We start from the raw sequence: 144,179 nt of genomic DNA on the forward strand, positions 1-144,179 counted from the left end.
TAACCAAAGATAAAGCGCCAGTAAAGTCGGACTCTGATTCCCCTCGCGGGGCCCTTGAGCAGCAAGCGCGTGCCCTCGCTGGGATGAAAGTCAAAGCGGACGAGTCGCTCATCGAGTTTCACGACGTCGGGTTTCTGGTGGAGGAGATCTCAAAGTCTCGGCAGAAGAGACGCAAGGAGCAGAAGGTCTACGGCTCGCCAGACCCAGACCAGCCGGCCAGCGACACGCCTTGCTCTGGCTGCGGAGCCCTCATGCACTGTGCGGACCCCGACATCCCCGGCTACATAGCCAGCGAGAAATACGCGCGTCTGGTGGATGAAGGTGCGCTCTCTAAAGCGACATGCCAGCGTTGTTACCTGCTCACGAACCACCAGAAAGCGCTGAACGTCACCATGTCCAAGGAGGAGTACCGGGACATCGTGCGCACGATAAAACCACAGAAAGCTCTGGTTCTCCTGATAGTGGACCTCCTGGACCTCCCCGACTCCATAGTCCCGGACCTACCGGAGCTCGTGGGACGCAACAAACACATATTGATCTTGGGGAACAAAGTGGATCTCCTCCCGGGTGATTCGCAGAACTACTTATCGCGGATCAAGAAGCGGCTGGTGCAGTATTGCGCAGAGGCGGGGGTCCCTGCTGGAGACGCGACAGACGTTCACCTGATCAGCGCCAAGACCGGCTATGGCATCGAGAAGCTCGTGTCCAGACTTCAGCTGCTGTGGCGCTACAAGGGGGACGTGTACCTCGTGGGCACCGCCAACGCCGGGAAGTCCACGCTCTTCAACACGCTCCTGGAGTCCGACTACTGCAAGTCTCGCGCTTCTGAATCCATTCGCAAGGCTACTATTTCCCCCTGGCCTGGTAAGGGTCCACACACTTCTGTGTGTGTGTGTGTGTGTGTTTTTTAACCAAACTGCTCATTCAGCTGACATTTTATTCTCTGGCTGTGTGTGTGTTCCACAGGCACTACTCTGAACCTGCTGAAGTTCCCCATCATTAACCCGACTGCGCACCGCGTGGAGCGTCGTCAGGAGCGTCTGCGTGTGGCGTCTGTGCAGACCCTGGACGAGCTGCAGCCGGAGGAACAGCACAGGCTCCACAAGCTCAGCAGACACGCCTACCTCGTGGGTAAGGAGACGGAGAGTGTGTGTGTGTGTGTGGTGTGTGTGTGTGAGACAGAGAGACACAGACTATGTGTGTGGCTGTCTGACAACAGTAGCTCAGCAGATACACACCTGAGTGTGTGTGTGTGTGCGTGTGTGTGTGTGTGTGTGTATAAATATGGGCACATAGAGCTAAAGATGAAGTGGATTTGTGTCTGTGACATCAATGGATAGAGCATTCCTCTATGCTCAGCTCGGTGTGTGTGTGTATTCGGCCCCTCTCTACGTAGACATCATTAAAACCATCATTAAGGAGGGTTTTACCTTGCTGTGTGTGTGTGTGTGTGTGTGTGTGTGTGTAGGACGTGTGGGAAGGACATTCCGCGTGGAACCACGTAAGCAGAAGGAGTTGACCTTTGACCCAGACCAGGAGAGCTATGGGCCGGAGGTAGAGGAGGAGGAGGGGGAGGAGGAGGGCGGCCGAGCCAATCAGAAGGCTGCAACTGTGGAGCTGAGCTACAATGAGATCAAAGACGCCCACTGGTTCTATGATACGCCCGGCATCATGAAGGACAAAGACGTGAGTGTGTGTGTTTTGTGAGTGTGCCTGTGTTTTCTGAGAGTTTATTTAATGGCTGTTGTAGCTCATTGTTACTGTCCTAGTGTGTGTTATTGGTACTGATGTTGGGGTTCGCGATAGATCCTGAGTGTGCTGTCGGAGCGGGAAGTGAAGCAGGTGGTCCCGACCGAGGCCATCACACCGCGCACCTTCATCCTGCCCCCTGCCACCTGCCTCTTCCTCGGGGGTCTGGCGCGCATCGACTACCTGGAGGTGAGCACTGACCCCTCATCTCTCACCTCTGACCTTTGGCCTTTAGAGATGCAGTGGGCATCACTGCCAGGTGCTCCCTGCCCCTCAGCGCAGGTGAAGTTAGACTAGACTCGTACATGTTGTCTTCCTGTGTACAGGTGAAGTGAGACTAGACTCGTACATGTTGTCTTCCTGTGTACAGGTGAAGTGAGACTAGACTCGTACATGTCGTCTTCCTGTGTACAGGTGAAGTGAGACTAGACTCGTACATGTCGTCTTCCTGTGTACAGGTGAAGTGAGACTAGACTCAGTGGCAATACAGTGTAATGACATGAAAGAGAAGTCTATATAGTTTATACTGTGCAAGTCGTATTGAGTGCCTGTGACTTTAATGCCGTGACGACCCGTGAGGCTTGCTTGATTCTCACGGTTTTAAACTAACTTAGTAGCGTTGTTGTGCATTGTGCATAAGAATATGTGAATGAAATTAATTATGTTTCCCATGTCATTTGGTAAAATAAATGCTCAAAAACTCAAAGAAAATCTATCTTGGATTATAGCAGATAAGTGTCTTGTATCATATCTATAATTTTGGTGAGCTCTACAATTAGAAAACTATCTCAGATGTAAATGATTGCGTATCCTATTACTCAAATTCAATTAAACCCACCAATAGGCTAGCTAGACCTTATTTGTACAGCCTAGGTATGTTAGCAACACAGGGCTTGAAAGCATTGCCTGTATCACAAACAAAAACGAAACAATGTGTGGAATTTATCTGGGAATAGGCCACTGAAGGTAGGGGCGAGCTATCTCGCTGGCGTGTTTAATTTGGTTCCTTGGTTAACATAATGTAGGCTACGTTTTTTTGCACAAAATTGCGTCTGCTAATAAACTTAAACATAAACACAAACAAGCGTGATCTGTGGAATCCCTGACTGCGCCTTCATTCAAAGTTAGCCTACTATTATTTGTTGACATGAAACCTGAACGAACGGCAGCTGTTCCTGAAGTTCACTTGCGTCTATTTTTTTTTTAATTAGGCAACTTTTTGCAGTGGCGCTTGAATTCCAGGAGCGCCGCTGCGCCGCTGATGAATACATTGTAGGGGAAACACTGTTGATTTTCTTGTTACATGAGATAAGTGTGTGTGTGTAGGGGACTCACTCGTGCTGGTTCTCAGTACTGGCGTCTTCCAGAATTCCTGTTCATGTGACCACTCTGGAGAAAGCAGATGGCATCTACCAGAAGCACGCTGGCAGAGAGCTACTCAAGGTGTGTGTGTGTGTGTGTGTGTGTGTGTGTGTGAGAGTGAGTGAGTGATTTGGAATACACCCTCTTTCGTGTTGAATTACAGTGAAAGTGTGTGTCATGTTTCTGAAGCATTAATTATTGTATCATGCATGTGAGTGTTTTTATGTTGTGTTTTTTAATTGAAGTATGTGTGTGTGTGTGTGTGTGTGTGTGTGTATATGTGTGTGTGTGTCATTTGTAATGCAGGTCCCTATGGGAGGTGAAGAGCGTATGAGGGAGTTCCCACCTCTTGTTCCCCAGGACTTTGAGCTGATTGGTGAAGGTCCTGACACCGCTGTCTGTGACATCAAGCTGTCATCAGCAGGTACACCAATCAGTGTGCAGCAGCTATAAACCCGCCTCATACTCAAATGCCTACACTCTTATAGACCTGACCCTGATTCCTGAATCAGTGATTCATTCAGCTCCTGTGAGATCACACAAGAACCAAATGAGTCATAGATTCAGGAATCAAATGGGACAAATGCATTAGAATTTCAGGAATCATATGAATCTCAGACTACAGATTCAGGAGTCACGAGTCAGGGAATCATGTTCCTGCTGTTTGTGTGGAGTTGGCCTCTCCTCCCTCACTCTTAACTCTGTGTGATTGGTTGCTGTGAAGCTGCCCCCCCCACCCTGACTGTGTGTGTGATTGTTTTTTAAGCCCCCTCCCCTGACCCTAACTTTGTGTGTGTGTAATTGGTTGTTGTGAAGCTGCCCCCCATCCTAACTGTGTGTGTCATTGGTTGTTGTTGTCCTAACTGTGTGTGTGTAATTGGTTGTTGTGAAGCTGCCCCCATGCTAACTGTGTGTGTCATTGGTTGTTGTTGTCCTAACTGTGTGTGATTGGTTGTTGTTGTCCTAACTGTGTGTGTGATTGGTTGTTGTTGCAGGGTGGGTGGCGGTGACAGGGCGGGAGGGTGACCATCTCAGCCTGCGATGTCACGCCCCAGAGGCTGCTGGGATGCATCTGCGCACGCCTCCGCTGCTGCCGCACATCGCCATGGTGAGGGGGCAGCGGATCAAGAAGTCGCCGGCGTACAAACCCTGTCGCCCCCCCACACAGCTGGACACCAGCCTCGCCCAACGCAAGGCCAAGAAGAGGGGTTGAGGAGCTCTGTGTGCGTGTGTGTGTGCGAAAAGACGAAGGGCTTATTGTGTGTACGGTGGTTCCGGAGCATCTCTGTAGCGGCCATGTTGGGTCAGCTCGTTTAATCTGCTGGCCAGACACCGAACACACGCAACCGCTCAGCGGAGCTGTTCATGAAGATCAACACACTATGCAGCCATCCAGAAACTGGCCTGTGTCTGGCGTGTGCACGCTAACCTCTTAATCGCTCACTGTATTATTTATACTGTAAATAAATGTATATCTTTTGGGAAAACGTGATTTCTTATGTTCATTTGATCATTTGAAGGTCAGCTGTTTCTTTGACATCACCAGTGTTGTGTGTGACACGTTATAGTAACGTAACTACTTTTTCGGGTAAAAAGTAGTATAACGCGATACTACTGAAAATTTGATACTGCTTTCTTAGCTGCGCGCTTGCGCAATAGTCACGAGCTCCACACAGTACGTGACAGAGGCTGGTAGCATGAAGAGCAATCATGGCTCCACACAGTATGTGACAGAGGCTGGTAGCATGAAGGGCAATCATGGCAAGCGAGAAGCAGCCGACGCTAACTATTGAGGGATGGAGGCATTCCCATTACTTCAAACTCGTAGAACCTGAGTGTAAGGTGTACACTGTGTCCTTGTGAGAAACTTTTGTCAACTGCCGTTAACTCAACTGTCAGCCTATTGAACAATTTGCCCTAGCTTTGCACCAATTTCAGAGGAGCCTGTTTAATGAAAGAGTATAAAGCTATAAAATAAGCCCTTATGTATTTTGTGTTCACCTATATACCCATAAGATGTATTGAGGCTGTTATTTGATATTGTTTCATAGGGCTTTAGTGGTGGTGTTGAAGCCAATAATAGCCCAATGTTTTCTTGTCAAGTGCTCCATTTGTGGCATTTTTTATAATAAAGAGCACAAAACAAAATATTTAGTTAATTAGTTATGTCCTCCATAGTAGAACTTTTAGGACATATTACACATTTACTTTTACACATTTAGGAACAGATATTGGGTTCTGCCCAAAGTAAAAAAAAAGTAAGTAAAAAGTTACTTAAGTAAAGTAACGGATTACTCTTTTAAAAAGTAACGAGCAAACACTACTTTTTAAAAGTAACTTCCCCAACACTGGACATCACCCACGCACACAAAGGATTTAAAATACACAACTTTATTGAGCTCACCATCTCATACAGCGCACCTTACACAAAACAAGCCATGGGGGGACATGGGGGGGGAGTCTGGGAGCACAGCGATTGGCTACTCCATCAGCAAAGCCCCAGGCCAGTGGAGGAATTGGATTACAGAGATTTGGCCAAATCTCAGCTCATTACCAAGACAACACAGAGTACATGGCATCGATGGGGATGTGGATAAGATATACGATAAAAGAGAGACAAGAGATAACACATTTACACTGCTGAGACGAGAGATAACACATTTACACTATTGAGACGAGAGAACACATTTACACTGCTCAGACGAGAGAACACATTTACACTGCTCAGACGAGAGATAACACATTTACACTATTGAGACGAGAGATAACACATTTACACTATCGAGAGACGTCTCTACAGGGGAAACGACCAGACAATGGCATGAGGCACATGAAGAGGAAGTGGGGGTCCTAACCGTCTACTGAGTGCATTTACATCGGGGTCAAAGATCACAGTTCAAAAGGTCAAGCCTGTTAGATCACAAGGTCAATATCTTCTACTTTGGTATAATAAACAGGAAGGGAATATTGCACCAAACATCCTACAGTGCAGTCTGTGTGTGTGTGTGTGTGTGTGTGTGCGCGTGTTATCATCATCCATGTTCCATGTTACAGTGCACATAATATAAGGATGAGGCTGTACTCAGAGACAGGACCGTGTGTGTGTGAGTGAGAGCGAAAAATGATCTGATTGTGTGTGTATGTGTGAGAGAGAGAATATGATCTGATTGTGTGTGTGTATGTGTGTGTGTGAGAGAGAAAATTATCTAAGCTTTGGAGGCACAGATGAGTGTCTGTGGGGGGTTGGTCAAGGCCACCAAAAACCACCACCGGGAAAAAAATGATTGTCAAAGCAGCGAGTAGCTCAACTCATTAAAAAAGAGGAGATGGTGGAAATACAAACACACACACACACACACATAAACACATCCTGTCTGGACAAGTTCACAAAAAACTGTCTTTGGAAAGTGGAGTTAAAAAAAAAAGAAAAAAAAAAAGATTATAATAACCCATCAGGAGTGTGTGTGTGTATGCGTCTCCTTTAATTGCAGTAATCACTAGACCAGACTTGAATCTGACCTGGTACGGTGTAACATGGAGACCTAACACACACACACACACACACACACACACACACACACACACACACACACACCCCGTCCCTGCCTCTATGGGTGCGTCTCACTGGGTTCCCTGTGGGGCGGCGGCGTCCAGGTAGTACACATTGACCAGGTGCCTGTTGAGATGGCGACGGTAGTCCATCTCCTGCGGAAAGGAGCGGTCACAGAAGATGCAGGTGTGTGTGTGTGTGGCCGTCTTGGTGTGTGTGTGTGTGAGTGGGGGCGAGGGCAGAGAGTGTGTGGGGGAGGGCAGCGAGTCGGTGGGGGTGGGGGGCACTGCCCCTCTCAGCCCTGAGTCCTCGCTGCGTTCCGAGGCGCTGTCGCTGAGCTCACTTCCTCCGTCGTGACTGTGGATGCCCTCGTCCTCCTCCGCCTCCGCTGGCGCGGGCCCCGAGGCCGACCCTGGGGGCAGATGCGGCGGCGACGACGGAACACTATCCGTGGGGGTCGGCAGTTGGTCAGGGGTAGGCAGGGGGTGCTCTGTCATCTGGGAAAGATCTAGAGCCGTCTGGGGCAGGTCTGTGGAAGGTTGGGGCAGATCTGGAGCCGTCTGGGGCAGGTCTGTGGAAGGTTGGGGCAGATCTGGAGCCGTCTGGGGCAGGTCTGTGGAAGGTTGGGGCAGATCTGGAGCCATCTGGGGCAGGTCTGTGGAAGGTTGGGGCAGGTCTGTGGAAGGTTGGGGCAGATCTGGAGCCGTCTGGGGCAGGTCTGTGGAACGTTGGGGCAGATCTGGAGCCGTCTGGGGCAGGTCTGTGGAACGTTGGGGCAGATCTGGAGCCGTCTGGGGCAGGTCTGCGGACCATTGGGGCAGACGTGGAGCCGTCTGGGGCAGGTCTGTGGACCGTTGGGGCAGACGTGGATTTGTCTGGGGCTGCTCTGTCGTCTGGGGCAGGTCTGTGGACCGTTGGGGCAGACGTGGATTTGTCTGTGGCTGCTCTGTCGTCTGGGGCAGGTCTGTGGACCGTTGGGGCAGATGTGGATTTGTCTGTGGCTGCTCTGTCGTCTGGGGCAGGTCTATGGAAGGTTGGGACAGGTGTGGAGTCATCTGGGAAGATTGGGGCAGGTCTGTCGTCTGGGGCAGGTGTGGGGTGGTCTGGGGCAGGTCTGTGGGACCGGTGGTCTGGGGTTGGTTAGGCGAGACAACTCTAGGGGTCTGGAGGGCCTGCGCGGCTAAATCGGCCTTGTCTTTAGGGAGCTGCAGCTGGTCCTTTGGGATCCTGATCTTGTCTGCAGTGATGTGAAGTCTGCTGGTTGAGGTCTGATGCTGGTAAACCGGAATCTTGAGTTTGTCTGCCGGCATATGCAGCTTTTCTGCTGGAGTCTGGACCTCCTTTTTAGAAGGTCGGGGTTCAGATGTAGTGACCAGGGCGTGAAATGGACCAGTCTTGTCTGTAGTAGTCTGGGGTTTCTGTGTAACAGTCTTGGTTTTTTCTCTGACAGCATGGGGTTTGTCTGTGACCGTCTGGGGTTCGTCTGTATTTATCTGACATTTGTCTTTGACAGTCTGACGTTTTTCTATGACAGTTTGGGATTTGTCTGTGACCGTCTGGGGTTTGTCTGTGACTGTCTGGCGTTTGACTGTATTAATCTGACGTTTTTCTGTGACAGTTTGGGGATTGTCTGTGACCGTCTGACGTTCCACTGTATTAATCTGACGCTTGACTGTGACCGTCTGGGGTTCGTCTGTATTAATCTGACGTTTATCTTTCTTTTCCTTTCTGTCTTTCGCAGAGTCCCGTCCAAGGGAGGGGCAGTCCAGAGCCAATCCCAGCAGAGGGGCGGGGCCAAAGTGGCAGGGGGGAGTGGTTGGGGTGGGCGGGGTTAGATCTGTGTCCATCTCCGCCTCCTTCTTGTCTTTCAGCACCTGGGTGCCTTTGGCGTCCGCGCCCGCACGGGGGAGGGGGAGGGCTGCGAGGGAACTGAGGGGGGCGGACTTCAGCTGGTCGGGGGTGGGAGGGGGCGTGTCACAGGAGGGAGGCGGGGTCTGTGCCGGCGGCTCCGGTTTCCTGCGTTTGGGTTTGGCTGGGCTGGTGTGTGTGGGAATTTCTGACGACTCAGATTTAGGCTTTTGCTGCTTCCTCTTCGCCGCCTTCCTCTTGGCTACCATGGAGATGTCAGCCGACTCACCAACGTCTACCTTGGCGGGGCTTGCAGCAGAGGCCGGGCTTGCCTGATTGGCTGAGCTGGTCTGAGGGGCGGGGCTTACAGCAGAGGCCGGGCTTGCCTGATTGGCTGGGCTGGTCTGAGGGGCGGGGCTCTGTTGGGCTTTGGGCGGGCGCTTGGCGGGCCTCCTCGGGGTCTTCTTCTCCACCCTTTTGGGACTCATCCCCCCATCCCTCTGTTTCTCCTGCTGTTCTCCTCTTCTCTCGCTCTTCTCCTCCGCCCCCTTCTCTCTCTCCCCCTCCTTCACACTCATCTTCTTCGCTCCTGCTTTCTCTCGTTTGGTTGTCAGTTTCACTTCACTCTCCCCCTTCTGTGTCTTCACCACTCTCTTCCTCTCTTTCTCCTTCTCTTTCTTTTCCTCCGCTCGGTTCACCACTCTCTCTTTCTTTTCCTCCGCTCGGTTTGCGCTCTCACTTCTCCCCCTCTTGGCGCTCTTGTCCCTCTTGCAGTTCCGCTTGCGCTCACTAGAGGGCTCCTCGCCCTCACGGCTCCTCTTGGTGGACAGGTTGATGGGCCCCGCATTCGCCTCGGCCTCCACGTTCGCCCTGCTCACCTCCGACAGGTGCAGCCTGACCGCGGGGGGTCTGGCCGAGACCGGCGAGGTCTCTGGGGTCGAGTCGGCCGGATCGTCGGGCTTCCTGATCTTCTTGAGCTTGACCTTTGACACGTCCATGGTGATGTCTTGGCAGCCAGGGTGGCGGGACTTGATGTGGTACTGTAGGTTGCACTTCTTGGAGGCCGCGTACTTGCAGACGGGGCAGAGGAACTGGCGCGGGTTCACGTGCAGCTCCACGTGCTTCTTGAAGTTGCTGCGGTCGGCCGTCTTGTACTGGCAGTACGGGCAGCTCAGAGGCTTCGGGCCGTTGTGCACCTGCCGTGCATGACGCGTCACCTCATGCTGATTGGCAGCCAGGTAGCTGCAGCTGTCACATTTAAACGGACGCTCACCTGAGATAGATAGATAGATAGATAAATAGAAAGATAGAAAGATAGAAGGAGGGAGAGAGGGAGAGAGATGGATAGAGACAGCGGTAAGATAAAGGGAGGCCAGAAACAAAGAAGAAAAGGAGGGGTGGAAAGAAGGAGGGAGGAGAGGGAGAGAGGCGAGAGGAGAAGTATAAGTGACACACTGGGGAAGCCTCTGATCCACATGCAGGAGAATCATGCTGAGATGCCACAGGATCACACACACACACACACACACACACACATATATTACACACACATACATACTTACAGATCACACCACATCACATCACATCTGTACACACATGCTTCTTACCCAAAACCAGCTGCTCCAGGGAAGCAACAACAGAGACAAACACACTTTTACTCACTGCATGTTGCCAACTTGCCATAGTAACAAAGAGCTGACCTTTGACCTGACTGGGTAAATATGGCATCTGAAGGATTGTGTGTGTGTGTGTGTGTGTGTGTGTATGTACCTACCTGAGTGTGTCCTCATGTGGCGGGTCAGGTGTGTCTTTTGGGAGCTGGAGTACTCACAGTACGGACAACGGAACGGACGCTCACCTGAAAAAAGAGCAAATGTCAACACAAACACACTTTTTGGTAACATATAGCAGTGCTGGTGAGTGTGTGTATGTGTACACTGGTGTGTATGTTTGTTTGTGTGTGTGTGCGTGTGTGTACACTGGTGTGTGTGTGTGTGTGTGTACACTGGTGTGTGTGTGTGTGTGTGTGTGTGTGTGTACACTGGTGTGTGTGTGTGTACACTGGTGTGTGTGTGTGTGTGTGTGTGTGTGTGTGTGTACACTGGTGTGTATGTGTGTGTGTGTGTGTGTGTGTGTGTATACAACGGTGTGTGTGTGTGTGTGTATACAACGGTGTGTGTGTGTGTGTGTGTATACAACGGTGTGTGTGTGTGTGTGTGTGTGTACAACGGTGTGTGTGTGTGTGTGTGTATACAACGGTGTGTGTGTGTGTGTGTGTGTGTGTGTGTATACAACGGTGTGTGTGTGTGTGTGTGTGTGTGTGTGTGTGTGTGTGTGTGTGTGTGTGTGTGTGTGTGTGTATATACCAGTGTGTGTGCGGATGTGCTGGACGTAGTTGTTCTTGCGGTCGGAGAAGTAGCAGCACTGGTTGCAGGTGAACAGCTTGCTGGGGAAGTGATTACGCAAATGTTTCTTCCAGTGGTATCCACTCACCGTGGTGTACGAACAGATAGTGCACCTACACACACACACACACACGTCAACAGTCACATAAATGAACAACAGCAGCTGTACTACCAGCAGACAGGCCATGTACAGACAGCTCATCTAACAACAACATACTAACATGTCCTTCACACACACACACACACACACACACACACACACACACACAGTAAACTCACTAAAGCACATGCAAACACACACACACTCACTTGTAAACTCACTACAACACACACGTACACACACACACTCACTTACAAAAACTCACTACAATACACACACACACACACACACACACACACACACACACACACACACACACACACACACACAGAGTAAACTCACTAAAACACATCCAAACACGCACACATTCACTTGTAAACTCAGTACAACACACACACACACACACACACACACACACACACTTGTAGACTCACTACAACACACACACATAACACACACACACACACACACGCACGCACGCACACACACACACTCACTTGTAGACGCGCTGCTCGTTGCCCTCCTTGTTGTGGTGCTTCAGGTGGGCCATGTAGTGGTCATAACGGTTGGTGTTGTAGCCACACCTCTCGCAGCGAATCACTCCTTTCCCATTGGCCATGCCCTCTGGCCCCTCGCCTGCGTCTGGGGCGGGCGCCGGGCCGGAGGCGGTCGCCGCGGCGGCGTCACTAGCGGGCTCCTCTGCCCCGCTGGCACCGTTGACCACGATGAGCTTCTTGGCACTGTGCAGGCGGATGTGGTGGATGAAGTCCTCCTCGCTCTGCGCCTGGTACTGGCACGGCTTACAGTGGAACGGCTTACGCTTCTTACTCGCGTCCGGCACCGCCACTGCCCCCTGCAGGATGGGGTAAGGCCTGCACACACACACACACACACACACGCACACACACACACACACACGCACGCACACACACGCACACAAATACGTCACACATGAACACACTCAAAATACCAACACATGCTTCACACGTCATGTTAAAGGTATACTATGCAGGTTTAGGTATTTTTGGCAAGTGTAGAGCTCCCTCTAGAGTCGTGATTAATTTATATATTACGTTTACCATCAAATTTGTTTTGATGTTTTGTGGGGTAGACCTTCACAGTTTTTATTTATTTAGTGTCTAGTGTGTGTGTGTGTGTGTGTTGCTCACCTGCGCTTCAAAGAAGCCTGTGCTGCTGCTGCCTTTGGGGGAGGTGCTTTCGAGGTGGAGAGATCTTCAGCCCCACCCACGTCCTCTTCCTCCTCGTCGTCATCCTCCTCCTCTCCTGCGGCCCCGCTCTCCTCTGAGGTGTGTGTGTGTGTGTGTGTTTGAGGCTGCGGCGGCTCCGTGTAGGTGTGTGCGTGTGTGTGTTCGTAGGAGCCGTAGCGCTGCAGGAGTGTGCTGTCGTCGTCCTCACTGTCGCTGCTGTAGTTGGTGGCCACCGGCTGCAGCTCGGCCATCTGCCGCTCTTCGCCGGCTCCGCCCAGCCCCTCACAGACTCCACCCATCCCGTCCGACGTCAGCGCCACATTGGCTAGCATCACCAACTGGGGGGCGGGCAGGTCGGCGTTAGGCCCCTCCTCCTCTTCCAGGCCCACGCCTCCATGGAACACCCCCACAGTCACGGGGAAGACCGCCTCCGCTGCCATGCTGGGTCAGCTGACAGGAAACAGGAAATGACACAGTGAAGGCTGTTGCCATGGTGTCACATCATGACATGAGGTCATGCATTAGCATGCATACATTAGCATATGTGTGATGAATATCATTAGGGCTTTCATTTCCATATTCATTATTACCTGAAACAATCATCTCATCCTTCACCAATTTCTTCATTTTATCTGTGTGTGTGAGTAAAGGCTTTCATTTCCATATTCATTATATCATTTTATCTGTGTGTGTGAGCAATTTCTTCATTTTATCTGTGTGTGTGAGTAAAGGCCAACATGCTCTGCCAGCGACATTGACGTCTGTGGATTTGACGCTCAAGAGATAGACCTTTGGTGTTGACGCATGTCAGACGCCACCAGTGGCCATTGGCCTTAAGAATGAAAATGAAAAGAAAAAAAAAAAACAGAGAGAAAGAAAGAGAGAGAGAGAGAGAACAAACATCTCCAATGTGCTAATGTGTGTGTCTCTTCTGAGGTGGGGTCTTTGTATAAACTCAGCAGAAAGCTGCTTTACTGGAGACTGAAGGTACACGTGTGTGTTTGTGTGTGTGTGTGTGTGTGTGTGTGTATACACTCAGTGGCTTAGAATGTGTCTGAACAAAACCACACACACACACACACACACACAGAGTTCTTTTCGGGTCATGTGATCAGGCTACAGTTGCTGCGGTGAGTCACTCACAGGGGACATGATAAGTAATGTTTAGCCTAAACAGGAAGTGACTCAGGACACATGTACCCCACTTCCTGCTCCGACCCCAAGGAGCCTCTCACACATAACACACACACACACATACACACACACACACACAAGCACACACACACACACACACACACACACACACACACACACACACACACACACACACACACACACACAGCATGAGTCTCTTAGTTACGAGTATAAAACAGGTGGTTGCACTTTGGGTCTCTTGGAGTTGACAATAACCTGCATGAGTGACAGTGACAATGTGAACACACACGCACGCACACACACACACACACACACACACACACACACACAATTTCCTTCTCTCATACCTCCTCCTCATACCACATTTTTCTCTTTCTTTCTCCTCACCTCTCTACCCCCCCCCCCCCACACACACACACACACACACCCCGTCATGTAAACAGTTGGTTGTGTCAGTTTGACGCCTCTTTCTGACCTCACCCAGCACTCCCTGCTGAGACAACAATGACACTCACACTGTCTTGTGTGCATGCGTGAGTGTGGGGTGGTGGGGGACTTCTCTATGAATGTGTGTGTGTGTGATGTGTGTAACATGGGGCGGGTAGTTAAAGTTAAGTGGATTAGAAGCTGTGGCCTCCCAGCCCTGACATTTCCCCAGCTGAGGATGTCTGATCTGGCGTTGGGCCGGCCTGACGGAGGTGATAGACAGCTTAACTGGTGGAAGATCACTTTGCCTTGTCACTCACAGAATGTGATTAAAACAGCCATTCTTACGGATTTGCATAAAACAGGTCTCACCGATTCCCCATTCTCTCTGCATTACTGGTTGTACCTGTCCCAGTGGGTGACTGTCTTTTGTGATCGATCACCCCTCCGTTCACGTACCCAACTGTCTTCGCGTGTGATAATCGCGCTGGCTGTTGCTTGATGACTTTGTTTTGATTAGTTTGGCTCGTGCAGCCAACCCTCCAACAAAAGGCCATCGCGCAGCACACGGAGCTCGCGCTTTCGGCCATTTTAGAACATTAAAACAGCAGCAAGCCGCACGCACGCCCATATGGCGGAACGGGGCAACATGACAATATGATGACATTTAACCATGATAACTTGAATTTGGAATCACGCTGCAAAAATGGCCGACGGAAAGTTTCGAAGCCACAAGAAACACCAGGTGAAAATCTGCGCAGCTAAAGTTATTTCACTTGCTCAAGGCCCCATCTCCGACGAACAAAAACTAATCTTGGTCTGTTAATCTACGTAATCTTTACTACCATACTAGTGAGGTATAGTTAAAAAGTGCAATGCCTAACAATTGCCTATTGTAGGCCTACTACGCGAAGTTTCTTTGAGCGTAGCCGTAGCCAGTAAAAGTTTCTGCCATGTTTTCCCTTCGATAAAAAGTCACTTTCCACGTCATGCTAGGAAAGAACTTTGTCGATAATAAGTTCCAACTTCACGACAGGGGAAATACAAATGCCATTACGCATTAATGACAGAAAATACAACCTAAGGGGGGGTGAATTCAACCGCTGGAAAAAAGTCGCTGTCCAGCAACACAACTGTGACGGTGCTCAACTCAAGCACAAGCACAGCTCGACACTAAACTCTTTTCCGGAAGCAGACAAGACTCTGTCGAGTTAACATCTCCAAAGTTACACAAACTCGAACAACCACACAACAGTAAGGGACTCGAAGTGTTAAGTAACTTAATCCAGAATATTTTCGAGAGAAAATCCCCAAACTATTGGTCTGAGCCCAGTGTGTGTGTGTGTTTGGCTAGCCGTGGTCCTGATCTTCGTGCTGAAGCCCTGGACAGCGCCTCTCCCTTTCAGCGCAACCCCCACACACATTTACACACTGCCTCCATTTTAAAACAGTTCTCCTAACTTCTCTTCTCACGCATTGTTGCCATTAACACCGCGTTACTTCAGCGATCGACCACAGTCGACAACTTACCGATCGAGATGGTCTGTTGCTTTTCGGCGATTTTTGTAGATCGGGATTTCAAAACTTTTCTTTCTAGAGCGTTTGTTCAAGGAAGTGCACGTCTCCACACATTCCAACACATCGCTGTTCTTTCGCAGGACGAGCTGACGTCAGCGCGTGAGCTCGTGCTTCTCCCGGGGCTGTCTTCGGTCTGGTGGTTTTATGTGCTAGGCCTACTAGTACTAGGATATACACTATTGTACGTTGATTGTTTTAAATTTTCTTTGAATGTGAAAAAGTCCCAAGGAAATTCCAAACGTTTAATGTCTACGTGAAGAGATATTGAACTCAGATATAAAATGCAAACTCAAACTAACTTTACCTGTTTTGTTGTTGATGATGTTGAGTTGCTACTAAGGGTGTAGTGGTAATAAGAGGTGGGTAAAGTTTAAAGGAACCGTATGTAAGAAATGTATTTCAATTAATCATAAAATGGCCCTGATATGTCACTAGATATTAAAAAATCATGTTCATTTTAAATACTTATATCACTGACAACAGTAGTCCGGCCAGGATATTGTAATTTAAAAAGTGAAGTTGCAGCCCTCAACTGATGTTGATGTTGTGTTTTTTCATGTCATGTTGTGTTTTGGCCTGATGCGCCACCCGTCACCTATCTACTAATCACAGGTCAGTAGTGTTTCGGCATCCGGGTTGGCAACCTCGAGTCAGGGGCGAGGGGGAGGGGATACACCTCTCTATAGTAATTTGAAAGTGATTGCAGTATCAGTTTTGGCCACATTCTTACATATGGTTCCTTTAAACTATGAATTCTGTGACCAGGTGGGCCTATCGGGTTTTTTTTAAAGGCATTCAGAACATGTTTGATGATGGTGGAGGTTATTGTCCAATGTTTATAACAATACCAGTGGTATTAAATGGTTCCTACAGTGTTGATGAGTATACATATTGTGAATGTGGATAATACAGTGTGATTTTTGTAATGTTAAAAGTTGCAATTAGTGAATAAACTCTTTTGAGAGGTGGAAAAGCTCTATTTCTGAAATTCCAGAGGTGGATAAATTGTGTTTACTTGTGTTTAGCCTCCACTTACAGTCCTGGTTGCTACCACAAATTCTCAGTTAAAAATAACAGGCCCCAGCCCTCTCACACTGCACACTCTATCAGAGTAAACTGCTCTATCAGAGTAAATTGCGTGGAGAGATTTAGGGGATTTTAGCAGAGATCATGCAATGCAAAGAGGCATATGATCCGCATCTCATCAACAGTCCAACATCTGCATAATGTAGGCCTGTGACAAGGCAAACCTGTTCACCCTCAGAGTTGTCAGTGTGTTTTGTAAGAATATCATGCACGGTCTGTGTCAGTGTTTTGTAAGAATATCATGCAGGGTCTGTGTCAGTGTTTTAATTCCGTGGAAATGCATGGATACCAGTTGCATTTAAGTAGCAGCAACTGGAATCCATGCATTTCCACAGAATTATTTTTGGAATCTGATCCTTTATCATACCTGTTCATTTGTACTTGTCGCTCGACTTATCGTAACTAAATTCAAGATGGCAGCGAACGGTAAACTTCCTGAAGGTACTGTCTGTATAAATCGTCTTGTAAATAAACTACCAGTGCTTTTTTAAGGTTCTCAATGTCTTGTTTTAAATGTCAGGGCCCTCGGAAGTCTACCAATGAAGTGTGGAGCTACGTTGAGCCTCGTAAATGGTGTAAAACAGTGATTTATTTGCATGGCTAGGCCGATGCCCGAGGCAACCACTTTGAAAACCTGTTGGTGGCATCGGCTAACTAGCGCCACATTTCAGAGTGCAGGGGACAAGCCGAAATGAGCTATGAGACAAAAGTTTACACTCGGTATCATGTTTCAAGACACTTTAGGTCAATATCACACCGAACTTCTCCTTTTAAATACAGGGGTCATAAGTATTGGCATCCCCTTATGTTAAATTCCCATAGATGCAGGCAGATTTTTATTTTTAAAAGCCAGTTATTTCATGGATCCAGGATACTTTGCATGCTGATAAAGTTCCCTTGGCCTTTGGAATTAAAATAGCCCTCACATACCCTTCACCATACCTAGAGTTTGGCATGGTGTTATTTCAGTTAGCCTATTAGCTGGTTGATGCTCATTGAGCTCAATGCAAATCAAACCAGCTATTAGGCTAACTCATTGTGTATCGGCCCTTCCACCTCCCTCCTCTCTCCTCGGTCTTGCCTCCTCTGGTTACAGTTAGATAAATGGGACATCCTTGATGATGTCGAGCTTTGAACGATTTCCGGGGCACGAGCTGGAGGACCGAGGAGAGAGGTCGTATGCAAATAGAGCTTTGATAAGAACCCCCTGAGACCCCACATACTCCCATAGTCCCTGAGATTCCACACACTCCCATAGTCCTCCACTACCATAGTGATCATGATTACCCTAGCAACCACCATAGCAACTGCATTATTTTGCATAGCAACCACCACCATATGTACCCTAGCAACCATCCTAATTATCCTAGCAACAACCTAGCAACCACCACTATAATGTCAACCTAGCAACCACTACAGCAACCAACATAATTACCCTAGCAACCACCATAGCAACCACATTAAGCATAGTAACCACCATATGTACCCTAGCAACATCCTAGCGACCATCTTACCTACCCTAGCAATAACCTAGCAACCACCACTATAATGTCAACCTAGCAACCACCATAGCAACCAACATGATTACCCTAGCAACCAGCAAAGCAACCGCTTTATTTATGCGTTTTGGCTTATTGGATGTTGCGTTAATGCAGATAACTTTTGATCCGTGCAGCAATCCTTTTGGTGAACTGCACCTGGTCAAGCCCACTCTTGCAGTTTCTCGGAGATGCATTTCTAATTTGATTATGATGTAAACCACAACATACATTTTTTTTAAAAGAATGCTTTTTGCAAACACACTCATTTTAATGTATTTATTTTGCATAATACGTTTATTTAAAATGTAAGCAAACTGTGCATTCACAATTACATCCCAAACCCAGGAAGTTGTTCATTTCATTATACAACCAACAGACCATGCACAATCCTCAGTCACTACAACAGACCTAATACAAAATCCATCAAACTTTCCTACCATGCTCCACAGAGATTATACGTCTCTTTATATCCAAAGAGAAATTATAATAAAGGTGCAGTCAGTGGTTGTACGCAATTTCAAGCCCATAACATTTTTTGTCACATTCAGCAATCATCTCCTCACGACCGCCAGCTGCCCCTTCCATGAGTAAAAACAAACCGGTCTTTGTGGGCAACCCAGGCTCTGAAAACTGGAAACAAAAATGAAACCATGCATTTAACTTCTCTGGGAATACTGAAGGTAGGGGTGAGCTACCTTCTCTGGTGTGTTTCATTTGGTCCTTGGTTAAATTACTGTCTAATGTACATTGTTTTGGACAAAAGTATCTGCTAATTATTTTAAATATAAACATAAACAAGCACAACTTGCTGCGTAATCGCAGACTGCTCCGTTTGACATATGGCTTCAGCTCAGAGGTCTCCACCCATGCATACTCTTCAAGAGGTTCTTTTTTTTAACCCTTCAGCCTCCACCTGTTGTTTAATACTACTGATCTGTGGTTCCAACACAATAAACATGCCTTACCAAGAATGAAAGATTCCTTTAATTTAATCATTAATCTCAATAAATGTTTGTATTCTAAGATACATCAGAGACACGTTGATGTACAATAAAGACACATAGGGCTTTATTGGGACTTATTAGGGGACCCATATAGGCATCAGAGACATAAGAGAGATAACATAATCTTTATGCTAAGAACAGCTGTTCTGATACCTTTATACTAAAAGTAAATACTTTCCTAAGCTCCCCATGGCAGTCTGTCTGTATGTCTGGTTTTCCGGGCTCTCCAGGGTGTACTTAATACCTTCAGGGTCACCCTCACCTGATGCCACCATGCTGATTATTTCTGATCTGGACTCCATCTTTTGGGTCTGAGGCTGTGTGCAGGATGCCACCTGAGGGTAGCCGTGGCCTACTGGTTAGCGCTTCGGACTTGTAACCGGAGGGTTGCCGGTTCGAAACCCGACCAGTAGGCATGGCTGAAGTGCCCTTGAGCAGGGCACCTAACCCCTCACTGCTCCCCGAGCGCCGCTGTTGTTGCAGGCAGCTCACTGTGCCGGGATTAGTGTGTGCTTCACCTCACTGTGTGTTCACTGTGTGCTGAGTGTGTTTCACTAATTCACGGATTGGGATAAATGCAGAGACCAAATTTCCCTCACGGGATCAAAAGAGTATATATACTTGATGCGGACTGGACAGTGATTATAGGTCAGGATGATGCTGAGTATTGTGGCTGTACTGACCCACATTTCAAACATACACTGGAGATATTTTAAACTCTAACTGCTACAGGGACACTGGGATTTCACACAGTCAACAACCAAGCCGGTTTACTGTCAAAAAACAAAATCTCGAACAAATCAACCTTTGCGGGCCAAACTCCAAACTGAGGCTACACAATGTTATATGTCAGGTCTGAGCCATAAATTATATATGTTAACAAGTGTAGTGATAAAAAACAGGTTAAAGGAACCGTATGTAAGAAATGTATTTCAATTAATCATAAAATGGCCCTGATATGTCACTAGATATTAAGAAATCATGTTCATTTCAAATACTTATATCACTGCAGTAGTCCTGCCAGGATATTGTAATTTAAAAAGTGAAGTTGCAGCCCTCAACTGATGTTGATGTTGTGTTTTGTCATGTCATGTTGTGTTTTGGCCTGATGCGCCACCCTCCACCTATCTACTAATCACAAAGTCAGTAGTGTTTAAACATTCCGGGTTGGCAACCGGAGTCAGGGGTTGCAAAGTGATTGCAGTACCAGTTTTGGCCACAATCTTACATATGGTTACTTTAAGTTTTTGGGTTTCCTGTGTTTTCTAAGTCCATTAAACTTTCCCAATCTTTGTTCACTTCCTTGAGTATAGCTGGTGCTGTGGTCTGACGCGTGTTTAAATGAAGATGAAGTTAGTTATTTCTTAATGAGTGGATCTATCTCTAGTGGATCTACAAAATGAAACAAACATAATACTGCAAAATAAATTTAAAGGTGCTCTAAGCGATGCTGGGCAACGTCACTCCTGTTGACTTTCAAACAAAACAGAGAGCTAGCTCGCTACTTCCTCCCCCTCCCTCCCGTGCTGCTCCCGTGCAATTGAAACTCTTCTAAACGCGCATCTCATCTGTGAATTGCTGGAACAGTTTGTTATGTTTTCATGGGCTAGGTTTGCCCAGGTTGTTTTTGTTGCCGTTCTTGGAGCCTGGGCTGTCCACAGAGATCACGTTTTTTTACAGTGTATTCAGGACACAGACAGCTAGCGGTTGGTTAGGTGCTGTTTGCAGTAAGTGACATAAAATGTTTTAGCCTGGAAAACGTGTGGCATCGCTTAGAGCACCTTTAAAGAGAGTCCCTTGAAATTATAGTTCTTTGTTCCAAGTCATGGCAAGACGCGCCCCATTGACACGTTGATCCGGTGACACGGTCAATGACTGTTTCCGCGTACACCCGCTACACCGTCTGGCCTGCGTCACTGCACCACCTTAAATAGGTATACGCCTGCTTCCTGTAGAGGGACACCCATGCAGTGGTGAAAGCACACTAACACAACACAAATTCAGGATAATTCATTTAAATAATTATATAATTTCAACTTAAATTTATAACAATATATTTAGAAGTATTATAATAAATCAAACTAAAATATAGCTGCAAGCAGCAATGTGGGGGCCAAGCAGTGCGCTATAGCAGGAATGGAGTTGCCATGGCATGAGCAAGCACTCACAGCAAGTTTGATTGCAATTGGATAAAGAATGGCTGAAAATAAGCTCATTTACTTTGTTATAGTGCCCCTGGAGGCGCAAATTACACCAATGTCCTTGTGCATTCTCAGAATCAGCCACCATGTGTGACGTAATAGGGGTCATTGAACTTAGGTCGGTCCAGGGATTCCAACGGTGCCTGATATGTGAAAATCGGACGCACCGTTCAATGGTCACATGCGTGAATGCAATCCAGGTTCGACCCATTGGTGGCGCTAGAGTGTTGGGCATAGAGTTCTGTAAATTGGTGAGAGTGATCATGCGACAGTGCTGAATCAGTGTGCCAAATTCCATAACTTTAGACCCAGCGGTTCAATTTTCGGCCAGATTTTGACCTGTTGGTGGTCCGTAAATGAGTGTGAGTGGTCAGTGGAGTGTCCCGAAACATTCTGCCAAAAAATCTGCACTTTTTAGCCAGGCGTTCTATGGGCTGCCATAGACTCCAATGGCGGAAGTGTAATAATAGGAAAAGCTAGTAACTCAATGGGTGCCTTCGCAGCTTTGCTGTTTGGCCCCCAATTAATGGCTCCTACAACAAGTCATTGGGAAACACATGGTATTTAATTATTTTTATTATTTGGCAAGAAACAGTCACAGATTACAGATATTTACATTCAACTTTATTAGATGTTACAGCTTTTTGGCCACAGTGCTATACAAGTTAGAAAAATACTGTAATACAAGGAGCTATGAAACATTCAGTGCTGCCTGAGGAAAGGACAAATACTGTAATACAAGGAGAAACATTCAGTGCTGTCTGAGGAGAGAGTACCTGAAAGAAAGTACTTAAATGTCCGCACGTCCATCCTCATTTACTGTACTCACTTCCTCCGGCTGTTCTGCACTCATCCTCTTGTGGTGTCTGCAAGGTAGATTTATTATTATATTAAGGTAGTATTTATTATTATATTATTTATTATAAAAGTATTATTATAAGTATTTATTATTATATTATTTATTATAAAAATGCGTCAGCCAAAATGTAATGTAATGTAATGTAATTATATTAAGGTAGATTTATTATTATATTAAGGTAGTATTTATTGTTAGCAAGGTAGTATGCATTGTTATAGTAAGCTATATTTATTATTGTTATAAGCTATAGTAAGGTATATTTATTGTTATACTAAGGTAGTATTTTATTATACTAAGGTAGTTATTGTTTTAGTAAGGTATTGTTATACTACGGCCTCGTAGTTTGATAGTCCTCACTTGTCACTGTGGATAAAAGAGTCAGCTCAATGGAGCCCCCGAAGAACCATAAGGGGAATGATCTTTTTAGGACATTTATTTTTAGAGCCCCGTTCCCTCGCATTATGTTTTGCATTCCCTCACAATACTTTTGCGCTCCCTTTTGCGAGAGAACACGAAGGGGGCTCTAAAGATAAATGTCCATTTCTTAAAAAATAATTCCCACTATGGTCCTTTGGGGGCTCTGTATAAATGTAATGTATATGTAATCTATGGAATAATTGTCAAGTAAAGTTACACAGATTCACCTGTAGGGGGAGCTTGTAGATAAGGAAGATCACTTGCACAACTGTATGCTCTGCTGGTTGGGCACAGGCTGGACGTGTATCGGTCACAATGCTTACTGTCACATCTGAGAAGACAAGAGTTGTATTCCACACTTAACTGCTTTGACCAGGAAACCCTTCATTCTGAACATTCCACAAAATTCAATGTGTCATTGAGCCGTAATGAGAGAACAGGCTGCCTTTATTCCTCCCTAATCTGTAGGTATGCAGCAGCCAACCCCTTTAATTAGACTGTAATCTGTGCTCAAATCTACTTAATAATCTTCTGAAAATTCACTAAAAACATTAAGGGTGTCTAATGGTGGATCAGGATGAGCAGCAGAGAACATTTTGTTATGGTTATGGTTATTGTTATTGTATTTAGCAGACGCTTTTGTCCAAAGCGACTTACAAAAGCTGTGAGAGAGTGGTCAGGTCAGGTCAGCGCAGGACTGAGTTACCAATTATCCAGCACCTTTACAGCCAGTGCTGCAGGACCAACTATCCAGCACTTTTACAGCCAGTGCTGCAGGAGAAAGGCCAAGTGGATCTCTTTTCCCCCTCCTGCCATCTGGTAGAAGCTACAAGAGCCTGCAAACCTGTACCAGCAGATAAAGAGACTGTTTGTGGATAGAAACTATCAGGATGCTGAACTGTCACTTCACTCTCTCATAATGTGTTCAGATGACGCCTCTGCACTTTTTAAATATTGTTTCTTTTCTTCTCTTTTTTTCTTATGTTTCTAATACTCACTCACTCTTCAATATCAGAAATGAATACATTCTCTTAATTAGTATTTAATTTAGTCCTCTTTAAAGTTGAGCTGGATCTTGAGCACAAAAAAATTGCATTACTGATACTATTTATGAGTACATGACAAACTTTGAATTGTGAATTGTGTGGGTGCGTGTGTTTTTAAGTTGTTTTTGAGGCAAAGGTTCCATGAAGAACTCTCTAAGGACCAATAGTGCACTGTCTATAAAATAAAAAAACCAATAGAGTTCACACTCCTCTGTGCAATTCATATTTAGTGTCACCAAACTACTATAAGAGCTCTATTGCAGTGGTTCTCAAACTGTGGTACGGGTACCACTGGTGGTACGCTGACTCCTTCTAGTGGTAATCTACTCAAGGAGTCTCCAAGAATGTTTTTTTATAAAGATGACATAATCACTTCAAATGATATCAAAATATATATATAATTCAAAATCCTTAACTACGCAATCAATGAAAGCAAATTTAAACTATTTTTTTGTTATGAAAAAAGTAGGCCTATATTTGTTTTTATATTAGCCAATAGGAGCCAATAGGCCTACTAGTTTAACTGTATGGAGCATTAGCAAATGGTTGACAAGCAAAGCTGTGATGGCAAGCAAAGGAAAAGGAAGCAAACATGATGGATCAAAAACATTCATGCACTCGCTCCAAACAGGAAGTATTAGAAAGACAAGTGTGGAGAATATGTGGAGCAGAAACTGAAATTGGTGACAATGAGCCCAGCACATGTGACTAGTGAAGCTTCCACCTGCCAGCAACAAACGACACAGAACAGTATGTACAATATACAATATGTGAAATTGGCAATAAAATACAATATGTGAATTGCATTTTAATGCCAGTCATAATAGCCTACTTGGAGAGTCAATTGTTTTTTAATGGTGGTACTCATTGTGAAAAGTTTGAGAACCACTGCTCTATTAGCCTAGAAATCTAGACGCACCCTATAGCAGCAGCAAATGTCATTTGCAGCCAGGGCACTGCTCTATAGCCTTTATCAGACACAAGATCAATGAATGGAACAGACATAGCAAAAATGCTAATTTTGAGAACTATAGTTTGCATTTTGATGTGTAATTACAGTGCATGAAAATGCACTGTACTGTTCTTCCTAGGCTTCTTCTTCTTATTAGAGTGCATGAAAATGCACTCTACTGTTCTTCCTAGGCTTCTTCTTATTATTACAGTGCATGAAAATGCACTGTACTGTTCTTCCTAGGCTTCTTATTCTTCTTATTACAGTGCATGAAAATGCACTGTACTGTTCTTCCTAGGCTTCTTCTTATTACAGTGCATGAAAATGCACTGTACTGTTCTTCCTAGTCATCTTCTTATTATTATATTCTAACGCAGTTAATGCAGCTTTAACCGTTTAACGTAGAAACTTCATTCAAACCATGTTACGTAGGTCTTACTTAGGACATGGGTGCTATGTATTTTTCATCTTTGTAACTTTTATACATTTTAAACTATTAACTAGAAAAGCATTTCCTGAAGGAAATACAGTGCATGAAAATGCAAAAAATATGATGTAAAATATCATACAGAGTAAAAACAAACTATATTGGTTGCTAGGTAGATGAGGTTTAATATAGTTGGAGTGACTGAACAGTTAAATAGGTGGATAGTTTATATGGTTAAATGATTTGCTTGGTAGATAAGGTTTAATATAGTTGGAATGATTGAACGGTTAAATAGGTGGATAATACTTAACTTAGTTAACTTAGCTAATGTTTTCATTTTTAGTAGTTATGCTAACTAGCATGTTAGCAATGCTAACTATGTTAACCATGTTACTTAGCTAACTTAGCTATTCATTTTTAAAATTTTTGCTAAAAATGCTAACTAGCATGCTAACGTGTTAGCATGCTAACTATGCTAACCATGTGACTTAGCTAACTTAGCTAATCATTTTTAGCAGTTTTGCTAAAAATGTTATTTAGCATGCTAACATGCTAGCATGCTAACTATGCTAACCATGTGACTTAGCTAACTTAGCTAATCATTTTTAGCAGTTTTGCTAAAAATGCTAACTAACATGCTAACATGCTAGCATGCTAACTATGTTAACCATGTGACTTAGTGAACTTAGCTAATCATTTTTAGCAGTTTTGCTAAAAATGCTAACTAGCATGTTAACATGTTAGCATGCTAACTATGCTAACCATGTGACTTAAAGGAACACGCCACCCAAAATCAGTAGTGATATATGTTTTTACCGTAACTTTCACGAGTTGAGTCGTACCTCTCCCGCGTCGGTAGGTGCACTCAAACGCTCTGTCGCGCGGCGCGAATGTGTTAGCATGTTGCTATGCTAGCGGGCTCTGCCGTGGCCGTAGAGAGGCACATAGCAGTATTCAAACACCTCCACGTTTTACCTACTTAAATACAGTTGCACGAGTAGTTGATGAAAAATGTTAGGGCACACAACATGAAACGTGACGATTTTCCAAGGGAATAAACATGAGAACTACAATGTGTGGCGCAATAGCACTTGGGAGTACTTCGACCTAGCGTGGTAATATTATTAACACCTAATTGTAGATCCTATCCACCACAGAGTTTAGAATCCATGCTGGATCGACCCTCAGCCTCTCCCTCCCCTCTGAGCGAGAGAGGCACACACACTAGAGATGCGCTGATGGGCTATTATTTCAACCATAACTGCATAGCAAAACTTATCATCCATCAGCCATCCATCAGCACCAAAGTTTGTTGACCAATTTTCAAAACGGCACCTGCCCACCATCCGCTGGTTGTTTTAATGTAGGCTATATGGGTGATGCAGCGCTGCTGACGTGAGGCTAGAAAGCCCTTGCCTGTTCTAGAAAGACTGATCTAATGCAGCAAATATATTAAAAGGCAAAAGTCGTACATTGGCTAGGCCTATCCCCAGAATATCAGCAGCAAACTCATTCTCTGTCGCGCAAAACAGTCTCCAAATAAAACGCACATCGGCCTGTTGCCTATTCTGCCAGCTTGTGACAATATATCGTCCAAAATGCTTGATTGCATTGCATTCTCCACATTTTTCTCCACATTTTTTCATGTACCACATCAGCATTTTTGTTCAGTGAATCTTTTGTAAATTGCTTTACAATTACCGTCGGGCCCTTGTCAGCAGACTTCGGCTTGCCTCTTGCCATATTCACTCCTTGTCTTCCGATGTCATTTCTGAGTCATCTACAGATGTTCACCTCCCTAAATAGAACCAACTTCAACCTGTGTTATATCCTAGATGAGACTGCCTGGGTTATTTTGTTTAGATATTAGCCTATATATAAAACACATAATTGTAGCCTACCATTCAGGGAATAGGCATTTAAAAGAGAGACAGAGAGTGATATGACTAAGAAATGACATCGGGCGATGGCAGTGCGAGATGTTCAGAACGTAAGAGCTAAAACTTATACAAACTCACTAACATCCACAGCGGAAAAAGAAGGTAAGAAAAATAGTCGGAAAACTTAGATGTGTAAGGCAAGCAAGCAAGTTTGGCGGTTGTTACTAAACATGTGAACATGCACGTTGCATTGTTGTGCGGTGGACTTTCAGAATGAATGGAGTCGGAGTTTCTTTAATATCGAGGCGTCATATTTGTCCGATGGCCTGCTATAAAATGAATTGCGATGTCTGTCTGAAAAAGACGCGCTCGTGCAGTCAAAATGAATGGGAGTCTTCAGAACAGGCTTGTCAGTCAACCTGACATAACAGTGTGTAAAGTAGCCTATAATGTGAATGACTTGTTATTTTATCAAGGATTTCTTTCTTTTTGCAAAAAATAAAGTACAATAGGCATTAATTAGTAGGCCAGGAGCATGCTGAAATTATGTGGCAAATTGCGTTTTTTATTACAATGATAAAATTGTAAAAGGACGTGACCGAAGCTGAGGCAAGCCAGGCAATAGGCCTATAGGCCCGACGGTAATTGTAAAGCAATTTACAAAATATTCACTGAACAAAAATGCTGATGTGGTACATGAAAATGTAGCTAAAAATGTGGAGAATGCAATTCAATCAAGCATTTTGGACGATATATTGTCACAAGCTGGCAGAATAGGCAACAGGCCGATGTGCGTTTTATTTGGAGACTGTTTTGCGCGACAGAGACTGAGTTTGCTGCTGATATTCTGGGGATAGGCCTAGCCAATGTACGACTTTTGCCTTTTAATATATTTGCTGCATTAGATCAGTCTTTCTAGAACAGGCAAGGGCTTTCTAGCCTCACGTCAGCAGCGCTGCATCACCAATATAGCCTACATTAAAACAACCAGCGGATGGTGGGCAGGTGCCGTTTTGAAAATTGGTCAACAAACTTTGGTGCTGATGGATGGCTGATGGATGATAAGTTTTGCTATGCAGTTATGGTTGAAATATATCAGCGCATCTCTAGTGTGTGTGCCTCTCTCGCTCAGAGGGGAGGGAGAGGCTGAGGGTCGATCCAGCATGGATTCTAAACTCTGTGGTGGATAGGATCTACAATTAGGTGTTAATAATATTACCACGCTAGGTCGAAGTACTCCCAAGTGCTATTGCGCCACACATTGTAGTTCTCATGTTTATTCGCTTGGAAAATCGTCACGTTTCATGTTGTGTGCCCTAACATTTTTCATCAACTACTCGTGCAACTGTATTTAAGTAGGTAAAACGTGGAGGTGTTTGAATACTGCTATGTGCCTCTCTCTACGGCCACGGCAGAGCCCGCTAGCATAGCAACATGCTAACACATTCGCGCCGCGCGACAGAGCGTTTGAGTGCACCTACCGACGCGGGAGAGGTACGACTCAACTCGTGAAAGTTACGGTAAGAACATATATCACTACTGATTTTGGGTGGCGTGTTCCTTTAACTAACTTAGCTAATCATTTTTAGCAGTTTTGCTAAAAATGCTAACTAGCATGCTAATATGTTACCATGCTAACTATGCTAAACATGTGACTTAGCTAACTTAGCTAATCATTTTTTGCAGTTTTGCTAAAAATGCTAACTAACATGCTAACATGCTAGCATGCTAACTATGCTAACCAAGTTACTTAGCTAACTTAGCTAACTAGCTACAGTGGGTAGGAGTCATAGTTGATGGCAAGTAACAGTTACAATGGCTGAACAGTTTAAAAGTTCAGTAGTTTAAAGGGTTAAATTGTTTAACAGTGAAATATAAATGATAAGCTAGGTTAGCTAAGTCATATGGTTAGCATAGTTAACATTTTAACATTGTTAGCATGCTAGTTACCATAGTTACTTGGTTAGCATTATTATAGTGCATGAAAATGCACTATACTGTTATTCCAAGGCTTCTTCTTACAGTGCATGAAAATGCACTGTACTGTTCTTCCTAGGCTTCTTATTCTTATGATTACAGTGCATGAAAATGCACTGTACTGTTCTTCCTAGGCTTTTTATTACAGTGCATGAAAATGCACTGTACTGTTCTTCCTAGGCTTCTTATTCTTATGATTCTTCTTATTATAGTGCATGAAAATGCACTATACTGTTCTTCCAAGTCTTCTTATTACAGTGCATGAAAATGCACTGTACTGTTCTTCCAAGTCATCTTCTTCTTATTAGAGTGCATGAAAATGCACTCTACTGTTCTTCCTAGGCTTCTTCTTCTTCTTATTATTATTATAGTGCATGAAAATGCACTATATTGTTCTTCCAAGTCTTCTTATTAGAGTGCATGAAAATGCACTCTACTGTTCTTCCTAGGCTTCTTCTTCTTATTATTATTATTATAGTGCATGAAAATGCACTATATTGTTCTTCCAAGTCTTCTTATTAGAGTGCATGAAAATGCACTCTACTGTTCTTCCTAGGCTTCTTCTTATTATTATTATAGTGCATGAAAATGCACTATACTGTTCTTCCAAGTCTTCTTATTCTTACGATTATTAGAGTGCATGAAAATGCACTCTACTGTTCTTCCTAGGCTTCTTCTTATTATTATAGTGCATGAAAATGCACTATACTGTTCTTCCAAGTCTTCTTATTAGAGTGCATGAAAATGCACTCTACTGTTCTTCCTAGGCTTCTTCTTCTTCTTATTAGAGTGTTCTTCCTAGGCTTCTTCTTATTATTATTATTAGAGTGCATGAAAATGCACTCTACTGTTCTTCCTAGGCTTCTTCTTATTATTATTAGAGTGCATGAAAATGCACTCTACTGTTCTTCCTAGGCTTCTTCTTCTTATTATTATTATAGTGCATGAAAATGCACTATACTGTTCTTCCAAGTCTTCTTATTCTTACGATTATTAGAGTGCATGAAAATGCACTCTACTGTTCTTCCTAGGCTTCTTCTTCTTATTAGAGTGCATGAAAATGCACTCTACTGTTCTTCCTAGGCTTCTTCTTCTTATTATTATTACAGTGCATGAAAATGCGTTGCGTAGGTCTTACTTATGACATGTGGGCTTTGTATTTTTCATCTTTGTAACTTTTATACTTTTTAAACTATTAATTAAAAACTGCTCAAAATTTCCCCATAGACTTAACATGGGCTGATGACATCACAATGGACTAATTAACTTGATTTGCACCTGGTATCATCTTCCAGCTGCTCATCTAGGCCCCATCAAAGAATCAGTTCAACTGATTGCACCTGTATCAACTGCTTTCTACTGAACTAGACCAACTCTCTCTGTCTCTCCATTCTACAAGGATATAAGACACATTTCCTCCAACTTTCTATCCATTCATCCTCTTCAAACCATTCACTCATCCACCCATTAAACTATCCATCAACATCCATTAAACAATCTGCCTATCAACATCCATTCAACTTTCTGTCTATCAACATCCACTACACTATCTACATTTAACTTTTAAACTATATACTCAGGCTTTAAGCATACAATATGGCTCTATTAAGACTGCCGTTAAGCAATTAGAATCCTAGGCCAGGTGGCCAGGCCACCTGCACCCTATCAGTTTCTCAGGCTAACCTTTTAAACTATCCAGCTATTTGACTGTTCAGTCAGTCCAACTATATTAAACCTCATCTACCTAGTTCAGTCATTCCAACTATATTAAACCTCATCTACCTAGCAAATAATTTAACCTTTTACACTATCCACCTATTTAACCGTTCAGTCATTCCAACTATATTAAACCTCATCTACCTAGTTCAGTCATTCCTATATTAAACCTCATCTACCTAGTTCAGTCATTCCAACTATATTAAACCTCATCTACCTAGCTAATAATTTAACCATTTGAATCCTATGGCAGGTGTTCGGGCCACCTGCATCAACTGCCAGTCTCAGGCTTTAAGCATACAAACTGGCCCTATTAAGACTACACATCCTGTTCAACTGCTTCCTCTGCCAAAAACTGTTTCAAAATAAAAGTCCTCACTACAATATTTCACTGTTAAACAATTTACCCTTTAAACTACTGAACTTTTTAACTGTTCAGCCATTGTAACTGTTACTTGTCATCAACTATGACTCCTACCCACTGTAGCTAGTTAGCATGGTTAACATTGTTAGCATGCTAGTTAGCATTTTTAGCAAAACTGTTAAAAATGATTAGCTAAGTTAGCTAAGTAACATGGTTAGCATAGTTAGCATGCTAGCATGTTAACATGCTAGTTAGCATTTTTAGCAAAACTACTAAAAATGATTAGCTAAGTTAGCTAAGTAACATGGTTAGCATAGTTAGCATGCTAACATGTTAGCATGCTAGTTAACATTTTTAGCAAAACTCTTAAAAATGATTAGCTAAGTTAGCTAAGTAACATGGTTAGCATGCTAACATACTAGTTAGCATAGTTAGCATAACTACTAAAAATTATTAGCTAGGTTAGCTAAGTCACATGGTTAACATAATTAGCATTTTAACATTGTTAGCATGCTAGTTAGCATAGTAACTTGGTTAACATTATTATCTTTGATAATATAGTTACCATAACTGCTAGCAAACATTAGAGCCATTCCAACTGTCAGTTATCGTCAACTATCTACCTAAATAATTTAACCATTTAAACTATTCACCTATTTAACTGTTCAGTCATTCCAAGTATATTAAACCTCATCTACTTAGCAACCAGTATAGTTTGTTTTTACTCTGTATGATATTTTACATCATATTTTTTGCATTTTCATGCACTGTATTTCCTTCAGGAAATGCTTTTCTAGTTAGAGTGCATGAAAATGCACTCTACTGTTCTTCCTAGGCTTCTTCTTCTTCTTCTTCTTCTTCTTATTCTTCTTCTTCTTCTAACGCAGTTAATGCAGCTTCAACCGTTTAACGTAGAAACTTCATTCAAACTGCGTTGCGTAGGTCTTACTTATGACATGTGGGCTTTGTATTTTTCATCTTTGTAACTTTTATACTTTTTAAACTATTAATTAAAAACTGCTCAAAATTTCCCCATAGACTTAACATGGGCTGATGACATCACAATGGACTAATTAACTTGATTTGCACCTGGTATAATCTTCCAGCTGCTCATCTAGGCCCCATCAAAGAATCAGTTCAACTGATTGCACCTGTATCAACTGCTTTCTACTGAACTAGACCAACTATCTCTGTCTCTCCATTCTACAAGGATATAAGACACATTTCCTCCAACTTTCTATCCATTCATCCTCTTCAAACCATTCACTCATCCACCCATTAAACTATCCATCAACATCCATTAAACAATCTGCCTATCAACATCCATTCAACTTTCTGTCTATCAACATCCATTACACTATCTACATTTAACTTTTAAACTATATGCTCTGTCTCAGGCTTTAAGCATACAATATGGCTCTATTAAGACTGCCGTTAAGCAATTAGAATCCTATGGCAGGTGTTCGGGCCAGCTGCATCAACTGCCAGTCTCAGGCTTTAAGCATACAAACGGGCCCTATTAAGACTATACATCCTGTCCAACTGCTTCCTCTGCCAAAAACTGTTTCAAAATAAAAGTCCTCACTACAATATTTCACTGTTAAACAATTTAACCCTTTAAACTACTGAACTTTTTAACTGTTCAGCCATTGTAACTGTTACTTGTCATCAACTATGACTCCTACCCACTGTAGCTAGTTAGCATGGTTAACATAGTTAGCATGCTAGCATGTTAGCATACTAACATGCTAGCATGCTAGTTAGCATTTTTAACAAAACTGCTAAAAATGATTAGCGAAGTTAGCTAAGTCTCATGGTTAGCATAGTTAGCATACTAACATATTAGCATGCTAGTTAGCATTTTTAGCAAAACTGCTAAAAATGATTAGCTAAGTTAACTAAGTCATATGGTTAGCATAGTTAGCATGTTAGCATGCTAGTTAGCATTTTTTACAAAACTGCTAGAAATGATTAGCTAAGTTAGCTAAGTCACATGGTTAGCATAGTTAGCATGCTAGTTAGCATTTTTTACAAAACTGCTAAAAATGATTAGCTAAGTTAGCTAAGTCACATGGTTAGCATAGTTAGCATGCTAACATGTTAGCATGCTAGTTAGCATTTTTTATAAAACTGCTAAAAATGATTAGCTAAGTTAGCTAAGTCACATGGTTAGCATAGTTAGCATGCTAGCATGTTAGCATTGCTAACATGCTAGTTAGCATAACTACTAAAAATGAAAACATTAGCTAAGTTAACTAAGTTAAGTATTATCCACCTATTTAACCGTTCTATCATTCCAACTATATTAAACCTTATGTACCAAGCAAATCATTTAACCATATAAACTATCCACCTATTTAACTGTTCAGTCACTCCAACTATATTAAACCTCATCTACCTAGCAACCAATATAGTTTGTTTTTACTCTGTATGATATTTTACATCATATTTTTTGCATTTTCATGCACTGTATTTCCTTCAGGAAATGCTTTTCTAGTTATTATTATTACAGTGCATGAAAATGCACTGTACTGTTATTCCAAGGCATTTTATTACAGTGCATGAAAATGCACTGTACTGTTATTCCAAGGCATTTTATTATTATTATTATTACAGTGCATGAAAATGCACTGTACTGTTATTCCAAGGCATTTTATTACAGTGCATGAAAATGCACTGTACTGTTATTCCAAGGCATTTTATTATTACAGTGCATGAAAATGCACTGTACTGTTATTCCAAGGCATTTTATTACAGTGCATGAAAATGCACTGTACTGTTATTCCAAGGCATTTTATTATTATTACAGTGCATGAAAATGCACTGTACTGTTATTCCAAGGCATTTTATTATTATTATTATTATTATTCTTCTTCTAACGCACTTAATGCAGCTTCAACCGTTTAACGTAGAAACTTCATTCAAACTATGTTACGTAGGTCTTACTTAGGACATGTGAGCTTTGTATTTTTCAACTTTGTAACTTTTATACTTTTTAAACTATTAATTAAAAACTAATCAAAATTTCCCCATTGACTTAACATTATGATTATGACATCACAATACGGCCGTTAAGCAATTAGAATCCTATGGCAGGTGTTCGGGCCACCTGTTTCAACTGCCAGTCTCAGGCTTTAAGCATACAAACTGGCCCTATTAAGACTACACATCCTGTTCAACTGCTTCCTCTGCCAGAAACTGTTTCAAAATAAAAGTCCTCACTACAATATTTCACTGTTAAACAATTTAACCCTTTAAACTACTGAACTTTTTAACTGTTCAGCCATTGTAACTGTTACTTGTCATCAACTATGACTCCTACCCACTGTAGCTAGTTAGCATGGTTAGCATAGTTAGCATGCTAGCATGTTAGCATGCTAGTTAGCATTTTTTACAAAACTGCTAAAAATGATTAGCTAAGTTAGCTAAGTCACATGGTTAGCATAGTTAGCATGCTAACATGTTAGCATGCTAGTTAGCATTTTTTACAAAACTGCTAAAAATGATTAGCTAAGTTAGCTAAGTCACATGGTTAGCATAGTTAGCATGCTAACATGTTAGCATGCTAGTTAGCATTTTTTACAAAACTGCTAAAAATGATTAGCTAAGTTAGCTAAGTCACATGGTTAGCATAGTTAGCATACTAGCATGTTAGCATGCTAGTTAGCATTTTTTACAAAACTGCTAAAAATGATTAGCTAAGTTAGCTAAGTCACATGGTTAGCATAGTTAGCATGCTAGCATGTTAGCATGCTAGTTAGCATTTTTTGTAAAATTGCTAAAAATGATTAGCTAAGTTAGCTAAGTCACATGGTTAGCATAGTTAGCATGCTAATATGCTAGTTAGCATTTTTTGCAAAACTGCTAAAAATGATTAGCTAAGTTAGCTAAGTCACATGGTTAGCATAGTTAGCATGCTAGCATGTTAACATGCTAGTTAGCATTTTTAGCAAAACTATTAAAAATGATTAGCTAAGTTAGCTAAGTAAAATGGTTAGCATAGTTAGCATGCTAGCATGTTAACATGCTAATTAGCATAGTTAGCAAAACTGCTAAAAATGATTAGCTAGATTAGCTAAGTCACATGGTTAACATAGTTAGCATGTTAGCATTGCTAACTACTAAAAATGCATTAGCTAAGTTAACTAAGTTAAGTATTGTCCACCTATTTAACCGTTCAATCATTCCAACTATATTAAACCTTATCTTCCAAGCAAATCATTTAACCATATAAACTATCACCTATTTAACTGTTCAGTCACTCCAACTATATTAAACCTCATCTACCTAGCAACTAATATAGTTTGTTTTTACTCTGTATGATATTTTACATCATATTTTTTGCATTTTCATGCACTGTATTTCCTTCAGGAAATGCTTTTCTAGTTATTATTACAGTGCATGAAAATGCACTGTACTGTTCTTCCTAGGCTTCTTATTCTTCTTCTTCTAACGCAATTAATGCAGCTTCAACCGCTTAACGTAGAAACTTCATTCAAACTATGTTACGTAGGTCTTACTTAGGACATGGGTGCTTTGTATTTTTCAGCTTTGTAACTTTTATACTTTTTAAACTATTAATTAAAAACTGTTCAAAATTTCCCCATAGACTTAACATGGGCTGATGACATCACAATAGAGCCGTTAAGCAATTAGAATCCTATGGCAGGTGTTCGGGCCAGCTGCATCAACTGCCAGTCTCAGGCTTTAAGCATACAAACTGGCCCTATTAAGACTACACATCCTGTTCAACTGCTTCCTCTGCCAAAAACTGTTTCAAAATAAAAGTCCTCACTACAATATTTCACTGTTAAACAATTTAACCCTTTAAACTACTGAACTTTTATCTGTTCAGCCATTGTAACTGTTACTTGTCATCAACTATGACTCCTACCCACTGTAGCTAGTTAGCTAAGATAGCTAAGTAACTTGGTTAGCATAGTTAGCATGCTAGCATGTTAGCATGCTAGTTAGCATGCTAGTTAGCATTTTTAGCAAAACTGTTAAAAATGATTAGCTAAGTTAGCTAAGTCACATGGTTAGCATAGTTAGCATGCTAACATGTTAGCATGCTAGTTAGCATTTTTTGCAAAACTGCTAAAAATGATTAGCTAAGTTAGCTAAGTCACATGGTTAGCATAGTTAGCATGCTAACATGTTAGCATGCTAGTTAGCATTTTTTGCAAAACTGCTAAAAATGATTAGCTAAGTTAGCTAAGTCATATGGTTAGCATAGTTAGCATGCTAGCATGTTAGCATGCTAGTTAGCATTTTTTTAGCAAAACTGCTAAAAATGATTAGCTAAGTTAGCTAAGTCACATGGTTAGCATGTTAGCATGCTAACATGTTAGCATGCTAGTTAGCATTACTGTTAAAAATGATAAGCGAAGTTAGCTAAGTCACATGGTTAACATAATTAGCATGTTAGCATGTTAATTAGCATAGTTATCATAACTAATAAAAATTATTAGCTAGGTTAGCTAAGTCATATGGTTAGCATAGTTAACATTTTAATATTGTTAGCATGCTAGTTAGCATAGTTACTTGGTTACCATTATTATCTTTAACATAGTTAGCATAACTACTAGCAAACATTGGAGCCATTCCAACTGTTAGTTATCGTCAACTATCTGCCTAAATAATTTAACCATTTCAATTATCAACCTATTTAACTGTTCAGTCATTCCAACTATAGTAAACCTTATCTACCAAGCAAATAATTTAACCATATGAACTCATCATATTTTTGCATTTTCATGCACTGTATTTCCTTCAGGAAATGCTTTTCTAGTTCTTATTACAGTGCATGAAAATGCACTGTACTGTTATTCCAAGGCATTTTATTATTATTATTATTAGAGTGCATGAAAATGCACTCTACTGTTATCCGAATTCTTCTTATTACAGTGCATGAAAATGCACTGTACTGTTCTTCCTAGGCTTCTTATTCTTATTCTTCTTCTAACGCACTTAATGCAGCTTCAACCGTTTAACGTAGAAACTTCATTCAAACTATGTTACGTAGGTCTTACTTAGGACATGGGTGCTTTGTATTTTTCAGCTTTGTAACCTTTATACTTTTAAAACTATTAATTAAAAACTGTTCAAAATTTCCCCATAGACTTAACATGGGCTGATGACATCACAATAGAGCCGTTAAGCAATTAGAATCCTATGGCAGGTGTTCGGGCCAGCTGCATCAACTGCCAGTCTCAGGCTTTAAGCATACAAACTGGCCCTATTAAGACTACACATCCTGTCCAACTGCTTCCTCTGCCAAAAACTGTTTCAAAATAAAAGTCCTCACTACAATATTTCACTGTTAAACAATTTAACCCTTTAAACTACTGAACTTTTTAACTGTTCAGCCATTGTAACTGTTACTTGTCATCAACTATGACTCCTACCCACTGTAGCTAGTTAGCTAAGTTAGCTAAGTAACATGGTTAGCATAGTTAGCATGCTAGCATGTTAGCATGCTAGTTAGCATTTTTAGCAAAACTGCTGAAAATGATTAGCTAAGTTAGCTAAGTAACATGGTTAGCATAATTAGCATGCTAGCATGTTAGCATGCTAGTTAGCATTTTTAGCAAAACTGCTAAAAATGATTAGCTAAGTTAGCTAAGTCACATGGTTAGCATAGTTAGCATGCTAGCATCAGGAAATGCTTTTCTAGTTTAACCATATGAACTCATCATATTTTTGCATTTTTGCATTTTCATGCACTGTATTTCCTTCAGGAAATGCTTTTCTAGTTATTATTATTCTTCTTCTAACGCAGCTAATGCAGCTTCAACCGTTTAACGTAGAAACTTCATTCAAACTATGTTACGTAGGTCTTACTTAGGACATGTGAGCTTTGTATTTTTCAACTTTGTAACTTTTATACTTTTTAAACTATTAATTAAAAACTAATCAAAATTTCCCCATTGACTTAACATTATGATTATGACATCACAATACGGCCGTTAAGCAATTAGAATCCTATGGCAGGTGTTCGGGCCACCTGTTTCAACTGCCAGTCTCAGGCTTTAAGCATACAAACTGGCCCTATTAAGACTACACATCCTGTTCAACTGCTTCCTCTGCCAAAAACTGTTTCAAAATAAAAGTCCTCACTACAATATTTCACTGTTAAACAATTTAACCCTTTAAACTACTGAACTTTTTAACTGTTCAGCCATTGTAACTGTTACTTGTCATCAACTATGACTCCTACCCACTGTAGCTAGTTAGCATGGTTAGCATAGTTAGCATGTTAGCATGCTAGCATGTTAGCATGCTAGTTAGCATTTTTTGCAAAACTGCTAAAAATGATTAGCTAAGTTAGCTAAGTCACATGGTTAGCATAGTTAGCATGCTAACATGTTAGCATGCTAGTTAGCATTTTTTATAAAACTACTAAAAATGATTAGCTAAGTTAGCTAAGTCACATGGTTAGCATAGTTAGCATGCTAGCATGTTAGCATGCTAGTTAGCATTTTTTGCAAAACTACTAAAAATGATTAGCTAAGTTAGCTAAGTCACATGGTTAGCATAGTTAGCATGCTAGCATGTTAGCATGCTAGTTAGCATGCTAGTTAGCATTTTTAGCAAAACTGTTAAAAATGATTAGCTAAGTTAGCTAAGTCACATGGTTAGCATAGTTAGCATGCTAACATGTTAGCATGCTAGTTAGCATTTTTAGCAAAACTACTAAAAATTATTAGCTAAGTTAGCTAAGTAACATGGTTAACATAGTTAGCATGTTAGCATTGCTAACATGCTAGTTAGCATAACTACTAAAAATGAAAACATTAGCTAAGTTAACTAAGTTAAGTATTATCCACCTATTTAACCGTTCTATCATTCCAACTATATTAAACCTTATGTACCAAGCAAATCATTTAACCATATAAACTATCCACCTATTTAACTGTTCAGTCACTCCAACTATATTAAACCTCATCTACCTAGCAACCAATATAGTTTGTTTTTACTCTGTATGATATTTTACATCATATTTTTTGCATTTTCATGCACTGTATTTCCTTCAGGAAATGCTTTTCTAGTTATTATTATTCTTCTTCTAACGCACTTAATGCAGCTTCAACCGTTTAACGTAGAAACTTCATTCAAACTATGTTACGTAGGTCTTAATTAGGACATGTGAGCTTTGTATTTTTCAACTTTGTAACTTTTATACTTTTTAAACTATTAATTAAAAACTAATCAAAATTTCCCCATTGACTTAACATTATGATTATGACATCACAATACGGCCGTTAAGCAATTAGAATCCTATGGCAGGTGTTCGGGCCACCTGTTTCAACTGCCAGTCTCAGGCTTTAAGCATACAAACTGGCCCTATTAAGACTACACATCCTGTTCAACTGCTTCCTCTGCCAGAAACTGTTTCAAAATAAAAGTCCTCACTACAATATTTCACTGTTAAACAATTTAACCCTTTAAACTACTGAACTTTTTAACTGTTCAGCCATTGTAACTGTTACTTGTCATCAACTATGACTCCTACCCACTGTAGCTAGTTAGCATGGTTAGCATAGTTAGCATGCTAGCATGTTAGCATGCTAGTTAGCATTTTTTACAAAACTGCTAAAAATGATTAGCTAAGTTAGCTAAGTCACATGGTTAGCATAGTTAGCATGCTAACATGTTAGCATGCTAATTAGCATTTTTAGCAAAACTGCTAAAAATGATTAGCTAAGTTAGCTAAGTCACATGGTTAGCATAGTTAGCATGCTAGCATGTTAACATGCTAGTTAGCATTTTTTACAAAACTGCTAAAAATGATTAGCTAAGTTAACTAAGTCACATGGTTAGCATAGTTAGCATGCTAACATGTTAGCATGCTAGTTCACATTTTTTACAAAACTGCTAAAAATGATTAGCTAAGTTAGCTAAGTCACATGGTTAGCATAGTTAGCATGCTAACATGTTAGCATGCTAGTTAGCATTTTTAGCAAAACTGTTGAAAATGATTAGCTAAGTTAGCTAAGTAAAATGGTTAGCATAGTTAGCATGCTAGCATGTTAACATGCTAGTTAGCATAGTTAGCAAAACTGCTAAAAATGATTAGCTAGATTAGCTAAGTCACATGGTTAACATAGTTAGCATGTTAGTATTGCTAACTACTAAAAATGCATTAGCTAAGTTAACTAAGTTAAGTATTATCCACCTATTTAACCGTTCAATCATTCCAACTATATTAAACCTTATCTACCAAGCAAATCATTTAACCATATAAACTATCCACCTATTTAACTGTTCAGTCACTCCAACTATATTAAACCTCATCTACCTAGCAACCAATATAGTTTGTTTTTAAGCTGTATGATATTTTACATCATATTTTTTGCATTTTCATGCACTGTATTTCCTTCAGGAAATGCTTTTCTAGTTATTCCTCTTCTTCTAACGCAATTAATGCAGCTTCAACCGTTTAACGTAGAAACTTCATTCAAACATTGACGCGTAGGTCTTAATTAGGACATGTGGGCTTTGTATTTTTCAACTTTGTAACTTTTATACTTTTTAAACTATTAATTAAAAACTATCAAAATTTTCCCATTGACTTAACATTGCCCTTTATGACATCACAGCAATTAGAATCTTATGGCAGGTGTTCAGGCCAGCTGGCCCAACTGCCATTCTCAGGCTTTAAGCATACAAACTGGCCCTATTAAGACTACACATCCTGTTCAACTGCTTCCTCTGCCAAAAACTGTTTCAAAATAAAAGTCCTCACTACAATATTTCACTGTTAAACAATTTAACCCTTTAAACTACTGAACTTTTTAACTGTTCAGCCATTGTAACTGTTACTTGTCATCAACTATGACTCCTACCCACTGTAGCTAGTTAGCATGGTTAGCATAGTTAGCATGCTAGCATGTTAGCATGCTAGTTAGCATTTTTTACAAAACTGCTAAAAATGATTAGCTAAGTTAGCTAAGTCACATGGTTAGCATAGTTAGCATGCTAACATGTTAGCATGCTAGTTAGCATTTTTTACAAAACTGCTAAAAATGATTAGCTAAGTTAGCTAAGTCACATGGTTAGCATAGTTAGGATGCTAACATGTTAGCATGCTAGTTAGCATTTTTTACAAAACTGCTAAAAATGATTAGCTAAGTTAGCTAAGTCACATGGTTAGCATAGTTAGCATGTTAGCATGCTAGTTAGCATTTTTTACAAAACTGCTAAAAATGATTAGCTAAGTTAGCTAAGTCACATGGTTAGCATAGTTAGCATGCTAGCATGTTAGCATGCTAGTTAGCATTTTTTGTAAAATTGCTAAAAATGATTAGCTAAGTTAGCTAAGTCACATGGTTAGCATAGTTAGCATGCTAATATGCTAGTTAGCATTTTTTGCAAAACTGCTAAAAATGATTAGCTAAGTTAGCTAAGTCACATGGTTAGCATAGTTAGCATGCTAGCATGTTAACATGCTAGTTAGCATTTTTAGCAAAACTATTAAAAATGATTAGCTAAGTTAGCTAAGTAAAATGGTTAGCATAGTTAGCATGCTAGCATGTTAACATGCTAATTAGCATAGTTAGCAAAACTGCTAAAAATGATTAGCTAGATTAGCTAAGTCACATGGTTAACATAGTTAGCATGTTAGCATTGCTAACTACTAAAAATGTATTAGCTAAGTTAACTAAGTTAAGTATTGTCCACCTATTTAACCGTTCAATCATTCCAACTATATTAAACCTTATCTTCCAAGCAAATCATTTAACCATATAAACTATCCACCTATTTAACTGTTCAGTCACTCCAACTATATTAAACCTCATCTACCTAGCAACTAATATAGTTTGTTTTTACTCTGTATGATATTTTACATCATATTTTTTGCATTTTCATGCACTGTATTTCCTTCAGGAAATGCTTTTCTAGTTATTATTACAGTGCATGAAAATGCACTGTACTGTTCTTCCTAGGCTTCTTATTCTTCTTCTTCTAACGCAATTAATGCAGCTTCAACCGCTTAACGTAGAAACTTCATTCAAACTATGTTACGTAGGTCTTACTTAGGACATGGGTGCTTTGTATTTTTCAGCTTTGTAACTTTTATACTTTTTAAACTATTAATTAAAAACTGTTCAAAATTTCCCCATAGACTTAACATGGGCTGATGACATCACAATAGAGCCGTTAAGCAATTAGAATCCTATGGCAGGTGTTCGGGCCAGCTGCATCAACTGCCAGTCTCAGGCTTTAAGCATACAAACTGGCCCTATTAAGACTACACATCCTGTTCAACTGCTTCCTCTGCCAAAAACTGTTTCAAAATAAAAGTCCTCACTACAATATTTCACTGTTAAACAATTTAACCCTTTAAACTACTGAACTTTTATCTGTTCAGCCATTGTAACTGTTACTTGTCATCAACTATGACTCCTACCCACTGTAGCTAGTTAGCTAAGATAGCTAAGTAACTTGGTTAGCATAGTTAGCATGCTAGCATGTTAGCATGCTAGTTAGCATGCTAGTTAGCATTTTTAGCAAAACTGTTAAAAATGATTAGCTAAGTTAGCTAAGTCACATGGTTAGCATAGTTAGCATGCTAACATGTTAGCATGCTAGTTAGCATTTTTTGCAAAACTGCTAAAAATGATTAGCTAAGTTAGCTAAGTCATATGGTTAGCATAGTTAGCATGCTAGCATGTTAGCATGCTAGTTAGCATTTTTTTAGCAAAACTGCTAAAAATGATTAGCTAAGTTAGCTAAGTCACATGGTTAGCATGTTAGCATGCTAACATGTTAGCATGCTAGTTAGCATTACTGTTAAAAATGATAAGCGAAGTTAGCTAAGTCACATGGTTAACATAATTAGCATGTTAGCATGTTAATTAGCATAGTTATCATAACTAATAAAAATTATTAGCTAGGTTAGCTAAGTCATATGGTTAGCATAGTTAACATTTTAATATTGTTAGCATGCTAGTTAGCATAGTTACTTGGTTACCATTATTATCTTTAACATAGTTAGCATAACTACTAGCAAACATTGGAGCCATTCCAACTGTTAGTTATCGTCAACTATCTGCCTAAATAATTTAACCATTTCAATTATCAACCTATTTAACTGTTCAGTCATTCCAACTATAGTAAACCTTATCTACCAAGCAAATAATTTAACCATATGAACTCATCATATTTTTGCATTTTCATGCACTGTATTTCCTTCAGGAAATGCTTTTCTAGTTCTTATTACAGTGCATGAAAATGCACTGTACTGTTATTCCAAGGCATTTTATTATTATTATTATTAGAGTGCATGAAAATGCACTCTACTGTTATCCGAATTCTTCTTATTACAGTGCATGAAAATGCACTGTACTGTTCTTCCTAGGCTTCTTATTCTTATTCTTCTTCTAACGCACTTAATGCAGCTTCAACCGTTTAACGTAGAAACTTCATTCAAACTATGTTACGTAGGTCTTACTTAGGACATGGGTGCTTTGTATTTTTCAGCTTTGTAACCTTTATACTTTTAAAACTATTAATTAAAAACTGTTCAAAATTTCCCCATAGACTTAACATGGGCTGATGACATCACAATAGAGCCGTTAAGCAATTAGAATCCTATGGCAGGTGTTCGGGCCAGCTGCATCAACTGCCAGTCTCAGGCTTTAAGCATACAAACTGGCCCTATTAAGACTACACATCCTGTCCAACTGCTTCCTCTGCCAAAAACTGTTTCAAAATAAAAGTCCTCACTACAATATTTCACTGTTAAACAATTTAACCCTTTAAACTACTGAACTTTTTAACTGTTCAGCCATTGTAACTGTTACTTGTCATCAACTATGACTCCTACCCACTGTAGCTAGTTAGCTAAGTTAGCTAAGTAACATGGTTAGCATAGTTAGCATGCTAGCATGTTAGCATGCTAGTTAGCATTTTTAGCAAAACTGCTGAAAATGATTAGCTAAGTTAGCTAAGTAACATGGTTAGCATAATTAGCATGCTAGCATGTTAGCATGCTAGTTAGCATTTTTAGCAAAACTGCTAAAAATGATTAGCTAAGTTAGCTAAGTCACATGGTTAGCATAGTTAGCATGCTAGCATCAGGAAATGCTTTTCTAGTTTAACCATATGAACTCATCATATTTTTGCATTTTTGCATTTTCATGCACTGTATTTCCTTCAGGAAATGCTTTTCTAGTTATTATTATTCTTCTTCTAACGCAGCTAATGCAGCTTCAACCGTTTAACGTAGAAACTTCATTCAAACTATGTTACGTAGGTCTTACTTAGGACATGTGAGCTTTGTATTTTTCAACTTTGTAACTTTTATACTTTTTAAACTATTAATTAAAAACTAATCAAAATTTCCCCATTGACTTAACATTATGATTATGACATCACAATACGGCCGTTAAGCAATTAGAATCCTATGGCAGGTGTTCGGGCCACCTGTTTCAACTGCCAGTCTCAGGCTTTAAGCATACAAACTGGCCCTATTAAGACTACACATCCTGTTCAACTGCTTCCTCTGCCAAAAACTGTTTCAAAATAAAAGTCCTCACTACAATATTTCACTGTTAAACAATTTAACCCTTTAAACTACTGAACTTTTTAACTGTTCAGCCATTGTAACTGTTACTTGTCATCAACTATGACTCCTACCCACTGTAGCTAGTTAGCATGGTTAGCATAGTTAGCATGTTAGCATGCTAGCATGTTAGCATGCTAGTTAGCATTTTTTGCAAAACTGCTAAAAATGATTAGCTAAGTTAGCTAAGTCACATGGTTAGCATAGTTAGCATGCTAACATGTTAGCATGCTAGTTAGCATTTTTTATAAAACTACTAAAAATGATTAGCTAAGTTAGCTAAGTCACATGGTTAGCATAGTTAGCATGCTAGCATGTTAGCATGCTAGTTAGCATTTTTTGCAAAACTACTAAAAATGATTAGCTAAGTTAGCTAAGTCACATGGTTAGCATAGTTAGCATGCTAGCATGTTAGCATGTTAGTTAGCATGCAAGTTAGCATTTTTAGCAAAACTGTTAAAAATGATTAGCTAAGTTAGCTAAGTCACATGGTTAGCATAGTTAGCATGCTAACATGTTAGCATGCTAGTTAGCATTTTTAGCAAAACTACTAAAAATTATTAGCTAAGTTAGCTAAGTAACATGGTTAACATAGTTAGCATGTTAGCATTGCTAACATGCTAGTTAGCATAACTACTAAAAATGAAAACATTAGCTAAGTTAACTAAGTTAAGTATTATCCACCTATTTAACCGTTCTATCATTCCAACTATATTAAACCTTATGTACCAAGCAAATCATTTAACCATATAAACTATCCACCTATTTAACTGTTCAGTCACTCCAACTATATTAAACCTCATCTACCTAGCAACCAATATAGTTTGTTTTTACTCTGTATGATATTTTACATCATATTTTTTGCATTTTCATGCACTGTATTTCCTTCAGGAAATGCTTTTCTAGTTATTATTATTCTTCTTCTAACGCACTTAATGCAGCTTCAACCGTTTAACGTAGAAACTTCATTCAAACTATGTTACGTAGGTCTTAATTAGGACATGTGAGCTTTGTATTTTTCAACTTTGTAACTTTTATACTTTTTAAACTATTAATTAAAAACTAATCAAAATTTCCCCATTGACTTAACATTATGATTATGACATCACAATACGGCCGTTAAGCAATTAGAATCCTATGGCAGGTGTTCGGGCCACCTGTTTCAACTGCCAGTCTCAGGCTTTAAGCATACAAACTGGCCCTATTAAGACTACACATCCTGTTCAACTGCTTCCTCTGCCAAAAACTGTTTCAAAATAAAAGTCCTCACTACAATATTTCACTGTTAAACAATTTAACCCTTTAAACTACTGAACTTTTTAACTGTTCAGCCATTGTAACTGTTACTTGTCATCAACTATGACTCCTACCCACTGTAGCTAGTTAGCATGGTTAGCATAGTTAGCATGTTAGCATGCTAACATGTTAGCATGCTAGTTAGCATTTTTTGCAAAACTGCTAAAAATGATTAGCTAAGTTAGCTAAGTCACATGGTTAGCATAGTTAGCATGTTAGCATGCTAGTTAGCATTTTTTATAAAACTGCTAAAAATGATTAGCTAAGTTAGCTAAGTCACATGGTTAGCATAGTTAGCATGCTAGCATGTTAGCATGCTAGTTAGCATTTTTTGCAAAACTACTAAAAATGATTAGCTAAGTTAGCTAAGTCACATGGTTAGCATAGTTAGCATGCTAGCATGTTAGCATGCTAGTTAGCATGCTAGTTAGCATTTTTAGCAAAACTGTTAAAAATGATTAGCTAAGTTAGCTAAGTCACATGGTTAGCATAGTTAGCATGCTAACATGTTAGCATGCTAGTTAGCATTTTTAGCAAAACTACTAAAAATTATTAGCTAAGTTAGCTAAGTAACATGGTTAACATAGTTAGCATGTTAGCATTGCTAACATGCTAGTTAGCATAACTACTAAAAATGAAAACATTAGCTAAGTTAACTAAGTTAAGTATTATCCACCTATTTAACCGTTCTATCATTCCAACTATATTAAACCTTATGTACCAAGCAAATCATTTAACCATATAAACTATCCACCTATTTAACTGTTCAGTCACTCCAACTATATTAAACCTCATCTACCTAGCAACCAATATAGTTTGTTTTTACTCTGTATGATATTTTACATCATATTTTTTGCATTTTCATGCACTGTATTTCCTTAAGGAAATGCTTTTCTAGTTATTATTCTTCTTCTTCTAACGCACTTAATGCAGCTTCAACCGTTTAACGTAGAAACTTCATTCAAACTATGTTACGTAGGTCTTACTTAGGACATGTGAGCTTTGTATTTTTCAACTTTGTAACTTTTATACTTTTTAAACTATTAATTAAAAACTAATCAAAATTTCCCCATTGACTTAACATTATGATTATGACATCACAATACGGCAGTTAAGCAATTAGAATCCTATGGCAGGTGTTCGGGCCACCTGGACCAACTGCCATTCTCAGGCTTTAAGCATACAAACTGGCCCTATTAAGACTACACATCCTGTTCAACTGCTTCCTCTGCCAAAAACTGTTTCAAAATAAAAGTCCTCACTACAATATTTCACTGTTAAACAATATAACCCTTTAAACTACTGAACTTTTTAACTGTTCAGCCATTGTAACTGTTACTTGTCATCAACTATGACTCCTACCCACTGTAGCTAGTTAGCATGGTTAGCATAGTTAGCATGTTAGCATGCTAGCATGTTAGCATGCTAGTTAGCATTTTTTTCAAAACTGCTAAAAATGATTAGCTAAGTTAGCTAAGTCACATGGTTAGCATAGTTAGCATGCTAGCATGTTAGCATGCTAGTTAGCATTTTTTGCTAAACTACTAAAAATGATTAGCTAAGTTAGCTAAGTCACGTGGTTAGCATAGTTAGCATGCTAGCATGTTAGCATGCTAGTTAGCATTTTTTGCAAAACTGCTAAAAATGATTAGCTAAGTTAGCTAAGTCACATGGTTAGCATAGTTAGCATGTTAGCATGTTAATTAGCATAGTTATCATAACTAATAAAAATGATTAGCTAGGTTAGCTAAGTCATATGGTTAGCATAGTTAACATTTTAACATTGTTAGCATGCTAGTTAGCATAGTAACTTGGTTAACATTATTATCTTTATTAACATAGTTAGCATAACTACTAGCAAACATTGGAGCCATTCCAACTGTTAGTTATCGTCAACTATCTGCCTAAATAATTTAACCATTTCAATTATCAACCTATTTAACTGTTCAGTCATTCTAACTATATTAAACCTTATCTACCAAGCAAATAATTTAACCATATGAACGCATCATATTTTTGCATTTTCATGCACTGTATTTCCTTCAGGAAATGCTTTTCTAGTTACAGTGCATGAAAATGCACTGTACTGTTCTTCCTAGGCTTCTTCTTCTTCTTCTTCTTCTTCTTATTCTTATTATTTTTCTTCTTCTAACGCAGTTAATGCAGCTTCAACCGTTTAACGTAGAAACTTCATTCAAACTATGTTGCGTAGGTCTTACTTAGGACATGTGGGCTATGTATTTTTCATCTTTGTAACTTTTATACTATTTAAACTATTAATTAAAAACTACTCAAAATTTCCCCATAGACTTAACATGGGCTGATGACATCACAATGGACTAATTAACTTGATTTGCACCTGGTATCATCTTCCAGCTGCTCATCTAGGCCCCATCAAAGAATCAGTTCAACTGATTGCACCTGTATCAACTGCTTTCTACTGAACTAGACCAACTCTCTCTGTCTCTCCATTCTACAAGGATATAAGACACATTTCCTCCAACTTTCTATCCATTCATCCTCTTCAAACCATTCACCCATTAAACTATCCGTCAACATCCATTAAACAATCTGCCTATCAACATCCAGTCTATCAACATCCATTACACTATCTACATTTAACTTTTAAACTATATACTCTGTCTCAGGCTTTAAGCATACAATATGGCTCTATTAAGACTGCCGTTAAGCAATTAGAATCCTAGGCCAGGTGGCCAGGCCACCTGCACCCTATCAGTTTCTCAGGCTAACCTTTTACACTATCCACCTATTTGACTGTTCAGTCAGTCCAACTATATTAAACCTCATCTACCTAGTTCAGTCATTCCAACTATATTAAACCTCATCTACCTAGCAAATAATTTAACCTTTTACACTATCCACCTATTTAACCGTTCAGTCATTCCAACTATATTAAACCTCATCTACCTAGTTCAGTCATTCCAACTATATTAAACCTCATCTACCTAGTTGTCATTCCAACTATATTAAACCTCATCTACCTAGCAAATAATTTAACCATTTGAATCCTATGGCAGGTATTCAGGCCACCTGGATCTCAACTGCCAGTCTCAGGCTTTAAGCATACAAACTGGCCCTATTAAGACTACACATCCTGTTCAACTGCTTCCTCTGCCAAAAACTGTTTCAAAATAAAAGTCCTCACTACAATATTTCACTGTTAAAAAATTTAATCCTTTAAAGTACTGAACTTTTTAACTGTTTAGCCATTGTAACTGTTACTTGTCATCAACTATGACTCCTACCCACTGTAGCTAGTTAGCTAAGTAACTTGGTTAGCATAGTTAGCATGCTAGCATGTTAGCATGCTAGTTAGCATTTTTAGCAAAACTGCTAAAAATGATTAACTAAGTTAGCTAAGTCACATGGTTAGCATAGTTAGCATGCTAGCATGTTAACATGCTAGTTAGCATTTTTAGCAAAACTGTTAAAAATGATTAGCTAAGTTAGCTAAGTAACTTGGTTAACATAGTTAGCATGTTAGCATGCTAGTTAGCATGTTAGTTAGCATTTTTAGCAAAACTGCTAAAAATGATTAGCTAAGTTAGCTAAGTCACATGGTTAACATAGTTAGCATGCTAGCATGTTAACATGCTAGTTAGCATTTTTAGCAAAACTGTTAAAAATTATTAGCTAAGTTAGCTAAGTCACATGGTTAGCATAGTTAGCATGCTAGCATGATAGTTAGCATAACTACTAAAAATGAAAACATTAGCTAAGTTAACTAAGTTAAGTATTATCCACCTATTTAACCGTTCAATCATTCCAACTATATTAAACCTTATCTACCAAGCAAATCATTTAACCATATAAACTATCCACCTATTTAACTGTTCAGTCACTCCAACTATATTAAACCTCATCTACCTAGCAACCAATATAGTTTGTTTTTACTCTGTATGATATTTTACATCATATTTTTTGCATTTTCATGCACTGTATTTCCTTCAGGAAATGCTTTTCTAGTTATTATTATTCTTCTTCTAACGCACTTAATGCAGCTTCAACCGTTTAACGTAGAAACTTCATTCAAACTATGTTACGTAGGTCTTACTTAGGACATGTGAGCTTTGTATTTTTCAACTTTGTAACTTTTATACTTTTTAAACTATTAATTAAAAACTAATCAAAATTTCCCCATTGACTTAACATTATGATTATGACATCACAATACGGCCGTTAAGCAATTAGAATCCTATGGCAGGTGTTCGGGCCACCTGTTTCAACTGCCAGTCTCAGGCTTTAAGCATACAAACTGGCCCTATTAAGACTACACATCCTGTTCAACTGCTTCCTCTGCCAGAAACTGTTTCAAAATAAAAGTCCTCACTACAATATTTCACTGTTAAACAATTTAACCCTTTAAACTACTGAACTTTTTAACTGTTCAGCCATTGTAACTGTTACTTGTCATCAACTATGACTACTCCTACCCACTGTAGCTAGTTAGCATGGTTAGCATAGTTAGCATGCTAGCATGTTAGCATGCTAGTTAGCATTTTTTACAAAACTGCTAAAAATGATTAGCTAAGTTAGCTAAGTCACATGGTTAGCATAGTTAGCATGCTAGCATGTTAGCATGCTAGTTAGCATTTTTAGCAAAACTGCTAAAAATGATTAGCTAAGTTAGCTAAGTCACATGGTTAGCATAGTTAACATGCTAGCATGTTAGCATGCTAGTTAGCATAGTTAGCAAAACTGCTAAAAATGATTAGCTAAGTTAGCTAAGTCACATGGTTAGCATAGTTAGCATGCTAGTTAGCATTTTTATCAAAACTGCTAAAAATGATTAGCTAAGTTAGCTAAGTCACATGGTTAGCATAGTTAGCATGCTAACATGTTAGCATGCTAGTTAGCATTTTTTACAAAACTGCTAAAAATGATTAGTTAAGTTAGCTAAGTCACATGGTTAGCATAGTTAACATGCTAGCATGTTAGCATGCTAGTTAGCATAGTTAGCATAACTGTTAAAAATGATTAGCAAAGTTAGCTAAGTCACATGGTTAGCATAGTTAACATTTTGACATTGTTAGCATGCTAGTTAGCATAGTTACTTGGTTAACATTATTATCTTTAATATAGTTAGCATAACTACTAGCAAACATTGGAGCCATTCCAACTGTTAGTTATCGTCAACTATCTGCCTAAATAATTTAACCATTTCAATTATCAACCTATTTAACTGTTCAGTCATTCCAACTATAGTAAACCTTATCTACAAGGCAAATAATTTAACCATATGAACTCATCATATTTTTGCATTTTCATGCACTGTATTTCCTTCAGGAAATGCTTTTCTAGTTATTACAGTGCATGAAAATGCACTGTACTGTTATTCCAAGGCATTTTATTATTACAGTGCATGAAAATGCACTGTACTGTTATTCCAAGGCATTTTATTATTATTATTATTATTCTTCTTCTAACGCAGCTAATGCAGCTTCAACCGTTTAACGTAGAAACTTCATTCAAACTATGTTACGTAGGTCTTACTTAGGACATGTGAGCTTTGTATTTTTCAACTTTGTAACTTTTATACTTTTTAAACTATTAATTAAAAACTAATCAAAATTTCCCCATTGACTTAACATTATGATTATGACATCACAATACGGCCGTTAAGCAATTAGAATCCTATGGCAGGTGTTCGGGCCAGCTGCATCAACTGCCAGTCTCAGGCTTTAAGCATACAAACTGGCCCTATTAAGACTACACATCCTGTTCAACTGCTTCCTCTGCCAAAAACTGTTTCAAAATAAAAGTCCTCACTACAATATTTCACTGTTAAACAATGTAACCCTTTAAACTACGGAACTTTTGAACTGTTCAGCCATTGTAACTGTTACTTGTCATCAACTATGACTCCTACCCACTGTAGCTAGTTAGCTAAGTTAGCTAAGTAACTTGGTTAGCATAGTTAGCATGCTAGCATGTTAGCATGCTAGTTAGCATGCTAGTTAGCATTTTTAGCAAAACTGCTAAAAACGATTAGCTAAGTTAGCTAAGTCACATGGTTAGCATAGTTAGCATGCTAGCATGTTAGCATGCTAGTTAGCATTTTTAGCAAAACTGCTAAAAATGATTAGCTAAGTTAGCTAAGTCACATGGTTAGCATAGTTAGCATGCTAGCATGTTAGCATGCTAGTTAGCATTTTTAGCAAAACTGCTAAAAATGATTAGCTAAGTTAGCTAAGTCACGTGGTTAGCATAGTTAGCATGCTAGCGTGTTAGCATGCTAGTTAGCATTTTTATCAAAACTGCTAAAAATGATTAGCTAAGTTAGCTAAGTCACGTGGTTAGCATAGTTAGCATGCTAACATGTTAGCATGCTAGTTATCATAGTTAGCATAACTGTTCAAAATGTTTAACAAAGTTAGCTAAGTCACATGGTTCACATAATTAGCATGTTAGCATGCTAATTAGCATAGTTATCATAACTAATAACAATGATTAGCTAGGTTAGCTAAGTAATATGGTTAGCATAGTTAACATTTTAACATTGTTAGCATGCTAGTTAGCATGGTTACTTGGTTAACATTATTATCTTTGTTAACATAGTTAGCATAACTGCTAGCAAACATTGGAGCCATTCCAACTGTTAGTTATCGTCAACTATCTGCCTAAATAATTTAACCATTTCAATTATCAACCTATTTAACTGTTCAGTCATTCCAACTATAGTAAACCTTATCTACCAAGCAAATAATTTAACCATATGAACTCATCATATTTTTGCATTTTCATGCACTGTATTTCCTTCAGGAAATGCTTTTCTAGTTATTATTATTATTATTATTATTCTTCTTCTAACGCACTTAATGCAGCTTCAACCGTTTAACGTAGAAACTTCATTCAAACTATGTTACGTAGGTCTTAATTAGGACATGTGAGCTTTGTATTTTTCAACTTTGTAACTTTTATACTTTTTAAACTATTAATTAAAAACTAATCAAAATTTCCCCATTGACTTAACATTATGATTATGACATCACAATACGGCCGTTAAGCAATTAGAATCCTATGGCAGGTGTTCGGGCCACCTGTTTCAACTGCCAGTCTCAGGCTTTAAGCATACAAACTGGCCCTATTAAGACTACACATCCTGTTCAACTGCTTCCTCTGCCAAAAACTGTTTCAAAATAAAAGTCCTCACTACAATATTTCACTGTTAAACAATTTAACCCTTTAAACTACTGAACTTTTTAACTGTTCAGCCATTGTAACTGTTACTTGTCATCAACTATGACTCCTACCCACTGTAGCTAGTTAGCATGGTTAGCATAGTTAGCAAGCTAGCATGTTAGCATGCTAGCATGTTAGCATGCTAGTTAGCATTTTTTACAAAACTGCTAAAAATGATTAGCTAAGTTAGCTAAGTCACATGGTTAGCATAGTTAGCATGCTAACATGTTAGCATGCTAGTTAGCATTTTTTACAAAACTGCTAAAAATGATTAGCTAAGTTAGCTAAGTCATATGGTTAGCATAGTTAGCATGCTAGCATGCTAGTTAGCATTTTTTACAAAACTGCTAAAAATGATTAGCTAAGTTAGCTAAGTCACATGGTTAGCATAGTTAGCATGCTAACATGTTAGCATGCTAGTTAGCATTTTTTACAAAACTGCTAAAAATGATTAGCTAAGTTAGCTAAGTCACATGGTTAGCATAGTTAGCATGCTAGCATAGTTAGCATGCTAACATGTTAGCATGCTAGTTAGCATAGTTAGCAAAACTGCTAAAAATGATTAGCTAGATTAGATAAGTCACATGGTTAACATAGTTAGCATGTTAGCATTGCTAACTACTAAAAATGCATTAGCTAAGTTAACTAAGTTAAGTATTGTCCACCTATTTAACCGTTCAATCATTCCAACTTTATTAAACCTTATCTTCCAAGCAAATCATTTAACCATATAAACTATCCACCTATTTAACTGTTCAGTCACTCCAACTATATTAAACCTCATCTACCTAGCAACCAATATAGTTTGTTTTTACTCTGTATGATATTTTACATCATATTTTTTGCATTTTCATGCACTGTATTTCCTTCAGGAAATGCTTTTCTAGTTATTATTATTCTTCTTCTAACGCAGCTAATGCAGCTTCAACCGTTTAACGTAGAAACTTCATTCAAACTATGTTACGTAGGTCTTACTTAGGACATGTGAGCTTTGTATTTTTCAACTTTGTAACTTTTATACTTTTTAAACTATTAATTAAAAACTAATCAAAATTTCCCCATTGACTTAACATTATGATTATGACATCACAATACGGCCGTTAAGCAATTAGAATCCTATGGCAGGTGTTCGGGCCAGCTGCATCAACTGCCAGTCTCAGGCTTTAAGCATACAAACTGGCCCTATTAAGACTACACATCCTGTCCAACTGCTTCCTCTGCCAAAAACTGTTTCAAAATAAAAGTCCTCACTACAATATTTCACTGTTAAACAATTTAACCCTTTAAACTACTGAACTTTTTAACTGTTCAGCCATTGTAACTGTTACTTGTCATCAACTATGACTCCTACCCACTGTAGCTAGTTAGCATGGTTAGCATAGTTAGCATGCTAGCATGTTAGCATGTTAGCATGCTAGTTAGCATTTTTTACAAAACTGCTAAAAATGATTAGCTAAGTTAGCTAAGTCACATGGTTAGCATAGTTAGCATGCTAACATGTTAGCATGCTAGTTAGCATTTTTTACAAAACTGCTAAAAATGATTAGCTAAGTTAGCTAAGTCACATGGTTAGCATAGTTAGCATGCTAACATGTTAGCATGCTAGTTAGCATTTTTTACAAAACTGCTAAAAATGATTAGCTAAGTTAGCTAAGTCATATGGTTAGCATAGTTAGCATGCTAGCATGTTAGCATGCTAGTTAGCATTTTTTATAAAACTGCTAAAAATGATTAGCTAAGTTAGCTAAGTCACATGGTTAGCATAGTTAGCATGCTAACATGTTAGCATGCTAGTTAGCATTTTTTACAAAACTGCTAAAAATGATTAGCTAAGTTAGCTAAGTCACATGGTTAGCATAGTTAGCATGCTAGCATGTTAGCATGCTAGTTAGCATTTTTTACAAAACTACTAAAAATGATTAGCTAAGTTAGCTAAGTCACATGGTTAGCATAGTTAGCATGTTAACATGTTAACATGCTAGTTAGCATAGTTAGCAAAACTGCTAAAAATGATTAGCTAGATTAGCTAAGTCACATGGTTAACATAGTTAGCATGTTAGCATTGCTAACTACTAAAAATACATTAGCTAAGTTAACTAAGTTAAGTATTGTCCACCTATTTAACCGTTCAATCATTCCAACTATATTAAACCTTATCTTCCAAGCACATCATTTAACCATATAAACTATCCACCTATTTAACTGTTCAGTCACTCCAACTATATTAAACCTCATCTACCTAGCAACCAATATAGTTTGTTTTTACTCTGTATGATATTTTACATCATATTTTTTGCATTTTCATGCACTGTATTTCCTTCAGGAAATGCTTTTCTAGTTATTATTATTCTTCTTCTAACGCACTTAATGCAGCTTCAACCGTTTAACGTAGAAACTTCATTCAAACTATGTTACGTAGGTCTTAATTAGGACATGTGAGCTTTGTATTTTTCAACTTTGTAACTTTTATACTTTTTAAACTATTAATTAAAAACTAATCAAAATTTCCCCATTGACTTAACATTATGATTATGACATCACAATACGGCCGTTAAGCAATTAGAATCCTATGGCAGGTGTTCGGGCCACCTGTTTCAACTGCCAGTCTCAGGCTTTAAGCATACAAACTGGCCCTATTAAGACTACACATCCTGTTCAACTGCTTCCTCTGCCAGAAACTGTTTCAAAATAAAAGTCCTCACTACAATATTTCACTGTTAAACAATTTAACCCTTTAAACTACTGAACTTTTTAACTGTTCAGCCATTGTAACTGTTACTTGTCATCAACTATGACTCCTACCCACTGTAGCTAGTTAGCATGGTTAGCATAGTTAGCATGCTAGCATGTTAGCATGCTAGCATGTTAGCATGCTAGTTAGCATTTTTTACAAAACTGCTAAAAATGATTAGCTAAGTTAGCTAAGTCACATGGTTAGCATAGTTAGCATGCTAACATGTTAGCATGCTAGTTAGCATTTTTACAAAACTGCTAAAAATGATTAGCTAAGTTAGCTAAGTCATATGGTTAGCATAGTTAGCATGCTAACATGTTAGCATGCTAGTTAGCATTTTTTACAAAACTGCTAAAAATGATTAGCTAAGTTAGCTAAGTCACATGGTTAGCATAGTTAGCATGCTAGCATAGTTAGCATGCTAACATGTTAGCATGCTAGTTAGCATAGTTAGCAAAACTGCTAAAAATGATTAGCTAGATTAGCTAAGTCACATGGTTAACATAGTTAGCATGTTAGCATGCTAGTTAGCATTTTTTGCAAAACTGCTAAAAATGATTAGCTAAGTTAGCTAAGTCACATGGTTAGCATAGTTAGCATGCTAACATGTTAGCATGCTAGTTAGCATTTTTTGTAAAACTGCTAAAAATTATTAGCTAAGTTAGCTAAGTCTCATGGTTAACATAATTAGCATGTTAGCATGCTAATTAGCATAGTTATCATAACTAATAAAAATGATTAGCTAGGTTAGCTAAGTCACATGGTTAGCATAGTTAGCATGCTAACATGTTAGCATGCTAGTTAGCATTTTTTGCAAAACTGCTAAAAATTATTAGCTAAGTTAGCTAAGTCACATGGTTAGCATAGTTAGCATGTTAGCATGCTAGTTAGCATTTTTTGCAAAACTGCTAAAAATGATTAGCTAAGTTAGCTAAGTCACATGGTTAGCATAGTTAGCATGCTAACATGTTAGCATGCTAGTTAGCATTTTTTGCAAAACTGCTAAAAATGATTAGCTAAGTTAGCTAAGTCTCATGGTTAACATAATTAGCATGTTAGCATGCTAATTAGCATAGTTATCATAACTAATAAAAATGATTAGCTAGGTTAGCTAAGTCATATGGTTAGCATAGTTAACATTTTAACATTGTTAGCATGCTAGTTAGCATAGTTACTTGGTTAAAATTATTATCTTTAACATAGTTAGCATAACTACTAGCAAACATTGGAGCCATTCCAACTGTTAGTTATCGTCAACTATCTGCCTAAATAATTTAACCATTTCAATTATCAACCTATTTAACTGTTCAGTCATTCCAACTATAGTAAACCTTATCTACCAAGCAAATAATTTAACCATATGAACTCATCATATTTTTGCATTTTCATGCACTGTATTTCCTTCAGGAAATGCTTTTCTAGTTATTTTTCTTCTTCTAACGCACTTTATGCAGCTTCAACCGTTTAACGTAGAAACTTCATTCAAACTATGTTACGTAGGTCTTACTTAGGACATGTGTGCTATGTATTTTTCAGCTTTGTAACTTTTATACTTTTTAAACTATTAATTAAAAACTAATCAAAATTTCCCCATTGACTTAACACTATGATTATGACATCACAATACGGCCGTTAAGCAATTAGAATCCTATGGCAGGTGTTCGGGCCACCTGCATCAACTGCCAGTCTCAGGCTTTAAGCATACAAACTGGCCCTATAGAGTGTGCCAGTGACTTCCGTTTTACTTCCGCTACAAGGGACCTGTCTTTCAAAAAAATATGAACAGGAGTTAATGGAGAGATAACAATTATTTTTTGGTCCAGTTTGAATTGTGCCACGAATTTCACATATGATGTGTGTGAATTTAAAAAAAAATTTCACGTCAAGAAAGTACTGTTGTTCGATAGACTTCAAAAGTTATGTTGGTTTTGTACGAATCCGCTCAGTGGACTACATCTCTCGTCTCGAACGATGTACGTCACCAACGAAACGATAAGATTAGAAGCTAGCTGATAGCTGTTATGCTAGTTAACGGTTGCATCTTGCTGCCTGCTATGTCACTTAACAGTATCTAATGTACAGTCTATGGACGAATACAACTTACCTGATGTGTTTAATCCTCTGACTCATGGTATTTTCATCGGCAAGGAAAGCCCAATTAAGACCTGTTGCTGGTATGCTTGTACAATCTAGTGTGGCTGTGAATGAGCTAACGTCACTAGCGCGACTGATGGGTTTGTAGTCGTTGGAATTACGATCTTTCACAATGTTGTAATTCAATAGTTACGAAACAAACTGCAAATGTCTTTACATGAAAAATTGTCTTTAAAATTGACAAACATCATATGGGTAATTCAAGGCACAAGTCAACCGGGACCAGAAAATAATTTCTTTTTCGCCATAGACTGGCGTTCAAATTTTTTTGAAAGATAGGTCCCATGGAGGCAAGTGGAAGTGGCGTCACACAAGACTACACATCCTGTTCAACGGCTTCCTCTGCCAAACTGTTTCAAAATAAAAGTCCTCACTACAATATTTCACTGTTAAACAATTTAACCCTTTAAACTACTGAACTTTTTAACTGTTCAGCCATTGTAACTGTTACTTGTCATCAACTATGACTCCTACCCACTGTAGCTAGTTAGCATCGCTAGCATTGCTAACATTTTTAGCATTTTTAACAAAACTGCTAAAAATGATTAGCTAAGTAACATGGTTAGCATAGTTAGCATGCTAGTTAGCATTTTTAACAAAACTGCTAAAAATGATTAGCTAAGTTAGCTAAGTAACATGGTTAGCATAGTTAGCATGTTAGCATGTTAGCATGTTAGTTAGCATTTTTAACAAAACTGCTAAAAATGATTAGCTAAGTTAGCTAAGTAACATGGTTAGCATAGTTAGCATGCTAGTTAGAATTTTTAGCAAAACTGCTAAAAATGATTAGCTAATTTAGCTAAGTCACATGGTTAGCATAGTTAACATTTTAACATTGTTAGCATGCTAGTTAGCATAGTAACTTGGTTAACATTATTATCTTTGTTAACATAGTTAGCATAACTACTAGCAAACATTAGAGCCATTCCAACTGTCAGTTATCGTCAACTATCTACCTAAATAATTTAACCATTTAAACTTTCCACCTATTTAGCTGTTCAGTCATTCCAACTATATTAAACCTCATCTACTTAGCAACCAATATAGTTTGTTTTTACTCTGTATGATATTTTACATCATATTTTTGCATTTTCATGCACTGTATTTCCTTCAGGAAATGCTTTTCTAGTTATTGATTGAAATCACACAATGATTTGACGACAGGATGTGTTGTTTGAAGTCAAGATTTGCTTTTGCTACATGTTTTAAGTGTTGAGAGAGTAACAGCCTTTTGTAAGCAAAATGTGTCATTTTGGCCAGCTTTTGTTCAGACGCGGGTGTTAACTGTTTCGAGAACGTGAGTTGACACCATGTTGACACAAGCATCAAAACGATCGAGAAAAACTGTAATTACCGGTGTTACCGGATATACGGTTTCTGAGATTCTGAGTTTCCAGGGCGGAGTTTAGCGTGAATATTTATGAACGGAGGATGTCGTGCGCGAGTACCTAGACGCCCATTGCTGAAGCGTGGATGAAATGGAACTGAAAATGTTGTCAAAGAAAGTAGAAGATCGTGGCGTTTTAACACGTTTTTGGATGTTGTCATGTTAATGGAAAGTATGACTATGTCGTGTTGGAGTTTAGATGCAATTTGGCGTCAATGTTGTTGTGTCGCAGCCAGTAAAACAAAACTTTGTGTCAGATTCAGTGGGTAGCTTACCATTAAGGATATTGGCGATTTTTACACAGTAGGCCTTGATGGTAGTCCTAGCCTTGCTAGGCTATTATGTTTTATCGTTTTGATTGTAGCCTAGCCTCTGTGCATCTGTAGTGACATGTTAGCCCAGGCAGCAACATAGCCTAGGCTACACCAGATTGACCCACTGTATAGCCTACAACACAAATGTCTGTGCAATAAATAGCCCATGTTACACGCCTGTGTATGTCCTAACTCTGAACAAATGGCATCCTGTCATTGCCCTCATGCACATGTGATATGTTATTCTGAGACATAATCTATAGGAATTACTATACATAACTAAACACAAAAAGTTGTGAACAGAATTTATTGTATTAGTTATTTACAGCCAGGGCAAATAAACTGTCCTTCAGTGTCAGGCCAGTTTACACATTCAGTGGTAGGCCTACCAGCCCTGGCAGCAATCACATTTTATCTTCAAGACAAAAATCATTGGCTTGACATCAGTATTAACTCAAAGTTGTAAAAGAAAACAATATTATCATACCAAAATACCCACAGAGTATTGTGTGCAAGGATAAGGATATACAAAATAAAGTTTGGGTAATCAGCCTTCAAAGGGCAGAAATGGGGTGCCCTGTCTATCTATTGTACAGCAGTTAATTATTTTCAATAATTTTAATTTTATTCTGTAAGAGGGAGTCTGGCCAAGTTAGCCTAATATTCTTAGGGAATAGAACATAACAGCAGATTTGGTCGAAAATGTAAATTCATGCATGCATGCATATAGAACTGGTGAACATATTTTCATCACAGCAGGCAACTAAGTAACTTGTCATCTTGATAATATGATGCACTACAATAAGAAAGCAACATAATTCTGTCTGTTTCTCTGTTCCTACCTGAACAGTAAACTTTCAAAGCGATAAGACCTGCTCAAAATGCCATTAACTCTATTAAGAGTGTATGGGCTTTCAAAATGATTTTGGAAACGTTATTTTAAGGTAAAAACTCTTCAGGGGTCCTTTATCCATCACATGACTCATTTGGGGTTTGAAGGGCCAGTTTACTACCTGTTATAATCAGCCCATATGTAGTCATTCACCTCAATCTGATGAACTTTACATTATAGTCCCCCCCCCCATCATCCTCATTGAGCACATAGGTTCTTGTAAAGTACTACTTAATTGCATTTGTAACCATTACCTTTTGAATATACAGATTCTATGACCATACCCCACATTAATAACATTAACCCATTCATCGTGTGTATCTAAGGACTTCTGTAAGTAGGCATCATTCATGTAAAGCTAGACAGTGTTTGTAAGGTAATAAAGCATATTGACTTAATGTAGTTATGACCTTTATGGATAAACATAACCAATATACTATAAGTGCATGGCCCATATTGATGCCCTGCTTCCCTAATGGTACAATAACAACATGATTGTATAAAACAAGTTTTATTATTTCAGAGACTCCAAGATATCAGAATGTCCAATAAAGCATGCCTTAATGATCTGTTTTGGCAACAGAGGTAGCTGGGCATTGTAATGCAGCACAAAATTTGTCAAACTAGTTTGTGTAGGCAAGCATGCATGACCAAACCTCGAAACTCATTGGACATCACACAAAAAAACAGATGAAGTACTGACACTTTAAAGACATCTACCATGATGTCTCACTGACATTACAACTTAAAGTGCTAAATAGCACATTTAAACAGGGCTAAATGAAAGTAATGACAATTTGATAGGCTGTAGGCTAGCCTGTCTAGGCTACACAAGATCAAAACATAGCCTACGCCAAATTGCATAATCGTACACTTACTCGACCACCAGTGGTCGTCGAAATTGTCACGTTTTTCCACAATAACCCATATCAACATTCAAAAACGTGTTAAAATTGCTGTAGTCTTCTACCCAGATAGCAAGCATAGTCGGCCCGATTCTGGCTGAGTGCTGGCAGTGTCGGCTGAGGTCCGAGTCGGCTGAAGCACAGTAAACACAGTCGGCCCGATCCTGGCTGAGTGCTGCCACTGTCGGCGGAGTTTCAGGTCGGCTGAGGCACTGTCCCCTTGAATGGGCCGACACTGACACGCAGTAGTTGGGCTGATTACTGAGTGTCTTATTTGGCCCGATTGGGGTTTGATGGGCTACTGCCACTTTTCGAATCAATCTCGGCAGACGGATTTCATACAGTGTGTGGCCCGATACTTCAGGAACGAACAATGATCAGTATCGCGGCTGTTGGCGGCAAAAATGAAACATTTAGCGACAGCCGGACGCTAAACGTACATGGCCCAATTCTGTAAAGTGACTGTCGGCCCATTACATGTGGAAGAGCCACGAGCAGACCAACTGTTCAGTTTGAAACCAGCAGGACGGCGCGAAACTGTCTCGTTTTGGACACTGCCTGTGGTAAGTAACATGCAACTTTACCTTTACAAGTAGCATAACAAGAATGGGTGTTTTAATCTAACCCCCATGACGATGACGAAGCTAGCGGTAACATACGTTATGATTTCTTAGCCTACTTTGTTGGCCTAATTACCGTTAACGTCAGTGTTGGTGGTTAGTCAAAAACGTTCAGTGTTGTATTTAGCTATACTTGCATAATTATGTGGTTTTCAAAGAAAAGTGTGATCTAATCATTTTAGAAATAGCTTAACAGTTAACCAGTATTGCATGACTTAGAATATAGCGATTGGTAATTGGGCATTTCATCGTTATCTATCCAACTTCAGGCACTAGGCAGGCAGAACTGAGACTGTATGCCTTAAAGATGAACTGAACTGGAATTTGAAGTAAAGGTGATATAACAGATGTATTTTATTTCTTCTCATTGGTACAATGATTAAAATGGCTGAATTTATTAAAAGGGATAAAATTGTACGTTGAAAGTGGTGTTGTTGTTACACGGGCGCCGCCATGTTGGATTTCAACAATCGGCTACGTCACTGGCATGGTAAGCTACTCTGCACTAGCACTAGCAGCCATAGCAGATAATGAGTCTGAGGCTAGCTGACATGGCTGAGGAAACTAACATTAGGCCTAGCTGAGTTACATATTGGCCATAAGCCATTTATCATAGGCTAGCCTACATCACAAAATCTTATACAAAATGAAACCAAACTAGTGAAACAAAGGCGAACACTTTAACAGGGGAAATTAATTTGGCATGAATCATACTGAACGCTATTTTGTCAATGAGCAGAAACACACACGACATTCAAACTATTGATAAGATGTGCACTATGGAAACTGGTCTGTAACTTTGGACGAATAAATGCCATTGACTTGCCATATCCTGACTTAAAAAACCCTTTTCTTGCTTACTTTATCGCAAACTCGGTGGAACAGCTTGTAGTCTTTTTCAATTCATAGAAAGGCGAGCCCACAGTCTATGTGCCATGGAGCCTAAGTTTCAACTTCGGCTTCGTTCATTCAATGCAGTCACTGGTCGCAATTACAAAGTCTGGGAAGGTTCGTTCAATCGTTTAAAGTTTTAAGTGCAGTAGCCTATCTGTCTCCTTTGGAATAATATCTCAAAGTAGCCTCAGGTGAGGTCCAGTGTTAGATAGGCTACCATACGATCCAACCTAGGAAAGGGCTAGCAGCTAACACCTTGGAAACACTCTTATGTCAAACTCCACAAGCTAGCACTCCGACCATAGAGAGTAAACCATGACTCCGACGATATCACAGATCGATAATAATGCTTTTACTAGCTGGTAACTAAACCACAGCGGGTCTGTAAACAGAATCCAATGTCCCTTTCTACTCACCCTGAAGCCAGTTGTTCACCGTCTCATGACAGATTGTTGATGCGAGGGAGTTTAACTCGCAGTACTGCTATCCAAGAGACTCGTGCAATATCAACATCCACAAGGTAAAAATCTGCAAACTCTCCACTAACGTTAGCCTAAAATAAACGGCAAACTCGTGTATCCTCCGTGTATCTGGGGTCAACTTGGGGTAACGAAGTTTTTAACAGTTTCAAGGGAGGGAGAGAGAGAGCCCGTGTGAGTTGCTGTTACTAGTGCCAGTAGTCCATACTGCGTTAGCCTACATTGACGTGACAATGCGTGTTATATAGCTTATTTGTATATGCACGTAGCCTTCGCATAGGCCTAATGTAGTGGTGGTGAGTGAGTATGCAGTTGTGTGGAGGATGTACAGTAGGCAATGTATGTGTGTGAGGGATGGAGGGAGACAGAGAGACAGCGTGCGTGTTGCTGTCTCAAGCGCCCCTCGTCCAGTTTTCTACATTACCTAGGCTAGGTCTACAGTAGCCTATGTTGTGCCGCACAAAATGTATCTATGTTGTACATTGCACAAAATGTATACCCCCCGAAATAAACACATACATAAATAAACACATTTTTCCCGTCACTTTGGCTTCCTTGAACATTTTCCCTACGTTTCGCCACTGCTTTGCAACAGATAGATTCCAGTGTCCATGCTCCGGCAGCGCCCACACAGTCATTTTCACCCAAATGATCCTACTGAAGGTTGAGCTGGAGCCTGAAACCCATCTAGTGGTAGTCAAGACACTACAGGCCTGTCCCTCACAGGCTCAAATTTGTAACCCATGCCATTAAAATTACAAATTTTCGTGTATACATAATATGCTGCAGCTGTTGCCTATAGAACTTCTCAGGTCCTACCATGCCAGTGACGTCATTGAACCTGGCAGCGTTCTAATACTAACAAACGCAATTTTGGTGTTGCTTAAAAAAGGCTACGTATTGATTTTTTTAAATTATTTTTTTAGTGTCATTTATTTTTAATTGTCATAATCAACACATTATCAATGTTGATTCTTTCAGTTCAGTTCATCTTTAAGAGAGTGTGTGTAGCTGCTATGTGAGAGAGAGAGAGAGAGAGATAGAGATGGTAGCAGGGTAGGTCCTGTCCTGGTCATGTAAAGGTCATCAAAATCTGTATTTTAAGGTCGTTCTGTATTTTGTACCGAGGGGTTGTTTATCATGTAATCATTTTGAACACATACTTTCATTAACCTAACGTTACTGTGACTTTTTTTTTAAATGTACACCTCAGAATCCAGGCCACACTGACCAGAGACCTGCCTGCACTCCTTTGGATGAAGAAGGCTACCTGTAGGCTACCTGTGTATACATGTGTGAACCATTTCTTGTGTTGGAAAAACAGGAGACCTGAAGAGCTCTTGGTAAGTTGTACATTGATTTAATAGAATAAGTAATACGTTTTTGTTTAGATGAGCCATCAGCTTTCATCTAGGCCTGTGTTTTGTGATGTGTCATTTTTAGATGGTTTTGGTTTGCCTCATCCATTATATTATGTCAGCAAAGAACAGGAGTGGGCAGGAAACATGCACTGTTGAAAACATGGCCAACCAACTGGAGCACCCACAAGGCTCTTGTGAAGGAAGTCCACAAGCCTTTTTGCTTCAGGTCTGTATGTGTTGACAAATATGTCTTGCTCTTGATGATTGTCATTGGTAATATATCAGCATTTAACAATCACACAATGTCAATGTTGCCCAAAATAACTACCAGGGAGGTGTTACCAAGACAGCTGCAGAGTGGCAAGACTGGGCTTTAGTAATATTTTGTCAGACAGTAAAGGATAAATAGTTTAATGATTTTTTTCTTTTCTTTTGAAATGACATGCTGTCCATGCATCTCAAATTGAAGGATGGATGGAAAGAACTCTTTGATCAATCCCCACACAGAGCTGAGGTGGCTATCTGTAAGTATATTTGAGTGGACAAACAACGTCTCTGACAGATGACATGTTGAAATCTTGCTTTAGACCTCATAATGATCTTATAATATTCTTTTATACCTAAATGCAGTTTGGAGACACCCCCGGCTGGTAGTGCTGCTGAAACTGGTGGAGGCAACAATGAAGCGGCAACAGAAAGAGAAGGCAGGTGGCAAAGGTTGCTGCTATTGAAAAATACTTTGAGAGTGAGTATGTGTGCATGTATGTAGCTGGGTAGGTCATGGTACATGGTACAAAAATACAGAATTTAAAGCACTAGCACAACACTTAACTCACAACCCACAACTACTGACAATGGAATTACTCTTTTAGAGTGAGGGAGAGAGATAGAATATTTCTGTAAATGTTTAATGTTAATTTAGAATAATTTATTTCTTTGAATCATTATACAGTTTTAAAATGTTTAATTGTTTGTGTTTTTGTATATGAAAGATGTCGATTGTTGTAGATAAAAGTAGATTGTATATTTTAACTTGTTTAATTTCTAAAGTGTATATATGTAAAAGCTTGTATAACTTTTAAATGTTTGTTTTATTTGCAAGGTTGTGTATGTCGAACTTGTTAATAAAAGTAGCTTGTGCTTTTAATTACTAGTTCTGGATTTGTGTTTATTTTCAAGTACTTTTGGTAGTTAATGGGCCACATGTGGCCCGGGGACCCAGCCGACATTCAGCCAACACTCAGTCAGATCAGTTTTATAGTGCGTGGGCCAGTACAGGCCCAGAGGCCCAGCCGACACTCAGCCAACACTCAGTCAGATCAGTTTTATAGTGCGTGGGCCAGTACAGGCCCAGAGGCCCAGCCGACACTCAGCCAACACTCAGTTATATAGTGTGTGGGCCAGACCTGGGCCAACAGAATGCATGACAGTCATTTCACAGTGTGTGGGCCACACCTGGGCCAACAGAAACAATAAGAGTCATTTCACAGTGTGTAGGCCACACCTGGGCCAACAGTTCCAATAAGAGTCATTTTACAGTGTGTGGGCCAGACCTGGGCCAAAAGAAACAATGAGAGTCATTTTGCAGTGTGTGGGCCACATCTGGGCCAGAGGAAATTCTTTGTGTCAGTTATCAGTAATTGGGCCATTGTTGGGCCGGAGGCCCAGCCAGAACTGGGCCAACACTCACAAAACCCTGAGGCAAGGTAGTGGGCCAGAGGTGGGCCGGTCAAATTTTGCTATCTGGGTAGCTTCTTTACCAACATTTTCAGTTCCATTTGAGTCACGCTTCATGAATGCTCTCTAGGCGCGGGCGCACGACAACCTCCGTTTATAAATATTCACGCTAAACTCCACCCGACTCCACCCATGGAAACTCAGAATCTCAGAAACCGTATATCTGGTAACACCGGGACCTAAGTAGGCCTACTATTTCACATGTGAATGGTGGAATGACTTGTTGAATCCAATCCTGACTCCATCTATGCCCAATTCTAACCACCAGGGCGCGACGTGTGTCCATAAATAAGCTAGTGCGATGTTTGCCCCAATGTGAACATGTTGTTCCAGAACTTATTTTACAGTTATTTCCTGCCCTGCACATAGACCAGCCTGCCCGAACACTTGTAAAATGTAGGTTCTGGGAGACACAATTAAAAACAATTCTGTAAATGCATCACATAATATACTTCCCGAATCTAGAGGGCCTAACCGAACCCATGATCAGTACACTAATTATTGTAGCCTAATGGTAGATCCACTAACTTTTGCTGCGTCCTAGCCTACTGTGGGTAGGCTGTTCTTTCATGTCTACATTGCCACCGGTGGCCCTTACGCCCACCACTCTTCGCCTTGCCCCTCCCCAATGCTAGGGTCTCCCGGAAAACGCAACTCACAGGTCGGCAGAAATATGAGCATGACTCGCATCACAAGTCAGAGGATTTCGTAAGGAGGTTGGGTTTTGAAGAAAACTAGCGAATAATTCACCTGGGGTCACAGTTATCAATCAATTAGGTTGGGCTGTTGTTACAATGTAACATTTATGGTAGCCTAATGTTAGTTGATTAACTAACTCGTTACTCGTTAGCGGATGTGCAGACCTAGACCTGGCTTGGGGAAGAAGACGCCGTTTACCACAGAGAAGCGTTAGCCAGCTAGCTAGTTTCAAGTAACTTTTGAGGTGGTCTTACTGTTAAGACTAATACATTCTACTAAGGAATATTGTTAATGTGAGAAAGTTTGTGGATTTAATCGGATTTGTGTAGGTGTAACTGTATATCGAAAATGTCAAGGACGTTACCTGCTTCTTCGTGAGAAAGTCTTGTAATGGAAGTAACAGTTCAAGTCGCTTGAAAAGTTCCATCGACCGAAAATGAGACATACGTGGGCTAGCGAGAGCTATGTTAGGTAACGTTAGCTAGTAAGATTGTGAAGTCTTTGGAACGTGAGCTCCCTTGGCACGGGGCTAATATTTGACTTGTGAAGTTAGACTGACATGTTCACTAGTCGAAATAATAACGATATTACCGTTGGTAGATAACATTTTAGGCGTTGATACTTCAGCCGATTTAACGGTGCATTTCTTGGTGTAGTTAGATAGTACTAAATTGTCTTAAATTATGCGCGATTCAAATGTGAATTTCGGCGTTCTTCACAGAACGTGCCAATTGCTTGTCTTTTTCTGCTTCGTGTACATCTCAGCCACTTTAGTTTACTATGCCAAGTCCGTTAACTTTCGACTCGCGTTTGTGCAGAATCCTCAAAGTCACAGTAAAACAGAGTCGAGTAAACTCGAGGCAAAAGACGCTGGCGCGTCTGAGTTAATAATAGTCACATTAGGGTCCAATTTCTCCGAATCCTCCGAACCGGGGCACAGAACTCTGGAGTATTGCCCCGAACCCTCGCCTCTTCTGGGTAAGTGCACGGACGGTCAGTTTTTTTGTTTAGATAGCTGCTAAAATAATTTGAGAATGTTTCCTGGCTGTGCGGCTAGGCTGGGGCAGACAGAGTTAACACACCCTCCTCTAACTTATATTGGGGTTAATAAGTCACATATGTTTCCATCAGCAGCGACATACTGTTGGTAATATGGCTCTTGGCTAAAACCTTCCGCAATTACTCGTATATACACATGCATGTTCAACTTAAGTGTCGTCTCCGTATCAAAAATTTTACTTTTTCTGTTGTGATGCTCCCAGATCAATGCGATCTGCTTAGACTACAGACTGCCCCGGTTTCTGGGTGAGAGGGATTTTGTTAGTTGGTTGTCTGACACACACACACACACACACACAGATGTTTATGCAGCTGTGAACAGTGTTGCTAACGTGCCTCAGCGCCTCCCTCTTTGTGTGTGTGTGTGTGTGTGTGTGTGTGTGTGTGTGTGTGACATGTTGATCCGCATGAACTCCGGCTGATGAGCGCTGTTGGGGTCCGTTAAATCACTTAATAGCACCATGTGAGACCGTGCTCATGTTACACACTGGACAGGGCAGAAGTGTTAGAATTCATATCTGTTGAATGTACTGTGTGTGTGTGTGTGTGTCTGTAACATGAGCAGGGGTGTTAACTAGATGCATCTAACACACACCTTCTGTTATGCTGCTGATCATTCCATGATTTGTTGTACTCACACACACACATACACACTTGTGCGAATTTCCTGATGGTAGACAGTGTGATGTAAAGTGTGTCTGCTCGCCCTGACTTCTCCTTCTCTCTCCCCCGGCTGTCCTTTCTCTCTCTCTCTCTCTCTTTCTCTCTCTCACCATCCCTCTCTTTCTCTCTTCCCCCTTCTCTCTTCCTTTCCCTCCATCTTTATCTCCCAGTTGGGCCGTTGCGGATCGAGTTCTCGTCTCCGGTGAGCTTGGACACGGTGCGGCATGAGAATACGGAGCTGCATGAGGGAGGGCGCTACACGCCGCTGGACTGCATGGCCCTGCAGAAGGTGGCCATCATCATCCCCTTCCGCAACCGCGACGAGCACCTCAAGTTCTGGCTATACTACCTGCACCCAATCCTACGCAGGCAACAGCTGGACTATGGGGTGTATGTCATCAATCAGGTACACACACACACACACACACACACACTCTATCAAAGAGTTATCCTCAATCAGACGCCACCAACATGACACAGATACATAGGAATGCACACACACACACACACACACTCTCAAAGAGTTATCCTCAATCAGACGCCACCAACATGACACAGATACATAGGAACACACACACACACACAGGTAGCTCGCGGCCTCCCTCGGCATCAATATCAGAGGCAGTGTCAGCCGATTTTGCCAGGGTTTCAGTCCCGAATGTATTTTGCAAAGTTGATTGACAAATATAAAAACATTATTCCGATCGTGCATTGAAACCTTGAGATGAGATGAAGCAATTTATCAAACATACAGGCAGAACAGGACACGGATGTTCTCTCTCTTTCATGCAGCAGATCATACTTGAATATAACCTTACCATCAAACATAATTTGGTACGACTACTTCGTGAGATAGAGGGAGAGGGAAAAAGAGAGAGGGAGATCAACATAATCTCCCTCATTGATTCAATCAATGTGGTGCAAATGAGGCTAGAGTCGGTGGATTAATCTATCAACAGTGAGAAGAAAGCAGGCAAAATGTGAATTATGAGAACCGTTTAGACTCTATGGGCCAAGCCCCGAATGTTTTCAGCTGCTAGTGACGCCCCTGGTCAATATCTCATGCAATAATCTGCCACCAGATTTGCCTTTATCATAAAAGATAAGATGATAATGATTGAAATCCAACCATCTGTCACAATAGCCTTTAGCCCTAATAGACATGTTTGCTTCCTGAAGGTCCCTAATAAAAAAACATATTTTACTACGGTTTCCTTTTCCTTTTTCCTTTGGTTACTACAGGAGGCTTACGGAGCAGTACAATACTTAGTTTAATAGAATGGCTTAGAAAACACTAAATGACTTGCTTTACTGAATTGTGCTAGTTTATGTAATGAAGATTTGTGAAATATCACTTTCAGGAGGCTGCTCCTTACTGGGCGTTTTTCGATCATCAGAGAACGTGTTCTTGAACTGGTGCCATTCAGAATTATTTGAACCTTGGTGCTATCTAGTGAACCAACCTGCATTTCCATCAGTTTTGAAGAGAACCAAGGATGCGTCATCAACAATGGGTATTGCATGCATAAACAAAAGTTAATGACATGCATAAACAAGTGATAATATGACAGTTGTCCCGTAAAAATGGCAGAAATTAGCTGTGTGATGCTAGTTAACGCCTACAGTGTAATGCTAGTTGACTAGTTTTGTTTACGCATGGCAACGTTGATATGTGAAAATATATGCCTATTTCACCTTATTGCACATAGTGTTGCTTGAAAAGACCAGGGCTTAGCTGAAGTTATGCTTTTTAACCCTTAGAACCCTAAGCTGTTTTTAGGGCATTTTCACTATCTTTATTCATAAGGATTTATTCTGGTCATTGTAAGTGCCACACACACATATTATATATTGTTTTTTTCAGCAGAGTCTAGGCTATCCAGATCTGCCATCACATCATGTATTAGTACTAGCATTTTATTTTGATTTTTAAAGAATTAAAATATAAAAATCATATTATAAAAATTCTTATATTTTGACCTGTATCTCACCACAGCAAGCTCATAGCTCTACATGCATTTCATGTGTGTGTAGGACAGACTGTCCTGAAACGGGCAATATAATTGCCATGTTGGAGGGATACTCTGGGGCTGAGCAATTTACAGAAATATGTGGTGTGTGATTTACAGAAATAAATGCCATTTTTTATCTAGCGATGAAAAATGACCATTCTGCGCTCCATATCTGTGACACTACCTGATCTGACTGACTACCCCTTTTTGCCTGTTAGCCTGCGTGCCTATGTTGTATGCACTCATGATGATTCTCAACTTGTTACTGCATTGCCATGAACAAAGTAAAGGTAAAAAAGGTGTTTCTTTGTTGAACAAATTGGGATGCAATGTGAGCCTTGAATTGGATGCCATGCAGGAATTTGCTAGCATCTCAAATCCGGATTATGAACATGTTTTGCCATAGAGAAACACACGATAGCGTTGGATTATAAACATGCTTTGCCACAAAAACAGACAAAAACGTGGGGTAAGTCCAGCTATATGAAGTTATTATTTTGCTGTCACTTCGTCTGTTTTATAACCCAGAAGGATGTATTTGGTATCAAATGATAGCTCTGTGTCTCCTCATATCTCTGCTCTGTGTCTCCTCATGGCATATCTATCCGATCACGGGTCCACGAGTAATTCAAACGAGAGTAATGGGTGTGCAGCGTTGGTTTGTGTACATGACGTTAATATTTTGCAGTCACTTCGTCTGTTTTTATAAGCCAGAAAGATCGATATCCATGGTACCAATGGATAGCCCTGTTTCTCCTCTTTCATCTGACATGCTTGCCATATCTATGCGATCACGGGTTCACGAGTAATTCAAACGAGAGTAATGGGTGCGCAGGTGAACGCAGAGAAGTATAGACTGTAAATATGATGCAATTTGATTTAATTTCATGATTTTTTAAAATTTTCATACTTGATCGTACAGACAAGTGCGTAGTCTATTTGGAAAGCCCCACTTCTTCTCTGTCATGCAATAAAGGTTTCATCTCGTTGCGATGAACAGTCGCGGAGAAATGTAACAGAGAAGAAAGGGTGTGTTTTTTGACGCACTTTGCGTCAATCGGGTTCTAAGGGTTAAAAGAAGGTTATTTCCTGCGACTTCCTTTCCCAGGATTGTAAAAGTCTAATTTTAGGGAAAAATATCAATCCCTACCAGGCTAATCCCAATAGGCATTTCATATATCAGATAGTAGCTCACTGTACACACTCACCGTACACACACACACATACATGGATATGCTTATTGTGTCACATGGACACAAGGACACATCAGTACCGCCACATCACTACTCTCTTTGTGTGTGTTTGTGTGTGTGTGTGTGTGTGTGTGTGTGTGTTTGTGTGTTTGTGTGTGTGTGTGTGTGTGTGTGTGTGTGTGTGTGTGTGTGTGTGTGTGTGTGTGTTTGTGTTTGGGAAATGATAGGCATTTCCCTATTGAGTCATGCAGTGTTCCCACCTTAATGATGCTAACCTGTTTAGATTTCATCATAAAAGGTCTCTCTCTAAATCATACACACACAGTTAATCTGTAACAGGTGTTATCGTGAGTTCAGTCCCTGGACCCCTCCCTCATCCTACACACCTTATGCACACACACACACACTCGCACACACACACACTCTTGACTTGTTTTACGCATACATGTCCCTCCCTATGCATTTACAATCTTTTTCTCTGTCACACACATCCAGTACACTCCCATTCCAACACACATCACACATGCACACACACACACACTCTGGATGGTGACGGGAGGCTGAACCAGGGCTTTGAGCTCTCGCACCTCTTTGTTTGAGTCTTTGCGTGGACAGGAATTCCCCCTCAGTGAAAATGCTGTGCCCCCAAGTGTGTGTGGACTTCAGTGTGTTTGTGTTGGTCAACAGCATTATGTCCCAAATATGGTTCAGTTTTGAAGCCCGACTTCTTCCAAACCTACAAGTGGCTGTTAGAACGGCCCCTAACCCAAACACACATCCGGTTTCAAGTGTCTGTTAGAACGGCCCCTAACCCAAACACATGTCCGGTTCTCAAGGCTGTCCTCCTTAGAATCCTCTTAGAACCTTCTTCTGAACCTCAGCGACTGGGAAAGGCTCTGACACTGTGGGGTGTTGGGTCATACTTGGTGAGGGAGGGTGTGTGTGTGTGTGTGTCTATGTGAGGGGTAATCCTGTTGTTGTTAAACAAGCTTACTGTCGAGCTGCTTTGAATTTTTTTGTTACACAGGTCACACCTAGAACAACTTCTAGCTGAGGAGAAGAAGCAGTTTGACTAGAACACGTGAAACTATCTGTAGTGAAACCGACCTGAGTTAATAATTACCGCTTACACCATGTCTCTCACTGTTTGTGTGTGTGTGTGTGTGTGTCTGTGTGTGTCTGTGTATCTAAGTGTGGATTGTGAGTATTGGACACAATGATTGCTTTCATCTACCCTGTTTGCTATCGGTAATTCTGTGTAACTGTTTGGCACAGATCACATCCGATCATGGCAGATTGCAGGCATTAAGTTATTAAATATTAAAGGGACACCAGGCAAGCCTGATGCTTTTTCTTTACGAAACTCCCCCTCGCTCGGTCTGAAGCTCTTTTCCTTTTCTTTGCATCTTCCGTCAAGGGTTTTCGCTGCTTCTTCGCCGGCTCTGCCATTATACACACGTTTGCAACAATCGCTAGCGTTTCGTTAGCCTGCCTCTCTGCTGTGGATGCAGGATGTAAACTGATCCTGCTTCGGTCGGCGGATACGATACACTGAACTTGCAAGCAGGATATTCTTCTTACAGGCAGTAGGGGCGGGTGAGAGAGTCTTCATTCGCCCTGTAATTAGTCATTTAACCATATACCGACTTACGAAGATGAGTAATTAACACGAAAACATTGCCTGGTGTCCCTTTAAAGATAAATGTTACAGAAGCTTTTAAAGACTCTGCCAAGTGGCAAGTATAATCACAATACTGCATAATCATAACTGGTGTTTGCACTGTGTCCGGAAAGCCACATATAAATCACACACACACATACACACTCACAGTCACACCTCTCTGAGGACAGCAGTGACAAGAAGACACATGAAATCCACCGTGTGTGTGATTTAGACTTGCCTGTCTAGGCTAATGTAATGTTGCCTAAAGAGGGGTAGAGGAGATTGAAGCAGGGTTTTACTGAAAAGAGTGTGTGTTTTCTCTAAAAAGAGTGTGCGTTTTCTCTGTCAGTCTGGTGTGTATGGATGGGTTTTGTCTGATGGATCTGTCATGTAAAAATGCCATATGACAAGAACAGGCCCACACTCGCATACCGCCCCCCCCCCCCCCCCCCCCCCCCCCGCCACTGAGTCCAAAGGGAACACCCACTGCACACCTGAGAGAGTGTGTGTGTGTGGGGCTCGATGGTGTTTTATGCCCCCAACGTCGTCTTTCAGGCAGCGCTGCCACCGCTGACTTAAAGGCACCTAATCCTAAACCTAACCCTAACCTTAACTCATGCCTAACCCTACTGCCTTCCAGGCAGCGCTGCCTTGAAGACAACGTTGGGGGCATAAAATACCAAGAAACGTGTGTGTGTTGGGGGGGGGGGGGGAGGGCAGGATGATTTAAGCCAGTGTTTCTCAAACTTTTTCAGACCAAGGACCACTTCACCAGTAAAAAAAAAACTCATGGACCACCTAGCTAATAGACACAATAGGCCTACTCACTGAACCACCTTGCTAATTGTCTTTGCACCTTGCTTATTGTTTTAGAGGATTCATATGATTTAAATTGGCATAGCTTACATAGGCAGTGTTGCAGAACTGTTTGGAAGTTGGTTCAATATTGCAAACAACTCATCTATATTGTTTTTTACCACGTCTGCTCGCGGACCACTTGGGATAGCTTGCGGACCACCAGTGGTCCCCGGACCACACTTTGAGAAACACTGATTTAAGCAACCCCTGAGCAACATTAAAAACCTTACAGGTGTGAACCGTGAACCATAGAATGGCGTCGCAAATGCAGCATAAAACCTAGACTACATGGATCTCCATGTTAGGAGTTTTGTGTTACTTTACCTGAAGTTTCTCAGTTGCTAGTTATCAAATTCAAGGGCTGTAATATGGCTTTTAGTCCAATTAAGGGATTGGCTGGAATATGCAAAATATAACTTTATAGCTGTAGCAAAGAGGGACAAAAGCAGCCTCCCATCATACTCCCGTTTTCTTCTAAGGTAGAACGCTACTGATGACTTCCATTCATGCTTGTTTACACCGAATAGCCTACAAGCTAAAGTAGAAAACTAAAGTAACATTGCCCCATCAATGCAGATAAATGTAAGGATCCCTGTGTTTGCCTATTTGCCTGTCTTTCACATCAAGTATTTATTTGCCTGTCTTTCACATCAAGTAGGCTACATCTTAAAAACAACACCGTTACGTTAGCGCCTCACACAGGTGCTAAAGCTGTTACACCGTTACATTACAATGAACTTTCTTCTCTGAATGACCTGTTTCAAATGAAAAGCCTCTCACCCCTTACTACATAAAGACATATGGCCTCTTCAGTCATGAACTAAATAAACACATTTTAGGCCTACATTATCAAGAATATGATTTCTAAACAGATAAATTGCTTTAATTAAATAACCTATTATGGGGTTATTTACAGTAAATATCCTTGATTATGCTATGCTGAGTTATGGAAGGGAAATGGGCTGTTTGTTTTAGTAGTAGTAGGCTTGAAATATGGAATTAGATGGATAGATCACCATTTGGATTTGCAACAGATGGATTCACAAATAAATTACATTTTGCAGGATACTTGATATACAGGCTAAATGCAAATATGACAATGCATGATATTAAAACAAAATATAGACTATAACAGACCAAAAATAAAGTAGGCACTAATATGCTTTACATTTTGTTTCCTGTAAATGTTGTCAGTCATTTTTAATCTTTGCAACTGGTGCATTGTTATGTTTGGCTGATGGCTTGAAACGTTAGTGAAAAAAGTTAGTGTAGAGCCCATCCTGTGATTGGTAATCGGTATCAGCAGATACTGATTTTCAGTGATCGGTATTCGGATTGGTAATCAAAAGCACTGATCGGAGCATCCCTAATTCCCACATCCTCGGTCATCATAATGGCTTATCTAAGGAACAGGCCGCATGGTGGCTTAACTAAAGAACGAAACTATGATTCCCACATCCTCAAGTCATCATCGTCGCTTAACTAAGGAACAGGCCACAACAAATCTGTTTTTAGTGGATGGATGGAGAGAATGCTAGTTTGGAAAATTCCCAGCTGATTAGAGGACGTTGGGTTGGAAAGCCCCCAGGTGTTTAAAGAACAGTGATTTGAAAAGTTAACAGTCTTCAAAGGTCATTAGTTTGGAAAGCTCCCAGGTGTTTAAAGAACAATGATTTGAAAAGGTAACAATCATTAAAGGACGTTAGTTTGGAAAGTTGTTCAAAGAATGCTGGTTTAGAAAGTTAACAGTCTTCAAAGGACGTTGGTTTGGAAAGTTCTCAAGTTTTTAAAGAACACCGGTTTGAAAAGTTATCAGCCGTGTAAGGAATGCTGGTTTGCAAACTTAATAATCATTTAGGGAACACTGGTTTGGAAGAGTTCCCAGTCCTTTAAAGAAAGTTAGCAGTTGTTTAAAGCATTTGAAAAGTTAGCAGTTGTTTAAAGAACACTTTTTTGGAAAGTTATTTTCGAGAGAGAGAGAGAGACAGAGAGACAGACAGTCAAGTCAAGTCAAGTCAAGTCAAGTCAAGTCAAGTCAAGTCAAGTCAAGTCAAGTCAAGTCAAGTCAAGTCAAGTCAAGTCAAGTCAAGTCAAGTCAAGTCAAGTCAAGTCAAGTCAAGTCAAGTCAAGTCAAGTCAAGTCAAGTCAAGTCAAGTCAAGTCAAGTCAAGTCAAGTCAAGTCAAGTCAAGTCAAGTCAAGTCAAGTCAAGTCAAGTCAAGTCAAGTCAAGTCAAGTCAAGTCAAGTCAAGTCAAGTCAAGTCAAGTCAAGTCAAGTCAAGTCAAGTCAAGTCAAGTCAAGTCAAGTCAAGTCAAGTCAAGTCAAGTCAAGTCAAGTCAAGTCAAGTCAAGTCAAGTCAAGTCAAGTCAAGTCAAGTCAAGTCAAGTCAAGTCAAGTCAAGTCAAGTCAAGTCAAGTCAAGTCAAGTCAAGTCAAGTCAAGTCAAGTCAAGTCAAGTCAAGTCAAGTCAAGTCAAGTCAAGTCAAGTCAAGTCAAGTCAAGTCAAGTCAAGTCAAGTCAAGTCAAGTCAAGTCAAGTCAAGTCAAGTCAAGTCAAGTCAAGTCAAGTCAAGTCAAGTCAAGTCAAGTCAAGTCAAGTCAAGTCAAGTCAAGTCAAGTCAAGTCAAGTCAAGTCAAGTCAAGTCAAGTCAAGTCAAGTCAAGTCAAGTCAAGTCAAGTCAAGTCAAGTCAAGTCAAGTCAAGTCAAGTCAAGTCAAGTCAAGTCAAGTCAAGTCAAGTCAAGTCAAGTCAAGTCAAGTCAAGTCAAGTCAAGTCAAGTCAAGTCAAGTCAAGTCAAGTCAAGTCAAGTCAAGTCAAGTCGCAAAACAGAATAAACAAAGCAACAAAAAAGCAGATAAACAAATAGCACATAGAGGGCCCAGCCAGAGTGGCACCCCCAAAACAGCACTGACGGGGCAGAGTGGCACCCCAAAACAGCACTGAGAGGGCCCATCAATTTATAAATAAATGCGTTATGCTACCTCGGTATTCATACTGACCGCGCAAATGCAAAAGGAAAAACAGCCTGGAACTGTAGTTTTAGCGCTAGCCTCTCCAGTCAGTAGTTCATAGAACTGTGTTTCGTAGAACGCTTTAGTCCGAAAGCACCTAATGAATTATTCACATTCTGTCTGTCTCACACACACATGCAAACACACACAGACAAACATACAGTGATGGCCAAACGTGTTGGCACCCATGCTAAAGTTGACTGAAAAGAGGAATATAAAATCATCTTTTGGAAATTGATCTTAATGCCTTAAGTGAAAAATGAGGAAATATCTAACCTTTAAGGACACCAATTTTCTTAGTGAATGAATAATGTATCATAATTCCCCACTTCCTACCGTTTGGTGTGTGTGTGACGACATGTCTGAGCATGTGTGTGGTGGGTCGGGATGTGGGTGTGTGTGTGTGTGTGTGTGTGTGTGTGTGTTTTGCCCAGGTGCTTCAGTGCTTCCAGACGGCTTCTCTGTCACTGGCTGCTCTCACCATCTTCTCTCTCCCTTCTTTCTCTCTCCTTCTCTCTATCACTCTCTACTTCTCACTCTTCTCCGTATCCTATCTCATTATCTCTTTCCCTTTCTCTCTATCGCCCCATTTCCTCTTGTATTTTCTGTTTGTGTCTGTGTGTGTGCTTCTTGTTCAGGTACTTCTTTCTCTCTTTCAAAGGTCTCATCTTCCTGATGCATTAGTTCCATCCTCGCTCTTTTCTTTAGTGTGTGTGTGTGTGTATGTGTGTGTGTGTGTGTGTGTGTGTGTGTGTGTGTGTCCATCAGATAAAGCCGTAAGGGGAGCTTACTCTTTGTGTGCTGTGAAAGACAGTTTCAGGGATAGGGCAGGATGCACCAATTTAGGTACAGGCAGTGAATGGCAATGGATTAATAGCCTAAGCAACTTAAAATAAAACAAAAACTTAGAAGCACTGTGTAATGTTCTAGAATGTTCACCACATGAGGTATTCTGTTTGTTTGTTTGCTTAGCAGACCAAGCTAGCTAGCATGATAATGGGAACTCCTATAGGTAAGTATATAGCATGCAAGCTAAGAGCTGTCTATTGCACCCAGGCAGTACATTTGGCATTGCCCATTTCCCCCAGTTTTCAGATTTAATCTGATGGTTATTTCTTCCCTTGTACCCATACACCCAGATAGCAAAATCAGATTGGCAGATAGCGGACCGCTGGTGGTATGCCGCCGGTGGCGTGCCACTTGTGGTCCCCAGTTAGACCACCATCTATTTAAATTTAACTTGTCATGAATATTAAGAAAAGTTAATACAATTATATATGGAGTATAACTTAACAAATGAATGTGTGTGTGTGACTGGCTGTTGTGGTTCTCTCTCTCTTTATTGTGAAGTGTTTTTGTGTGTTGTAAGTGTGTCTGTTGTAATTGGTTTTCTGATTTCTAAGTGTAATTTGTGTGTGTGTTTTGTGTGCGCTAGGCTGGAAATGAGACATTTAACCGGGCGAAGCTGCTGAACGTGGGATACGTGGAGGCGCTGAAGGAGTACGACTACAATTGCTTTGTTTTCAGCGACGTCGACCTCATCCCCATGGACGACCGCAACACCTACAGCTGCTTCAGCCAGCCCAGGCACCTCTCCGTGTCCATGGACAAGTTTGGCTTCAGGTAACATTTTAGATACTTTATTCAATTCCACATTACTCGTAAATTTTCATTAGGAATCAAATGTTTTGAATGATCAAACAGACACACACACTCTCACACACACACACACACACACACACATACACACTCACACACTTACACGCACACACACACTAACACACAGCCAACCATGATACAGGTTTGACTTCAGTAAACACACACACACAATCGCGCTTACATTCACACACACTGATACAAAGGCGGACTACACAGAGCTAGAACAAACCAGGCAGAAAGTTGTGTGTGTGTGTGGGGGGGGGGTATAATGTATGTGCCTGTGTGTGTGTGTGTGTGTGTGTGTGATAAGAGGAAGATCAGACAGGAGCAGATTGTTGGCTGGGGTTACCATGACTTCTAGGTTGAAAGTATAGAGCACATCTATTATGGCCTATGAAGCTCAACCTGTCTGACCAGTTTTACCATGTGTGTGTGTGTGTGGTAAGAGTAAGATCAGACAGGAGCAGACTAGGGGTGTAACGGTTCATGTATTCGTATTGAACCGAAACGGTACGGGCGTCACGGTTCGGTGCATGAATTTACACGGAGAATACACGGTATAAAAATACATAAAACTCGTGTGCGGATTAATTAATGTCATGCGCAATTACTGTTAAGTAGCGAGAGTTACGGGAGTTCTTTAGCGACACCTAACGCTAATCTGTAGCCTCGCCTTATCTCTGAAGCTCTGATTGGCGCCTATGTTTTTTTTGTCAGGTCGTCGGTCGAGTCTGTCAGTCATTAGCAGCACTAAGTCTATGACCATAGACTGTAAAAAATAGGGTTAGACCCACAAGGGTTAGAGGATCCGCTGGTCTCTTTAAGATCGCAAATTTGAGAACTTCAGTTACAGTAACGTTAGTACAGGCGAAAGAGTGGTGGATAAGATGAAACTGTGTGTCGGCGTTGTTCAGCAGTTGTTGGGTATGTGAGTGGAAAAAAAGCTACACATATTCGAAGCCATCACCCAGATGATGTAGGCTACCAATCACTGAAACGAGGGGAAAAGCCAACTGAAACACTCAAATATCAGCAGTGCTGGTACCACATTGGCCGTGAATCTTCGCCTCTGTTTACAATAATTACGTAATTATTGTAAAAACAGAGGCGAAGATTCACGGCCAATGTTTTCTTCGAACAAATGCATTTGAACTATTTAATGCAGGGCTTTGAACCGATTTTTTTTTTCCAATCGGTTCCTTCCGAACAGAAACGGAATTATAACGTTTCCGGTTATGAGTTCCACCAATAAATTGACGTTCCCGAACCGGTTAGAACAAAAAAATACTGTTCCCGGAATGGTTAATTTCGTTCCTGTCAGCTGTTTAATGCTATAGAATTATGTCACATCTTTCTCATCCAGCTTAAACCAAATGTAATAATATTACAACCATTATTAAATAATAATAATTATATTATTAATAATAATAATAATTAAATAGGCCTACAATTATTTCAAATGTGTAGTTTATTGTTAAAAGAGAAAATTTCCACACAAACGTAACCACATTACGTTTACCATTCGCTTTGGACAAAGGTGTCTGCTAAATCCATAACCATAACCATAACATTATTAAGACACGTGGTTATGCCACTCGGGCAACAACAAATTCCAACTGTCGGGGGGAAAGCCATTTAGCCAAATGTTCGCTAGTCCATCATTAACGTGGAGTCGACAAATATAGCTATTGATATTGTGTTTGGAATGAGCGTTTTAATTAACGATGGATCGTAATTTACCTCTCATTTAAGATGTCGAGTGGAGACTTTGTTGTCACTCCCCGATGTGAGTCGCTACCGGATGTAAGTCGCGCATGCGTCACTTTGTTACTTTGCGACTACCTGTGCTGTTAGCCACAGAATAATGACATTAGCCTACACAGCAGTAATGTATTATTTAGCGTAAGGCATCACATTTTCACGGCATGATCTCTAATGTCAGTTCTAGATTAGAGGCTGAAGTAGCCTGCTAGCAAGAGACTTCTGTAATATCAATAAAAATTGACCTACATAACGAAGTTTGTTCACTGCTGGCAAGTAAGTAAGCAATCAAGCACAACAAAGGCTGTCACTTGAATGGCGTTTGCTAACGTTAGCAATCAAACAATCTTAGATAGCTAAAACGTTTTTGAAACAGAAAAGTGAATTGTTTTATGGATTTCAGTCGGATCCCTTGGCTTATGCCGTAAAACCTATCAATCTGAGCATGCGTGACTCACATCAGGTAGCGACTCACATCGGGGAGTGACACACTGCTCTCTCTCCATTCAGGAGAGTAGGCTGTGGGCCGGACCCCGAAATTATGAATTCCATTTTTACCTGGAACTAAGTAATGTTTTACAGATGACATTATAAATATCTTATAAGTACTTTAAGTGTTGTTTCCAACTTCGGTTTCTGCGCAATTGAAGAAGACATCGATTTATACTCATCGTTTTTTTAAGATGGCACATTTGCGAGACTACTAAATCGTACCGTCAGAAAAGGCTACAAAATACCTGTCTCCTTGACAACCATGACGTAAATATCGCGCACGCTGCTTTGTTGTGAATGAAACCCACTGACAGCTAACACCCAATATGTGCTACGGATGATGCAGTTGATTCTTCAAATAAAACTTAACTTGCTGGTTAATCTGTTTGAGTGTCTTTTAAACTATGCATTGTGCATAATGGTGACCTCTCACGAGCGTTGACCGCGAAGTAGCCTACTTCCAGTTTGATATCGATAGCCACGTATATGAAGTGTTGCATATTTCTTCAAGTGCTAAAAGCCCATCTCCCTACCCATTAATCTCGGTGGAATACTTCACAAACCCTTCGTTCAACACATGACAAACCATATATCAGAATAAACAGCAGACCTTACCGAACACAAAGGTGTAAAGCAGTCCCCTGTACAGTTAGCCGTTCCAGAGTAATCCAGTTTTGAATTTGCAGCAAATTTCGACATGCATGCAAATTTGGGCTTTAAGTTTTACAATGTGTTTAAATTGTTCTACATGATTTCATAACGGGCCAACTACAAAATAAATGTTACAAATAAATATCGCCTAGATATCGGTAAATATAAAAAAATTGAAAGTAGCCTTAATGATCAGAAAATGCTAAGCATCTCTATTTGAGTTTCTTAAAGCTGAGCTGTGCTTAAATTGTTCAATACATGATTTCATAACAAGGCAAATATAAAATAAATGTTAAATATAGCCTAGATATATGTAAATATTAGATGATCAGATGATTTACAGTTCTATGTAATATGTCATGTTTCTGTAATGTTTCATAAAGTGATGTAGGTCTACTGCTGTGAATAGGCTAAATACAACTTTGATAATTTTTATAGCCTACTGCTGTATAGTTAACTTTGGCCTTGGTGCCCTGACACGTGGCCTTTGTGCCCCCCACCAAAATGTGCCCAACTGAAGGCCAAGTGGCCTTGCCCCTAAAATGGTGAAATTCCAAGCCTGGTGCAGACATAAAACATTTTACCTATTAGGCCACAACTTTAATGAAATGCTGTGCTATGCACAGCTAAAATATCAGAAAATGAATAACTGGTGAACAACAAGAAGTTCAATAAAAAGATTGTTTAATGCTTATTTCTCCTATTACTCCGTTTGTGTGGATGGAGGCAGGACACGTCTCCTCGTTGCCCGATACGCCGCCAGGTTGAACCACCTGACTGCGTGCTTGGTGACCTCCGCGTCCTTGGCTGACCGTGTCGCTGTGTTTTTCCTCACAACACCTGTAATCAAATAGGCAGATATGTTAATGTTTATGGTATGTAGCATCCAAAGCCAACTATGCTAACACAATATAATATATGAGATAGGTATTAAGGAGATTCAATTAAAAAAGAAACATGACTTGAGCAGTGAGAAAACTCCATTTACTTGCGTTTAGTCTCCACTACAGCCCTGGTTAACATAAAATTACATTTAGCAGATGCTTTTATCCAAAGCTACTTACTGTACCATTCAAGCTATATGTTGCAGCAGAGACCTTTGACAGGAGCATCAATCCACTATTTCTGAAGTAAGGAATTTGCGTTGCCTACCGTAGGATATCTGAAGTATAACCTCAATCCAAAGCAATCCGGAGACACGATACTCTTGATGATAATAATGCTAGCCACCAACCTTGTCAAAGTTAACTTTAACGTAGCCTATTGTTTGCTTAGCCTACCCTATGACGGACTAACTAACCGACAAACTCCCTTACTAAATTGACTACATTTGTTGCACACTTGAAACAAAATGTCTTCAAAAGTATGTTGAAGGTGGTTACATTTATTTGCATTCCAATAACTTCACACATTATATTTCCATTTGCACTTGAAGGCTATATGCTGCTTTTCTTTGTCTCGTTGTTCCAACTGTTTAATCTTTTTTACTCAAACTATTTGAACTACTCTATTTCTTATCCTGAACTGCCACTTACTGTATAGAAAAGGTAACAACCTAGTAATTATGTGAATAAAAATCTACAACATGTTTGAATGTAATGTATTAGATTATTAATTAAAAATTAGTAAAATTCTGATTATAGAGCTTTGGAGGTGCTAAAAATGAGGACTTTATTAAAGCAGACAAAAGCATTTTTTAATGTTGAAATGTATCTGCATTTATCCTTACCTGGTAATAGCAGTTGCAGAGGCCTGTAGTTATTTCTCTTCTGAAATAAAACAAATATGTACATTTCATTAGAGTTTTTTGAGGTAGAAGGTGGATTTTTTTTACAGCAGATAAAGGTGTTTATGTATGTTGACATTTACCTTTAATTCATCCTGAACTGGTAACACCAGTTACAATATGGTTATTTTTATGGTGTGGACCAAAAGTCAAATAAATCAAATGTAAAACTAGGCTGGGTAAAAACCCAGCCTGATCTGCTGGCAATTTGGATTTCGCCCCCTTCGTCATTTGAACTATGCCCATTGATCATGCCTCTTGTGCAGTAGAAATAAAGCGCAGACTCCCCAGGCTAATGTTCAATCTTAAACCATTGAGTTTAGTATGGTGATAGCCAGACTAATGTAAAACTGTATAGCTTACTTTACTTGGGTGCCAGGACAGGATGAGAAAGGGTAGCCCCCAAAACCAGACTGGAGCCACTTGTGAATGACCTGAATGACCTGTAACACAGATACATGCATTACTTTTATCATCAGAAAGAAATGGCCAAATATTTATCATTACCAATATTACACCCCATTAAAAAATAGCATTATATTGGGATCCAGAGAATATGGTGCTGATCATTTTAGCTCCTCTTCCCATATATTCTGAATATTGAAAAGAGTCTGGTCTGTGACAAGGCAAAGCAAGGATATACATCAAGTCAACTACTGCCTCTTCTATATTGCCCCTTCTCAGTCAAATCTTACTCCAAGAAACTTTCAACATCATTAAATGAACTGGTAGACGGCAGTATTTCTACATAAAACAAATTGCTTCGGGATTTGTGCTCTTATATTTTATCAAAGTTACAGAGTAATCCAAGTGCACCTTTAAATGATATTACAGTAAAAGTGAATCTGATTGAAGTTATTTTTGTCTGCTATTGTTAATTTGCTTGAGTTTCCAGAATATAACGTTAGCTGACTAGCTTCTATGCTGGTGGCTAACCTTCACTCACTTGTTTCACACATGTGTGGCCGTGTCCTTCCTAAGTGCACCTTTAAATGGCATTAGAGTTAAAGTTAATTTGATTCAAGTTGATTTCTGTCTGCTATTGTTAATTCCCCAAATAGGTAGACTTTGCAGAATAATTTTAACGTACCACGTAACTTTGCCTAGGCTAACGTTATGCATGTGGCTACCTACAGTTGAGTTAGTTAGGCTATTTATTATTTTCACTAACGTTAACGCTATAACGGCAATCATCACGGCACAAGATATAGGCCTAGCACAAGCAAGCACAAGATATAGCTTGTAGTCATATATGAAACAATATTTTAGTAAATCATCAAAAAAACAAAACAAATCTTACCTGGTGTCAATGCCTTGCCTTCTTACTGTAATCCGAGTGAGAGGTGTAACGTGACTGGCCAACCGAAGTTCACAAGGTAACAAAACGAATTTTTATTGGATCTCACTCCGGCGCTGGTGGTAACTTTTTTGTCACCAGCTAGCGACATTATATTAAAGTTTTATTTGAAATGCGCAACAATTGGCGTTGGAAACAATCAATAATATGTTCATAAACAATTTATATAGCCAATTATGAAAAATGAACCAGTTCCCTGAAGGAGATTTACCAATTCGAAAACTAAAGCAGTAAAACAGACTTGGCCCGCTGTCTAGAGGGAGTTAAAGGCCGTGTTGCAGGGTTCATTTTCCAACGAATTTGCACAATTTGCTTGTTGATAATAAACATTTAAACTGTTATCCATTGTATTTGATGTTGTTGGGTATCACAAAACGGAATATAATACGAAAAAGCAGCTACTATTTCACAGCGTTTGAAGTGATTTTCCTTTCCCCCACAATGCATTGCATTACGTCACCTTGGGGAGACTACAGACCAAAGCCCACCTTGAGACCCTTGAGAGTAACGAGAGAGGAGTAAAGAGAGACGAGTAAGGGATTGTTCAGCAGTAGATAGCGCAGATTATAGATAAATAGATAGGCTATAGATAGCCTAGATATGTATATAGACAGGTAGATAGATAGCTAGATAGATCATGTCATATGCTGGTCACAGGGGAGCTCCTCGACCAGCGGCCAAAATGCACTCGCTTCCCTAGTTACTGCAGCTCTCCACCACAGTTTCCATCGGGACGGCACAGCCCACACAAGCACCTGCAAAACTGCGACTTGCCCATATTATCTCCCTCTTTGGTAAACCGTACCCTGACGATGTCAGTGGCAATCAATCACGAGCAGTAGTTTTCGAAAATATTCATGCTGAAGTCACGACCAGCCTAATCGGCGGCGGCTAGAAGCTAAGTAACTGTGGCTCACAGCTGGGACTAAAAAGTTAGCCCAGCTAGCTATCATGATGCTTCATATTCTGATCTTCTGACTAAGTTTGCCTGGTAGCCTACTTATCTGAACTAACGACATGATCACTATCACTAGATATAAAGAAAATGTTGACTTTCATTCGGTGCTGTTCACTGACAGTAACAAAAAAAGTGTCGTAATGTTATAAGCATAATACATTGAACTGAATAGGTGCATTAAATGTAGCCTCATAACGAGGCCTCTCAAATTCAGAAAATTGCATTAAACTAAAATCGGAAGACATTGTTATCTTTGTTAGACCATAGGGTCGTTGTCATATAAATGCTGTAACGAAATTCGAAGTGTAAATATACAAAAAAGACCGTTTCCCATAGGAATGAATGTAAAACATACCCTCCAAAACGAGACCTCCCGAAATTCAGAAAAATTACTAAATTGATATCAGGCACCGTTATTACCATTGGTAGATCATAGTGTAGCTGTGATATAAATGCTGTGACGAAATTCGAAGTGTAAATATACAAACTTTATGTTGAAAGTGTAACCGCGACCGTTTCCCATAGGAATGAATGTAAAACATACCCTCCAAAACGAGACCTCCCGAAATTCAGAAAAAAATACTAAATTGATATCAGGCACCGTTATTACCATTGGTAGATCATAGGGTAGCTGTGATATAAATGCTGTGACGAAATTCGAAGTGTAAATATACAAACTTTATGTTGAAAGTGTAACCGCAATGTCCATTGAAATGCATTGAAATGAATGAAGCGCAGATCAAGTAGTCCCCAAAGTGACGTCATCACCGAATTGCGTACAAAAAACCTGCTAATGCTAAAAACAACAAAAACTGGCATTTAACACCATTTGGAGACATTTTTAAAAATGATATACATAGATTGAGTGATTTATGTACCCATTAATCAACAGTGGTGGTTAACCTGCAACACAGGCTTTAAGTCATTTTCCGACGAATGACCGTCGCAGGAAGTTGCGTCATAACAAAGGGACGCCAGACCCTCTTGTAACAGCTGTACTCGGTGATACTGCAGACTCGTAAAAGTAGTTAGAAAACAAGGCAGAAAAACGACAAGTTTCCTCATGCTGCTTCCTTATGTTGGAATATGCAAACATGTACAAACAATCAAGAGGATGCTTTCTTGTATGTGATTTCTGCAACAGTGATACTGCAAAGGTGTTGATAGCCTATTGTTGAGCCTATTTTTATACTGTAGCCTAGTGTAAAGCATGTCACACTAGCCTAGCCTACAGAAAACACTTAATTGATGTGATATAATGATAACTTGTATGCCTACAATGGTTTATTAAACATCGTAGTCATTTATTTAGTCAGTCATCATGTTTATGTTAATGAATAGGAAGGACATCTAAACGATACCAACATTTAAATAAACCAACATTTCGCGCAATATCTGCCGTGAGTCCCTATGCGTGAGTCACAAGCTCCTCCCAGCTGACTGGCAGATCACGTGGACAGTCAGTCGCGATCGATTATTTAATAAATACATGTGAATTACGAATAATAATAAAAAGATTCTACCTAATGTGACTATTTTTTCCATGAACTGTAAAAGAAAACACATTTTTTCCCACTGTATTCTCCATAAAGAGTAAAGTAAATTATGTACTTATTTCTGGAATTGACGTCACTTCCTGGACTCGTCTGAGGCTGGTCTAATGGGTCATTCGTCTCTAAAAGACTTAACTCCTACTGCCATTCAGTCAGCGAATGTCTGATGTGATGTCACACAGGAAGTGAACCTCAGCCGTCATGGTAACGTGCGCAGGAAAATAATTCCTTTTTTTTTTAGTTAATTAGGCAACGAAAACTTTGAGGAACGAAATTAAAGCGGTATTATCCGGTTACCATTATTTTTAAATAAGTGTTCCTGTTCCAGAACATAAAAAATAATAACGTTTCCGGTTTCGTTTCTGTTCCCTGTAAAATACAAAAAGTTCCCGGTTTTCGTTCCTTGAACCGGTTCAAAGCCCTGATTTAATGTAAACAGTCCATTCATGGAGAATTGCCTCCTTAAACTGTTCGCAAACGTTATAGTTTGTTATTCCTCAGTCGCTTTGGTTTGAAGAATCTACTGAATGCATAAATGTAAATGCAAAACCTGCTACTACCTGCTACACTTACATGATATGGCCAGCAACAAAACACCAGTGGTGTGTGTGTGTGTGAGGAGACTTACCGGAGGTGAAGGGTAGGCCTTGTCATTTGGTTCTGTGTGATTCCAGTGGGTCAGGTGTGGTGTGGTGGTTCTGTTTGTTCTCAGCGAAGTCCTGGGTGGAACGTCGAGCCATTTTGGTTTGTTCTGAGCAAAAACATTACTTTTTCATTCCTGCTCCAAGGCCTCTAAATGGTAACCGGTTAGAACGTTATAGAAGAACGGTTGATAACGTTCCTTTAAAAAATAAATCAATTTATGTTGATGGCACAGTACTATAGGCTTTTTTTTTGCCCAACAGCCTTAACGCTTAAATCAAAGCACATTCAGTATCAAGGCGAACTGTTAAAACCACTGTGCTTGGTAGGCCTATATCATATTAAATTATAGTATATTAAATTATATTTAATATCATATAAAAATGTCTGATAGCCTAACTTCAGGCACAGAAAATGTCCTTGCTTTAAGCCCTGTAATAGCCTAACCTATGTGTGGTGCTACCAACTGCATGACAGGCCTATAGATATTTTCCTAGTGTCTCTGGCAGCCTATGTTATTTCACAAAATGTTTCAGTAATTATGCAGTATAATTCAGTAACCAGCCCACACACACACAGAGGCACATGTAGAGAAGTATTCAATATACTTTGGCACATAGGTTGGAGGTGCGTGGACTTTACATTGGGGGACTTGATAAAAGATTACATTAGATTAGATTCAACGTTATTGTCATTGTGCAGAGTACAAAGACAACAAAATGCAGTTTGCGTCTAACCAGAAGTGCAAACAAGTGCAATGTGATTGATACAGTATAGAGAGGTGGTACAGTATAAACAATATAAGACATGTAGTGCAGTCTAGATAGTAGTATACAGTTAAGAAAGTGGTAGGGTTTACAGCAGGGGTTCTCAAAGTTTTGATTGGTGAGGGCCAATTCAGGAACCCAACATTGAACTGAGGGCCGCCAAAGGGGCGGGGGGAGAAAAAAGAAAAAAAAGAACCTGGAAAAAAATCCCATTTGTAATCATTTTAATGACCAGGTTGCATCTCTACAGTTTATATTGCATTAAACACATTTTAATTCATAACTGAGGGCTAAACCTGGCAAAACTTGTGAAAATCTTAAGGAAAAATTGCAATGCACACACAATCCCTGGGGTTCTCTACCCTCAACAGACAAATTTGGGATATAACAGTTCTGGTTGCAGTCCATTTCAAGTACAAACTTATTTAGAACAAACAGTCTCAGTGTGCCTTGCTTCTTATCAGCATAGGCCTTATTCAGGGCCAATTCCAGCTACCAAAGCACCACAGGAAAACCTGACGGCCACGAAACACCACTAAACGTAGATTCATTCTTTTCAAAGCACACAGTACAGTTGTACAGTTTTACAGATGTTATCAGATGTTATCGCGGGCCGCCAGAAATGTTTCCGCGGGCCGCCATTGGCCCCCGGGCCGCACTTTGAGAACCTATGGTTTACAGTAACATAAATTAACTCTAAGTATGCGCAGTGTATTAGCAGCAGTGTTGGCAATTTAGCGACTGTGTCACTAGATTTAGTCAAATCTTTTAGCTACTTTCCATTTGAAATAGTTGGCAACACTGATTAGCAGTAACGAGCAGAATAGATATGGCTATGTAGTATGAACAATGTATGAACAACATGTACAGATACAGTGGGGAGAATAAGTATTTGAACCCATGCTAAAGTTGACTAAAAAGAGGAATATAAAATAATCTGTTAGAAATTGATCTCAATGCCTTAATGAAAAGAAATGATTAAAAATCCAACCCGAACACTAATTTTAGTGAATGAAGAATGTATCGTAAATAAATAAATGTTCTTCCTTAAAATACAGGGGTAATAAGTATTCAACCCCTATGTTAAATTCCTATAGAGGCAGGCAGATTTTTTTTATTTTGAAAGGCCACTTATTTTATGGATCCAGGATACTATGCATCCTGATAAAGTTCCCTTGGCCTTTGGAATTAAAATATCCCTACATCACCACATACCCTTCACCATACCTAGAGATTGGCATGGTGTGTTTTTTTTTTTTTTTGTTAAGTCTATTAGCTGGTTTGATGTTCATTGAGTTCAATGCAAATCAAACCAGCTAATAGGCTAACTGAAAAATACACCATGCAAAGATCAATTTCTAACAGATTATTTTATATTCCTCTTTTTAGTCAACTTTAGCATGGGTTCAAATACTAGTACAGTGTCCCCCCCCCCCCCAAAAAGAAAAAATGACTCCTTAAATGGTGACTTCTGGTGGATTTTGTGAAAGAAATGGACAGATTGAGTTACAAACTAGATGTACCGCATAGCGGTACAAAATATGACCGCCGCTCAGTCCTGTACATCCGTTCCGCGAAAATAAATCACACTTCAATTTGTCTCCATATTTTACTCCATCCCCCACTCTTGAAACTTTTGTGTATGCTTGTTTGGCATGCCTTAGTGTGTGTGTGCGGCTGCACAGAAAGTAGCCTACTGGTGCTGAAAAGGTGAATAGATTGTAGAATAGCCAAAGAAGATGTACAGTAGCATTGTTATAAAACCTTTAAAATCTCTAAACAATCACAAGTAGGGCAGTTCATCACAGTTCATCCATTGCAACTGGATTGATGAAAGGTCACTTACACCTGTAGGCTACATTGTATTTGGGAAAAGCAAAAGGTATCAGCATAATGTTATTTATTTATCTATTTATTTATTTATTTATTTATAAACAAAAACATCTCTGTCAGTTCCATGCCGTTTTTAACAGCTATCAAAAACAAAGGTCATTTTTGGATGGATGGATTTTTTGTGAATGTTTCTTCTTCTACATAAGATTTTAGTCATCTTTAGTTCATGTAATACTTTATTGTCAATGCACAAATTAAGTAACCGTAGTCTGAAACGTTATTGTTAATGCACAAATTAAGTAACAGTAGTCTGAAACGAAATGCTGTTTTACATCTAACCAGTGGTGCAAATAACTGACATCTCCAAATGGGCCTTGATGAAATGCGTCGCTAGACTGTTCATACACATTTTAACAGGCCAAGTTGAAGAGCTGTTGTCCGTTATTGTTCTTGCAAATATAGGCTGATTCATGTTCCCTTGCATTGTGTAACTGAGGTCCATGGCTAGTCTCGCTTTCACCAGACCAAGCTCAATCTTTTAAGAAATCACATAATAAATAGCGGGCAGATCAGGCTGGGTTCACCCAGCCTAGTCCATAGGCACCCGATATTGTTTAATTTTCCGATTGAGATATCCACGCTCTGGCTATTCTAAATGCAAAAATGCATCAGGGAGTTATGACAAAACTGTAACTAACAAACTAGATCCTAATAGAAAGCTGTTAGCTTCCCTAAGCTACAGGTAGGCTTATAAGGTAGGCCTATTTACAACATAAATTGTCAATAGGCTATGCTATGCTGGCGACACAAATAAAGTCTCCTTTGGAAACCAATGGCTTACGCCTTACAGTATCAAGCGGACTTAAACTGCCATATAGTGGCGAAACGTTGTAATAAAATTCACGCAGCTCCATGAGTCAAGGAAAGCGCGAATGAAGTAGCCACTTCTAAATGGGACCCACTACACAGTAGCTTAAGGTGTGTTGCTAAAGCAGCCATAATGAAATGAAGGTGTCATTGTTTGGATACTTCACACATGCTTTTTAATTTCACAGACTACAACTACCAAGCTGGAATCAAAGCACATCGATTCCCCTCTCACACCCTGCACGCACTTAAAACAAAATAAACAAGCGTCTCAGTCTCACGCATGTATAGGCAAAACTGTATCAGACCGGTGTAACGTTGGTAAATCTTCCATTGCACGGAATGATTTTTGTAGCACGTGCAACAAATGACAGTCGAAAGAAACAATTACAGTGCTGCTATCAATTTGCTTGGTATAACCGCATTTATAGTTTTCTACAAATGCAATCAATCAAATTGGCCTCCATCACTCAACCAACGCTAACGGTAACATTACCTAGGTCCTTATTGATATTATAAGATTAACGTACCTGCAGTAAAAACCAAGCATGTCCGATAAACATCCTCAGATTTATTTCGGCTTCAAGAAGAAATGGGAATTACATTTCATGTGAACATCATCCTATCCTTATTAGACGTTCTCTGCGGTAGCCTAAACTACAGTCCTTGTAGGAAGCGTCCATTGTTTTTCCAACCCACTTTTAACTTCCAACAAAATTACGTCTTACTGCAACGATGCGCCATCTAGTGGACAAACGACTACTTATCGCCAATACTGGAAATGCAGCCATGATGATGAATATTTGGCTTTCTTTTAATCCTACTGAATTTGTAATTATGTATTGGCCGTTCTAATACCGATAGTATGTGGGTGCCTGTGTGTGTGTGCATGTGTATATGTGTGCACCGCCATCTACAGGCCAATGAGTGTACAGTCACTAAATGTACACATAACCTAGCTTTTTTTAGACCCCCCCATGGATGAAATTCTACGAAACTTTGCATACCCCCAGAGAATGCCAGGTCAATCATACACATAAAATTTGGTGCAGTTCTGAACATCTTAACTGAAGATAGGGGCGATTAAAGCAGAATAATATTGCATTTTCATTTTTTACCAGGGGGTGCAAATCACAAATGAGTGATTATGGGCCAGGTTGATGTGGGCCCTTGAGACCAACATACCATAAAAGATTCTTCATCCTCAGTGCCACGGTTCAGGTAGTTATTTAGGAAAAACTGCTATTTTTGCGGTTCGGGGGGCCCAGCACAGGGGGGGGAGTGGCCCCTGGGGACGAAACGAAATTTTTCCGTAAAACTCTAGTGGGGCTACATACCCACCCAATTTCATGTGCCCCGGTGGTTCGGTGTCCCGGGTATCGTTGACCAAAAATTCAGGAAGTAGATGACGGGGGAAAAAAAAAAAAAAAAAAAAAAACTTTGACAATCCCTATATGACCGCTTCGCTAGCTTCGCTAGCGGCGGTCATAATTATGACATAACCATCAACACGAGCATTTACAAAGCATGATTATTGCAGTACTTGAACAGGATTATTAGGGCCCGAGCACCGAAGGGCGCAAGGCCCTATTGTTTTTGTAAGGATTATTATTAGGGCCCGAGCACCGAAGGGCGCAAGGCCCTATTGTTTTTGTAAAGATTATTATTATTATTATTATTATTATTATTGGGGGCCAAGCAGCGAAGCTGCGAGGCAACCCTTAGTGATTCTACCTTTTCTTATTATTATTACACACTCTTTCCGCTGTCATTGGAGTCTATGGCAGCCCATAGAACCGTACAGTAAAAAGTTGTGAAATTTTGCACATTGATTCAGGACAGTATAAAAATGAATTTGAGCAAGTTGTATGCCTGAACCACAGACAGTCTAGCGCCACCAATGGGTCAAAGTTGACATTGCATCCATGCAATTAACTTTTGAACCGTATGCCCGATTTTAAATATCGTAACATCTTTGGAAGTCTTGGATGAGGCCAAACTCAACGCACCCCATGACGTCAATTTCCGCCATGTTGGATCTTCCGCCATATTGTATTTCATCAAAAACACTTAAAAGGCATCAAAGTTCGCAAAGTGTGTCCGTTTTTCACGAAACTTGACGCAGATGATCTTCAGACTATGACTCAAAAATGCATTGCTTTTAGGAGCCATATTCAAAACCCGTCGCCCGTCACAACCAATCAAGTTTGGAAGTGAAGTGATATCTCAGCAAGACTTTCACGTATCAACACCAATCTCAGTACATAGTCTTAAGAACCAATTAAGAGGAGGCTCAATAAATTTGACGACTTTTGACCTATAGGTGGCGCTATAATTACCAAAATTACGTTTTGGCCTGTAACGGGTCATGTGTTTGGAATTAAAGCATATTAGTGATGTCTGTTAATACCTTGAGAGGTCCTTAGGCCGACACATGCCAACATGTGACGTCAACATAATTGATTCGACCGCCATATTGGATTTCACCAAAAACATTTAAAAGGCATCAAAGGTAACAAAGTTTCTCCGATTTTCATGAAACTTGACGCAGATGATCGGCAGACCATGACTCATAAACGCATTGCTTTTTGGAGACATATTCAAAACCGGTTGCCTGTGACGACCAATCACGTTTGGCGGCGAAGCCGCCAAACAGGAAGTGAAGTGATCTCAGCAAGGCTTTCGCGTATCAACACCAAACTCAGTACAGGGTCTCAGGACCCAATTAGGAGGAGGCTCAATAAATTTGATGACTTTTGACCTATAGGTGGCGCTATAATCACAAGAAGTGGGCTCAGATTTCAGCAATGCTTTCACATATTGAAACCAAACTTAGTATATGGACTTGGGACCTCATCCTGAGGACAGACAATAATTTTAGCAACCTTTGACCAGTAGGGGTGCTATAATTTGCAAAACTTTCTCGTATCAACACCAAACTTGATATGTGGACTTGTGACTACAACCTGAGGACGCACAATAAATTTGGTGACTTTTGACCACTAGGGGTGCTATAATTATCAACACTTTCTCTTATAGACACCAAACTTGGTATGTGGACTTGTGACAACATCCTGAGGATGCACAATCAATTTTGCGACCTTTGACCACTAGGGGTGCTATAATTTGTGACACTTTCTCGTATCGACACCAAACTTGGTACAAGGACTCGGGACCACATCCTGAAGACGCTCAATATATTTAGTGACATTTGACCACTAGAGGCACTATAATTATCAACACTTTCTCGTATTGACACCAAACTTAGTATGTGGACTTGTGACTACAACCTGAGGACGCACAATACATTTGGTGATGTTTGAGGCATGCGTATGTGTGGGGGGGCTATTGGGGTGTGTGGGAGAGGAGGTTTATCTGTGTATATGTGTATGTGTGGGATGGGGGGGTTAATTGGGTGTGTGTATAATGTAACAACATTGGGTTGCCATGACAACTCCTGCTCATCTGCTTGGCCCCCACATTGCTGCTTGCAGCTATATTTATTATTATTATTATTGTTATTCCACTTTTTTGCTTTCCTGTTTTTAGGTGGTTAACATGGTCGAAAACTCTTGAAATTTGGCACACACGTCAGGTGTCACGCATCGCAGTTAGGTACAAGAGCTTGACCCCGGGCGTGACCCAGGGACTCGCTAGCGCCCCCTTAGGTGACTAATCCCGTGGTTGGCATATATTTTGAGGTGGTTAACATGGTCGAAAACGCATTAAATTTAGCACACACATCAAGTGGTACAGTGAATAGACAGGGATAAAAGCTTGGCACCGGGCGTTGCCCAGGAACTCCATAGCGCCCCCTTACGTCACAGTGACTTGTGGTTGGCATATAGTTTTAGATACACACACCAAATTTGGTGGGTGTATGTAACTCCCAAAAACAAACAACTTTTGTATTAACATGCCATTAGCCACGCCCACAGGAAGTGAGGTAATTGAGATTTTGTGCGTTGTGGACATGATCAATTTTAACGTACTCCTCCTAGACGGTTGATCCGATTCATGTCAAAGTTGGTATACATGATGCCGAGATGTTCCTGATTATAAATTGTGAAGCTTTTTTTTTATATCTTGTAATTTGACGAAATGGCAATCATAGGGCAAGGCCCTATTGTTTTTGTAAGGATTATTATTATTGAGTATTATTGACAAAAGGGCGCAAGGCCCTATTGTTTTTGTAAGGATTATTATTATTGAGTATTATTGTTATTCTACTTTTTTGCTTTCCTGTTTTTGAGGTGGTTAACATGGTCGAAAACTCTCGAAATTTGGCACACACGTCAGGTGTCACACATCGCAGTTAGGTACAAGAGCTTGACCCCGGGCGTGGCCCAGGGACTCGCTAGCGCCCCCTTAGGTGACTGATCCCGTTGTTGGCAAATATTTTGAGGTGGTTAACATAATCGAAAAGTCTTGAAATTTGGCACACACATCAGGTGTCACACAAAGCAGCTAGGTAAAAAAGCTTGGCCCCGGGTATGGCCCAGAGACTCGCTAGCGCCCCCTTACGTCCCCTTAGATCACTGATCCCGTGGTGGGCATATACTTTCAGCTAATGCCTTAAGTGATTGATCTGAAACTTTATAAAATATTGGATATCATTATTGTGATTATATTCACATTCGTAATTCACAGGCCTAGCATAGTGCCACCATTTGGCCAAGCAGGAAATGTGCCAGAAATGCTCTATGCTTTGAATAAATGGTCTAATGGTCTAATAGATATTATAATTATGATGATATCCAGACACTCAATGGGCCTGCCTGGCATAGCGCCACCACCTGGTCAAGCAGGAAATGTGCCAGAAAATGGACAATGCCTTAAGTGATTGATCTGAACGTTTACAAAAAATTTGAATATCATTATTGTGATGATATTCACATGTGTAATTTCCATGCCTAACATAGCGCCACCATCTGGCCAACCAAAAAGTGTATCAGAAATGTTCTTTGCTTAAAATGAATGGTCTGAAATTTCTCAGGTTAATATATATTATGATTATGATGACACCCAATGGGCCTGCCTTGCATTGCGCCCCCACCTGGCCAAGCAAGTACATGTGGCAGAAAATAAAATACAAAAACAAATAGCACACGCATCAAATATGTACATTTCACAAATGCACCACGTCGGTGCTTTGTTGGATTCCGACCTGTCACGGGTTGCAGCCCGCAGGTGCTCGCCATTGCCGCTTGCGGCTATATTTCATGTTTTTCTTTCACCTTTTTCATTTACATTATTAGTAATTAGCCACTGTACAACTGTACACTGTAGGCCACTGTACAAACTATTACTATTTAGAATACACAGTGCTGTGCATAAGTTAAGACATTTATTTATATAATAACATTTATTTATTTACGATACATGATGCATGAAAAAATAATTGATGTCCTATTTTTTTTTTAATTAAGGCATTAAGACAAAAGGCAAAATATGTTTTTTATTCCTCCCTTTAGTCAATTTCAGCATGGGCTGTATTGGTGCTGTGCAAGTCAAATTGAGTGCCTGTCCCTTTAATGCCGTGACGCCCGTGAGGCTTGCTTGATTCTCACGGTTTTAAGCTAACTTAGTAGCGTTGTTGTGCATGGTGCATAAGAATATGTGGATGAAATGAATTATGTTTCCCATGTCATTTGGTAAAATAAATGGTCAAAAACTGGAAGAAAATCTATCTTGGATTATAGCAGATAAGTGTCTTGTATCATATCTATAATTTTGGTGAGCTCTACAGGAATTACAAACTATCTCAGATGTAAATGGTTGCGTATCCTATTACTCAAATTCAATTAAACCCACCAATAGGCTAGCTAGACCTTAGTTTCACAGCCTAGGTATGTTAGTAACACAGGGCTTGAAAGCATTGCCTGTATCACAAACAAAAACGAAACAATGCGTGGAATTTATCTGGGAATAGGCTACTGAAGGTAGGGGCGAGCTATCTCGCGTGTTTAATTTGGTTCCTTGGTTAACATAATGTAGGCTACGTTTTTTTGCACAAAATTGCATCTGCTAATAAACTTAAACATAAACACAAACAAGCGTGATCTCCTGTGGAATCCCTGACTGCGCCTTCAACGTTAGCCTACTATTATTTGTTGACATTAAAAACCTGAATGAACGGCAGCTGTTCCTGAAGATCACTTGCGTCTATTTTATTTTTTTTAATTAGGCAACTTTTTTTGCAGTGGCGCTTGAATTCCAGGAGCGGCGCTGCGCCGCTGATGAATACATTGTAGGGGAAACACTGTAGTAGCGGTAACATTATAAGAGTAGTAAGAATAATAGATATGCAGTGTATTAACAGTATTATAAGAAAAAAGAAAACAAAGGCTAAGCAGCTGTCAAAGTACAGTTCCATATCAGCAATTATAGGATATAACATGTTTATCTGGAAGAGACTATGTTTCTTGTACCCTTGAATCTGTAAAAATTTATGATATATTGCTGAACTGCTTTAATCTACTGGATTATTCAGAACATTTGATTCCTTATGAAACTTGACTTGTAAAGTGGAATCAAATAAAGGGCCCGTCCCATTTCTCCCCTCTTAAAACTTCCACTTGGTTTTGATTGCCCTTAACATTAAAGTCCCCTCAACAAGGGAAGTGGGGGTGAAATCTTTCCCTATGAATTGGGACACCACTATATGTGAATTAGCGTAGCGAACATGCTCACCTACGTCTACCGGTAGTAGCCTGCTTCTATTTTCATTCAGGAACATGCCGGTTCCAACAGTCATGTTGACTGTTGTGCAGGCTGTGCTGGTTTATCTACGTCTGGTTAATCAACAAAGATATTCGTGTTCATCTGAACGCCGGAACACACATCCTAAATATTGACGAAACTACCCAGATCAGATATAACGTTATTTGATGGGCAGACTCCCTCAAAGCACTCAGCAGATATCATGAACATCGTCAGATAGCTTTGTTAAATATTTTCTAACATTAGTGTTCAAAACTCAACAGTCCATTGGATGTGCATCAAACTAACATATTCCAACATATTTCGAAATATGGGTATCCTGGGTAATTTCATCTCCCACTTCGTTTTAAGCCGCATCTGCATTCCCCTTGCTCCCTAAAGTAATGGGACACCCTACCCCTACACGTGCACGCGCAAAAACGAGGGTTAGGGCAAAAATCTAGGGGAAGGGGAGGTATTGGGACGGGCCCAAATTATATAAAATGTGTGTGTCCCAGGACTCTGAGAGAGAGAAAATGTGTTGTAATGCACTGATATGGGAATGATATCCTACTAACCTGTGTGTGTGTGTGTCAGGTTGCCATATAATCAGTACTTTGGAGGTGTATCGTCCATGAGCAAGGAGCAGTTCCTTAAGATCAACGGCTTCCCCAATAACTATTGGGGGTGGGGAGGAGAGGATGACGACATCTATAACAGGTACACACACACACACACATATATACACACACACACACACATATCGCTTGACCCGAAGTAAGATAAGACTTTATTGATCCCACAGCTGGGAAATTTACTTGTCACAACAGCCCAGTAGTATTTAAATAGAGAGTAAGAACGTTGTATACAGTATGCCCAGCATACAAGCACACCTAAAAAACAAAAAATCACAAGTGATTGCAACACGCCTTAGGGTTTCACCAATACTTTGAGGCAGAGTGAACCAATATATATGGTGAATAAAAAAGCTTCACATCACATGTACAGTGGAAAATGCACTTATTAATAATGAAGTTCAGACACTACATTAACATTACAAATTTTCATGACCGTAGTGTTATACATTCTGATGGCAGATGGAATAAAAGACCTGCGAAAGCGCTCCTTCTTACATGATTGGTGTAGTAGTCTGTTACTAAAAGAACTGCTTTGCGCAGCCACTGTCCCATGGAGCGGATGAGAGGAATTGGCCATGATGGATGCCAATTTGTCCAACATCCTCCTCTTCCCAACCACCTCAACAGGCTCTAGTTGGCAGCCCAGGACAGAGCCGGCCCTTTTCACCAGCTTATTTATTCTCTTCCTGTCCCTCTCAGAAAACCCACTACCCCAACAGACTACAGTATAAAAAATAGCTGACGCCACAACTGAGTCATAAAAAGTCCTTAATAATGACCTGCACACACCAAAAGTCTTCTCAGCAAGTGGAGACGACTTTGGCCCTTCTTGTGGCTGATGTTTCGTTCATCACCACAGTTTCAATAGGAACCATATCTGGGCCATCGCACACACACACACACACACACACACACACACACACACACAGAGACTAACTTGGTCACACTTTCTTATTCCCACAAATAATTGAAACATTGTTTTATTGTCTCGCACACACACACACGCAGTAGCCCTGTAAATAATGGCCAAATAGTCTGGTGTATGGACTGAAGCCTGGCGTGCACACACACACACACACACACACACACACAGGAGCCCTGTAAATAATGGGCAGGGAGTGTGGTGAATGGCGTGGCGTGGTCTGTGGAAACAGTGCGCTGGTCCACTCATGTCTGCTGTTATGATCTCGCTCATGGTATTAAATTAGCAAATAGATTTGGCCAAGCTATTTAGTAGTCACACTCACCACTTTACACTTTTCCAGTCATTTAAGTCAGGGCCCAGGGACCCAGGGTCACACACTCATCGTCATACACACACACACACCACCCCACCCCACTCCACTCCACTCCACAGACTGACGCAGGTGTATGTTCTCCATAGGTTGAGTTCTAAAGGCATGTCCATCTCTCGGCCCAGCGGAGCTATTGGGAAATGCCGCATGATTCGCCACGATAGGGACAAGCAGAACGATCCTAACCCGCAGAGGTAAACTCTCTCACACACGCACACATACACACACACACACACACACACACAAACACACTTATGTACATAGAACATGCTTCCCTGCATATAGCCTCCCTTACCCCTTGCACTGTGAAGTTAAAGGGGTGGTTCAGGATTTTGGACATAGGACCTAATTTCCAAGTTAGCAAGTGTGATATTTATCAGTGGAGACCGTTTTCAACACGTTTTATCCACTCCTTCTAATTGCAGAGTTTGCAGGTGCTAGGCTAGCGCAAGTCATCAGTATGTGTTAGCCTGCCACTAAAAACAGTCTTACCCACTCCAAAGTACACCTGAGGCGAATTCCAGACAATCGATGTAAATGTCTGTGTTGATAGAATAGTGTTAGAAATACAACTACCCTCGCATCGCGTTGCAATAGTTACTTTGTTCCCTGAAGTTGGTAGTAGGCATATAAGCAACGCAGCGGCGGACTGATATTACCAAGGCTAATACTAGGTATCCCCATTGGAGTGCGCTTCTCTGTTTACTTTTCGGCGCAGTACTACTAACCGGAGCAAGTATAATTCCGCCGCTGCTAAGAAACTAGTCTCTCAAAATGTAATGTGATCATTGAAATGCAAGGATAGAATAATGTTAGAAATAAAACTATCAACACAGACATTTACATCGAAAGTCTGGCATTATAATTTTTTTGCCTCGGGTGTACTGTGGAGTGGGTAAGACTGTTTTTAGTGGCAGGCTAACGCATACTGATGACTTGCGCTAGCCTAGCACCTGCAAACTCTGCAACTAGAAGGACTGGAGGAAACGTGTTGAAAACGGTCTCCACTGATAAATATCACACTTGCTAACTTGGAAATGAGGTCCTATGTCCAAAATCCTGAACCACCCCTTTAAGCAGAGCTACTCTATGGTTATAATGTCACATAATGCTAGCTACTCTTTGGTTATAATGTCAGGTAATGCTAGCTACTCTTTGGTTGTAATGCCAGGTAATGCTAGCTACTCTTTGGTTATAATGTCACATAATGCTAGCTACTCTATGGTTATAATGTCACATAATGCTAGCTACTCTTTGGTTATAATGTCACGTAATGCTAGCTAGCCAGAGGTTGTAATGTCACGTAATGCTAGCTAGCCTCTGGTTATAATGTCACATAATGATAGTTACTCTTTGGTTATAATGTCACGTAATACTAGCTACTCTTTGCTTATAATGTTACATAATACTCACCCCTTCACACACACACACTCACGCCTCGCTCCCTCCCTGACTCAGTCTACTGACACATAAATATGAATTCACATGAACCTTATCAGATTATAGATAACGTCTACTGGTTGTTAACTTTGTAAACCCATTCAACACACACACAAACAGTACATATTTCAGTGTTGCAGTGTTCATGAAAGTCAACAGTTTAATATAGTGTAAGAGTAAATATACTCAGTTGACACATGCACATGTAATCTCATGAGATGTTGTGTTTCTGTGTCTGTGTGTGTGCGTGTGTCTGTGTGTGTGTGTGTGTGTGTGTGTGTGTGTGTGTGTGTGTGTGTGTGCGCGCGCGCGTACGTGTGTTAGGTTCGACCGCATCTCCCATACCCGGGATACGATGCACAAAGACGGCATCAACTCTCTGTCCTACAGCGTGGTGCAGGTGGAGAAAGACCTGCTCTACACCAAAATCACAGTGGACGTGGGGAAGCCTACCAAATAACACACACACTTACATACATGTACACAGAGACACACACACACACACACACACACACATTCTTACACTCACATACATTTACACACACACACACACACTGAGGATCATATGCCTCCCTGTGAATGTTTGAATCCAAGGTGCCTTGCTCGTGTGATGGAGTACAAAAGTGGACTAAATAATGACCAAGCGTGGAAGGCGACGGTGTGTGTGATTTTTATAACGTCTGGACACACTCGCACCGGGACACTGGACGCTCCGCTCCTGAGGCATCTTGGCCTCCAACTCTGACCTTTGCACATATGACTCTTACTTGAAAGATGGGATGTGTGCTTCTCCCAATAAGTGTGTGTGTGTGAGAGAAAGAAAGAGGTTTTCCTCCTAACTGAAAGTAATAATTTTTTCAGCCATGCTGATGTGAGCCATTGCTACACACACACACTCACATACACTTAACCTTCCACAAATACCTGCCAACTGTGTGTGTATCTGCTGGCAGTGCATGTGCCTTTCTTTTACCTTTCTGTCCACTGCCAGTGGCAGGTGTGTGTGTGTGTGTGTCCTTTTTAGTCCACAGTGTCTGTTAAGCCACAGGATGGTGAGATTCTTCTCCTCCAGGACAGGAAGAAGAATCGGAAGTCAGTCAGAGAGGAATGAAGGGAGGAGAGGGCTTTTCTCTCTCAAACCAAAGTGCCTCAACTCCTCTCCTGTTCCACTCTCTCTCTCCCTTTCTCCCTCCCTCACTCTCTCCCTCCCTTTCTCTTCCTCCCTCTCACTCCCTCCCTCTTTCTCTCTCTCTCTCTCCCTCTCCTCTCCTATCCTCTCCTCCCTCTGTCTGTAAAATAGCCCACCTCAGCACATAAAGGAAAGCAGGGGGGTCCATGTTACTGGTCTTTTAATTGTTTGCTCTTACAACATGCCTCCCAGCCGTGTGTGTGTGTGTATGTTGACCAGCACAGAAAACTGGCTAGCTGCTGGAGGCTAGCAGTGGTATGTGTAAGCAAGGCACAAAGTCCACGTGACACAAGCAAAGTGTGTGTGTGTGCAGACTTGTACAGTCTCTTTTTTTTCAGGGTTTTTGCCCATAAGCCAATCAGCTGCCTCAGACAGACAGACAGACACACACACACTAATAAAAACAGTCTCACCACCAACCTCCTGCTGAAGCCATATGCTGTAGTTCTGCAGAGAGCACGCTCGCCAAACACACACGACCTTCAGAGATTTTGTGTGTGTGTGTGTGTATGCACATGTGCTGCCCCTGTGGAGAAGTCCAACTGAACCAGACTGTTGAATGTAACATTGCTGTGTGTTTGTGGACAGGATGTACAGAATCTTTAAGAATCTTCACTTTTCCAGATGACCAGTCATTACTTCACCAGATATGGCTGCTGCAGCCCTCTCTAGGCCCATAAACACACACACACACACACACACACACGCAAGGCTCACTGGAAAAGCTATGCTGGATCTGGATAGTCTCTCACACACACACACACACACACTCTAACCAACACTGAGATGTATGCTTGTGTTTGCTGACACATGCAGACATATCTTCCTGAGAGGATTGTACCTGTTTAGGTAGAAGCCTCTCATTCACACACAAACACACACACACACTGGCCTGGAGTGGTTTGGCTGGAAGGAGTTATTATTTCTGTAAATGATCCAATTAGGCCTGATGAGCCTGAGGACAATGGCTTTATCTAACGCCTGCACGTTTGAGTGAGTGTGTGTGTGACAAGGAGGTGACAAGATAATGTGCTCCGAGGCTGAGGTGGCTGGGTTATCTGCATGGTCTGAGGTAGCTGGGTTATTATGGTCTGAGAGTGTGTGTGTGTATGCGTATGCAGTGCGTGCTCCGGGGTCGAGGTAGCTGGGTTATCTGCACGCTCCTCGGACGCCACTCCTTACAAGTTCTGATGTTCCGATGCTGCCCAGAACAATGGGTCGGACTGGACAGAATGTCCAGACTGGTGGGCTCTCAGGCGGTCTGTGTATCTCTGTGTATGTTTGTCAGTCTGTTTTTTATCAGAAGTGCTGAGTATCTGATTGCTGTATCACTGAACATGAACCCAAATCATTTTTAAAGATTATAAATTGTTTTGAATTAAAGATATTTGATTGTATCTGGTGATAGTGTATTTCCGAGATGTGTGTGTGCGTTTCATTGACAAGTACAATTCTCTATGGCTGAGAGGATGTGTGTGTGTGTGTGCACATGGTAGCATGTGGGTGCTTTACGCTTAGTACTTTGTGTATGTTTAAGCATGGTAGAATGTGTGTGCCTCTTGTGTGTGTGTGTGTTTGTATAAGTCTGGTAGTGTGTGTGTGTGTGTTTATAAAAGCATAGTAGTGCGAGTGTGTGTTATATTTCCACTAAGCATCTTCGTTACTAAAACATATAATTAGAAAAAATGTGTGCGACTGCAATAAGGGAGGTTTGGCGAATCACTGCTACTAGATTGCATTGCCCACCCTCTATTTCAGCGCTTGTTTGCAACTGAACTGAAACCGCCGTGGAAGCACGGGAACCTACTGGAGGACCTCCCGTTATCATAAACGACCACTCCGACGATAGTGGTGAACTCGGTGAAAAGGGTAGTGGTGAAGATAACGTCATACACCCGTGGCCGTATTTGCAAGAAATGTTTCTGGGAGCTTTCTGTGAAGCTGAACACTCCGCTACCTGCCTCAGTGGCCTGTGAAAGGCTATTTAGCATCTCAGGACTTGTCTTCAGTCCAAGAAGAGTAATCAGGCCCGGGGTGGACAATCGGGAGAATTCCCGGTGGGCCGCTTCACTTTTGGGCCAGTCGAGGAAAAAAATATTGACATTTGTCACGTTAGTCTATCTTTTCTTAAAGTAGGACACGTTCTGTGCATGACACTAATGCAATGCCTCTGCATGGGTTGTAGCCTATGTGAGGGAGTTCTCCCCTCCCAAAAAGAGTTGGTTGGGTCCATATAGCCCGTCTTTTCCAAAAAGTTTTCTCAGATACGGATAGCCGAGCCGGTCCTACAGTAAACACAAGCATCAGGAAGGATGGATGGTAGAAAGAGGCCAGGAGAGACTGAGCAGCAGATCAACCAGTCGACCACTGAAAATGAAATAAATAAAGTTATTTTTAATGTAAGAAAGAGCAATTACCCTACATGATAAACCTATACCTTGTTTGCTCAGAAGAGGGTAGTAAAGGAGTAGGCTACATCACCAAACAACAATATAGCCTACCCATGCAAAAAACATGTAGCCTAGTTCAATATGCCTCTTTGTGGAAGTGTGGGATAAGCTACATTTCAAAGGCTTTCTTTCTTTCTTTCTGTTTTTGTTAACTTGTGGAATAGTGCACTCTAAAAACTGCTGGGTTAGAAATAACCCAAAAATAACCCAGCGGCAGAGTCAGATAAGGACCTATCATTGGGTTACCTTAACCAACCCAGCACTGGGTTCCATTAACCCAGCATGTTGGGTTATGTTTTCTGCCCAGCATCTGGTTAATAATGACTATATTGCTGGGTTAAAGGTACCAATACGTGGGTTAAATATTACAACCCAAATTATGTGTTAACATTATTCATTCACAATCACCAATTATTATTGGTGCTTTTTATTTTAATCATTATTACCAATGTTACACTGCTTAAGAAATAAAGAAAAGATTCAAATTTCAATCATTCTTTTATTGATATTTTAATTTACATGAAATTTTCCCCCATTCAGTTCTCAAAAGTAAAGTCATTATAAAATGGTAAAACTAGATTCTCCAAGATATGGCCTCTAACTTAAACAGCCAAGAAGTAGCATCAAGTCAAAAAACAGAGGAAAAACAGTACATTACAAATGGGTACTCCGCCTTTGCTCGTGTGAGATACTCAGCAATGTTCGTTCCAGTCTGTGGAGGTAAAAACACACACACACACAAAATGATTAAGTAAAAGTACATAGTACATAAAAGCATTATAATCTCCTAGTGCAAACTACACTGTACAGCACCATCCATATTCATTGGCACCCCTGATAAAAGTGAGTAAAAAGCATAGTGTAAAAACTTGATTAATAGGCCAAGCTTTTATTTGCTTAAATTCCAGAACTCTACCACATATTTAAACGTTATGACCAAAGGTAGGGAGTCACCACTTTCTTTCGCCTCTGATACTGATACTAGTAAATATGGCTGGACGATTTGGGATAGCTCTTTTTACTCAATTTTACCAGGAGTGCCAATAGTTGGTGCTTGTTCTATTTGTAACAATTGTCTTAACTCACAGGCTCATCAACGGTGGTAGGCCTGATTCTCCTCCGAACTTTATACACTTGGTGGGATCAGCATGGGCAGCAGCTGCAAAGCCACATCTCATTTCTCTGCAACATAAATATTTAAAACAAACTTAAATACTCTAAAATGGATTAACATACCTGCTAACTAGTCACCATGCTGCGCAAATTTGTTCAAAACTGCTGCATTAAAGTTAACTCTGCTAAGGTCTCATCACAACATAGTAGCCTACATTGAGGAGACCAAACTAAGTTAAGTTATGCAATCAAGCAGTATCTCAAAGCTAACGTTAAAATACTGTTCGTATGTCAAGTTTAGCATGCTTACTTACATCTGCTTGTCAATTTCGTTACTCATGTAGGGCTCATTTTATTGACTCTGAATGTTTGCAAAATCCCAATTTAAATGAAAAAGTGTTTTCCAAGACTCAAAAGTGCTTGTCCCAATGAGAAGTAGGCTACGAACCGTTATTTGAACTAACTACGTTATGAATTGCATACACACATCAACAACGTTTTAACGGTGTTAATGTTAATTGCAGGGATTCCCTCACGAACGTCGTCTTAAAGAGACAGGCACTCAATTAGACCTACTGAACTGAACTGAATGCTACATCTGACTAAGAATGCATTACTTTGATAGTTTCGATCGTCAAAAGGTCAGAATTGCCAAGAATCTTGTAGGGGCTGTTTGGGGCATATCTCTGTTCCTGAGATAGTTTCGATCATCAAAAGGTCAGAATTGCTAAGAATCTTGTAGGGGCTGTTTTTAAAGAGTAGAGATTGTCTGTGCTGTGGGGGGTGAGACAAGGTACTCATGTTTTGCATGATATCTCAGCACCCAAAGTTGTTATAAATCCATAGTAGCACATATATTATCATCTAATATTGTGATAGACCTTTGTATGAATGTGTGTTCTATAGATATAACCTATTGAACTTCCATTTGCTATTTATGGCCTGTAGGCCTCATTGACCTGAGCTAATGCAAGTCAGAAAGGGGAAGATTCTATTAGGTAAAGGTTCCAGTGGGGGCTGGCATAGAAGCAAAGAGGGGGAGTGAGGGTGTTTTAATGTACAGAAGCACAAATACAGTCCATCTAATCAATAAGTATGTGTCTGGATTCAATTTTATACACTGACCATTTTCTCACCTATTCATTTCTAATGGCCGGTCATATTTGAGACCGGGAATACACATGGGTGTAAAATAAAACACTCAAATTGTCATGAAAATTATCAAAAAATCTTTTGTGTGTTCAGATGCCCTGTATTAAGTCATGGCACCTTATGGTAGTCAGAATAAGGTAACAATATTTATGAGAGAAAATAATTGTCAATCGGTCACATTTGACCGCAAACACAACAGGAGAGGTTTTATAACTGCAGTCTTGAGTGCTGCTGGGAAAATGCCTGAGCTGAGAATGGTTCCCAATTTGCATAAGCTCAAATGCCAAACACCTGAAAACACTTTTAAAGAAGTTTGTAGGCAGAGTGTCAAGACAGCAGGTACTGTAGATGAACGAAGTTGCAGCACAGTTTTTTCAAGGGTTTGGCCATCATAGCAGTAAATTCAGATAAGGAGGCTACATTTTGTCTAGGCTTGTGGTGACCTCTAATATTTTCAATTTTGTGATGAAAAAAAAAGAACCAAAAGTCATTAAACATTTTTGTTGACTTGAAATCTTGAGGTAGCTCTTGAGAGAAAATGGAATAGAACTTTATGTCCAATATTCCAATATATGGTTTAATGTTCTGCATTATGTCCAATATTCCAATATGTGGTTTAATGTTCTGCATTTCTCATTAGTGGGTCACTTTGATACTAAAAGTATGATTCTATGTAATGACTGTATGATATCTGTACTGTCCCTGTGTATATCTGTGTGTGACTGTGTTTAGAGATAAGCATGAATATTATGACTTTGCAGTGTTTCACTGTTCTGCATGGCTGCGTCAGTAGCTATCTGCTCCAGATTGCCAGGCTGCCACTAATCAGGGTTTGATTCAGTGTAGTCCACGTGAGATGGGACGACCAACGCCATCTCCCGTCAGCCTGGAAGGATACTTAAACTCTAACTATTTCCTTGTCTAGTTAGAGCAGCTGATGGATCTTTAGGTGAAGTCATGCTGTCTCTCCCTTGATGCGCATCATTGTAAATAAACTCTGTTCCTGATTTTTCATACTATTGGTCTGACTGGGTCTCTACTAAATCTATGGTATCAAAATTACCATCAGTTTATGGAGGTCCTACCGAGATTGATAAGGATTGTATTGATCTATTGAATTAAGGATTGTTCTTTTTACCAAACTTACTGTGTGTGATCCCTCAGCCCGCTGGAAAGACGCGCTCTCGGTGAGTAGTACGTTTCGTTCCTTTAAAGTGCTATTATGACTGCCTAAGGGCAAAGGGGGATTGCGTTGAGTAGAGCTCCTGTCTTAAAAATAGACAGAATTGGGCCAAAGGCCGAAAGAAGGAACACATTGTGTGCGCACACGGTTGGGCTTACGGCAACGAATCTCCGGAGAGTTACAGATGTTTTGAGTACAGGTCTGGGCGAGAGATCACATTCACTGGGTTTGCTAAATTGGACAATCTGTCAAATTTTGAGACCAGTCACTTTACGGTAACCAATCAGGAACATGAGTTTATGAGTTTATGTCTCAACATGTAAGTCTTTGTATGTTTCTGACCTACGGGTTATGTGTATGTGTGCTTTGCAATTGTCTGCTACTCTCTGATACTAACATGTCTGAGTGTCAACCTGTCTCTGCTTGAACTACTATTTGGCATAGTTTTCTCGGAGCTGCAAAGCTATTTGAATCTAAGAAAACTTCCGCCTCATCTGCGTTGTTAAGGGAAAGTTAACTTACTTGGCAGCGTTGTCTGTCTGTGGCATCCACACATGGTCAGCAGCATTAGTTGGGCCAAACTAAGATAAAGGTGGGGACGCCTATTCAAAACATCCTAGTGCTGCTAACATTGTGTGTCAGCCAATCAAAAATACCACAACATATTTAGAAGAAAGAATCCGTCTAAAAGTATAGGCTACATGTTATGTGTTGCAACTAAAGACTGAGTTCGTTTTGTCTTTGTCTTCCCTCCTGTCAGTCGACACGAGGCCTGAGTGAGAGTGTGTGTGTGTGTTGGCCAGCTGATATGCATGAAGGTCACATATCTGTTACAGACTGTAACTGAGAATACACATAAGAAAGATGCATCTGACTGTTAATTGTTTTGAATTGTTCTTTTTTTTGCTTCCTCTCAAGATAATTATTTTTGGTTTTTTGCTTCCTCTCAAGATAATTATTTTTGGGTTTTTGCTTCGGATTCAAACTTGTTTGATTTACTAAACTGAAGCCAAGATTTTGTTAAGTGTCTGGTCTAATTCCTTCTCTCCTGTTGAGTTGTTCCTTTTCACAAAGGTAAAGGATATTCTGTGGTCACCATTGAGGGCACTCTTGCTGGTACGGTAAACACTAACACACTTAACCATAAGGTACAGATCTTCTCTGCCTTAGCTGTGTGTGTGAGTGGTTGTTATCTCTGCACTTGAAGGTCAGGGAGCCAGTGTAAAGAGAGAGAGAGAGAGAGAGAGAGTGGAGAAGAGAAAAGACGTTTATTACACTTGAATTATGAAGTTAAAGATATTTTATATCTAAGTTCGACCAATTTGAAGGTGTGCTTGTCAGGAGTCTTAACTTCTCTTTTAAAATGATGTTTTGATGTTGATAGCATACCATATTAATTCAGTCAAGAGTGGCAACATGTTTTGTTTTGGTTTGTGTTTGGTCAACATGCATTAAATATTTTTATACATGTGATCTTTCAGTCCTGGTTCTGGGGTGGGCCTCTGGAAACACCCGTAAGGGAGCTGAACACGCAGCAACGGGTAAACCAGAGACTTACAGGCAGACCAGGGCTGTTAGGTTGCTACAGTCCATCTTATCTTTTTTTCCCCTGGTGATTCAGGCCCTAGCCCTAGAATAAGATATACTCAGAGAAGTCTGAGATTCTAATATATGAGAGATCTGCTCACAACAACAAGTAAGGTAACAAACCACAAACATTTGATTAAGTGACTGAGTATCACGCTTGAGTTATGTAGCCACTGAAGTATATAACCCCTTTGAATGTAAAACTCTTTGCTTCCACCAGCTGTGCTAGTTTGCAAATATTCAATATAATTGGATGATTTTGATCACTGGCTCCTGTCTCATCTTCTTGATTCCGAATTGATTTAACTAACAGAATTGCGAGAGGTCCCGGGATCCCAACATCTGGGGTCAGAACGAGCTTTCTGAAAAACCGTACATGGTGAGGTCTAGGACCTTGGATTTGGAATCCTGAAAGCCCTTGGTTGTCTGAGACAGCAAGGCGAGATGGCTGATCTTCTGACCCCTGTTGACGGGATCCTACTGAAAGGGAATTCTCCTGAGACGTCGGAGCGAGAACCAGTGATCAACCAAAAGGCAAACGTTCGGTGAGTAAATAAATAAATAAATAAATAATTCTCCTCTGGAGGGAGTCAAGGCTATTTTGTAGTAGTAGTCTTTGGATGAAAAGAAACCCAAAGCGAATAGGCTCAGGGGTGATTCATCCTAAATAAGAAAACTACTAGGAGGGCTACTTGGTAGAAGTAGTCCTATGATGAAAAGAAACCCAAAGCGAAGAGGCTCAGGGGTAATTCATCCTAAATAGAAAAACCTAGATTTATGAGATCCTCTTGATGTTTATAAGGACCTCTACGTAGTGCTCATTGGTGAGGGAAATAACAGTTTTTCATGTTATTTGCGATGAACTAAAGTTTATATTTACAAGGTTAGCCTCAAATTACATTGATTTAATCAATGACTAAAATGTCATAGGGATCGCAATTTCCTACATCATCCTCCAGTGTTTTATATACATTTTGATATCTGATATCTCCACCTAGGAATATCTGTTTTAACTCAATTTAGTGAAGCTTTGCAGGGAAAATGAAATGCTGTGTGCTGTGCTATAAAGAGTGTCGGATGCCTGGATCAAAGCATCAAGGCCATCCTTGCTCTCCCCAATCCACTACAAGTCACAGGAACACATATGCGAGATGATGGGTATGTGAATTATATCAGATTACATATTCCAGTTTTGGTTTAAATTTTTCAGTTGTAAATGTAATGAAGGCCCCATAGAAAGTATGACCATTTTTCTTAAATACAGGCTAATTGTTTCCCCAAGCTTCCTGCTCCCCATGCTAATAGAACCTGACCCAAGTTATCCTGTTCCACGTGTAGGCCGCAAACACTGGAAGCCATGCGGACGCTATGTTCCTGCTTCAAGGTAGACACAGATGTGTTTTGACTGTTGATTGGCTAGGTGTGTAGGCCTTGAGCCCTGCCAGGTCCTGCTTCGAGTGAGGCCACCATACAATATGGTGAGCGACTAGCTGAATGGGCGACAGTGGAAGACATACAGGTTCTGAGGGCAGAAAAGGTTATGGATAAAAAGGGGAAGAGGGGCACAAGTGGCAGAACTTTTAGCTTGGACATATGTATTAAGCATTGCTCCACAATCTTGTGCTTCTGGCAGTGACAACACTGTCAAGAGTTAAAGCATATCAGTTAAATTCATACTTGGGTGCCAGTTTAGCAAAGTTGTAATCTTACAAACAGCAGTGAATTTATTAAATTGTTGATGCTATGACGCACTTAGCTCTAGGACACAGTGTTATACGCGACAACACTTTAGCTAAGGGAATAATCTTGCAGCCTTGCTGCAGATCATAAGGGGGAGTCTGATTAAGAGTAGTCTGATAACATAGACAGCTAGCTCTTGCAGTGTATCAAGTTATGATTAAAGATAGCTTTTTCTTTCATGGAGGATGAGAGGTTGTTGATGTTCACTTCACTATTCTGAACTAATACTGAACTAATAGGTTCATATGTTTATTAACAACACACCCACTGCAGTTGTTATATTGGTATTATTTTTCTTCTCATCATTGACATGGAAAAGGTTTTACAACTGTTTTTACAGCTATGCAAACCAGTGTCAAGATGATAATGTGGTATGATGACATGCATACTAGACCATATTGTTTACAATTATTTTGGATACAGCAATGCAAAAAAATAAAATAAAATACAACTTGTCATTTGTGCTTTAAACAATGTGGAAAAAGGTTCAGATAATTTAAAGCGTTGCTGTATGATAAACTATTCTTGATATGAGGCACACAAGAAAAAAAATAGTATCCATGAAGATCATGATCATGTGAATTTATATTTCATTGCTAATTACTAGTTTGGTGACAGACCATAGCAGTATTGCAATTGAAATCTTTTTAATAATGTAGCTGAAACTTAGGAAGCACTACTGGGGCCTTGGGCCCAGATATGTAGATCTCTGTGTTTTGTTTCAGGGGCAATCAGTGATCAAAAGGGGGAGCCTTACAGACTCTACTTTTTTCCTTTTTCTTTTGTCTATTGTTTTTCCCCCGCCTTTAAACTGTTTGATTAATGTTTTTATCACTGGTACTCTGTGGTATGTAAACTTTTCTTCACACCCTGTGAGAAATCAAGACAGTCAGGGCCACTTTAATACATGTAACCATGTTGTTTCATTTGATTCATTTCCTTCCTGAGATATATTTCTTATGTGTTTTGGTTTATATTCAGCTTTGCCTAAGTATTATACACATGGTAAAGAGACACAATTACTGCATTACTCTCAGTTAATTAGTAGGCTCATCCTGATTCAATCAGAATGTGTGCTATTGTTTGGTGTCAAAGGCTTCACGTCTTTTAAAGGGGGACTTGAGAGTATTGGATTCAGAACGTATTATTATTTTTCATGACTTATGGAGAAATTAGTTAAATCATGTATAGTCATGTACAGTACCTGCTTATTTGGATCTGACTAACTTTAATGAAACAAGTGTATAATCATTTATATTTTGTGCATTTTCCCAGTGACATTATTTGATTAAATGTTCCAGCCATAAAGGCTGAAAAAGGGGGACTGAGAGAAAGTGGAATAGAAATTTATGTCCAATATTCCAATATATGGTTTAATGTTCTGCATTATGTCCAATATTCCAATATGTGGTTTAATGTTCTGCATTTCTCATTAGTGGGTCACTTTGATACTAAAAGTATGATTCTATGTTATGACTGTATGATATCTGTACTGTCCCTGTGTATATCTGTGTGTGACTGTGTTTAGAGATAAGCATGAATATTATGACTTTGCAGTGTTTCACTGTTCTGCATGGCTGCGTCAGTAGCTATCTGCTCCAGATTGCCAGGCTGCCACTAATCAGGGTTTGATTCAGTGTAGTCCACGTGAGATGGGACGACCAACGCCATCTCCCGTCAGCCTGGAAGGATACTTAAACTCTAACTATTTCCTTGTCTAGTTAGAGCAGCTGATGGATCTTTAGGTGAAGTCATGCTGTCTCTCCCTTGATGCGCATCATTGTAAATAAACTCTGTTCCTGATTTTTCATACTATTGGTCTGACTGGGTCTCTACTAAATCTATGGTATCAAAATTACCATCACTCTGTTGGGAAATTTGTTAACTTATCAACAATGGCAAAAAGAGCACGGGAGTTATTAATGTGTTAATAATGTTACAATTAATGAAGAATGCCTGGCCCTATACATAACTCAGAGTTATATATGTGGAGTCTCTTTTTGAAGATGAGTTAATCTGAAGCTTAGTGTTTCATTTACGTTCAGCTTTACTACATTCTCTCTTCTGATTTTCTACTGTTGTGATATTCCTCCATGGTGTTTTAGGTTTACTGAAGTCTTTCTAACCTTGGCAGGTGATATTATACTAAATAGAGTCAAGGACCCTGAGAATATTAGAGCTAAATTGAGTAAGATGGTCTTCCTGCACACATGATGTCATACATAGCTAAGGCTTCCATAAAAAGAGTGCTGCTATTCTCATTAATTTATTTGTGGTAATTTGATGGTTTTACTGTAAAATTCACTATGATAGTTAGTAACACTGTCAACTTATGGATCTTTTACAGTTGAACCATGAAGTATTTATTAACAGTTCTACCATGACCGCTTTTAATGTGTTCATGATAAGTGATAATGGATGACACTGTGTTCTTTAATCAAAAGTTTGTTTTTCTGTCATGTTGTTAAACTTTAGTCGATACAAGTAGCCTAACATGTGAGTAAGTAAACATAGCCTATTTGATGACCACATCAAACATGGCATAGGCTTAAAAGTAGCCTAGAGGTAGCACAGGAATGTGAAGGATATAAACAGAGGGAATTCATGTTTTATTTCATACAGTGTGGTATTATCCCAGAAATGTGATTTACTTTTGAACTTGAAAATGTTTAGTTGAACTGTAAACTTTATAGTAAACCTCATAATTATGAAAACCTCAGTCTGACTATAAACAAATTGCAGTCAATCATCATCATTACTTATTAACTGTAAACTTTAAAGTCCGCATCAGACGTCCGTCCATGAAGTTCATAGTAATGGGAGAGTTCATAGTCAAGTTATGATATATTCATGGTCGAACTGTAAAGGCAATGGTAGAACAAATTTAAGTTGAACTGTAAATTTCATTGTTTTACTGTCAAATTTTACAGTTCATTTTTTCCTGGGTTTAATTGGAATGTGGTCATTGCAGCCTCAGTAGACACGAGAGGAGCAGAAAGACACTAACATAACATGACAAAAAAATATCAAATAATAATGGATTGAAAAGAGGTACTAATAAACCAGACATGCTAGAATAGAGACTAGAAAATGGATATCCACAGTCCCTTTCTATCAACACTAGTGATTGTTATAGATAAGGATTAGAAGGATTAGATTAGTATGCTGTACATTTATGCGGTAACGGAACTGATTAAGGGACTGTACGATATTTACCGGGGGGGGGGGGGAGGGCCGGTCGTCAGGGGGGGGAGGGCCTAAGAGAATTTTTTAAGCCTTAGGGGAAGGCCCAGGAGAATTTTTTTGGCCTGGGGGGAGGGCCGAGGAAAATTATTTTTTCCTGATACATAATATTTTTTCCCCCTGATCAATGATCCGTTTTCGATATTTTAAAAGGTTTGTAGGCCAAAACATGATTCACGTCTCTTTGACAGAGTGGGCGAGTCCAAAAAGTCGCAACCCTACCTGAATCTCCCACAACTCCCCTCGTAAGCTTGCAGGTCACCCGCGGTTATGGGTCATAAACCAAATATTTTAATGATATTCGGGTCATTTGCCGGCGGGTCAGTTAAAATTAATTAAATATATATTTTCTACAAATAGGCCTACTTAAAATATCACGAGAAGGCTAGCATCAATACAGTAAAGCATCAATACAGTAGGCTAAGTCAACAGTAAAGAAGCTGAAGACGCGGGTTAAAATAATAAAGACACCCTTCAGGAAAAGCGATATAGGCTATGGGAAATATTGGGAAACGTTCAGATGACAGTAGTACAAGTTATGGTCTATGTAGGCCTACTTCTTGCGAAGCCATTTAAAAGTATGACAGCCGAAACGGGCAGCCTGCAGGAATAAATCTTATGGCACAGACTACGCCATATCTACCGGTATGTATAGGTTCGCGCATGCATAAAAGCTTAGTTCGTTGTGTTTGTGACTTTAAACAGTGGATGTGCTTTAGTAAAGCTGTGTGCTTCATTCAGCATTTTAAACCAGTTCTTACGCTAACGTTTTGACCAGCAATGTATCTCTCTTGCCTATAGGCTACCTTGCCTCCCCATTTCTATTTTCGAAAGAAGTAGGCCTATGTCCATGGCCAAATCTGTTCTAATCCTTGGTGGTTGCGTGCGTCTTATTCTCATTCTCTCTCCTGCGCAAACATTAGGCCTATGTCCTGCATGCCTGCGTGTAGTTCTACTGCATAAAGTTTCGCAAATAAATTAGTTTGTTTTACAGAAATGGACTACTGCATGCAGGCTATAACCAAAAGCACACATTTTGTAAATAAGCGGGTCGGATCGCGGGTCAGGTATAATTTTGTCCTAATTAATATTCGTGGTCCGAGTTGCGGTCGGGTTGATTAAAATATCGGGCGACCGCGGGCCGCTTGTGACCAAACCCTGGTTTGTAGCCCCTTGTGTGTGTATGTGTGCTTATGACATTTGCTGGCCGTTTTAACCTTGTAAACGTCATTTTTCGACCAGTTTTATTTGATTCACGTAGGGGGGAGGGCCTAGGAGAATTTTTTTGAGCCGGGGGAGGCCCCTGGAAAAAAAAATTTGACCAGGGGGGAGGGCCAGGCAGAACATTTTTAACCCGATCGTCTGGCGACCGGCCCTCCCCCCCCCGCTAAATATCGTACAGTCCCTAAATATGCACAATACCTGCAGTGCTTCCCTGTCCATTAAACAGCGCAACATTAGTCACGTTTTATCCTTATCGCACCATAGGTTTCATTCCTTTGTACCACGTTTACGTTACAGACATGCCTGAAAAAAATTACCACGACACACATGGGGAAGTTTTTCCTCAGCATCAAGTGAACCTAATGTTACCCAAGGGGGCAGGCGAACGTTCGGAGAGCGTAGACACTATGGCGGATCTGAGGCTAAATAGTAGACCAGTTCACCTAGCCATCCCCATTGAAGACAATTCAATTTAGGCGCCACTTTGACATCAAATAACGTTACAGCTGAAGCGTTTTAAGCCTTTATATGAACTTTTTCTATTTCCGGAGTAATACAACATTGTGTGATTAACGTCATAACCTCATAACTGACTTACAGACTGAGTAATAAACTTTTTTCCGAAATCAATGCTAAAGTGACGTAATAAGCATATAGCCACAGCGGGTGAAAGCGTCGCACAGGAGCAAAATAACCGTATTCTCTGGATAAGAACGAAAGCATCGGAGCACAACATTTCAGGTAAGTTTTGATGGATTGACAGTAGCCTAGGCTATGAATGTGGCGAGTGCTGTTTAAATCACATTTATCTACGAACAACTAGGACATTTAGAACAGTAATGTAGACATGGTGGTAACGAAGTAAGTGGCTTCATACCCAATCTCTCGGTGCAGCTATCACAAGAGTTACACAAGTCAGACTACGTGCCTACGTTACATTTACGTCCCCTGAGCCTGCGCAGAAAGCCTCGTCGACCAACAGGAAACGGTTGAAATTTGCTTCACCCGCCTCGATTGACGTCTACGTGATGACTCTGTCCATATCTTTTACTGTCTATGATGTTACCTCACCTCCATCCATATAGACCTCTCCAGAATATATCCCGCCTCCTAACTTCCGTATCCATCCAACTTCCGGGCGTGGATTGTCTATGGGAAATAACATGGCGTTTTGAAAGATCGTACCTGTCAAACTCTGTAGGTGACAAAGTAGAAAAAGCTGCTGGGCAGATTGGCCTACACACTTCTGCCATCTAGTTTCCACTGGATTTTTTTATTTTCGGTGCCGTTTGAGTAGTATAGTCTATAGTATACTACTTAAACGGCACCGACAATCAAAAAATCCAGTGGAAACTATATGGCAGAAGTGTGTAGGCCAATCTGCCCACCAGCTTTTTCAACTTCGCTACCTACAGATGTTTTACCGGTATGATATTTCGAAACGCCATGTTATTCCCCATAGACAATCCACGCCCGGAAGTTGGATGGATACGGAAGTTACGGAGGCGGGACTTATTCTGGAGAGGTCTATTTCCTATCGATACACTTAATTTCCTAGTTGGCCTATCACTTACTAATGTGTTAACAGGAGAGCACGCATTAACGTTAACTTATGCCTGTTAACAAATTTTGTCGCTGAGCAAACTCATGTTGGTAGCATATCTTATAAATATAACGGCAAACCATATTGGCAAAACTGGCCACGTTAATTTGAGCCCAAATTATCTCACACATGACTTCCCTGCCTCAATCCTATAACAAGGCTAACGTTACTTGCGGTCAGTTATGTACGTTAGTTTCTATGTTTGCGGCGCACCATTATAATGAACTATTAAACATGGGAAATAAAGCTAACTTTAGCTAATCTATCCAGAAAGACACTCATCCCAGCTAACACACAACTAAACAGCCACGTTGCCTATAAGTTGCCAGTTGGTCACGGCCAACTAACATTCTGGCAACCTTCCTGCAACGTGGCCACAACGTTGCCACTATGAAGTGGCCATTTGGTGACTTGAGCAACGTTGCCACAACGTGGCGCTAAGGTCATTTGGTAATGTTGCCGTTTGGTGGTGTAAATAACGTGGCCATTACGTGGCCCTATGGTCATTTGGTAACGTTGCCATTTGGTGACTTGAGCAACGTGGCCATAACGTGGCCCTATGGTAATTTGGTAACGTTGCCATTTGATGGTGTAAATAACGTGGCCGCAACGTGGCGCTTTGGTCATTTGGTAACGTTGCCATTTGGTGACTTGAGCAACGTGGCCATAACGTGGCCCTACGGTCATTTGGTAACGTTGCCATTTGGTGGTGTAAATAACGTGGCCGCAACGTGGCGCTATGGTCATTTGGTAACGTTGCCATTTGGTGACTTGAGCAACGTGGCCATAACGTGGCCCTATGGTCATTTGGCAACGTTGCCATTTAGTGGTCTAAATAACGTGGCCGCAACGTGGCGCTATGGTCATTTGGTAACGTTGCCATTTGGTGACTTGAGCAACGTGGCCATAACGTGGCCCTATGGTCATTTAGCAATGTTGCCGTTTCCCAACACCAATTGTTAGCTGAGGTTATATCAAATGCAATAATAATCAGAGATATTATTTATTTATTTATTTTTTAAGTCAAACTATCTTCAAGCCAGAAAAATTGACCACTGGTTTGTACTGTTTATTTACTACCTGATGACTCATCCCCACAAAAATAATGCTAAACTGAGATTAATGTTTACCATCCAGAACTACAATTTTCTAATTTCCACAAACTGAAAAATAGCAATCAAATATATTCAGATACTGAATTGATGAATCGTTTATTTTAAATGCATGTAGGGAACACATTAATAAATCACACTGACAATTCTTTCTATTAACATTTGAAGTAAAATTCATGTGTTTCATGAATTCAAGTGATGTGTACAAACAAACCACGTTGCAGGGTAGGCATTGGTCAACCAGGAGAGAGCATAAAGACCTTGGAGAGGCTGAGTTGGAGAGTAGCTAAACCACTGACTGCTAATCAGAATCCAATCCAAACTATGCTTTATATTAAGTTATAAGAAAATAACAGCAGTGCACATGACACACAGGATAAGACTGATAACTGACAATCAACCTAAGTTTAATTTTAGTATTCAGTTACCAAGGCTGAAAAGAGGTTAAGCAATTTGAAAGTGTGAGAGTAGGAGTGTTGGGTAATGATATAATCACAGGTGTTTTGTTTGGCTGTAACCTCGAGGTTCTGAGTGGCGAAGGTAACAACCCTGCGATCACAAATGCTGTGTTGATTCAATACATTAATTCTGCCACCGACTAATTAACCTTAAAACACCAGATTATTCTATTGACCTGGGATATTCCCACTTTTGGGAATAGCTGTCTCCTGTCCAATAAGAAAACAAATAATTCCATAGAACCCAAATGTTGTATGAAATCATAGCATGAGAAAATAATTCTACATTACAACACCAGCTTAATTATAATTCAATTATTATTGTATTCACCAAATTATTTGATCAGCAAGTAGGCTAAGTGGTGCCAATCCAACATCAGTTCATATGTCAATTAAGTGTTGCAAGTTTTCTATCAAGCTGAAGTTGTCCTTAAGCCGTAGAGATGCTGGTTCTGCTGTCGCAACTGAGTCAGGGTTATCAATGTTGCCTCCGGTTGTCTCCAAAATGGTGGATCGATCCCTCTTCAGTTCGGTCCCTGGAAAAGAAAAAAAAGGTAAGAATGTCTTAATACTTTCTGTTCACACACTCACAGTTTAATAAAATATCAAGCGAAATGAAAAAGTGTGCATAGACAGCTATACAAGAACAATTGTGTCTAGCTAGCTGAGTTTGACTGCTCCAAAGTCCTTTTAGGCAAGTCCCTCCACTCGGCAGTCATATTGCAACGCTTTTTGGGTACTCATCGGGCATCCTATTCGGCAGAAATACGCATGCACAAGGCTTCACGACACCAGTGTGCTCCAGTGGCGAGTTCACAACACATGATTGGCATGATGTCTGCACAACACAGCACATAATTGGCTCAATGTAGTCACATCACACCACATGATTGGCTCAATGTATACACATGTCGACATTTTGGCGAAGAAGGGGTGGGATATGTGTAGACAATGCCATTGGCGTTACAAACTAACCCCATGCATTTCTATGGAGGATTTTTTGAGTGCTGTCTCCTCATTTGAAAGTCTCTGACTGATCTTGTTTTTATGCCTGTAACTCTACTCTACACCAGATGTGAGGAGTACCACCATGCTGCCCTCTGCAGCCTGTGCATTGGCAATGAGGAGACCAAACATTGTTAATACGAGCTTGCCTTTTAGATGTAACATTAGGTTGAGTCCATTGTCTATGCTTACCTAAATCTTATTTTGCTTTGACATTTTTATGTGCATGCACAAACAAAGTCGATGGAGAAGGGGTGAAGGTGTAACCCACCTAAGCATTGGTTACTAAACCCAAAATTAGTTGCCAATGTTAAATAAATAGGTACATAAATTGAATAAATAACAAAATAATTAACAATCCAGAAGGACATACGATTTTCTAGTCAACGGGAAATGCTTTTATTTTGACAAGCGTGTTGCTTGGATACCAGAATTCGTTTATTTTACGTTCTACTCGATAACGTTACACTTGAATAGACTTTGAATCAAAACCTTTTACTCCTTGACACCTTTCTATCGTGAATCATTTTTAATACCTCTTAAGTCGTTTTACTATTTCTACTTTGTCCTTAATCTTCCCTCATTGTTTTCACGTCTTTATCCACTTCTTTTGAACGCCGGTGAGTAATTTATCTGCTAGCAAAGATTGTTAAGGCTAGCGAGTGATTAGCATCGCGTAGCAGCAATTGCATTAGAATGGGGCTAGCATGTAGCATGCTAGGATAACTTTGAGCTAATTGAATGATATAAAAAACCAATCGGAGATTTACGTTTACTGTACTGCTTTGTTACTGTACTTTACTGTACTGTAATGTTAGTGTTTTAATATTAATATGATATGTAAATGTTATTGAATGTGACAAGTGTAATTAGTAGATGGTGTGCTATGATTTTATATGAAATATATGCAGTAACGGACTCCCCAGAGAAGACGTTAGTTTGGCATGTTTTAAGACACGACGAGCTAGTAGCCTGTGTGTGTGAGATGAAAGTGGAACCCTTTCTCTCATGGTTGGTGACCGAAAACGTTGGCTATGTTGTGCCTCTCTTAATTGAAATGTTGTTTTCTGTAGCCCACACTACTAAATTTGGAGGCAGCAACCTGAAGGGGAAGGAGAAGCTGCCACTGCTCGGAACCCGGAGTATGCAGCACAATAAAACGTAAGTAAAACTTCGGGACAGTCTGCACAAATTCAAAAAAAGTGCAGCTCTTACCTGAAAGCTAAAGGTTTTCTTCTTTGCTTGCAGGCCCGGCAGCAGCAGTAGGAGGAGGAGGAGGAGCAGCAGCAGCAGCACATCAAGTCATCGGCAGGAACTCCCAAATTAAATGAATTTAAATAAATGGTGTAATCAAATGTGAAATGTCGCTCTGTTCTTCCTAAACCAAGTGAGTGGGCAAATGAGGACTGCATCTGCAGATCCGCCCAGAGCTGTTTTTTTAACATCCTGACAACATTCTGGCGACCTCCAACATGGGTTTCAATGTTGCTATAAAGTTGCGGTTACGTGGCCATTAAGTTGCAGGAAGGTTGCCTGCATGTCGCCTATATGTCGCGGTAATGTTGTCAAATAACGTGGCGGCAACATCAAGGCGTCTTTCACTTTTCCGGTTGCCGCCACGTTGGAAATTAAGGTGGCGGCAACGTAAACATTGGTTGGAAAATCACGTTGCGGCCACGTGATGGCCACGTTAGTGTGTTTGCTGGGATGCAGAGAATAGTGTTCACTACCTTTCAGTGCTTCAAGATTTGATTTGATTCGATTTCCGCTAATAAATTATTTTCATTAATGTTAGCAGCTACCTAATGTTACAGTAACGTTGGATGAGGTTTAACTATGGCTAACTAGCTTTTGCTAGGCAAACAGTTGAGCAACGTTAATTAACTTAGCCTAACTTTATAGCAATTGACATCATTTTACATTCACATCTTTTTGGGTTCTTTAAGAAAATGTGAATTGGTTATAACGTGTCAATATCATTAGCAGCTAATATTAGTGCATGCCAAGTGTCATTCCCATGCTAACAGCTAGCTGCTAAGTTAACATTACAAATGATGACCTTCAACAATAACATTAACAACAACGTTAGTAACATCACAATATGAGTAGACTATGTTAATTATCAGCCTATGTTAATTATGTTGACATGGATGTGATAGACATACAGAATTTACTTACTTGAAACAGGGAAGGAGAGGGAAAAAATGTTGACATGTCTGTCCCTAGGTGTCAGTCATTCAAAAGATGGTGGAATCAGAGATTTCTTTGGAGATTTTTATGGAGACCTAACGGTCGAGCCTCGATTTCGTGTAACCCAATGCATTGGGTTATTATTTCTAACCCAACGCTGGGTTAAATATACCCAAAACATCATCCAGATGCCTTGACCCAGCATTTGGGTCACTGAAACAACCCAGCAGTTTTTAGAGTGTGGAATATCTTTAGTTAACTTTTCATGACCAAACTGTTCTCCCTACAAGCAGGTCATTTATTTTTTTTGAAAGAAATAAGTTATTTCTTTTTTATTTACCTGACCATACAAAAGTGACATTTCTGTTTCTGTTTTTTTCTTTGATGTCAGATCTAAAAATATGCTGTTTGTTCTTTGAACTTAAGAGAATTGTGCCTAAAAGTCCTAAAGAATGTGATTTTGATTTGATGAGTGAGATTAAGAAGATATGGGAACCCTGAATATGCTTTATGCTTTACTATAAGAAAGCCAAAATAAAGTTCACAATAAAAGTTCAAAATAAAACCGCTTGCTTTTTACTTTTTGCTTTTACTTCAAATACTTAAGTACATTAAATATCAGAAAATTACTTTTGATACTTAAGTACAGTATATATCAGATACTTTAAGACTTTTACTTAAGTAATATTCTAAAAGGTAACTTTCACTTCTACCAAAGTCTTTTTCTAGTACGATACTTGTACTTTTACTCAAGTATTGCTTTCTAGTACTTTATACAACACTGGTCTGGGTGCAGCTGTGTCGTTCCCATGAGGACTTCCCGCAGTATGAGAATATCCACAGCTGTTCACCTCTATAGTGTGTGTGTAACTCAATTCTGTGTGTGTTTGTTTCTGTGTGTAGGTGAAGTATGTGTGTATGTTAAAGCAGACTTTCTAATGAGACTCGGCACTCAAAGAATCCTCCATAGAAATGTATGGGGTTAGTTTGTAATGTCAATATGCTAGTTTACATAATATTCGTCTGATGTATTATGTCAATACGACCTCCCTTACATAGACCTCTCCATTCATTTGAATAGGAATATAACCTCCTTTACATAGACCTCTCCATTCATTTGAACAGGAAAATGGCTTCCTGACGTCACTGGCCAGAGCGTGTTACCAAGATTGCAAGTGGGGGAGTTTGCCTGAGTCACCCGGTTATGTCTGTATGGCTGTTTTTAATCTGTGCAGCGTGCAAACCCTCTCTCTCTATGTGTGTGTGTACAATGCGTTCACAACGCTCAAACTCCCATCCTCTCTTTCTGTGTGTGTGAGAGTACACAGTGCTCAAACCCCCTGTGTGTGTGTGTGTGTGTGTGTGTGTAGGCTGCACCAAGGCCACTGTGGACAGCAGCACCAAGGCCATGGCGTGTCACTGGAGATACAGGAAATGACATCGTTATGGCGTTGAGACCTGACGATTGGCTTCCTTCCTGTTCTTGTGTGTGGCAGCCTCTTGTCTGGCACCCCGCCGCCCGTTTCCCTGTGACACACACACACACACCATACAAATGCAGGTTAACACACCCATGTTATAATTTATCCATTTGTTATTGGTAATAGTTGTTTGTGTTGTGCTCAGTTTGCGTGCATGTCTGCGCAAGTTAACTGTGCTTGTGTATGTGTTATCAGAGCCTTCCTCTGCTGATCAGCAGTTAGTGTGTGCATGTGCATTAACCTCCCTCAGTGATTGTTGTGTGTGTGTGTGTAGTCAGAGCCTCCCTCTGGTGATAAGCAGATGTCTGTATGTGGGTGTGGTGTCAGAGCCTCCCTCTGGTGATTAGCAGTCGGAGTACTGGACCGAAGACGATACAGCAGGGGTGTGTGTGTGTGTGCGCGCACTGAAGAGCGTGTCACACACCTGTCTACAGGTAAGATGAGACCAGGTGTAAGAGGAGCAGTGTGTGTGTGCATATACGTCATTAACATTGTGTCTGAAAGTTCATTGACCTCATGACACAGAGAACACTCAAAACAGATTATAAATGGTGCACTGCCTTCTATAAAGGTTGGAGACTAGTATTTTATGTGTTTGTGTGAATTTATGTTATCTGCTGAGGAGGAAGGGTGACTGCAGACCTTTCCATAGAATTGGCAGTGGTGTGTGTGTGTGTGAGAGAGAGAGAGCTGGGTCTGGGTGTGTGTATGTGTGAGCTGGGTCTGTGTGTGTGTGTGTGAGCTGGGTCTGGGTGTGTGTATGTGTGAGCTGGGTCTGTGTGTGTGTATGTGTGTGTGTGTGTGTGTGTGTGTGTGAGCTGGGTCTGTGTGTGTGTGTGTGTGTGTGTGTGTGTGTGTGTGTGTGTGAGAGCTGGATCGATCTGTGTGTGAGCAGGGTGTGTGTGTGTGAGCTGGGTCTATGTGTGTGTGTGTGTCTGTGTGAGCTGGGTCTGGGTGTGTGTGTATGTGTGAGCTGGGTCTGTGTGTGTGTGAGCTGGGTCTGTGTGTGTGTGTGTGTGTGTGTGAGCTGGGTCTGTGTGTGTGTGTGTGAGCTGGGTCTGTGTGTGTGTGTGTGAGAGCTGGGTCTGTGTGTGTGTGTGAGAGAGCTGGGTCTGTGTGTGTGTGTGAGAGCTGGGTCTGTGTGTGAGCAGGGTGTGTGTTTGTGAGCTGGGTCTGGGTGTGTGTGTGTGTGAGCTGGGTCTGTGTGTGTGTGTCTGTGTGAGCTGGGTCTGTGTGTGTGTGTGCGTGTGTGTGTGAGCTGGGTCTGGGTGTGTGTGTATGTGTGAGCTGGGTCTGTGTGTGTGTGTGTGTGTGTGTGTGTGTGTGTGTGTGTGAGCTGGGTCTGTGTGTGTGTGTGAGCTGGGTGTGTGTGTGTGTGAGCTGGGTCTGTGTGTGTGTGTGTGTGTGTGTGTGTGTGTGAGCTGGGTCTGGGTGTGTGTGTATGTGTGAGCTGGGTCTGTGTGTGTGTGTGTGTGAGAGAGCTGCAGTGGGTCTAGCACTGCTCTAGGCCCAAGTTGGAGCCTGTGTGAGCAGCTGGAGCCTGTCTGTGTGTGTGTGTGTGTGTGTGTGTGTGAGCTGGGTCTGTGTACTCATGTCTGATGCATGTTGCTGTGAGTAAAGATCATTGAAACAGTTTCCAGTTTCTCCAGCGTAGCTTGTCATCATCACTACATGTTAAAGTCATTTAAACTCTTATCTCATATCCACAATATTGGCACATATAAATTGTTACAATCAGATTTTTAGATTCCGACTATTACCATTAAACACGGGTAGAAATTGAATAGGCTAAGTAAATAATAATGTTTCTTTCACTGACATCGAGAGAGACACCACAAATACAGTTAACAAGTAGTGTTTTATATGAGCAGAAGTAGGCTATGCTTGAAAACAAACAAGCACTTATTTCCCCACAGTTCATACCACGACGTCTCAGGAGAATTCCCTTTCAGTAGGATCCCGTCACCAGGGGTCAGAAGATCAGCCCTCTCGCCTTGCTGTCTCAGACAACCAAGGGCTTTCAGGATTCCAAATCCAAGGTCCCAGACCTCACCATGTACGGTTTTTCAGAAAGCTCGTTCTGACCCCAGATGTTGGGATCCCGGGACCTCTCGCAATTCTATTAGGTAAATTAATTGGAATCAACAAGATGAGACAGGAGCCAGTGATCAAAATCATCCAAATATATTGAATCTTTGCAAAGAGTGAGGATAGTACAGCACAGCTGGTTGAAACAAGGAGCTTCACATTCTAAGAGTGCTTATATACTTCAGTGGCTACATAAGTCAAGCGTAACTACACCCATAGTCATACAATTCAAGCGTGACTACTCAGTCACTTAATCAAATGTTGGTGGTTTGTTACCTTACTTGTTGTGAGCAGGGTTGTCTAGCGACCTTGCCGACAGATCTCTCATATATTAGAATCTCAGGCTTCTCTAAGTATGTCTTATTCTGGCCTGAATCACCAGGGGAAAAAAGATATGATGGGCTGTAGCAACCTAACAGCCCTGGTCTGCTTGTAAGTCTCTGGTTTACCCGTTGCTGCGTGTTCAGCTCCCTTACGGGTGTTTCCAGAGGCCCATCCCCAGAACCAGGGCTGAAAGATCACCCCCCTCCATTTTGTTCCAGAGGTAAAACAAACACTTAGGACTGTAGAAATTATTCAATGACAATTGTAATTCAATGGCACATAAGTTTCCAAAACTGGCAAATCTAACAAGAATATCAAACAAGGGCATTACTTGTCTCTTTTAGCATTGACAGGAAAACAAACAAAATAAAATAATTAAGGCATGTTGACCAAACACAAACCAAAACAAAACATGTTGCCACTCTTGACTGAATTAACATGGTATGCTATCATCATCTAAACATCATTTTAAAAGAGAATTTAAGACTCCTCTGACAAGCAACACCTTCAAATTGTTCGAACTTAAATATAAAATATCTTTAACTTCATAATTCAAGTGTAATAAATGTATTTTCTCTTCTCCACTCTCTCTCCCTTTACACTGGCTTCCTGACCTTCATGTGCAGAGATAACAACCACTCACACACACACACACACACACAGCTAAGTCAGCGAAGATCTGTACCTTATGGTTAGGTGTGTTAGTGTTTTCCGTACCAGCAGAGTGCCCTCAATGGTGACCACAGAATAACTCAACAGGAGAGAAGGAATTAGACTTCAAACACTTAACAAAATCTTGCCTTTAGTTTAGTTGAGAATAGTTCAGTAAATCAAACAAGTTTGAATCCCAAGCAAAAACAAAAATAATTATCTTATTGAGAGGAAGCAAAAAAAAAAATACAGTTAACAGTCAGATGCATCTTTCTTATGTGTATTCTCAGTTACAGCCTGTAACAGAAATGTGACCTTCATGCATATCAGCTGGCCAACACACACACACACTCACTCAGGCCTCATGTTGACTGACAAAACGGACTCAGTCTTTAGCTGCAACACATACAACACATAACATGTAGCCTATAGTTTTAGACACATTCTTTCTCCTAATTATTTTGTGGTATATTTGATTGGCTGACACACAATGTTAGCAGCACTGGGATGTTTTGAATAGGCGTCCCCACCTTTATCTTAGTTGGGCCCAACTAATGCTGCTGACCATGTGTGGCTGCCACAGACAGACAAAGCTGCCAAGTAAGTTAACTTTCCCTTAACAACGCAGATGAGGCGGAAGTTTTCTTAGATTCAAATAGCTTTGCAGCTCTGAACAAACTATGCCATTTAGTAGTTCAAGCAGGGACAGGTTGACACTCAGACATGTTAGTATCAGAGAGTACCTTTAGCAGACAATTGCAAAGCACACATACACATAACCCATAGGTCAGAAACATATATAGACAGACATGTTCAGACATAAACTGACTCATGTTCCTGATTGGTTACCTTAAAGTGACTGGTCTCAAAATTTGACAGATTGTCCAATTTAGCAAACCCAGTGATGGTGATCCCCCACCCAGACCCAGCATCAATCATCTGTAACTCTCAGGAGATTCGTTGACTTAGACCCGTTTGTGCGCTCACAATCTGTTCCTTGTTTCGGGGGGCAAAATGCCCAATTCTGTCAAGGGCCGTATAGCTACAGCTGACCATCTAGGGTTGCTGTAGTGTATCACCCAACATGGACAGTAGTCTTGCTCAACTGAATATCCCTTGTTATCCAGCTATGGACTATAGCACTTTAAAGGAACAAAACATACTACTTACCGAGAGCGCTTCTTACCAGCGGGCTGAGGGATCACACACAGTAAGAGCAATATAATCCTTATCAATCTCGGTAGAACCTCCATAAACTGATGGCAATTTTGATACCATAGATTTAATAGAGACCCAGTCAGACCAATAGTATGACAAATCAGGAACAGAGTTTATTTACAATGATGCACATCGAGGGAGAGACAGCATGACTTCACCTAAAGATCCATTAGCTGCTCTAACTAGACAAGGAAATAGTTAGGGTTTAAGTATCCTTCCAGGCTGACGGGAGATGGCGTTGGTCATCCCATTTCATGTGGACTACACTGAATCAGACCCTGATTAGTGGCAACCTGGCAATCCGGAGCAGATAGCTACTGACGCAGCCATGCAAAACAGTAAAACACTGCAAAGTCATAATATTCCCGCCTATCTCTAAATACAGTCACACAGAGATATACACAGGGACAGGACAGATATCATACAGTCATTACATAGAATCATACTTTTAGTATCAAAGTGACCCACTAATGAGAAATGAAGAACATTAAACCACATATTGAAATATTGGACATAATGTTCTATTCCACTTTCTCTCAAGGCCCAAGATGTCCATGCATGCACGAATGCGCTCTCACAGTCCCTCCAAACGAAAACAAACAAATCCAAACTCCGCGACAAAAGTCCACCGAAAAAGAGAAAACAGTCTGAATAATCCACGTTTAGTGCAACCAATATAATCCACAAAGAAAACGTTAAATCCGACGAGGCTTTCGATGACTGAAACAATTACAGTAAAAGTATAAGTATATATACTCTTTTGATCCCATGAGGGAAATTTGGTCTCTGCATTTATCCCAATCCGTGAATTAGTGAAACACACTAAGTACACAGTGAACACACAGTGAGGTGAAGCACACACTAATCTCGATGCAGTGAGCTGCCTGCTACAGCAGCACTCGGGCAGCAGTGAGGGGCTAGGTGCCTTGCTCAAGGGCACTTCAGCCGTTCCTACTGGTCGGGTTTCGAACCGGCAACCCTCCAGTTACAAGTCCGAAGTGCTAACCAGTAGGCCAAGGCTGCCCCAAGGATACCAGCGACTCGACAATGGAGACATCCGAGCTCAGTCCTGGATCTCCGGTAGGTCTGAGGACCGGAGCTAAATCCACCTTGAATTGTGATATTTTCCCTCAACACGCACGCACACACACATACACACACAGTTTGTCCAGGTCTCACGTAGACTCCCTGGGTAGGCCTACTGTTCAAGCTCTCCCGCTCCTTGACTTTAACTTTAAACATGTCAGCTGATGCTTGACACCATAGATATTAGAAAGCTAGATACCGCATTGGGCTACAGAACGTACGTAAATAGCGGCGCCATCTTAGTGGGGGCAACCATCACTGGAGGCCAATGGAGGAGCATGTGACTGACTGGAAATCAGACAGGTGTCTGTGATTGCCTGCAAATGTTGCCCATAGACAATAAAGGTGCTGCCCCCACCAATATGGCGGCTGCGTTTACGATGCCACCTAATAGAACTCGACAGTCCATGCGATATCTAGCTTTCTAATATCTATGCTTGACAGGTCGCTTGCGTCACCTGACACTTACAATCAGCTGATCAGACGTACAACAGAATTCAAATGGTGTTCATTATAGGGCTACAGACCTACATATGATGGAGAAAAAAACGGAGAACACTTTCATGTAGGTTATCATTTCGTAACACAGGCTTTAAAGAAAAGTGAATCCTAAAAGTATGTGGATTCTGGATATCTGGATTAAATCCCAACATCACACACACAAATCTGGATAAAATCCCAACATATGAGGGTGTGTGGTGGCTGGAGACGCCAGAGTCCAAGAGGAGCAGCGTGACCATGTACAGTAGATCCATGTTGATTTGTTATGCCTGAAGTAGATTCATGTTGATTTGTTATGCCTGAAGTAGATTCATGTTGATTTGTCATGCCTGAAGTAGATCCATGTTGATTTGTTATGCCTTTAATCAAAAAGGACAGTGATGTACAGGCAGTGAAGTAGATTCATGTTGATGTGTTATGCCCAAGGGGGCAGGCGAATTCCCGGAAGTAGAAGCATCGATGTAGCGGTGGTTATCAACTCTCTGCTAAACCCATAGAACGCCCATCCATTTAGGATTTTTTTGAACTCCCATAACTTCATATAACATATATCATGTGCCGATATTTTAGCTTCTGTGTTATCTACATAAACAATAAAAGGCAAAACAAGACTCGACTACCTCGTACGTAACGTTAGGTTACCATAAGAAGAATGTTTAGCATGTCCGGTTGAAGGGAAGCTAACGCACTGAAGGGAGATAACCATATTGTTTGGATAAGAAGCGTAGTCCAGCCAGCACGGAAACTCGTGAACAAAGCTATGTAGCCTACAATAGCATTGTAGCCTATGTTAAGGTAAAGCATAGAGGCAAGTAAACCTAATGGAAAAACAGTAGTTTTACCGTTAGGTAGTCTAACGATAATCATTTCAGAGGTTTTCGATGGATTGACGTAGGTCAGAAAAGTGGAAAGAAGATTAGCCTCAAGGCTATAACTTTTTTGTTTTGTTTTACCATGACTGTTTTTGAAGATGATCATGTGTGGTAGTTTCAACATTAACACGACTTGATATCACTTGTAAGGATGATAATAATAATACATAAATAAATGTTTAACTTTGATGACTTTGAAGGCGAAGGAAGTGTGAGAAGAATTTCTGTGTAGCCTATCTATCATATGAGTTACAAGATTCAGTTTGATGGCTAACGTCACGAAGTTCAGTGCGAGTCTGCGCAGTACTGGGGGGACCAACTGAAAAATGACTCAGTACCCTCCCATTGAGGACGACGGAGTCTGTTCGTCCATTTCTTTTACTGTCTATGGTTATGCCTGAAGTAGATTCATGTTGATTTGTTATGCCTGAAGTAGATTCATGTTGATTTGTTATGCCTGAAGTAGATCCATGTTGATTTGTTTTGCCTGAAGTAGATCCTATTATTATTATTATTATTATTATTATTATTATTATTATTATTATTAATGTTTTGATATGGACATAGCAATTACATTGGACAAACCAGATGCATTGTGTTTTAGCACAGGTGCTAATTCGCAACACTTGTCCATAGGTGGCTTTTGAAAAGATAGAGCAATTAAAATGTCAAGAAATGAAAGAGGAAAAACCAGATAAAGATAGAAAAAAACCCAACAACAACAAATCAAAGGAAAAAAGAAATCAAAGAAATACAAGCAATTGAGAAGGTTGTGTTTCTTTAAAATGCAGCAGTGATGCCATTTCAGTGGTTTCTGGTCCATCATTTTTATTGCTTGCTTGTATATTGTGACTAGGTTTTATAGTGGTTGAGGAAGCCTGTGCCCATGATGTGATGCAATATGATAAGATGTGATGCAATATGGTAAATGAGGGAAAATCATTGCATGCATGTATAGTTTTGCAGCTTGGTGTGACAGGTTCCTTCTGATAAAACGAAAACAGTTTAAATTTGGTTTGACCTTATTACAGATGTACCTAACCTGACTGTCAAATTTTAAATGTTTTTCTAGGATGATCCCTAAGTACTTCACTTCGCTCATTACTTCAGTGATTTCTTCTTTAATCCTAACCTTAAATAATTCATGATCAGGCCTGTTTCTCATGGAGAAGCATATGGACACAGTTTTACATTAAGAGTTAGATGGGATAACTCAAGCCATTCTTAGATGCCTGATAAAGCCTGTGTCAGGTGCTCTCCTGCCAGGCTGGGTGTTTTAGTGGACACATAGATGATAGTGTGATCAGCGTACAGTATATCTGGCAGTTGACACCTGGGCAGCAGCTCGGAAGGTCATTAATGTAGATTGTGAACAGCAATGGACCAAGCACGGATCCTTGTGATTCAGGGTGGCTCAAACTCGGGTTCCTGTGGACTCTGAATGTGTATTTTGTAGTGTTAATTTCGTCAGACGAGACGAGAGGAAATATGTTTGTCAACGACCTTTTTTTTCATGACTAAGACGAGACGATGACGAGACGCCATTAATGTCCTGAGACACTGACTAAGACTATCTTAAGATGCATTATTGTTGACGAAAAAAGACGAGACTAAAATGTTTTGCATTAAAATAAAAACTAAGATAAAATCTCTCTTCATTTTTGTCTACAAAATGAGAAGACAGAATATCTAGCTGTTACGTTTTCAAAATATTCCGAATGAGTTCATGCTCAACAGCTTTCCTGTATGCTAGTCTACATGCTGTTGCTGCAACCCTGTGGACCGGACCACACTTTGAGAAACACTGGTCTACGAATGTCATGACAGTGGTCCAGTCAAATCTTTTACTGTCTATGGTCAAATCCCAGCCGAGCTATAACTAGCTTGACTTACCTGTGCATGTAAACATACTGACTGACAAAAAATCAGAATGAGTAATTATAACAGACGAGTAGCCCTGTGGACACACAATATTGTTGGAAAATTGAGATGTGTGAAACACTATTTGACTCAAATGGTAATCAGAAATAATTTGTTATAAAAAAAGAAGACTAAAATGTTTTGACTAAAACTGACTAAGACTAAGATACCTTTAGTTTTCTTCGACTAAAACTTGACTAACAAAAATGATATTTGAATGACTAAATATGACAAAGACTAAAAAGGACATTTTGTCACAAGACTAAGACTAAATTAAAAATAGGTGACAAAATTAACACTACTATTTTGTACCAGTATGTAGGCTATAGATATGCATGTGTATTGTGTACCAGTATGTAGGCTATAGGTATGCATGTGTATTGCGTACCATGTAGGCTATAGGTATGCATGTGTATTAGGAATTCTTAATAACTAAGCACCATATAATTGATGTTTTAACATCAAAGAACACACACTCTTTACATGTTTCCCTTCCTCTTCCTCAGGTTTGGTGTTTTCTTTCTGTCTGCTTCCACCACCTGCAGAACATTCTGGTAATGTTCTTCTCCTCTTGCAGAGCCTATGTAGTCTGTGCTGAGCTTCAGGTTACGCTCTGCGCTGTCATTGACCACATTCATGGACTCCCAGTGAATCATCAATCATATGGTGCTTAGTTATTAAGAATTCTGTATGTTCTATCTATTCATGGATTGCTCATTTGCTCAGTCATATGATATGTTTGTAGGAAGTTTACAGTTTGTCTTACACTTTGAAATTGACAAGGCTATTATCTGCTGCATGGCCTTTATCTGAGATATCATTGGGATGTTGGCTTTCTGGTAGAAGATTTGAAGTTGCGCCATCACCAGTTTTGCTGCATCCCATTTAGAACGCAGCTCAGCATGCGCGGATCTACGGGGTGGCAAAGGGTGGCAACTGCCACCCCTGGGACACAGTCTTGCCACCCCTGTTGCCACCCCATTTATAAATCAGATAATATTTTTTTAAGTATATTTTATGTTCATACACAGGGGCGAATCTAGAGATTTTTTCCTGGGGTGGCGAAGGGGTAGCATGATGTTCCAGGAGGGGGGCCATGGACATTATTCAAAACTTAAAATTCTACGGATTTCATTGAATATGTTTTGTTCTCTACATTACATTACACGAGGTGGGAGGCAAATCAGAGATGTAGCTGGCGTTTTGGATATGATGTGGGTCTTAAAGGACAGGTTCGGTATTTTACACTTAAAGCCCTGTTTGCAGATAGTTTATGATTAAATAGAACGTTTAAGATTGAAATTTGGACACATGCTGCTGTCCTGAGAATTTTCGGTTTCTGTGGTAGCGCCCCCCCTCCTCCAGAACGCTGCATAGGTGCACTGGAACAATCCTTCCAAAACGCATTAAACTTTCGTTTACAAAGACGTGAAACTCATCGAGTGGTCAGGGGTGTTCACTGATATGCTCACACAAAATCGCTTGCGTGGCTTAACGTTTAACGTTTAAAGTCTAAAGTCTATTTGTGTGTTTCGCTAGTTTATAACCTTTGATTGTAAATACTGCTGTCGATGTCAACCCATTATTACACGTGATAATTCAACACGGGTTCTCAAAATTGTCATGCATCCACTTTCCCTGGCTGCATCTATGACTATCTAAATTTGGTCGACATGTCAAATCAAACTAGAATATCTAATCGGTGTCAAGCTGGTGGCGGTTGCGTTTTTCTTTTTCCTTTCTTTTCATACACGGTGTAAATCAATCTACAGAAGTAAAAGTACAGTTACATGACTCAGAGTAGGCTAGCTAGACGTTTGATGATTAAAGCACATCCCATATGAAGCTTTGTGCATGAGTGAATTGCTTAGATTCCAGTTAAATCGTCCAGTTGCATTGGGTGATAGATTTCAATAATTTGCTGGTAGATGAACCAACAAGCTGAGGCCAGCACAGGTGTTTGTGAAATTAACATGTTGCTTGTTCACTCGTGTTTGAGGTCGTTTCTTAATAGGATATTTATAAAGGTACTTTAATACAGTATACATGTACTTCATTATTCACCACTTTGTGAGTGAGTGAGTAGCCTAAATTGTGAATGGCAAAACATAATTGGGCACTAAAGATCAGGGACTGAGGGGGACTGATTTCCATTTAGGTTCGTTCTGAGCAAAAACATTATTTGATATCATAATATTATAATACCTATATAATATTAGGTCTTATAATATTATAAGACCTAATAATAGCTTTAAGCCTTGCAATAGCCTAACCTATGTATGGTGCTACCAGCATGACAGGCCTGTAAATATTTGCCTAGTGTCTCTGGTATCTTATTTCACAAATTGTTTCAGTAATTTAGACTACATACATAGTGTTGGATATTAATATCAACTAGTAGTTCTAGCCAATTATGCAGGGGAGATACCGATTCATAACATCTGACTAAATTCATCTTATATTCCAAGCCTATGGAGTTTTGAATAATATTCAAACAAAGGTTAATCAGAATGATAAATACCATTATTAACCGGTTATCTAAAATTGAAAATTACGTTTTCACTCCGGAACAATTGGTTTTGCTCCCGTTTACGTCCTTCCAAAAACTGTGTTCGTTTCCGGTTTTCATTTTCATTCTTTGAACCGTTTCTAATCCCTATTCCTAAAGATATTTGGCCTTTAATTGTAGTGGGGGTTGAAGTAAAAACCTTCCAAAGAATTAAATAATTGAATTAGATACCCATACCCAGTACTTAGTTACTGTCCACTAGTGTGTGTTTGCATGTTTATTAGTGAGGTGGTAGATTAATAATTACATTCTTGTTATGTACATTTTAAATTGTTGTATTATAATAAATCCAAAAAGAATGTTTTGACTAAGAAGGTACTTACTTAGTCTTTATTGAATCAGATGGAAATGTTTTGAAAGGCACAGTCATGGTTATCATTGCAACAACCCTGCATTAGAATCTTGTTTCAATTCAGATACCTAAATCTACTGATGGCTTATTTTGTATGACTAAATTTGTCCATATTCCCTCAAAACTCAATAGAAGACATCATTTGAGGGGTCATTTAAAAATACCCCCAAATCATCAGAATCTTGTTTCAATTCATATAACCTAAATCTAGGTTAGGTAGGTATAACCTAAATCTATTGATGGCTTATTTTATAAATGTATCCATATTCCCTCAAAACTAACTAGAAGAAATCATTTGAGGGGTCATTTTTTAAAAGAATTCTCTGGGGGAACATACCTCCAAACCCCCCTAGAATTGCTTTTTGACACTGAGTACAGACTACACAGACTGTATAGTGATTACACAGAGAAAGAAATTCACATATTAAGACCCACATCATCCAAAACGCCAGCTACATCTCCGATTTGCCTCCCACCTCGTGTAATGTAATGTAGAGAACAAAACATATTCAATGAAATCCGTGAAAATCAATGAAAGTTTTGAATAATGTCCATGGCCCCCCTCCTGGAACCTCATGCCACCCCTTCGCAACCCCAGGAAAAAATCTCTAGATCCGCCCCTGCAGCTCAGATGCTCTGTCTTGGATGTGCCACATCAGACATATGAGGACTTGATTACAGTTGGGAAGCCTGGAACCTGTTATGATAGCATCATATATGCTTATTGTAGCTTCCAGTCCATATATGGACTTGGACTTCCTTGTTGCTGCTGATTTAGCATTTTGGCTTGGGCTGTTATCCTTTTGCAATGTAGGGTGTATTGTGTACCAGTATGTGGTGTATTGTGTACCAGTATGTGGTGTATTATGAAAGTAGTATGTACATCTGTTGTGTATACACGACATACACTTTACAGACTTTACACACAGACACACACCTAGAGACATCTTAACAGACAAATGCAGGCGCACACACACACAGACACCAGGCCGTGTGAACGGATGGGAGGCAACAGTACAATAGTGGGAAGTAGAGGGCAGATTAGGGTCACTATCTGGAATACAAGAGCAGCAGATTAGTGTGTGTGTGTGTGTGTGTGTGTGTGTGTGTGTGTGTGTGTGCGCGCGCGCATCAGATTACTAACCAGATTTTTCTTTCATGTCACACACCTTTTACAACTGTGTTTGTGTGTGTGCATATGTGTGAATACGAATCGTGTGTGTGTGTGCGCATATGTGTGAATACGAAATCGTGTGTGTGTGTGTGGCTAGCCGTGCAGAACTAAGAAGCTTCCGGGGAATATAGAATGTTTTCTTGAAGGTTGATGAACTCCCGTACAGACACACTGATCACCATGCCAACTAGAGGAAACAGTGGGGAGAGGACAGGAACGCAAGATTACAGATCGCATGCTCCGAGTGTGAGGAGACGGCACACAGCTGCTACGTGTGTGTGTGTATGTGCATGTGTGTGTGTGCGCGTGTGTGTTTGTTTGTGTGTGTGTGTCTGTGTGTGTGTGTTTGTGTGTGTGTGTCTGTGTGTGTGTGTGTTTGTCTGTGTGTGTTTGTGTGTCTGTGTGTGTCTGTGTGTGTGTGTTTGTCTGTGTGTGTTTATGTGTGTGTGTGTGTGGCCTTTGTTTTCTCATCTTCTGTTCTGAAAGTATTATGCATGCATATACCTCTCTCTCTCCTCGTTTCTCTGTTTATCTCCCTCTTTCTCTCTCCCTCTCTCCCTCCCTCTCTGTCTTTCTCTCTCTCTCTGTGTATAGCTCCCTCTTTCTCTCTCCCTCTCTCCCTCCCTCTCTCTATCTGTCTTTCTCTCACTCTCTCTGTTTATCTTTTTCTCTCTCTGTGTTTGAATTTGGGGAGTTTGGGGATCTAAAAAAGTATTGTGTGTGTGTGTGTGTATATGAGTGTGTGTGTGTTACACCTGAATGTTAAAATGCCTAGGGGCATATGGCTGTGTAACTAGTTAACTTAAAGTAAAGGAAAAAACAATACAAAAAGCTCAGGAGATGGCATCAACCCTGTCAACAGAACTAACACAACCATGTTCGACTAACAAAGAAGGAAAATAAACACACACGCAAGTCCTGGCACACACACACACACACACACACACACACACACACACAGAGGGTAATGGTCTACTGGAACAATGCAGCACAACTACCAACACACCAGACCGGTACACAGTCCAGTCCACACACACAGTAAGACTATTACCATATCAGTACAGTCCAGTCCACACACACAGTAAGACTATTACCACACCAGTACAGTCCAGTCCACACAAACAGTAAGCAGGGTTCTAAATTAACACCCGCCAACCCGCCAAATGCGGGTTAAAATTCATTTTGGCGGGTGATAATAAAAACTTACTGGCCAGTTTGGCCGGTGATGCATGAGGCATTAAATGCATGATACATAAGGCTCTGTTTTCGGTCATATATCCCCGGCAGTACTTTCTACATTTCCCATGACCACTGTGCCGTATGCTACGTCGGCTGCACGCATTTGCAGTGAAACCAGCGCGAGAGACCATGGAAACGAACGGAGCGTCTACCAGAAAACACAAGGAATTAGAAGAACGAGCGGAGCCAGAGCAGGGAGCATAGACTGAAAGAGGAGGGAGTTAACCAGAAAAGTAAAGTAAAAAGTACCTAACACATGTACATAACACATATGCATAATACATTACGAAATATTAACGCAATTAACGCATTGTGTTTACCTATTTCCTTTGTGGGGGGCTGATGTCATGTAACGGAGGCCGCAAAACCTGAAGCAGCAAGATCGTTAATTTTATTGTCTATGGAGTTAGCTGAAGATGGAACGTGAGGAGCTTGTAGGCGAACATTTTCAGTTTTAAAAAGGTATAGCCTGATCAGTTATCACCACCACCACACGCATCACGCACTGTGCATAGGGCCATGCGCGCCTGCAGGTGTACGTCCGTACGCACTGTGCGTACCATCAGGCTACTCAACAAGAGAAAATTTCCTGTGTGTGTGTGTGTGTTTTGGCCCACCATACCTTCCCAACTATGGACAGTATCCCATTAGCTGCATGCCATCAGGCTACAATTTACAATTTTCTATTGAAGTTAGTGAACACGTTATCAAAATTAACGCGCACACATCTTGTTTGAGCAGGAGAGAGAGAATACGCACGCAGGCACGCAACTAGGCTACTTGTTTTCTTTTACTCGGCTATCTATATTATCAGCACACAATGTTGAGCTAATTCACTAACTCAATACTCATCATGGATATCACAAGTTTAAACAACGAAAACAGAATGAATGGATGCAGCAAACCTAGGAGTTATTCCAGATGGCCAAGAACAAGGTGGGCAATTGCTTGTCAGAACGTTAGACTGCATTAGACAGCTGTTTAAAGCCAGACGTCACGGTAAGCTAGAACAAAACTAAAGGTAACTTTAGCCTGTATAGGGCTGTATCAAGTTGTCCAAATGAATAGGTCATTGAAGACGTTGTTGTTGTATTATTGCATGTGAATGATGCTATGCTATGTAAACCGGGAAACGGACAAATATTGTCCACGCGTGAATTTTTTTTGCGGGGGGATGGGTGTGCGTACCATAGTATTAATTCCTGCAGGCGCCCCTGCATAGGGCACCAAGAGACAGAAGAGGGACCAACATTTAGCCAATAAACAGTAGCTGTACTGCAAACTGTTTTTCACTCTTGTTAGAGAAAGTAGGCTATACAATGTCAACATGCACCAACAGCATGTTACATAAAGATGATACTTTTCGGGTCCTCTCTATAAAGATCCAACTTGAACATAGGCCCTATGCTACTCCATTTAATTGAGAATGCGTCTGAGTGTGCAGGAGAGGGAGAGAAAACGAGTGGCAGGTTCTAGCTGGCTTGTCATTGTTGATGATAATTGATATCTCCTTTTTATTAAGTTAAGATTAAACTAAATGCGGCAGTGGTTGGTACAGACTGATGGGGGTGAGAATAGGAATGACGCAGGGGATGAGGATATCGACAGAGAAATAGATAGATAGATCCCAAACATGAAATGAAGTGCACTTCTGTGTATATTTTGTGGTATGTATTCATGCCAACAATGTTAATACAATGACCAAATGCATTCAGTGACACTCATCTCATAAACTCATAATTCTCTTATTTTCACCGAAATAAAAAAATGACTTATAGAAATTCTAATTGGCTAGTAACTTTAGAAAGTTACCAGCCACATTGGCTGGTGATCAAAAACCCTGACAGTAAGACTATTACCACACCAGTACAGTCCAGTCCACACACACAGTAAGACTATTACCACACTGGTACACACAAGACTTCCAGCAGCCTCTCCTCAGCTCCACATATGCTGGCTGCACACTGCTACTCAATGGCAGTATGTCATTAGAAGATCTGTTAGTAGACAAGCAGCTGAGGCCCAGCCTACACACACACACACACACACACACACACACACACACACACACACACACACACACACACACACACACACACACACACACACTATAGCCTAAATATCCTTTGATGACTACAGTGTGCACGCTGATCACAGTGGAGAGAGGGTCACCTGCCTGCTGCTTTATCTACGCGTGTCAGGTGGTTATATTTGTGGTTAGAAATATGAACTAAAGTCTTGAAATTCATAGAAAGGTGTGGTCATCTGGTCCTTACAGAGGCATGTTTTTTTGGGTTTCATGGTGGTTAGTTTGGCTTTCATGGTGGTTAGTTTGGTGGTCAAGAGATTTACCTGTGTGACCTGTGTGTCACCTAAGACCCAATATAAACCCATGAAGAGTCCGGTGTGGCTGAAGGATGGTGGAGAGGCCCTAGACCCTTCATTCAGGCTGCGCTAGAGCTGCACCACCATACTCTTCATTCAGGCTGCTCTAGAGCTGCACCACCATACTCTTCAGTCAGGCTGTTCTAGAGCTGCATCACCATACTCTTCATTCAGGCTGCTCTAGAGCTGCACCACCATACTCTTCAGTCAGGCTGTTCTAGAGCTGCACCACCATACTCTTCATTCAGGCTGCTCTAGAGCTGCACCACCATACTCTTCATTCATGCTGTTCTAGAACTGCACTCTCGTACCCTTCTGTCAGGCTGACTGTTCTGGATCTTACTTCCCATGTTCGGCTCCGCTCCTCAAACTGCCTCAGTGCCCCTCTGTGTAGCGCTGTGCCTGGCTGTGATTTACAGGCCTCTGGAGACCTCTCTTACCATGAGCACAGGAGGCCTTGTATGTGTGTGTGTGTGTGTGTGTGTGTGTGTGTGTGTGTGTGTGTGTGTGTGTGTGTGTGTGTGTGTGTGTGTGTGTGTGTGTGTGTGTGAAGGAGGGAGGGAGAGCATGACGTCTGCACGTCTCAGACTGCTTTCTTTGGCTCAGGGTACTTGGCACATTTAAATGCCAAATGCTCAGTCATGGAACATAGCTCATGCAAACACACACAAACACACAAATGCATACATACGTGCACACACACACACACATGCACACACATATTTACTTTGCAGTTACAACTGTATTTGCAGTAATCATATGTGTGACCTGCTAGTTTGAGACATAAAACCTACAGCAAGATTCTATGGACACACAGATACACATGCACAAACACACACACACACACACGATGGAATGTGGGAAAACAGCTGCTGAAAGGTTTGTAGATCGTTCGGCACTGTAAAGAGAGGGAAGGAGAGAGGGAAGGAGAGATGGAAAGTGACGGAGAGAAGAAAGAAGGAGAGAGAAGGGAGATGAAGAGGGAAAGCGGGGGACACAGGAAAAAGGGGAGAGGGAGAGAGGAGAGAGCTCAGCTGCTGATGTGGCCACTGGACACACGTCTCCTCTCTCTCTCCCTCTCTCTTCCTCTCTCTCTCTTTCTCTCCCTCTCTCTCTCCCTCTCTCTGCACTGACCATGGTACATCCAGCTTTCACAATATACAATTAACTTCTAAGCCCACTAAAAGTGTTTGTGTGAGCTCGGGAGGTCTAGCGGTCTTGGTGTGTGTGTGTGTGTGTGTTTGAGAGAGGGAGGGAGAGAGGTCTTGAGGCGTGTGTGTGTGTTTGAGAGAGGGAGGGAGAGAGGTCTTGAGGCGTGTGTGTGTGTTTGAGAGAGGGAGGGAGAGAGGTCTTGAGGCGTGTGTGTGTGTTTGAGAGAGGGAGGGAGAGAGGTCTTGGTGCGTGTGTGTGTGTGAGGGAGAGGAAGGGAGAGAGGTCTTGGTGCGTGTGTGTGTGTGAGGGAGAGGAAGGGAGAGAGGTCTTGGTGCGTGTGTGTGTGTGAGGGAGAGGGAGGGAGAGAGGTCTTGAGGCGTGTGTGTGTGTTTGAGAGAGGAAGGGAGAGAGGTCTTGAGGCGTGTGTGTGTGTTTGAGAGAGGAAGGGAGAGAGGTCTTGGTGCGTGTGTGTGTGTGAGGGAGAGGGAGGGAGAGAGGTCTTGGTGCGTGTGTGTGTGTGAGGGAGAGGAAGGGAGAGAGGTCTTGGTGCGTGTGTGTGTGTGAGGGAGAGGGAGGGAGAGAGGTCTTGGTGCGTGTGTGTGTGTGAGGGAGAGGGAGGGAGAGAGGTCTTGGTGCGTGTGTGTGTGTGAGGGAGAGGGAGGGAGAGAGGTCTTGGTGCGTGTGTGTGTGTGAGGGAGAGGAAGGGAGAGAGGTCTTGGTGCGTGTGTGTGTGTGAGGGAGAGGAAGGGAGAGAGGTCTTGGTGCGTGTGTGTGTGTGAGGGAGAGGAAGGGAGAGAGGTCTTGGTGCGTGTGTGTGTGTGAGGGAGAGGAAGGGAGAGAGGTCTTGGTGCGTGTGTGTGTGTGAGGGAGAGGGGTCTGCGAGGTATTGCCATTCTCCGCTTTTTTCTTCTTTTCTCTTTCTTTCTGGTCCATTTCTGATTGGTTGCTGCTGTGTGTCTGTCATTTGTTTCTGCTTTCTGATTGGCTTGTTTGGATATAGGGATGTAGCGATTACCGGTATAATGGTAAACCGCAATAAAAATGTTGACGATAACAATTACCGTTTTCTTTTCAAATATCAGAATTATCACGGTTGATTACCGCGATGTGGAAACCAGGGATGGATTACTGCACGGGCCTACCGGGCCCAGGCCCAGGGGCCCAAGGGGTCAGAGGGCCCTGAAGCCCAAGCCTTTGCATGGAATCATTGCCTCAATATCAACAAATCAGGATGTAGGCTATGAATCTGATTGAATTTAGTATTGACCATCCCCAAAATGCACCAGAATACAGGAAATCACATCAAACAAATTAAAAATGTTCTGGGGGAGGACCCCCAAACCCCCCCCCCCCTCCCACATATACGACAATAAGTGGGGGGCCCTTAATACATCTGGGCCCAGGGGCCCGAAAGTTCATAATCCGCCCATGGTGGAAACCGTGTGTTTAATCCTTCCCAGCTTCATCCGAGCCTGCTTTTGACATACAGTAGGCCTGGTACAATGAAACAAAACTGGTACCCTACTGATTCTGTTGTCTAATTGATGGTTTTAACTATGATTTCGATTAGGCTACACCTGATTTTAAAAGGCGGAACATTTTCACCGCAAAATGTGCACTGTATCATGTAGCCACTCTGCGTCTTTTTATGTTCGCGTCCACATTAAATCCATTCCACTCACGTTATCAGGAGAATACAGTAGCCTAAAGTTTTATTTTGAACGCTTACTTTGGTCTCACTCATTGGATCCAAATAACAGAAATAGCAAACTCCAAGTTATGGTAGGGTAAGTTATAAGCACATAGCCAATTAAACATGACCAAGAAAAAAGTGAAAGGGACGCTTTTTGAAACTATTTCAGCTTGTATCAGTGCTTTCTGAACATATTGAACACAATTGTATACAATACCGTGATAATACCGAAAACCGTGATCATTTTGGTCACTATAACCGTGAGGTTAAAT

At 40.5% G+C, this 144,179-nt stretch overlaps 3 protein-coding genes and 3 long non-coding RNA genes across 7 annotated transcripts in view; 3 read left to right on the top strand and 3 right to left on the bottom strand.

Annotated features, from left to right (window-relative positions):
* Positions 1-5,132, top strand: part of noa1 (nitric oxide associated 1) — a 5,689-nt gene extending 557 nt beyond the window's left edge. Inside the window, exons 1-7 of the mRNA XM_076287138.1 lie at positions 1-864; positions 967-1,131; positions 1,469-1,686; positions 1,807-1,938; positions 3,076-3,192; positions 3,418-3,535; positions 4,107-5,132. The exon at positions 1-864 is cut by the window's left edge and continues 557 nt beyond it. Coding sequence (XP_076143253.1) covers positions 1-864; positions 967-1,131; positions 1,469-1,686; positions 1,807-1,938; positions 3,076-3,192; positions 3,418-3,535; positions 4,107-4,324 — 1,832 coding nt within the window. The 3' untranslated portion in view covers positions 4,325-5,132. The remainder of the gene's footprint in view (positions 865-966; positions 1,132-1,468; positions 1,687-1,806; positions 1,939-3,075; positions 3,193-3,417; positions 3,536-4,106) is intronic.
* Positions 5,133-5,486: 354 nt separating this feature from the next.
* Positions 5,487-15,459, bottom strand: rest (RE1-silencing transcription factor). The gene is made up of 6 exons (XM_076287139.1): positions 15,334-15,459; positions 12,184-12,672; positions 11,512-11,886; positions 10,876-11,027; positions 10,284-10,367; positions 5,487-9,782 (listed from the first exon to the last, which is right to left on the bottom strand). The coding sequence occupies exons 2-6, from the start codon at positions 12,660-12,662 to the stop codon at positions 6,733-6,735; spliced, it is 4,140 nt and encodes a 1,379-aa protein (XP_076143254.1). The 5' UTR covers positions 12,663-12,672; positions 15,334-15,459; the 3' UTR covers positions 5,487-6,732.
* Positions 15,460-21,756: 6,297 nt separating this feature from the next.
* Positions 21,757-67,542, bottom strand: LOC143125559 (uncharacterized). Its single transcript, XR_012987277.1, has 3 exons — positions 67,461-67,542; positions 22,717-22,820; positions 21,757-22,079 (listed from the first exon to the last, which is right to left on the bottom strand). It is a non-coding gene; the product is annotated as an uncharacterized LOC143125559 (long non-coding RNA).
* LOC143126202 (uncharacterized) lies at positions 60,585-65,647 on the top strand. Of its 2 annotated transcripts, none has more exons than XR_012987406.1 (5): positions 60,585-61,869; positions 64,513-64,642; positions 64,743-64,886; positions 65,130-65,184; positions 65,291-65,647. It is a non-coding gene; the product is annotated as an uncharacterized LOC143126202 (long non-coding RNA). The 2 variants fall into 2 exon arrangements; XR_012987405.1 differs by having other exon boundaries at positions 64,780-64,886.
* Positions 67,040-104,539, top strand: b4galt1l (DP-Gal:betaGlcNAc beta 1,4- galactosyltransferase, polypeptide 1, like). Its single transcript, XM_076287140.1, has 6 exons — positions 67,040-68,074; positions 68,989-69,224; positions 78,988-79,175; positions 99,178-99,300; positions 100,603-100,707; positions 102,278-104,539. The coding sequence occupies exons 1-6, from the start codon at positions 67,780-67,782 to the stop codon at positions 102,411-102,413; spliced, it is 1,083 nt and encodes a 360-aa protein (XP_076143255.1). The 5' UTR covers positions 67,040-67,779; the 3' UTR covers positions 102,414-104,539.
* LOC143125561 (uncharacterized) lies at positions 82,783-87,911 on the bottom strand. The gene is made up of 4 exons (XR_012987278.1): positions 85,202-87,911; positions 84,265-84,344; positions 83,845-83,884; positions 82,783-82,955 (listed from the first exon to the last, which is right to left on the bottom strand). It is a non-coding gene; the product is annotated as an uncharacterized LOC143125561 (long non-coding RNA).
* Positions 104,540-144,179: the final 39,640 nt, after the last annotated feature.

The sequence above is a fragment of the Alosa pseudoharengus genome, unplaced genomic scaffold (genome assembly GCF_046254945.1).
Source record: "Alosa pseudoharengus isolate Yale_2024_CS ecotype anadromous, Long Island Sound unplaced genomic scaffold, YU_APseudo_1.1 YU_APseudo_1.1_scf_16, whole genome shotgun sequence".
Lineage (NCBI taxonomy): Eukaryota > Metazoa > Chordata > Actinopteri > Clupeiformes > Clupeidae > Alosa > Alosa pseudoharengus.

Excerpts from the sequence above, each read along its gene's own strand:
- rest (XM_076287139.1), bottom strand. The coding sequence starts at position 12,662 with ATGGCAGCGGAGGCGGTCTTCCCCGTGACTGTGGGGGTGTTCCATGGA. Across the intron at positions 11,028-11,511 it reads AACGAGCAGCGCGTCTACAA|GTGCACTATCTGTTCGTACA; the intron begins GTGAGTGTGTGT and ends GTGTGTGTGTAG. Across the intron at positions 10,368-10,875 it reads GCACATCCGCACACACACTG|GTGAGCGTCCGTTCCGTTGT; the intron begins GTATATACACAC and ends CTCTTTTTTCAG.
- b4galt1l (XM_076287140.1), top strand. The coding sequence starts at position 67,780 with ATGCGCGATTCAAATGTGAATTTCGGCGTTCTTCACAGAACGTGCCAA. Across the intron at positions 79,176-99,177 it reads ATGGACAAGTTTGGCTTCAG|GTTGCCATATAATCAGTACT; the intron begins GTAACATTTTAG and ends TGTGTGTGTCAG. Across the intron at positions 100,708-102,277 it reads AACGATCCTAACCCGCAGAG|GTTCGACCGCATCTCCCATA; the intron begins GTAAACTCTCTC and ends TACGTGTGTTAG.